Below are 144,179 nucleotides of genomic sequence, written 5' to 3' on the forward strand. Positions count from 1 at the left end.
ACCTCTCAGAAGAGTTCTCATCCCCAGCCGTGGCTAATTCCCCAAGCAGCATCTAGGTCATACCTTCACTTACCTTCTCAGGTGTATTAGTTATCTGTTGCTATATAGCAATATTAAAAATCACTCATTATTTAATATTAAAATATCACTCATGTATTATCTCTCATCTGTGGATCAGAAATCCAGGCACAGCTTAGCTGGGTCCTCTGCAAAGCTGCAATCGTAGGCCGCTTGCAACATGTCAGCTTACTTCTTCAAATCAAGTAATGGTGTGAGAGACTCCAGCAAGAGAGATCTTACACATATACTTTATCTCTTACATCTTACATTCTGTCACCTTTGTTATATTCTATTCTTTAGAAGTAAATCAAGGTCCCACTAGGATTCAGGCAGAGGGCATCAAAACTGTGTGAACACCATGAGGCAGGGATTATGGGGAACCATACATGAGTCTGTCCACTGTATCAGGGAATGTGCATCTTCATTTATTTCCTACCTCTTGTATATCTCCATCTTCTCTCTACTCAACATAAAAAACGTGGTCAAGTTTCTGACACTTGAGGGAAACATTTTAAAAAAAAAATGCTCTTGGCTCTCCAGTGCCCTCCAAAAGTTGTTGACTTTATTTCAGCTGAACTACCAAGCTTCTTCGAGGACTTTTCTCATTCTCAGAAGAGACATCTACACAGACCTCCCCTTTACTATTTTCTGTAATTTTTGTACTGAGGGGTAATTTACACATAGTGAATGTACAAATCTTAAAGTTCATCATCATGAAATTTTACATATATATAAGCCAGAGTATCCACCACACAGGATAAGAAATATAGTATTTCCAGCACCTCTCAGGCTTTTTGTACTTCTCTCCTTATTAATATCCCCTTCCACAAAAGTAACCAGTGTTTAGACTCTGTCACCATAGATTAGTTTTGAAGGTTTATAAATGGAACTCCACAGTACACAATATTGCTATCTCTGTCTTCTTTTGATAATCATTATGACTCTGGAATTTACCCATGTGGTTGCATATATTTGGAGTTAGTTTCTCGCTGTGCAATATCTCAATGAATTAATAGATTATATATACCTGTTTTCCTGTTGATGGACATTTGGCTGTTCTCCATTTTTGGAATATTATGAAGAATGCTGCTATGAATATTCTTGATCATATTTTTTGTTGGCTATAAGCATGCATTTCTGTTGGGAGTATACATACGAGTGGACTGGCTGGATCATGGTGTAGTTACATGATTAGCTTTAAAAGAAGCCATCAATCAGTTTCAAAGTGACTGCACTGTTTCACATTCCCACCGGCCACGTGTAAGAGTCCTCATTGCTTCAGATACTAGTAAGCAGGTGGTATCTGCCCCTTTACTCTTTGAGTAGGTGTATTTCTCAGCACCACAGTACTAAAAATGTTCTTACAGGTTATTGTTGACATTCTGATGGACAAATGCACCAACTGTGATAATGATAGGAGACAGTGGTCTAAAATTTACAGAACACTTGCCATGCACTGTGATGATTGATTTACATTTTCTCATGTAACCTTGTTATGAACTGAATGTCTGTGTCCTCCCAAAATTTGTATGTTGAATCTCTAAGACCCCAATGTGATGAAATTAAGATGTGGGGCCTTTGGGAGGTGATTGGGTTTAGATGAGGTCATGAGGATGGAAGCACCCATGATGGGATTAGTGTTGTTATATGAAGACAAAGAGACCATGGCCTTTCCTAGGTGTGGTGTGTGGTGCTGGGGGTGGTGGGGAAGAGAAGGAGAGTTCTCTGGTGTCTCTTCTTTTTTTTTTTTTTTTTTTTTTTTTAATATTTATTTATTTGGCTGTGTTGGGTCTTAGTTGCAGCACGCGGGATCTTCGTTGCTGCGTGCAGGATCTTCGTTGCAGCATGCAGGATCTTTAGTTCCGGCACGTGGGAATCTTTTAGTTGTGGCATGCAGAATCTTTAGTTGTGGCGTGCGGGATCTTTAGTTACAGCATGAGGGATCTTTAGTTATGACACGAGGGATCTTTCGTTGTAGCATGCGAGATCTAGTTCCCTGACTAGGGATCGAACCTGGGCCCCCTGCATTGGGAGTGAGGAGTCTTAATCGCTGGACCACCAGGGAAGTCCCTTGGTGTATCTTATAAGGATACTAATCCTCTCAGATCCCTACCCTTATGACCTCATTTAACCTTAATTACTTCTGTAAAGTCCCTATCTCCAAATACACATTGGAGGTTAGGGCTTCAACACATGAATTTTGGTGGAACACAAACATTCAGTCCATACCAAAATTTGTTTCTTGAGTAAATACAGGGCTATTCAGATATTCTGTTTTTTCTTGTATCAGTTTTGGTAATTTGAGTCTTTTAAGGAATTTGTCCACTTCATCTAATTATTCTATCCATTACTTTTTAAGATGGTTTCAAAATGGTAAATTTTAGGTTATGTGTATTTTACCACAATTTAAATTTTAGGTATGTATTGTACATATCATTTTTATAATGCCATTAAAAACTGACATTCTCGGGCTTCCCTGGTGGTGCAGTGGTTGAGAGTCTGCCTGCCGATGCAGGGGACACGGGTTCGTGCCCCGGTCTGGGAAGATCCCACATGCCGCGGAGCGGCTGGGCCCGTGAGCCACGGCCACTGAGCCTGCGCATCCAGAGCCTGTGCTCTGCAATGGGAGAGGCCACAACAGTGAGAGGCCCGAGTACCGCAAAAAAAAAAAATTAAAAACTGACATTCTCAAAAAAATAAAGATTGTTCATCGTACTTGTGTGTGTATGTTTTGCTTTCTTATTTGAATACTATAAAAAGTATCCATTTATGTTGGTGTATAGGATTTGTACTTTTCATTTAACAGTACATTACTAAGATTCATGATGCATGAAGCTATAGTTTACTCATTTTTTTCTTCTGTGGTCATTTATATGAGTATAACACAATGTATTCATCCATTTTCATGGGAATTTTCTTGTTTCTAATTTTCTGTACCCACAGACAATACAGCCATGAAAATTCACATGCATGTGTTCTCACAAACGTGTGGGAATTTCTCTTAGTAATATTCCTAGGACTAGAATTTGGGGATTATAAGTTAAGCAAAAGGAGAACTTTACTAGATGATGCCCTGTTGTTTTCTAAAATGGTTATTTGTACCCACTTACACTTCACCTGCCTTGTATGAACAATTGCATGGATCCATACCCTCTCTAACACTTGATAAGTTTTTTCAATCAGGTGAATATAAAATGGTCTCTCACTGTAGTCTTAATTTGCCCTTCCCTCATATCTAAGAAATTTGAGTTATCTCTTCATATGTTGATTGGCCAGTATACATCTGTGAAATATCAGTTCATAATACGTTCAGTTTTCATTTTGGGTGTGGAGTGTTGAAGTCCCCAGCTGTCATTGTAGTTTTGTCTATTTCTCCTTTCAGTGCAGTTTTTGGTTTGTATATTTTGAGGCTCTTATATTTGGTACATACAGATTTAGAATTGTTACGTCTTCCTGGTGGATTAATCTTTTTATCATTATATAATGTCCCTCATTGTCCCATTTTCTTTGCTCTGTAGTCTGTTAATATAGTCCTGATGTTAATATAGCCATCTTTCTTTGTTTACCTTTTTAAAAATTATATTTAGTTTAGTCAGATTGATTAGTCTTTTATAAAGAATGCTTCTGTATGTTTATGAAATCTTCCTTTTCCCCAAGATCTAAAAGATAGTCATTTTCACTATTTGTTAAAAGTTTTTAATCTTTAGCTTCTAACAGTTAAGTCTTAATCAGTCTGGAATTAATTTTTTGTTTTGTACAAGATAGAAATACAATTTCATTTTCTTCCATTGTGACAAATAATTTTTCTACATTCATTTATTGAATACAGTCAAGCCCCCTACATATGACCAAGTTCTGTTCCAAGAGCACGTTCATAAGTCCAATTTGTTTGTAAGTCTGACAAAGTTAGCCTAGGTACCCAAGTAACACAATTAGCTGTATTGCACTGTACTGTAATAGGTTTACAAGACTTCTAACACAAATACATAAAAAACAAACACAAAGAAAACATTTTTAATCTTACAGTACAGTACCTTGAAAAGTACAGTAGTATAGTACAACAGCTGGTATACAGGAGCTGGCATAGAGTGAACTGGCAAGAAGAGTTACTGACTGGAGGAGGTGGGAGATGGTAGAGCTGAAGGATCATCAGCAATAGGAGAAGGGCAAGCTGCAATTTCACTTACACCTGACGTTGATGGCACAGGTTCTGGTTCCGTGCTGGATTCAATTCTGTCTACCCTCTTGAAAAAAATGATCCAATGATGTCTGGATAGTAGCTATTTTTTTCTTGTCATAGATGACACGGTAGCACTGGATTGCATTCTGAATAGCTGCTGCAACCTTTGTGTACTGTTTACGTTTGGGTCCTGTGCCTCAAAGACTAACAGTGCCTCCTCAAATAAAGAAAATTCCCTTGCCATTTCCTGCGTCATGAATCTCTTTGGTTCTTCAGTTACTTCTTCTTCCTGTTGTCTCTCTTCATTCTTTCTCTGAGCCTCCAATTCCATCCAGTCTTCATTAGTAAGCTCCTTGTTCGCATCTTTGAAAGTTCACAACTTGAAGGTTCATATGTAGGCGACTTCCTGTATTCCTTCCTTTTTCCACTGGCGTCTCTGCTGCTTTTGTCATATATCAAAGTTCCATATATACATTTCTGAGCTCCCAATTCTGTTTTGTCCTTTGACGATTTGACAGCTTATCTTATATCTATGCTACATCACACTGCCTTGGTGTGTATGATTTCATCATAATCCTAATTCCTCAAAGGGCAAGTCCCCTTGCTTTATTCTTCTTCAGAGATATCCTCGTCTCTCTGTTATTTTATATAAATTCCACAATCAGCTTGCCAATAACCATGAAAAACCCTACTGGGATTTATCTGAAGTAGTATTAAATTTATAGATGAATTTGAGGGAAATTGGCAACTTTATATTATTAACCTCTTTTCATATAAATCTTCATTAATGTGATGTTTTCTGGTTTACTTCATCTAAATGTTATCTATTTTGAGTTTGTTCACCTAGTCTTTACTAGATATAATAGACTCAATATTTGCACCCAGTTGCTTATCACTGCCCCTGCCCCAATTTTCACACACTCCAGAATCCTAAGGTTTTGTTTCTCCTCTTTCCCTGCCTCCCTCTCCACCATCCTGTCATCCTCTTCTCTTTGCCTGGCATTCAACATTCTCTCAAAACCCTGAACCTTTGTACTTTCAGTCATCTGCTACAATTTTTCTCCTCATCCCTCTGTCAGGGAATTCCTACTCATCTTTCGAAATAAGCTCATGTAGCACCTTGTCCAGGTAGCCTCCACTGACCTCTTTCTGTCTTCCATCTGGGCCAAGTTAGGTCCACCTTCCCTGTGCTGTCATAGCATTATGAGACGTTGGAACACAGTCATTATCATTACTCTGTCCACCCTACCCCATTCTGGAGAGTGAGGAGGAGTCTCCACTCCAGATTTTCTATTCTGCACCAGATTTTCCTCCTGGGTTACCTTTTAAAGATGTCAAGAGTCCAAGGATCAGTAAAGAAAGAAATTTTAAACCTGGGTTTAAAAGATGTAAAAATGCCATAGACAGTAGAGGCTTTATTTTCACCTTCATTCTTCCACTAAACTGGTAATTTATTTTGTTCTGTGTTGACATCACTAATAGGCACCTTTCTTATATTGGATTTCCTTCAGGTGAAAAAGCAAAACCTGAGATCACAGAGCTTACTGCTTCTCACCTGGTCCTCACTGAGGGAGCCCCTTTTGAGGAACGAGTGACACATGGAGCCTCAAGGCATTCCAGGCTGGAGCAAGCAAGGGATCAGGAAAAACTGTCAGAAATGCAGGAAGGGAACTTGAGGCCAGGAACAGACATCCACAAGGAGACATGCCCTAGGAAGTTGAGCCATAAACATGATGACTTTGAGACAGATGATAGTCTTTATTTAAGGGTTTTACAGGAGCGAGTCACTACACGAGATGCTCTGCATGAACGTGATTCCCGAGAACCAGGAGGAGACCCTGTTATTGATGCAAGGAATAATCTCTACAGATGCAAGGAATGTGGAAAAGGTTTTAGCAAGAATTGGGCCCTCGTTCGGCATCAACAGATTCACGCTGGAGTGAAGCCGTATGAATGCAGTGAATGTGGGAAAGCCTGTCGTTATATGGCAGACTTCATTCGACATATGAGGTTTCATACTGGGGAAAAGCCATACAAGTGTATTGAGTGTGGGAAGGCCTTCAAACGCAGGTCTCACCTCACAGAGCACCAGCGTATTCACACTGGAGACAAGCCCTATGAGTGCAAAGAATGTGGTAAAGCTTTCACCCACCGTTCCTCTTTCATCCAGCATAATATGACTCACACTAGAGAAAAGCCCTTTTTGTGCAAAGAATGTGGGAAAGCTTTTTACTACAGCTCTTCCTTTGCTCAACACATGAGGATTCACACTGGAAAGAAACTTTACAAGTGCAGTGAATGTGGAAAGGCCTTTACTCACCGCTCCACTTTTATCCAGCATAATATGACCCACACAGGAGAAAAACCCTTTTTGTGCAAAGAATGTGGAAAAGCTTTCTGCCTGAACTCATCCTTCACTCAACACATGAGGATTCACACTGGAGAGAAACCCTATGAGTGCAGCGAATGTGGAAGGGCCTTTACTCACCGCTCCACTTTCATTCGGCATAAGAGGACCCATACTGGAGAGAAGCCCTTTGAGTGCAAAGAATGTGGGAAAGCCTTTTGTGACAGCTCTTCCTTAATTCAACACATGAGGATTCACACTGGTGAGAGGCCCTACGAGTGCAGTGAATGTGGAAAGGCCTTTACACACCATTCTGTTTTTATCCGACATAATAGGACCCATAGTGGAGAAAAACCCTTGGAATGTAAAGAGTGTGCAAAAGCATTTTACTATAGCTCTTCCTTTACTCGCCACATGAGGATTCACACTGGAGAAAAGCCTTATGTATGCAGAGAATGTGGAAAGGCCTTTACCCAACCTGCAAATTTTGTTCGGCATAATAGGATCCACACTGGAGAAAAACCCTATGAGTGCAAAGAATGTGAAAAGGCCTTTTGTGACAACTTTGCCTTAACTCAACACATGAGAACTCACACTGGAGAGAAACCCTTTGAATGTGGTGAATGTGGGAAGGCCTTCAGCCATAGTTCATCCTTCATTCACCATCGAAAGGGTCACACCAGAGTTTAAAAGATGTAACAAGGCCTTTTGCAAATGTGTTCACTTCAGTCAATTTTAGTGAACTCATACTGGTGAAATACCTTTCCTTTTGAGTATAACTATTCAGGGAAGTCTTTTGGCCAGAGAAATATCTTACTCAGTATCTGAAGAGAAACATCATAATTTTCATCTCTGTGAAAGCTTTTTGTGGCAGGTCATCTAGAAATTGACGCAGCCTGCAGCTCTACACTACACCTGAGAATCATCCACGAGAGAGACTCAGTGGTTGTCATGCATTTGAGGAAAATGTCAGCAACAGTTCTTCCTATGTTTATACTATAAATCCATCTCAAGAGTATTTTAAAAGAACAAAGAGATGTAGAAGAAAGGAAAGAGAAATGCATGTGTGGCTGCGTTCTGATTTCCCTGCCAGGCTATGACAATTTGTCAATTGTGTGTGTGCACATGCAGAGGGGATGAAGAGGGAGAGATCAAAAGGCCTCATCACCTTTATGTGTTTTCTTATATATCCATAGTCAGGAGAATTGGACCATTGGGGCAGCTCTGCTAACATTTATTAAAAGATCTTTGTTACAAAACACTGTCATGTCTACCCTTGAATATAAGGCCTGAGTGATGAAATACATATACATACACACCTACATATGCAGTCAATTCTTCTAATTCATGGTAGTTATATTCTATAAATTCACCACAAACACTGAACTAGTGAATACTGAACCATTGCTCCTAGTGGCAATACAGGTTTAAGTTCCTGAGAGCCTCTGTTCACATTTTCATCAACCAATCAGTACATAATCTTTTTATTTAGTTTTTAATTTTTTGGCTGCATTGGGTCTTCGTTGTGGTGCATGGGCTTTCTCTAGTTGTGGCAAGCGGGGGCTACTCTTTGTTGCAGTGCATGAGCTTCTCATTGTGGTGGCTTCTATTGTTGCGGAGCACGGGCTCTAGGCATGCAGGCTTCAGTAGTTGGCATGTGGGCTCAGTAGTTGTGGCATACAGGCTTAGTTGCTCTGCGGCATGTGGGATCTTCCCGGAGCAGGGATTGAACCCATGTCCCCTGCATTGGCAGTGGATTCTTAACCACTGTGCCACCGGGGAAGTCCCAATACGTAATCTTCTATGGATTTTTTTTCTGTTTTTAAAGATACCTTATTTAATAAATGTTTCTTATGTTACATCCAATATTTCCTTATAATAAAAAATATTTTAATTATATCATTTTTGTGTATTGTTACTGTACTGCTTTAACTTTTTCACTCAGTCATACAAACAATACACATATGCAGTACTCATATAAAATAAACATGTAAACACTGTACAGTACACTGCTCTACAGTACAGTCATGCAAAGAAAATCCTACAAACAATTAAAAATTAGCCAAAATTAAAAACATTAACTAAAACTCTGATTTTGATAGAACTGCAGGATGTGTGATGGGGCAGTGCCCTGAGTGGATTAATCTCCTGACCTTGGCTTGACCCAGGAAAACCAAAGGAGAGGTTGTTGCCTTGTTTTGCCATCTCTTCCAGGTCTTTGTTGGTGGGTTCCACTTCCTTCTCTGCCAGAATTTCTTCCATGTCTTCCGTCATGTCATTGAAGCCTTTTTTACTTATATACCATGTGATATGCATTATGTGTTTGACACTGTCCTTTATATTTTCTGTAACACCTTCAAAGCCTTTGAAAATTTTCAGGCAGTCTGGCGAAGCATTTTCCTAACAGTTAATGATAGTAGTCTGCTTGTTATTATCCCAGGCTGTGCCAACACACTAATAGTGCATATGGTGACAGACATCCAGTAGTCCATCATGGTGGTTTCTTTTATTTATTTATTTAGGCCACACCATGCACCACGTGGGATCTTAGTTCCCTGACCAGGGATTGAGCCCGCACCCCCTGCAGTGGAAACACAGTCTTAACCACTGGACTTCCAGGGAAGTCCCATGGTGGTTTCTTTGTTGGTGTTGAGAACTTTGCTAAAAAGCTCCCTCATGTTGTGCTTTTATGATGTCCTGATAGGTTGGATAACATGTAGTATTTAGGGGTATGAAAAGATGTTTAGGTTGGAGTGGGTATTTTCAATGCTGTCTTGTACAGTTTTGTTTTGTTTTTTTTTTAGTCGGTCTTCATCTCATGAATCCACAGCTTTTGCCACTTTTCCATCTTTTTCTTAGATTCATTACACTACTATAGATGTTACTTTTGTTGCAGGAAGGGGGATCCCTTCCAGGGCCCGAGAGTGGGCTCTTGTCTAACACTTGGAAATGCGTTGTCTGAGGAGACACACATGCTGACAAAGCAAGAGACTTTATTGGGAAGGGGTTCCCCGTGTGGAGAGCAACAGGGTAAGGGAGACCAGGAGAACTGCTCTGCCACGTGGCTTGCAATCTCGGGTTTTATGGAAATGGGGTTAGTTTCTGGGTTGTCTCTGGCCAGTCATTCTGATTCAGGGTCCTTCCTGTTGGCACACGCATTGCTCAGCCAAGATGGATTCCAGTGAGAAGGATTCTGGGAGGTTGGAAGGACATATGGACTTGTGTCTCCTTTCTCCTTTTGACCTTTCCCGAATTCTTCCAGTTGGTGGTAGCTTGTTAGTTCCGCATTCCTTACCAGGATCTCCTGTTGTAACTCATACAAGTGGCTACTATCTTGCCTGGCCAGGGCAGTCAGTTTCAGTCAGAGTTTCCCCTGACACTTTTAACATTTCTGGAGTGGCCACATGTAGAGACTGGTGAATTTCCTCGTCCTAGTTTTGGATGTGCCGTATTGTTGATTCATTAACATTGAACTCACAGCCAATAGCTGCATAAGTCATGACTGAATGAAGCTTATCTAACACGTGTATTTTCTCTATCATAGCCTTCTTGCACTACAAACCCTAGACAGCACTTCAACACTGTGCTTGGGGGCCATTTTCAACAGCAAAATCACCCAAAAAGCACAAAAATTCAAAAAAGTGTGGCACTAAAGAGATTGCGAAAAGGACACTTTATAATATGAAAGCTGACACCAGAAGGCAGAGTGACACTGTGTTTGACCTTAGCTGGTAACATGCATGATGGGCAACTTCAAATTTTTTATCACTCTGCACATGTCTGTAAATGACTGCAAAAATGCTATGAGTATTGATTTGGGAGTTACAAATAAAGTTCAGTGAATAGGTGAATTCGCAAATAATGAGGATTGCTTATTAAAGATCACTGATGAATTTTGTTATATTTGGTTTTTTTTTTTTTTCTCTTGGCTTCATTTGGAATAGTTTCTACTGCTACATCTTCCAGTTTCCTAATCTTTTCTTCTATGTGCACTCTCCCCTTCATCCCATCCAGTGTATTTCATATCATAATTTATAGTTTTTATCTCTTTTAGTTGGATTAGGGTCTTCCTTATGTCTTTCATGTCTCTACTTCACATGTTCATTCTTCTAGCTTCTTGGACATATGGAATAAATTTTTCTGTTTTAATGTCTTCTACTTTTACTATCTGTCATTCTGCACCTGTTTTTTTTTTATTGAAATATAGTTGATTTACAATGTTAATTTCTGCTGTACAGCAAAGTGATTCAGTAATACATATATATATATTCTTCATATTCTTTTCCATTATGTTTTATCACAGGATGTGAATATAGTTCCCTGTGCTATACAGTAGGACCTTGCTGTTTATCCATCCTATATATACTACTTTGCATCTGCTAATCCCAAACTCCCAATCCTTCCCTCCTCCACGCCCCCCTTTCCCTTGGCAACCACAAGTCTGTTCTCTGTGTGACTCTGTTTCTGTTTTGTAGGTATGTTCATTTGTGTTGTATTTTAGATGCCACATATAAGTGGTATCATATGATATTTGTCTTTCTGACTTACTTCGCTTAGTATGATAATCTCTAGGTTCATCCGTGTTGCTGCAAATGGCATTATTTCATTCTTTTTTATGGCTAAGTAATATTCCATTGTGTGTGTGTGTGTGTGTGTGTGTGTGTGTGTGTGTGTATACCACATCTTTATCCATTCATCAGTTGATGGACATTTAGGTTGTTTCCATGTCTTGGCTATCGTAAATAGTGCTGCTATGAACATAGGGGTGCATGCATCTTTTCAAATTATAGTTTTGTCTGGGAATATGCCCAGGATTGGGATTGCTGTATCATATGGTAGCTCTATTTTTAGTTTTTTTAGTTATTTTTAGTTTTTTGAGGAACCTCCATACTGTTTTCCATAGTGGCTGCACCAATTTATATTCCCACCAACAGTGTAAGATTGTTCCCTTTTCTCCACACCCTCTCCAGCATTTATTATTTGTAGACTTTTTAATGATGGCCATTCTGACCAGTGTGCGGTGGTACCTCGTATTTTTGATTTGCATTTCTCTAATAGTGATGATGAGCATGTTTTCATGTTGTGCCTGTTTTAAGTGATTGATTTTTCTTCTCATTTTGGTTTATATTTTCCTGCTCCTGTGTATCACTGTTTATTTTTGATTGGATGTCAGACATTGTGATTTGGGAATATTTTTGTATTTCTGTAAATATTCTAGCAGGGAGACTGGCATTCTTGCAAAAAAAATTACATAAACAAATGTAAACTGACAACTCCGACAATGCTTGTGAAAGATGGAGTCCTCAGAAGGACCATCAAGACCTCTCTCAATTCTCTGCATTTAGGCACCTGTGGGTCTGCCCTCATATATGTCTCCTAGGGGTTCAAGTGATCACTGTGATCAACTTTTATGTTTTAATAAAATGAAACCTTATCAAGGCTACACTATTTGTACAGTTACAAATAGTAATCTATCCATGTTTCTTCTATTTGCATTGGTCTGATATATGGAAGCATAACTGGATTGCTTGTAGGACCAAGCCCCTCAGTTCTGTCTTTAACTAGGTACTTTAACCGGTCCGGGAAGATCCCACATGCCGCGGAGCGGCTGGGCCCATGAGCCATGGCCGCTGAGCCTGCGCGTCCGGAGCCTGTGCTCCGCAACGGGAGGGGCCACAGCAGTGAGAGGCCCGCGTACCGCAAAAAAAAAAAAAAAAAAAAAAAAATAGTATTAAGTATTGATACATTCATAATGTTGTGCATCCACCAGCACTATCCATTTACAGAAACTTTTCATCGTCCCAAACAATAACTCGGTATCAATTAAAAAATGACTCCCCTTCCCACCCTGCCCCCAGTCTCTGGTAACCTATATTCTACTTTATGTCTGTATGAATTTGCCTATTCTAGGTATCTCATATAAATAGAATCATAAAACATTTGTCCTCTTGTGTATGGCTTATCTCACTTAGCATAATGTTTCCAAGGTTCATCTGTATTGTAGCCTGTATAGAATTCCATTCCTTTTAAGGTTGAAGAATATTCCCTTGTATGTATATGCCACATTTTGTTTATCCATTCATCTGTTGATGAAAATTTGGGTTGCTTTTTGCCTTTATGGATACTGTGAATAATGCTGCTATAAATATCCATGAGCAGTTATCTGAGTCCTAATCAATTGGGTCTGTGCTTTCAACTCTTTTTTAATTTTTGTTTTTTGTTTTTATTTTTGCTTTCAACTCTTTTGAATGTATATCTGGAATTGGAACTGCTTAAAAATATAATTCTATAAATATATTTAACTTCTTGAGGAACCACCATACTGTTTTCCACAATGGCTGTACCATTTTACATTCCCACAAGCAATGCACAAAGGGTCCCAATTTCTCCACAATGTCACCAACACTTACTTGCCTTTCTTTCTCTTTTCTTTTCTTTTTTTTTTCTACTATAGCCATCCTGGCAGTGTTAACTTGTATCTCGTGGTTTTGCATTTGATCTTAGCCAAAAGGCCAAGAAGCAATTCACTGAGGTTTTGATTTGCATTTCTCTAATGACTAATTATGCTAACCATTTTTTCATGTGCTTATTAGCCATTTATATATATTCTTTGGAGAAGTGTCTCTTGCTAGTATTCTGAGTATGTTTGCATCCATATTCATAACGGATATTGGTCTATAGTTTTGCTTTTGGTTTTGTGTTCTTATGGTGTCTTTGTCTGATTTTGGTATCAAGGCAATTCTGGCATTATAGAATGAGGAAGTGTTTCCTCCTCTGCAGTTTTTTCAGAGATTGTCCTTTCCCCTTGAATGGTCCTATCATCCTTGTTGAAAATTAATTGACCATATATGTGAGAGTTTATTTGTGGGATCTCTAATCTATTTCATTGGTCTGTACGTCTGTCCCTATATTAGTGCCACACTGTTAAGTTTTGAAGTTGGATAATGAGTCCTCCAACTTTATTCTTTTAAAGAATTGTTTTGGCTATTTGGGGGCCTTTGCAATTTCATATGAATTTGGGGATTGGCTTTCCCATTTCTGCAATAAGGGCTGTTGGAATTTTGATAAGAATTGCATTAAATCTGTTATCCCTTTGGGTAATATTGATATCTTAACAATGCTGAGTCTTCCTATTTTATTTTGAACATGAGACACCTTTCCATTTATTTAGGTCTTTAATTTCATTCAGCAATGTATTTTTAGTTTCCAGCATTCAAATCTTTCACCTTCTTGGTTAGATTTATTACTACATATTTTATCCTTGTAGGTACTGTTGTAAATAGAAGGAGCTTCCTAATTTCCTTTTTGGGTTGTTCACTACTATTCTATAGATACACAAATGATTTTGGGGTATTGATTTTCCCTGCAACTTTGCTGAATCCATTTATTAGCTTTATTATTTTTTGTGAGTTCTTGGGGATTTTTAATGTATAGGAGGATAATGTCATCTGCAAAAAAAAAAAAAAGATTTTACAACTTCCTTTCCACTTTGGATGACGTTTTTTTTCTGGTCTTATAGCTCTGGGTAGAACTTCAAGTACAATGCTTAATAGCAACTGTGAAAGCAGGTCTCCTTCCTTGTCTTTTTCTGATTTTTCGGTCTTTCACCTTTGAGTATGATGTTAGCTGTAGGTTTTTCACAAATAACGTTATCATATTGAGGAATTTTCCCTCTATTCCTAGTTTTCTGAGCATTTTTATCCTGAAAGTTCGTTGAATCTTGTCAAATGCCTTTTCTGCATAAATTGAGATGATCATGTGGGGGTTTTTTCCTTCATTTTATTAGTGGGAAGGATTACATTGATTTTCTTATGTTGAACCACCCTTGTATTGCTGGGTCGTGGGGAGTAAACCTTTTAATATGCTGTTGGATTCAATCTGCTAATATTTTGTTGAGGATTTTTACATCTATATTCATAAAGGATATTGGTCTGTAATTTTCTTTCCCTGTGATGTCTTTATCTGGCTTTGGTATCAGAAAAATACTGGCCTCATAGAATAAGTTATGGAGTGTTTCCTCCTCTTCAATTTCTTGGAAGTTTGAGAAAGGCTGGTGTTAATTCTTCATTAAATGTTTGGTGGAATTCACTGGTGCAGCAGTCTGGTATAGAACTGTTCTCTGTCGGGAGGTTTTTGATTATTGATTCAATCTCTTTACTTCTTATAGGTCTTTTGAAATATTTTATTTCTTCTTGAGTCAGTATAGGTAATTTCTGTTCCAAGGAATTTTTCCATTTTTGCTTGGTTATCTAATTTGTTGGTGTATAGTTGTCCACAATATTGTACTATAATCCTCTTTATCTTTGTAAGGTTGGTGGTAACATCTCCAATTTCATTTCTGATTTTGGTTATTTGTGTTTTCTCTTTTCCTCTTTGTTAGTCTAGGTAAAGGTTTAATAATTTTGTTGATCTTTTCAAAGAGCCAACGTTTGGTTTCATTGATTTTCTCTGTTGTTTTTCTTTTGTCCATTTGGCTTATCTCTACCCTGTTTTTTGTTATTTCCTACTTTCTGTAGCTTTTGGTTTAGTTTGTCCTTTTTGTAGTTTGTGAAGGTGTGAAGTTAGGTTATTGATTTCAGATCTCTTTTATATAGGTGATTACTGCTATAAATTTCCCTCCTAGCACTGTTTTTGCTGTGTACCATAAATTTTGGTATGTTGTGTTTTCATTTTCATAAGTCTTTAAGTATTTTCTGGTTCAATTTGTGATTTCTTCTTTGACACATGGATTTTTGTCTTAGTCCATTCAGCCTGCTGTGCAAAATACAAGAGAATGGGTAGCTTATAAGCAACAGAAATTTATTTTTCACAGTTCTTGAGGCTGAAAGTCTGAGATCAGTGTGCCAGAATTGTCAGGCTGTCTTTCTGGTTGCAGACTTCTCACTGAGTCCTCACATGGCAAAATGGGCTAGGAAGTTCTGTGGGCTCTCATTTATAAGAGCACTAATCCAATTCATGAGGACTCCACCCTCCTGACCTAAGCAACTCTCAAATGCCCCACCTCCTAATACCATCACATTGGGCAGTAGGATTTCAACATATGAATTTTCAGACCATAGCAGTTGTTTAAGAGTGTGCAGTTTAATTTCCACATATTTGTGAATTTTCCAGTTTTCCTATTAATTTCTAATTTCATTTGGCTGTAGTCAAGGAAGTTACTTTGTATGATGATATCAATCATTTAAAATCTATTGATACTTGTTTTGTGGCCTAATGTATAATCTATCCTGGGAGAATGTTTCACATGCACTTGAGAAGAATGTGTGTTTTGCACTTTGGGGGTGGAGTGTCATTTATCTGTTAGATGTAGTTCGTTTATTGACTTGAGTTCTCTGTCTCTTTACCTACCTTCCATGTGGTTGATCTATCCATTATTGAAGGTGGGGTATTGAAATCTCTCATTATTAATGTAGAACTGTTTCTCCATTCAATTCTTTCCATGTTTGCTTTATATATTTTGATGGATCTGTTATTAGATGTGTAAATGCTTATAATTGCTATATCTTCTTGCTGTGTTGACATTTTATTAATATATAATGACCTTCTTTGTCACTTGTAATCTTGGATTTAAAGTCTGTTTTGTCTTGTATTAGTATAGGCACCACAGCTCTTTTTTTTGTTACTATTTGCATAAAATAGCTTTTTCCACTGTTTCACTTTCAACCTATTTGTGTCTTTGGATCTAATGTGAGTCACTCATAGACAGCATGTAGCTGGATAATGTTTGGCTTTTTAATCCATTCTGCCAGTCTCTGTCTTTTGATTGGAGAGTTTCATCCATTTGCATTTAAAGTAATTACTGGAAAGGAGGAACTTCTGCCAACTTGCTCTTTGTTTTCCAAGTGCCTTACTTTTTTTTAATCTCTCATTTTCTCCATTTTTGCCTGAGGAATTATTGTCAGACACCTAAAGTGAACTTTGTAAGGTAGGCAGTCGTCCTTCTGGCAGGTGAACTTGATAGATATTGGAAACACTCTAGGCTGAACGAACCACATGGTCAAAGGGAATATTTTTTGTTCAAGGAGGCATGAGAGGACATGTGAGATTGCAAAGAGAACCTTGATCTTCTGAGAGACAGTATTGCCAGGAGGCAACTGTATGTCTTTCACTGGATGTTCAAATTCAGCCTGTGTTCCTGAGATGTGTGACTCTGGGAGATTTGCTAGTGCTGCCTGAGTCTCAGGTTGCTGACTGTGCCATAGAAAAGATTATAGCATTTGTGGGAGGATTAATAAAAGAAAAACACACCAAACAACTTACATGTGCCAATCACTCCGTTGTTTGCTTTATGAATAAATAAACTCTCACAACCACCTGGTGAAGTGGGAATTATTTTTGTTTTGATGCTGAAATCAAAGCTTGAGAAATGAAGTAACTTTTCTAAGATTAATGAAAAGCAAGTGTCAGTACCAATAGGCTGATTCAAACCTGGGAATTTGGGTCCAGAGCTGGGAATATTTAATTGCTTGAATGCTGCATACAAAGTTCTCAGCATACAGTGCAGGTACACAGTGCACTGTATACAGCCATGAGACTAAAATACTGCTGCTAGCGACACTGTTTGTTACCATTATAATTTTTTCCCTATTCATCTTTAATGCCAGAACTTACTTTCTGTGCCCCTCAAGCCACACAGCCTTGTCATTCTTTCATCAACGAAATCATAGGCATTTTTTTCTCTAACACAATTGCATCCTGTTTAAAAGGTAGTATCTGACTCCCCTTCGGTGCCCAACACAGAGCTATTCTCCCACAAAGTGCTCAGTGATGTGTGCCTTCGTTCTTTCAGGATTTTTACGAATGACTGCACAATTGTCTCCAGCAACATATGACTAGCCCAAGGCTACTGAAGCTACTCCAACTTTCCAGGCATCAGTGACCTTCAATAACATGGTTGTAAACTCTATTCAGGAACACTGAGGGCAGTTGCACTCATTTCAAAGGACCCTGTACTGAGAGGTGATGCTGAAGACCTTTAGGCTTCTGGTCTCACTGGGCAAAGCCTCACTTCTTCTCCACAGGGACCTGGAGCCTCCTTCATTCTGCTCTTTCTCCAAAACACGTGTAGTACACCCTCCCATCTTCCGGCAGCCCTGCTGTGTTCTTGTCTCACTTTTTCCTATCCAGTGTCCTTTGTGTCTCCTCAGAGTATTTTGGATAATAAATATATTCCCCTGCAAGATGGTTCAAATACCAAAGGAAGATTTGTTGGAAGCAAATGGGAGTGTCTTGTAAGAGCCCCCCAAAAGGTGAAACAGTAAGTAGATGGGTGACAAGTGATTAGGAAGACCCACTAGAAGATGTGACATTTGAGACCAGAATGATGAAGCAGCCATGTGAAGATAATGATGATGAAATTAATAGCTAATATTTATTTTAGTGCTTTTGAGGTACCAGGCATTATAAGCATCTTACATCAATTAACCCACTTAATCTTCATAATAATCCTGAGATCTTATTATCATCATTTTACAGATGGAGAAACTTAGGCATGGTGCAGCAAAGTAATTTGTCCAAGGTCATACAAAGCCAGTATACACGTAACTTGGTTTTATACCCAGGTAACATGACTCCAGAGCCTGTGCTCTTCATACACATCAAGAAATGGTTAAGAGATAAGACTGAGCATGATTCTCCATTGGTGACATTATAACATCATTATGATCTCAGGTATATACTCTTACTGCTTTCTTAAAACCGTCACTATCTCAAATATTTAAGTCTCTGGTTTTCTTTTCCTAGTTCAGTATTATTGTGAAGGCACTTTAAATCAAGAATTGTAAAACATTATCGTGTATGCTCATGCTTTTTAAATGACAAAGTATGAGTATTTGGATGAATCCTCATAACAAAATAACAAGATGGCATAAAACTATGTGTAGTGAAAGCGAATAAAATCTGGGGGATTAAAGGACTACTTCATCTTTGCTGTATCAGTGCTTAGGAGAGCAGAGGACAGAGCACGGGAGAAACAAAAAGCTACCGCCATTATTGCACAACTAAATATACTTCTAGGGGCCAGTCTATCCATAATTATAAATGTTCTTATCCTTGTTTGATACCATCCCATACTCCTTTAATTATAAATCTCTCGAAGATCCTTCAACATGCCATAGAATGTCGAAATAAATCTTATAACTAAAACAAAATCAAAGGAAAGATAAATTTCTGCTTATTATTAAAACTTCACCATCCCATTCCAAACCCACTATACCTGGTGAGAATTGCTATGTGCCTTCACCTCTTAGCTTTCTGTTAAAAGTAGCATATGTACCAGAGTAGAATATTTTGTCTAAAGTTGGAAACCCTATTACTCATTCCATACCAGAATTATATCAGCAATATAATATTCTTCCTTAAAATAATGTCTTACAACTATCAAATGCCATAGAGAACATAATCTGAAATATAAATTATATAACTGCCCTTTACTTGCAACTGTGTCCATACAATCCTAATCACTGATCTGTATCACCTTTCCAGTCACAAGAAAGGAAATTGTGAAGCCAGTAAGGCTATTCCTTTTTTTATCTGAAACTTATATTTGAAGCCATCCCCCTTGTAATTATCTGTCAAGGTTCAGTGTAGAAAACAAAAACTATTTTAAGAAGATATGTTGCAGGATACTAGTGCTCTCAAAATTGGTGAGCAGGCTGGAGAAGTAATGGGAACAGCTCTGGACTAGTAAATTCCAACCTCCCATAACAATGATCAAGGAATGGGGAAATGACTGCTGCTGTTACTAGTGTTGCTGCCAACAGTAGTACCTCAAAGCCACAAAACTTGAAACTAGACACTGAATAATGTATTCTGGATGCAGAAAACATGATAGAACTTACTTGTCTGCTTTGCCTAGAACGAACTCCAAGAGCGTGTGTGCCTTACATACAGTTGTCCTCAGCATCTGTGAGGGACTGGTTCCAGGACCAACATACTCCCTCACCCCCTATGGATACAAAAATCTGCAGGTGCTCCAAATCCCTTACATAAAATGGCATAGTATTTGCTATAACCTAGGCACATCCTCCTGTATACTTTAATTATCCCTAGGTTACTTATAATACCTAATACAATGTAAATGCCATGTAGTTGTAAACACAATGTACATACCATGTAAATAACTGCCTGCAGCAGGTAAGTTCAAGTTTTTCTTTTTAGAACTTTCTGGATAAAAACTTTTTTTTAACATCTTCCAACTGCGAGTGGTTGAATCTGCAGATGCAGAATCTGCAGTTATGGAGGATCACTGTAATTAGGACTCATTCCTTAGGATTTGGATTAAAAAGCACATCCTCTCTGCTCTAATCCCTCATAGTATGTATAGTTTCTTGGTTATGTTCTCACAGCACTTGTAAAAATTAAAATGTGTCAATTAAGCCAACTGGAAATGGACTGTGGATTATCCTTATCAAAATAGAGAAATTCTTAGCTCAGAGATCAGGCCATTTTTTTCTAGGTTTGTTAGTCTCCCACTGAAGGCTATATAGGAAAGCTGATCCTAATTCTTCAAGAGGAAAGTAGTGGAAAATTTTGTAAGAAGTATCAGTGTGTCAGTGAAAGAGTCCAATATATACAAAATGATTTTACTAGAGACCAAAAATTTTACTCACACCACTTTTTACTTCTGTTGCAACTTTAATTTTCAATTATAACATTTATTGGATCCACTGGGTGACTAAATATCTTCACATGCCCATTAGCTAATTTCTATGTAGGACTCTTGAGTAAAATGCATGCTGCTACTATAAGATATGCATATTCATTTATAATATGCTTGTTTGCTCTCCTGTAGAATTGTTTACAAATTAGCATCATTGCAAAGAAAGACTTACACATAATTCCTAAATCCTTCAGGTTTTTCTAACATTAATCTTCTGATGTCTAGCAAGCTAAGAATGCTTAGTGAACACTTTGCTACATTTCTTACATAAGCTTTCTTTCCAGTGTGAGTTCTTTGATGTAAAATGAGGGATGCATTTTAACTGGACTTCCCACAATTTTTATATTCATATTGCTTCTCTCCTGTAGGTGTTTAATGTTTTTTAAGAGATTCATATCACCTAATGTCTTTCCCATACTTGTAACATGTAAAGGGTTTTTCCCCAGTGTGGATTTACTTGTGTCAATTAAGGGATTAATGCTGGCTAAAGTCTTTCCCACATTTACTGCCTTCATATAGTCTCTCTACAGTGTGAATTGTGATAGACAATAAGGCTTGTATCATTGCTAAAGAGTTTCCCATATTCATTACATTCATAAGAATTTTCTCCAGTATAGATTTTCTGATTTTCAATCAGGGAGGATCTATGGCTACAGTATATTATGACAAATTCTGCATTTATGCAGTTTCTCTCTTATATGATCTTTCACATGTATAGTGATTTATATGGCCTAAAGGCTTTTCCACACTTATTGTACTACTGGGTTTCTCTCCATTATGTACTCTTTGATGGGCAGTAAGATTTGAGCCTTTGCTAAATGCTTTCCCACACTCATTACATTTATATGGCTTTTCTCCAGTATGAATTCTCTGATGTACAGTAAGGTTTGAACTACAGCTGAAGGTCTTCCCACATTTAATACATTCATAGGGTTTCTCTCCAGTATGAATTCTGTGATGTTGAAACAGGGATGCCCTATGACTGAAGGCTTTCCCACATATACTACATTCATAAGGTTTCAACCTAGTGTGGTTTCTCAAATGCATATTCAGTGATTCAGGCTGGCTGAAGGATTTCCTGCATTTTTGACATTCGAAGGGTTTTTCTTCAGTATGAATACTCTGATGCTGAATAAGAAATGAGAGGCTGCTAAAGACTTTCAGACATTTGTTGCATTCAAATTGTTTCTCTATACTGTGAATTCTTTGATGTCGAGTAAGGTGTGAGCTACAGCAAAAGGCTTTTCCACATTCGCTGCATTCATAAGGTTTCTCTCCAGTGTGAATTTTCTGATGGTGAATGAGAGATGACCTGTGAATAAAGGCCTTCCCACATATTCGACATTCATAGAGTTTTTCTTGAGTATGAATTCTCAGATGTTCAATGAGATGTGAAACACGACTAAAAGCCTTTCCACAGTTCATACATTCATATGGTTTCTCTCCAGTGTGAGTGCTTTGATGATTAGTAAGTGATGAGACATGGCTAAAGGCCTTCCCACATTCAATACATTTGTAAGGTTTCTCTCCACTGTGGCTTATTTGATGTCGAGTAAGGGATGAGCCATGGCTAAAAGTCTTCCCACATTCATGACATTCATAGGGTTTCTCTCCTGTGTGAATTCTCCAATGGCGATTAAGGATTGATTGTTTCCCAAAGGCTTTCCCACATTCACTACATGTATAGATTTTCTCTCTATTAAAAGTCTGGTGAAGGGTAAGAGATTTGCTTTGGCTGAAGGCTGCCACACTTTCATCAGAATTCAAAAGTTTCTTTCCATCATTGATATTCTCATTTTTTATAACTGAATTTGCTGGTAGGCTCTTCTTAAATATATCACGTTTATGTGACTTCCCTTCAGCAGAAATTCTCTGTGGTTCAGAAAGAATAGACTTTAAAGGCAAGATGCTCCTAAACTTACTGCATTTGTAAACACTTTCCCCGGTGGGACTTTCTCTAAAGGTGAGGGTCACTGGTCTGAAATGTTCTACCTGATTTTCACACTTCCCCTCCAACTTCTCTATATAATCCAAGTCCTTGTTAAAATTTGAAAATTCATGACTTTGTTTTATAGTTTTTTCCATTATTACCATTTGGGGAAAATCTTCATCATAAATATCTTCCTTCGTTGATAATTCTTTGCTTTCCCATCTTGATTTCCAATCTGTAACATATCAAGACAGCAAAACACTGCTTTTTCTGAACTTCTTGAAAAGAAACTTCTATGGTAGAAATAGGAGAACTGGATAAAAAATAAAGTCATTCCCCTCTAACCCCCAAGACACATGGCTCTGACAACTCTCATATATTCAATGATTTCTGAACAAAGTTCAAATGCAGCACAGAGAATACAGACAGCTCACAGAGGCAGGAACAGAGTATAATAAGGGAAATGGGTTAATATAGGCAATCAGTTTTGGGGGAAAAAAGGAAACTATCAGAAAGAAAATGCAGAAGGCATTCTGGATCCCAAGCCAACATTTTGTGCCTATACTTATGTGAAAGACTACATTTTATCTCACACAGCCTTGGTTCTCCAACGTTCGATTAATCTAAATTTGCTGTCAGATTAGTATGCTTAATATGAAGAATATATAGCACTGTGCTAAACAGCTACAATGAAAACAAAATAATCTAAATACTCTTTATGGCTCAGAAAGATTTAAGCTTTGTGAGTTTATGTAGGATCTGTGTGAAATCATATTTATTGACATTAAAAAAATACTGTTCTGGACTTCCCTGGCACAGTGGTTAAGAATCCACCTGCCAATGCAGGGGACACAGGTTCGAGCCCTGGTCTGGGAAGATCCCACATGCCACAGAACAACTAACCCTTGCACCACAACTACTGAACCTGCACTCTACAGCCTGTGCGCTACAACTACTGAAGCCCGTGTGCCCTAGAGCCCGTGCTCCCCAACAAGGGGAGCCACCGCAATGAGAAGCCCGTGCACCACAACAAAGAGTAGCCCCCGCTCACCGTAACTAGAAAAAGCCCACACGCAGCAATGAAGACCCAACGCAGCCAGAAGAAAAAATAAAGAAAATACTGTTCTCAGAAAACTTATATATCCCTTACTTCCTCTAACACTTATGTTCATATTTGTTCTTTGAAGTTCTGCCTTAGGGGAAAAGTGATTTTCCATCTAATTGACAGCTTTTTCAGCCTAAAAGCATTTGTATATTTTTCCTTAAGTGGACTCGAAAAGAATAATTGCCTTATTTTCATTTCAAATAAATAACAATTTGAATTATTATGATGCCAAAACCCTCCACTTTTGATGAGATGACATGAGTAATACAGAAAAATAATAATTTAGGATAGAGGAATGGTTGTTTTGAAATCTAAGCTAAGGATCCCTCAATTTTGTTACATTTGGAATCTCTGATGACAGTAGCCCTAAAATATACTAAAATGCCTCCATACTTTCTACAAGCATCTTTAAACAAAGATCTCCTTTGCCTGATTCACCATGACTTACCTGGAAACAAACTTTTTGACAGCTTTTTCTCCACCATCCAAGGTTCTTTGCCATCCTCCAATAAAGCAATCACGTATGGCTTAGGTATGGAAAGACCTGCTTACAGGAAAAATATAGAACAAACATTGTTTAAGCTGTGGCCTTCATGGAGGAGAGACTATCATCAAAAAAGGGACCGAAGAAAGGTCTGAAAGATGTTCACTGAAACGGGAAGGTAAGCTTCAGGCAGGACACAACAGAGCTATACATTTCCTCAGAACATTTACTAAGGAGGATCTCTAGCAATTTGGAGTGGCAGAAGAAAGATCTCCCTCATTGGGGTGGAGGCAGAGATATGCTTACCTAGAGATACCAGGTTTTCATAATTCTGTACCATCACATCCTTGTATAAATTCCTCTGAGTAGGATCTAGCCATCCCCACTCTTCATGGGAGAAGTCTATAGCCACATCACTAAATGTCACCTGAAATAGCAAACACATTTAAGCTCAACCATAGCCCTGGCCTCTTTTGTCACTGGTTAAGAGGTAAAATTACCCTGGGGTGGAAGAAAGGGAACAAGATTCAGCAGTTGTGACAATGATCAGGAATCTGATCTAAGTTAAGTAATAATTGGATAATTATGTGCTTGGCATTGTTATACAATAAGGATAAGAGATAAATATAAGAGCTCTGCTTCAGAAGAGTAGGGAATAGAATTATAAAATTTTTCAAAATCAGCATTCAACTTTTGGCATATAGTCAAGTGCTTAGCTCTGTTTTTTATAGTTTACGTGCCAGGTAAAAGAACATGAATTAAGGTTCAAAAAAAAAGAAGAATCCAATAGGTTCATAATAAAAAGACACCTTTATATTAAAGATAGACACATTCATAACCAATTTATAAACAAAAAGCAAAAATATTTATGGTACATAATTAAACATCATATTCATAATCTATAATTAAAATAATTTGAGACCCCTGGGCAAGAAGACTGGTTTCATGCCATAGGTAGTCCTTGAATAGAACCTTAAAGGAAGGGCAAAGAAAAAAAAAAAGACACATTTCAAGGAAAATATTCTAAGAAAATAGATTTCTTCCCAATAGTACTCATTCACAGTATTATTTAAAATAGCAAAATTTTAGAAAAATTTTTAATGTTTAATAATAGCTTACTGGTTAGTCAAATTAAAATATGTGCAAACAAAGTATGCATTTAAAATGTCATTATTATTACCTTTCACTGGTGAAATAGGCATTGTTTGGCTATTGTAAATTTTTCACTCCAAGTGTAGATTCAATATTCTGTTACTTTATTTGGATATTTTATTAATACACGTGTTCACCAGCGACACTGGTCTTTGGTTTTAAAGAGGGAATTTACCTTCATCAGGTGTTAGGGAAATAATTAAAAATCAAATCTACCAAGCAGAAAATCCTCTCTACAGTGTAAAAAAAAAAACAGTTTTATTACTGAATAAGCATTAAACCAGACTATAATGCACTTCACAGGTAATCACTAATGAGACTCCAAGGACAGAAAGAAATTTCACCCTTTTATAAACTCAGGCAGATACAATCCATTACACATATTTTCAAAGTAAATGATAACTTGTCCTTAAGTAAGAGGACCTGACAGCATCATTTGCTACACACAGTTCATCCTAAATTCACTTGGTAATTGGGGTAGTCATCTGTGTTAACTGCCTTTACCCCAAAGAAAAATTTTAAAACTCATATCTTTATGACAAGCAAGTAGTTAGAATCTGCAGCCAGGAGTCTAGGCTAAACTCCCATACAGATAGGGAGATAGGGGTGCATCTTCCTTCATGTTTCCATTTTGAAGAGATGGCTCCAAGGCCCTTAAGAAAGACTTTAATGCTTTGCAAAACTGGCAGAGGCTTATTTAGCTTTGAAAAAGATGAACAAGCATCTCAAAGGGAGAGGGAGAGGATATACAATTACAGATTTTTCTCAAGGAAACACTAAGAAAAGGGAGGGGGAGAAGGTCTCTCTTTTGGCACCAGGGAAAATTCTTTTTTCCACTTGTATTTACTCTTAGCCAGGTATTAGGGTTACGCTAGCCTTATCATATGAACTGAGAAAATTTCCATCTTTTCCTATTTTCCACAGTGGTCTTTTTCTTTTTTAAGATTTTTTTTTTGATGTGGACCATTTTTAAAGTCTTTATTGAATTTGTTATAATATTGCTTCTATGTTTTGGTTTTTTGGCCACAAGGCATGTGGGATCTTAGCTCGCTGACCAGGGATTGAACCCATACCCCCTGCACTGGAAGGTGAAGTTAACCACTGGACCGCCAGGGAAGCCCCCCACAGTAGTCTTTAAATGATTAGCTTTTAAAAATCCCAAATGATAAGCCAAATTAAAAAATCAACACTACATTAAATGAATAAAACACTATGTTTTACTCCACCAATGCAAAGATATTTTACATTTTAAGTTTTGATATTAATGAATATCATTGTATTAATAGTCTAGAGAAGAAACCTCACATAATCTAATAGATACTCTTTGATCTTTATTTAAATCAGTGTTTCTCAATCTTGGCACTACTGACATTTTAGGCTGGACAATTCTTTACTGTGCGAGCTGTCCTGTGCATTTTAGGATGTTTAGTAGGATCCCTAGCCTCCACCCTTTAGATGCCAGTAGCAACTCCCCTTAACCACCCCCACCCCCAGTTAGAACAACTGAAAATGTCTCTAGACATTATCAAATGTCCCTTATGAGTGGCACTAAGGGGGATAAAGTCACCCCCTTTTGAAAACCACTGCTGTACAAAATTTTTGCACTTCTTTGAAAGACTCTTGGGCCTCTCTACCTACACGCAAGGTGTTTTCTCAGTTTGGTATAACTTCACTTCTACCTCTTCCGCCCTGGTACTATGAGACACTGAAACAACTCCAGCCTTGCTTCCCCAGGGATGCTTCAACTCTTTCTTCCCCTTCAATTGCCTGAGCAGCCTGGGATGTTAATTCACCTTTGTCCCCAGAACTTAGGATATTAAATAAATACCTTAATTTCTTATGCTTTCTTACTTTTCTACCAGTCCTGTACTACTCAGTACAGTAGCCACCATATTTGGCTATATAAATTTAAATTAATTAAAATAAAATTTAAATAAAATTTAAAATTCAGTTCCTCAGTCACTGTAGCACTCAATAGTCATACGGCACTGGTGGCTACCACATTGAACAGTACACAAATAGAACACTACCCCCACTGTAGAAAGTTCTCTTGGACAGTATTGCACGAGATCATGAAATCCTGCATGTCAGTGTACACCCAAACCTATGTAAGAGTCTTCCTAACAGGTACTTCATTAAGTGTTTAGAAAATGAATCCATGAGTGATTTTGGCAATTAGTTCGCTTTAGCTTTTACTTAAAAAAAAAAGTTCTTTCAATTCTAATTATCTAATATACCCAAGAAACAGACTCTGCCCAACACGCACACCTGCCACTCATACCTTCTCCTGTGCAGGCTTCACTTCCATGCCATGATTCTGTCCCATCATTTTCTCATCACTCTTTCACTCAATAGCTATTTACTAAGCATCTGTTTTATGCCAGATACCACTCTGGACACTGAAGATAAAACAGTAAACAAAAAAGAAAAAAAAAATCCCTTCCAGTGGGAGGAGACAACAATGAGTGTATGCATATACTAAACACATAGTGTATCAGCTAGTGAGTGATAGGTGCTATGAAAACACAGTGATGGAGGAGTGGAAGTGACAGTCGAGAGAAGGTGACTGCAATTTTAAATAGGTGTTCAGGGAGGCTTTACCGAGAAAGTAACCCCTGAGCAGAGATACAGAGGTAAGAATGCAAGCTTGTGTATATCCAGGGAAAGAATATTCCAAGTAGATGGTACAGCAGATTCCAAGGCCTGGAGGCAGTAGCCAGTGTGGCTGGAGCTCACAGGGAACAAAGAGACAGAGAAGGAAGATGAGATCAGGGAGGTAATAACAGAGCCTAACTGTACAAAGCTTTTTATGTCACGACCCAACTCTGATTTCGATTATGAGTTAAGGCCACCAAAGAGTTTTAAGCTGAGGAATGACAGGATATTATATAACAAGAGGATCTCTATGACAGCTGTATTGAGAAGAGACTGAAGAGGGTCAGGGGCAGAAGAAGGCTATCCAGCAAGGTGACTACTGCAAAATATAAGTGGCTTGTACCAGGGTGGCAGTGGTAGTGGCAGTGATGGGGTAACTAATGGTCAGATTGTGTAGATACACTGTGTATATTTTAGATCCAACTAGAGTGTCTGAATGTTAGTTATAAGAGAAAGGGAGATCTCAAGGATGACTCCAAACCTCTCGACTTGAACGACTGAAAGGACTGACATACACCATTAATTGAGACCACATGATACAGTTTGGACAACTACAAAGCAAATAATTCCAAACTTGAACTTTGAATTGTAATTTTTAAAAAAAGTTTTGCTCAAGACTCTTCAGAGACTTCTAGCAGGAAACTGGTAGAAAACAGAAGCACTGAGAGAAGACAGTACTTTGGAGTTCTGCAGTCTACATCCTGTGCTATAATGAAAGGAATCATAGATCCAGTCCCTAAAAGAACTCGTGAGGTGGGAACTGGTAGGAAAGGCAAAGCAAACACTCAAGAGTCCTGATAAGTAGGTGTTTCAGGAAGATTTGGGGACATACCAACTTACCTGAAACATGACTGCAATTTCCAAAAGTCAACACAGTCCTCTTTCCAGGCTCTCTTCTTATAGAAGGGCAGTGCCTGAAAAGGCAGATCAAGGACAGGAAAAAGCAGTCATGAAAAATCAGGCTTATCTTGCAGCTCTGGACACACCTGCATGGAGAATCACACTGGGAATCACTTTCTAGGGCTCTACCTTTCCCTAGGCAAGAGGTTACCTGGGAATCACTTTCTAGGGCTCTAACCTTTCCCTAGGCAAGAGGTAACCAGGTGCCATTTGCGTGTAAATCAACTATCATATACATAAGTGACAAACTCATAAAACAACAGTAATAACTGTTAAATAAGAGCTCTTTCGATCTTCACCACTATGCATAGTAGGCATTCACATTATTCCAGATTTCTTTTTTTAAACTCTGAGAAAACTGAAACTCGGCGATATTAAAGCAATTTGTTCAAGGTTTACACACTGGATTTTTTTTTTTAATGTAGATGGCGTTTTCTTTCAGTGCGTACAACGCACACTGGCTCTCCCTTTTCCTTTTCGCAACAGCTCTGAGGTAAGCGCCATCCTTACTCCCCTTTTACAAAGCATGACAGAGGCCCAGAGAAGCTAGGGGCCTATTTGGGCTCACACCGCGGGGCAGACCCTGGGACCAGCGACGTTGTGGCTGCCATGCCCAGCGCCCGGGTGCCATCAGCCCGAGGCCTGCGGCGGCCCTCCCGGGACCCACACTTGCCTTAAACCTCAGCGGAGCCCGCCGGCACCGAAGCCGTGCGCGGCCGTCCACAGTGGGCACCTCCTTGTACCTAACGCGCCGGATCGCTGCAGCGGACAATGGCCTCCCGCCTTGCGGGAACTGCGCTGCCCAGAGTCCTCCGCGATTCCAGGACCGAGAATTCCGCCGCAGGGCCGGAGAAGACCGCGGGGCGGGCCAAAAGCGGAGTCCACGGCCGGCTGCACTTCTCAGACTCCTACGCGTCACATACAAAAGTTGCCGGTGCGTCGCACGGTCGCCTCCCAAAAAACTACACTTCCCAGGAGGCACTGCGACCGCGCGATCTCGGCGCACCGCGAGACCACAGCCTGGGCTGTGTGAGAAATTACACAGGGCTGCTCCACCGGGCACACACGCTTAAGTACCAGGAGGACAACAGTCGTTTCTGGCGGACTCTGCTTCCCGGAGCCAACGGCAGCCGTCTACATGCACTGTGAAGACAATGGCGCCCGAACCGCGAAACTACACTTCCCAGAATATTATGCGGCCGCGAAACGTCTTTCGGGTCATTCCTCTGCTCGCACAGATGTTGTCCGGCCCGGAGAAGGGCAGCCTTGCTAGTGCGGGACACGAAGTGGCCTCTACCAGCCGAAGGTCTCCTCTCATCCGAAACTTTGCTGCCACGCTGTCCAGCTCGTATAGGTCTTGAGTATTTGGCGCCCGCTTGCCCAGGACTGTATTTTCCCAAATGCCCTGTGTCCGGGCTCTTACATTAGCTGTCTGCGGACCAATGACACTTCCCAGAAGTTCGAGGGGTCACGTCTTCGCTACGACAGTGACTGCCGCTGTGATGTGCATTACACGTCCTCGAAGGACTCAGGATTATCAGACTCGAGTGAGGGCACTGAGGACCGAGACCCTCAATCCTGGGAAAAAACACTCCTCTGACGCTTCTCCGGGCCCAGAAGCGCTTCTTAGTCTCTGACTACCCAGCCCACCCACACGGGCCCTGGACAAAGATGTATCTAGGCCAGAGCATTCTACTGTTGTGAGTTTGTGTTGTTGCCTTTACTTTTTTTCTTAAGTAAGTTAAATCTTACTTATTTTTTAAAAATTATAAATAGTATCACTATGAATTTTCTTGCATATATCAAGTACTTATATGCATAAGATTCACGAGGTAATGCTTCCACCTTGGTATATCTTGTGAGTGTGGTATTCAGTCCCTATAGCATAAGTGGTTTTTAAAAACATTGTGGCATCAGCTGGATTCCTCTCAAGGCTTAGAGTATGTAACAAGGAAAGGTTTGCCAGTGCAAAGTATATTCCCATTTATGTCTTTTTATGTCTTTATTAAACAGTGACATTTTTTTCAAAGTTGTACCAATTTGTACTCCTGCCATAGTTTATAGTTATTTTGGTTGGCAACTGTTAGTGCCAGCACTTGATTTTTGTGAAACTTTCAAATTTTACAAATCTGCTAGGTGTCAAATTATAACTCATTGTGGCTTAAATTTGCATTTCTTTTATTGTTAATAAGATTGAGAATCTTTTCACGTGTCTGTTGGCTTTAGTATTTCCTTCTCTGAGAATTGCACATCTCTTGGTCAATGTTCTTTTAGAACAATGACCTTTTTAATATTAAAATACAAGTTACACAGAAAAATGCAAGATTTTAAAGGGAGAATGCAGAGACTAGGATACTAAAATTTTTCCCCTGAGAACCTTGGGCATTGAACTGGATTCAGTAACCAAATATGTTTTCTACAGTTTTTGCATAATGTTTCTGAGTGTGAAATTCTTTGATTTTTCTCCTGCTTGGGATTGTTGAGCAGTTTGAATCTGTGAAGTGGCATCTTCTTGTGCTCAGCAAATTTTTCTTCTCCATACATTGCCTCTACTCCCCTCCTCTTCTTGTGAACTCCAGTTAGCTGTTAGGTAGGTTTTTCCATTCTATCCTCTGTAATTTCCATCTTTCAGTCTCTGTATTGCAATCTGGGTGATTTATTCTTATTTATCTAACATTCATAATTCCCTTTCCAGGGGATTTTTTTTTTTTAATTTTCAGTTTTTCAAAGATTTTTGTAACATGGTAGGCACAGCTGATTCATAATATGCATTTGATAATACCTATAATTGAGGATCTTATGAACCTTTGTAAATTTATTTTTTAATTTCTTTACTCAGTTTGCTTTGTTTCCTTTTTTGGTTGGTTATCTGTGTGCCACTCAGTCCTTGAAAAGAGATTTTACTGGGCTCCCCAATATCCTTGGATGAAAGTGCCTCTCTTTTCTAGAGATTATATAGTTTTATTTTCAGACAAGATCTGGGATTACTACCACTCTGGAACCACTTTAAACTAAATCCAAGACATAAAGTCCCTGCTCAGTCCTTCCAGAAAATCTTATATAGGAATTCCTCATTGTTGCTGCTTTTCCTCATGAGCTTCTTGGAAGAATTATGAAGCCTTCCCATTATGGGTCCTCAGATGTCTGGGACATAAATTAAGTTCATGGGGAAGGGGGGTTAACATTAAAGGACTAGATGTGACTGGGGGCAGAGGTGAGAAGCTATTTCAATAGCTTCTATTTCAGTAGCTATTTATGACCAGTGCTTAAGGAACATTACTTCAAAGCTGAACCCCTAACATGTGAGTGCTCTATGATTTGCATTTTTAACAGAAAGAATAGAGGCACTCTGATGAATAGCAAGACTAAGAAAAAGAAATCCAGGGGCAGATGGACTGGGGACTCGGGCATAAGTAAACCAGTTTTAAACAAATACGCCAGTCACTTGAGAAAGAAAATAGGGCCAAGAGAGATCAATAAGGAGACAGGAAAATACTTTACATGCCATACTGAACCCTCCCCCTTCCACTAGCCCTGAGCTGCCTTCGTTCCCTTTTCTATTAGGCAATATTTACAATAAATGATTTTGCTATTGGAATTTATCTGTTCAAGGGCGCATTTTAGAATATGAACTGGAAGGGACTTCCCTGGTGGCACAGTGGTTAAGAATCCGCCTGCCAATGCAGGGGACAAGGGTTCCATCCCTGGTCCGGGAAGATCCCACATGCTGTGGAGCATCTAAGCCCATGCGCCACAACTACTAAGCCTGTGCTCTACAGCCCATGAGCCACAACTACTGAGCCCATGTGCCACAACTACTGAAGCCCTTGTGCCTAGAGCCCATGCTCCACAACAAGAGAAGCCACAGCAATGAGAAGCCTGCACACCACAGCGAAGAGTAGCCCCCACTCACTGCAACTAGAGAAAGCCCGCACGCAGCAACGAGGACCCAATGCTGCCAATAAATAAATAAAATTTATTTTTTTAAAAAAAGAATATGAACTGGGAGAAGAAAAGCCAGTTCATGTTGATGCTGAAACTGTTCCAAGACTCAGGGTGATAAGGAAGTTTGGAACTCTAAGCTTCCAGAGACATCAAAAAAAATTATATGTATTTGCCATAGGGAGAAACTCCTGCTGAGACCTCTGCTAGAAACCTTTGTCCTTGTTCCTGGCTTATTCTCCATCTATCACTTTGTAATAAGCCTACACATCCCACTATGGACCAGAGTTTTAAATCCAAGAGCCTAGTCCTAGTTCTCCTGTCACTGGTTTGAAGACCTATCCATTCCCAGTCTGGCCTAAGCCTGACCCTGGAATGCCCAATGTAGAACCTGTGCAGAGCCTCCAACAATACGTTTGTGTTCTCTCCTTCTGTCCAAGAGGACCTCTGATATCCCACATCTCTGATTATTTATGTGACTAGTATAAGGTAACACCAGACACTTCAGTATGAAGTGTCAGGTGTGCATATGTTTGACAATAGTAAAAAGACTTTGCTTGATAGGTTGGCTGGGTTCCCTGAGGAAAACTAAGGACGGGTATCAAGGGCACTGTCTGGGTATGATGGGGAGGAGGGTGCCCATCTCACTTCCTTTCCTCCCTCTTAGATTATGGAGGAATTGGAATAAGTCTTGCTTTAGCTCCATAAGAAGGGGTTTCATTTAGACTTTAAGGCTGAGAATACCCTTGGGGGCTTACTAGGTAGAGAGCTCAAGTTTTTCCTATTGATTTTGCATGATTTCTCAAAAAAAATGGCTCATGGGAGGTGAAGTCCAATATGTATGTTAGTCTGGGAAAGTATATGGATGGAAGTAAAATGTCACTGTTCTTTTTACAAAACTTCAATAAACACTATTGCAAAATTTAGAAAAAGAAAATTTTAACTCATTCTATTTACCCATAGAAAGTGACTTATCATGCTAATCTATCGAGAGAAAGGTATCATTTATTTTAAAATACAGATTTATTTTACGTGTACGCTCATATTCTTTTTCACTCAATCCATTGTGAATGTCTTACAATACTAACAACATACAACCTACATTATCATTAGAATGTCCACAGTTCCATATCAGGACTCATAACAGTAATAGATTTAAGTGCCCTCCCCTTGATGAACATTTGCTTTGTGCTCAAGTTTTTACTTAAATTTGTGAAGCATATCCTTGTACATACATCATTGCATATGTACTTGGTTTTTTTAAGTGGTAAATCCCTAGATTCTATGCTACTGGTCAAAGAATTTACCTGTCTCTAGGCTTCTTTAATACATACCAACAGAGTGCCTCTATGAAGGCTATTCTATTCCATGTTTTGGCCTTAGGAGGAAGTCTGGAGCTTTTTAGAATCTAGTTCCAAGATTTCAGGTAACTGGTGAAGGGACCTACCTGTTTCTGGAACCCCTTTTCAGTGTATTCTCTTCCATCCAAACTGTCGGAGGGAAAGAGCATGTGGGGCTCTGGGCTACCTGTACTGAGTGGGGATTTAGGGCCACAAACAGAAATAAGGGTGTTTCCTGTGAGCTGCCAGTGGGTCCCTGTCATTTAAGAAATGCTTCTGAAGGCAATACTAAAGGCATGAAAGATTCCTCTGGTGCATCTTTTGAGGCTGTAGTGATCTGTACCTACTAGGGGGGACCGAGGCATCTTTTGGTTCAGCGCATTCCCTAAGTGGGGAAAAGGACACAAGGACATTGTCAGAAAGAAGTTGAGCATAATGTTCTTCATCAGTGCCCTTGAGAAGCTGCCCGGGTCCAAGTTTTAGAGGACCCCCAGTTTGGTTCCACTGTCAGCGGATCCTGCCAATTTAAACTCAGTCCTATTTCCAGAACCCTCTCTGCCACAGCACCTTCGTCAGTGTTCAGTGAAGGAGGAATCCCAGTAACATTCTTTTATCTGTCTTATGTCCTCTGTGACAGACATAAAGTTGGTACTCAGTAAATGTTATATGTACCCTGCTCTGATGGTTAATTTTATGTGTCAACTTGGTTGGGCTATGGTGCCCAGATTTTCGGTCAAACACTAGTCTAGATGTTGCTGTGAAGATATTTTTTAGATGAGATTAACATATAACATTAAATCTGTAGACTTTGAGTAAAGCAGATTACCCTCTATAATGTGGGTGGGCCTCATCCAACCAGTCAAAGATCCAAAGAGAAAAAGACTGAGATACCCTGAGGAAGAAGGAATTCTGCCTTCAGACTCAAACTGCAACATCAACTCTTCCCTGGGTCTCCAGCCTGCTGGCAAGAATTAAGGCTTGCCATCCCCCCCAGTTGTGTAACTCAGTCCATTAAAATAAGTATCTCTATCTCTGTCTATCTAAGTATCTACCTATCTGATCTACACACACACACACACACACACACACACACAAACACGCACACCCCTTATTGGTTCTGTTTTCACTGGAGAATCCTGACAAACACAGCTGCCATCTCACTGAGCTTATTCTATGGAGTGTCACCATGCTCTACTGATAATTCAAGCTTTACTACTCTGGGTCATCACTATTAGAAAATTCTTTCTTAAGAATAACCTTTATTGACCCCGAGACAATAATATCCATAGGAACACATGTGCTTCCTGCCATTATCCCTTCTCTCTCTTTAATCAACATTTTTTTCTGCCTTTACTAGATCTTTTCCATCATCTTTCAGATCTGCTTAGCTATCTAGAATAGTTCACCTTTTAAAAACCCTCTCTTTTCCCAAAACCCCCTCCAGCAAGTACACCACTTCTATTCTCAGTAGAAAACCTTCTTGGAAATTTTTTCTATATTAATTTTCTTTAATTTTCACTCCACAATCTCTCCATAACTGTGTCCTATCAGAGAACATTCGTATTATTTTCCTGAGACTGCTGTTCTGTAGGTCAAAGTGATCTCCACATTGCTAAATCTGAGTCCCTCTTCTGTCACTATGTTTCTTGACCTGTTAGCATTTGACACAATTGACAACTTCCTCATTCTTCAGTCTCTTCTCTTGATTCTATGACACTACATTTTTCTTAATTTTTATTTTAATGGCTGCTGCTTCTTAGTTTCTTTTGCTTGTTCTTCTCTCCTTTGATCTCTAAATGTTAAAGGGACCCAAGACCATATTTGGCCTCCATTTCCACGTTTCCTACATGTTTTCTTTTGCATTTCCATGTGTTTATAACTCATCCTTTAAAAAAAGACTCCCAAGTCTGTCTATAACCCAGCCTTGCCTCTCCCTGGAACTCTCTATCCATACGTCCAGCTCTTTACCTCCCAGCTCATTTTGGTTGTTCATTGTCAACTCAAACTCCACATGCTTCATCGGGCCCACACAGACATCTTGATTTTCTCCTTATTCTCCTCCTCTTTCAAGCCCCCACACTTAGCAACTGGAATCGCCATCCACCCACCAGACAAAGCTGAACATCCAGACATTTTCCTGTATCCCTCTTTTGTCCTCACTTACCCTCCCTGCACATTCATTCCAGCAGACAGTGTTGTTTTCAATGCTGCCTCAAAGTGATGGGGCCTCAGCCTTCATTTATTTGCATCCAGTTCTCACCTGAAGCACTGCAAGGACTGCTTAACCAGTCCTGTGCTTTCACGCTTGCATCCATATAGTCCGTTCTCTATACAGAAATTAGATGATTTCTAAACTACATAAATAGAATTCCATTTTGTAACATCTTTTAATATCTTCTGATCTCTCAAAGAATATAATCCAAATTCTTTATGTTGGCTTATACAGGCCTACCTGACTTGGCTCTGCCTCCTTCCATGCTTCTCCTTGCTCACAAGGACACACATGTTAATTCAGTGACCTGCCTTCTCTACCTCTCATAAGCCCCATTTATGCATGTGTAAGCCTTTAAACAAGCCTTTTGCCTGGAGGCTCCTCCTCGTGACCTCACTGCTGTTCTATCTTGTCTTCTAGATCCTTGCTCTATTGTCGCCTTCTCAAATGGGTCGTTCCTCACCACTCTCTGCAGGTGCCATCTAGTCCCTCTGTATACCATCCTATTTTAATTATTCACCCAACACTCATCAATTTTTGTTACTCCTATGGTAGTTCACTATGGTTTGTTTATTATTTGTCAGCAAGCACCTGATTGAAACTTCCTGAAAGAATACAGGTCTCTTTTCACCAATGCACCTCCAACATGAAGATCAGTACTAGGGTATTGAAGGTACTTTATAAGTAAGAAAGGAAGGGAGGGAGGGAGGGAGGGAGGGAGGAAGGAAGGAAGGAAGGAAAGGAAGAAAGAAAGGCATCTTATATGCTTCTTCATTTTCCAGTCTATCCAATCTTCCCATCCTCCCTACCCTAATCTACTTTAAGATTCTATAGATTTGTCTATTTTGGGAATTTCATATAAATGCAATCATTTATTTTCCCTTTGTCCCCATACTGTTGATCCCTTTTACCAATTTTGCCCTTCCTCGCCCTTGTGCCTTCTGGTAACCACTATTCTGTTCTCTAAGTATCTATGTATTTGTTTTTGTTTGATTTGATTTGTTCATTTATTATGTTTCTGTTTGTTTATTAGTTTTTTGTTTTTGTTTTTGTTTTTTTTTGCGGTACGTGGGCCTCCCACTGTTGCGGCCTCTCCCGTTGCGGAGCACAGGCTCCGGACGCACAGGCTCAGCGGCCATGGCTCACAGGCCCAGCCGCTTCGCGGCACGTGGGATCCCCCCAGACCGGGGCACGAACCCGTGTCCCCTGCATCGGCAGGCGGACTCTCAACCACTGCGCCACCAGGGAAGCCCTGTTTATTAGTTTTTTTATTCCACATAGGAGTGAAGTCATACAGTATTTGTCTTTCTCTGTCTGACTTATTTCACTTAGCATAATACCCTCAAGGTTCATCCATGTTGTCCCAAATGGGAAGATCTCATCTTTTTATGGCTGAGTAGTATGAATATTCCATTGTGTGCGTGTATCTCACATCTTCATTATCCATTCATCCTTTGATGGGCACTTAGGTTGTTTCCATGTCTTGGCTATTGTAAATAATGCTGCAATGAACATGGGGGTTCGCATATCTTTTTTGATTAGTGTTCTCACATTCTTTGGATAAATACCCATAAGTGACATAGATGGTTCATATGGTAGTATTCTTAATTTTTTCTGAGGAATCTCCATACTGTTTTCTATAGTGGCTGCACCAATTTACATTTCTACAAACAGTGCAGAAGGGTTCCATTTTCTCCACATTCTCTCCAGTACTTGTCATTTCTTGTCTTTTTGGTAATAGCCATCCTGACAGATGTGAGGTGACATCTCATTGTGGTTTTGATTTGCATTTCCCTGGTGATTAGCGATGCTGAGCATCTTTTCATGTGCCTGTTGGCCATCTGTATGTCTTCTTTGGAAAAATGTCAAATCAACTCATCTGCCCATTTTTTGAGTTGTTTGTTTTTGTTATTGTTGTTGTTTTGAGTTATATGAGTTATTTATATATTTTGTATATTAACCCCTTATTGGATATATCATTTGCAAGTATCTTCTCCCATTTGGTAGGTTGTCTTTTAGTTTTATTGATGGCTTCTTTGCTGTGAGAAAGCTTTTTAGTTTGATGTAGTCTCAACTGTTTGTTTGTTTGCTTTTATTTCCCTTGCCTGAGGAAACATATACAAAAAATATTGCTAATAACAATGTAAAAAAGGATATTGCCTATGTTTTCTTCTAGAAATTTTATGGTTTCAGGTCTTACATTCAAGTCTTTAATCCATGTTGAATTTATTTTTTATATGGTGTGAGAAAGTAGTCCAGTTTGATTCTTTTGCATGTAGCTGTCCAGTTTTCCTAACACCGCTCATTGAAGAGTCTATCTTTCCCCCATTTTATAATTCCTGCCTCTTTTGTCATTCATTAATTGCCCTTATAAGTGTGGGTTCATTTCCAGGCTCTCTATCTTGTTTCATTGATCTCTGTGTCTGTTTTTTTTTTTTTTTTTTTTTTTTTTTTGCGGTACGTGGGCCTCTCACTGTTGTGGCCTTTCCCGTTGCAGAGCACAGGCTCCGGACGCGCAGGCTCAGCGGCCATGGCTCATGGGCCCAGCTGCTTCGCGGCATGTGGGATCTTCCCGGACCGGGGCACGAACCCGTGTCCCCTGCATTGGCAAGCAGACTCTCAACCACTGTACCACCAGGGAAGCCCCTCTGTGTCTGTTTTTGTGCCAGTATCATACTGTTTAGATTACTGTAGTTCTGTGGTATGGTTTGATATCAGAAAGCTTGATACCTCTAGCTTTGTGAGTTCTTTTGTGTTTCCATACAAATTTCATTTTTTTAAATATTTATTTATTTGGTTGCATGGGGTCTTAGTTGCATCTCCAGGGCTCCTTAGTTGAGGCGCACCAGATCCTTAGTTGTGGCACATAGGCTCCTTAGTTGTGGCATGCGAACTCTTAGTTGTTAACGGCATGCACATGGGATCTAGTTCCCTGACCAGGGATTGAACCCAGACCCCCTGCACTGGGAGCGCAGAGTCTTAACCGCTCTGCCACCAGCCAAGTCCCCATACAAATTTTAGACTATTTTGTTCTAGTTCTGTGAAAAATGCCATTGGTATTTTGATGGGGATTGCATTATATCTTATATTGCCTTGTGTAGTATGGAAATTTTAACAATATTAATTCTTCCAATCCATGAGCACAATATATCTTTCCATATGCATTGTCAACCTAAACTTCTTTCGTCGGTGTCATTGTTTTCTGAGTACATGTATTTTACCTCCTTAGCTAGATTTATTCCCAGGTATTTTATTCTTCTTGATGTGATTGTGAATGGGACTGTTTTTTTAAATTTCTTTTTCTGATAGTTCATTATCAGTATATTGAAACACAACAGATTTCTATATATTAATTTTGTGTCCTGCAACTTTACCAAATTAATTGAGTTCTAGTAGCTTTTTGGTGGCATATTTAGGATTTTCTATGTATTATTGTGTCATCTGCAGACAGTGACAATTTTACTTCTTCGTTTTCAATTTGGATGTCTTTTATTTATTTTTCTTGTCTGACTGTTATGGCTAGAAATTTCAATACTATGTTGAATAAAAGTGGTGAGAGTGGGCATCCTTGTCTTGTTCCAGGTCTTAGAGGAAATGCTTTCAGCTTTTCACCGTTAAGTATGATGTTAGCTGTGGACTTTTCATATATGGCCTTTATAATGTCAAGGTATGTTCCCTCTATGCCCACTTTGTTGAGAGTTTTTATCATAAATTGATGTTGAATTTTGTCAAAAGCTTTTTCTGCATCTACTGAGATGATCATATGGTTTTTATTCTTCAGTTTGCTAATGTGTTTTATCACATTGATTGATATGTGGATATTGAACCATCCTTGCATCCCTGGGATAAATTCCAGTGATCATGGTGTACGATCCTTTAATATACTGTTGGATTCCATTTGCTAATATTTTGTGGAGGATTTTTGCATATGTGTTTGTCAATGATATTGGCCTTTTATTTTCTTTTTTTGTGATATCTTTGTCTAGTTTGGGTATCAGAGTGATGCTGGTGTCATAGAAGGAGTTTGGGAGTGTTCCACCCTCTGAAATTTTCTGGAATAGTTTGAGAAGGATAGGTGTTAACTGTCTTCTAAATTTTTGGTAGAATTCAACTGTGAAGCCATCTGGACCTGAACTTTTGTTTGTTGGGAGTTGTTTTATTACTGATTCAATTTCATTAATGGTTATTGGTTCTATCATATTTTCTATTTCTTCCTGACCCAGTCTTGGGAGATTGTAGGTTTGTAGGAATTTGTCCATTTCTTCTAGGTTATCCATTTTACTGGCATATAATTTTAGTATCTAAATATATAAATATATATAAATGTAGTAATCTCTTATGATCCTTTGTATTTCTGTGGTATCATTTGTAACTTCTCCTCTTTCACATCAGATTTCATTTATTTGTGCCCGCTCTCATTTTTTCTTGATGATACTGGCTAAGGGTTTACCATTTTTGTTATCTTTTCAAAGAATCAGCTCTTAGTTACAATGATGTATTCTATTGTGGGTTTTTTAGTCCCTATTTCATTTATTTCTGCTCTAAGAGGTATGATTTCTTTCCTTCTTTAACTTTGTGTTTTGTCTGTTCTTCTTTTTCTAATTCCACTAGGTATAAGGTTAGGTGGTTTATTTGAGATTTTTCTTGTATCCTGATGTAAGTTTGTGTCATTATAAACTTCCCTCTTGGAACTCCTTTTGCTGTGTCTCATAGATTTTGTGTTGTGTTTTCATTTTCTTTGTGTCCAGGTATTTTTTTAGTTCCTTTTTGATTTCTTCAGTGACCCATAGGTTGTTAGTAGCATACTTTTTAGCCTCCATGTGTTTGTGGTTTTTGCAGGGGGTTTTTAGTTATGGTTGATTTCTAGTCTCATAGCACTGTGGTCAGAAAAGATGCTTGATATGATTTCAGTTTTCTTAAATGTACCAATGCTTGTTTTGTGGCCTAGAATGTGATCTACCCTGGAGAATGTTCCATGGGCACTTGAAAAGAATTTATATTCTGTTGCTTTTGGATGGAATGTTCTCCATATAGCTATTACATTCACCTGATCTAACATGTCATTTAAGGCCCGTGTTTCCTTACTGATTTTCTGTCTGGGTGGTCTGTCCATTGATATAAGTGGGGTGTTAAAGTCCCCTACTAGTATTGTTACTGTTGATTTCTCCCCTTATGTCTGTTAATATTTGCTTTATGTATTTGGATGCTCCTATGTTGTGTGAATATATATTTACAATTGTTATGGCTTCTTCTTGGATTGATCCCTTGATCATTATGGAATATCCTCTTTGTCTTTGTATAGTCTTTGTTTTAAAGTCTATTTTCTGATATAAATATTGATATAGTACTATCTGATATAAGTATTGCTACCCTGGCTTTCTTTTAATTTCCATTTGCATGGAATACCTTTTTCTATGCCCTTTCAGTCTGTGTGTGTCTTAGGTCTGAAGTGAGTCTCTTCTTGGCAGCTTATATACGGGTCATGCAGCCACTCTATGTCTTTTGATGGGGACATTTAGTCCATTTACATTTAAAGTAATTATTGATAGGTATGTACTTATAACCATTTCTAATTGTTTTTTGGGTTCTTTTTGCAGTTATTTTTGTTCCTTTCTTCTTCGTTCTCTTCCCTTGTGCTTTAATGACCATCTCTAGTGTTATGTTTGAATTCCTTTCTTTTTTTCTGTATGTATTATCGGTTATAGATTTTTGGCTTGTGGTTACTGTGATGTTTACATATAACAATTTATATCCGTATCTTTATCTATAACTAGATAGCAATATAGATATGTAATTATTTTAAGTTGCTGATGTCTTAAGTTCAAATGTACTTTAATGAACCTGCATTTTTACTCTCCCCACCACTTTTAAGTAATTAATTTATTTTTGGCTCTGTTGGGTCTTCATTTCTGTGCGAGGGTTTTCTCTAGTTGTGGCGAGCGGGGGCCACTCTTCATCACGGTATGCAGGCCTCTCACTATCACGGCCTCTCTTGTTGTGGAGCACAGGCTCCAGACGCGCAGGCTCAGTAGATGTGGCTCATGGGCCTAGTTGCTCCACGGCATGTGGGATCTTCCCAGACCAGGGTTCAAACCCATGTCCCCTGCATTAGCAGGCAGATTCTCATCCACTGCGCCACCAGGGAAGCCCTCCCCACCACTTTTAATGTTTTGACATCATATTTTACATCTTTTTGTGTTTTTTTTGTATCCCTTAACTACTTATTGTGGATATAGATTATTTTACTACTTTTGTCTTTAACCTTCCTACTAGCTTTATAAGTGGTGGATTTACTACCTTTTCTATATATTTGCCTTTACAATGAGATTATTCCTTTTATAATTTTCATGTTTCTAGTTGTGGCCATTTCTTTTTTAGTTAGAGAAGTCCCTTTAACATTTCTTGTAAAGCTGGTTTGGTGGTGCTGAACACTTTTAGCATTTGCTTCTCTGTAAAACTTTTGATCTTTCCATCAAATATGAATGAAGTCCTTGCTGGGCAGAGTATTCCTGGTTGTAGGTTTTCCCCTTTCATCATTTTAACTATATCACGCCATTCTCTTCTTGTCTGCAGAATTTCTGCTGAAAAGTCAGATGTTAGCATTATGGGAGTTCCCTGTATGTAACTTGTTGCTTTTCCCTTACTGCTTTTAATATTCTCTCTTTATCTTTAATTTTGGCCATTTTAGTTACAGTGTATCTTGGTTTGGTCCTCTTTGGGTTGATCCTTTTTGGGACTCTCTATGCTACCTGGACCTGGATGTCTGTTTCCTTTTCCAGGTTAGGGAAGTTTTCGACTATGATATCTTCACATATGTTCTATGCCCCTTTCTCTCTCTCTTCTCCTTCTGGGACCCCTATAATGAGAACGTTAGTATGCTTGATGTTGTTCAAGAGGTCTCTTAAATTGTCCTCATTTCTTCTTATTCTCTTTTCTTTTTCTGTTCAGCTTCAGTGATTTCCACTACTCTGTCTTCCAGCTCACTAATCCATTCCTCTGTATCATTTAATCTAATGTTTCTTCCTTCTAGTGTATTTTTCATATCACTTATTGTATTCTTCATCTCTGCTTTGTTCTTATTTATATTTTCTAACTCATTAAAACCTTCTAACTTCTCACTCTGTTCACCCAATCTTTTCCCAAGTTCTTTAAACATATTTACCATCATTACCTTGAATTCTCTATGGGGTAGATTGCATATCTCCACTTCTTCTTCTAGGGTTTTATCTTGTTCCTTCTATCATTTTGCTTTTTGTTTTCTACATAACTTAAAGAAAACAAAGATGTAGCTCTTTTATTCCTAACTTCCTGCATTACTGTATTCTTTTGTGTTTGGTCTATTTTTTGTAGTGAAACATCTAAATTCTTTTCTCATTTTCTGTTGTATATATTTTATAGCTGTTTCTTTGTGGTTACCATAGGATTACATTTAACATACTAAAGTCATTACATTCTAATTTGAATTTATCCAGCTTAACCAATAACATACAAAAACTCTGCTGTTTTACAACTCCGTCCCCAGCCCTGGTGTTTGATATCATAAAATTACATCTTTTATGTTTTGTTTTGTTTTGTTTTGTTTTTTGCGGTATGCGGGCCTCTCACTGCTGCGGCCTCTCCCGCTGCGGAGCACAGGCTCCGGACGCGCAGGCCCAGCGGCCACGGCCCACGGGGCCAGCCGCTTCGCGGCACGCGGGATCCTCCCGGACCGGGGCACGAACCCGCGTCCCCTGCATCGGCAGGCGGACTCCCAACCACTGCGCCACCAAGGAAGCCCAAAATTACATCTTTTAGATTGTGTGACTAAAAATATAAACTAATAATTCTTTAAAGTGCATTAGTATCTTAAGATATGTAGGATACAAAATGCAGAGCTATAAACCAAAGTTACAATCGTACTAGTTTTAGACTAATAATTTTAAAAAGTAATGTAGAAATCAAAAAGTGGAGTTAGAAACTGGTGTTACAATAATACTAGATTTTATAATTTCCCATGTATTTATTTACCTTTATTGAGATCTTTATTCCTTCATGTGTCTTCAAGTTACTGTGTAGTTTCCCTTTATTTCAGGACTGCAGGTCTCCCTTGAGCATTTCACACAGGACAGCTCTAGTGGTAACAAACTGCCACAGCTTTTATTTATGTAGGAATGTCTTGATTTCTTGGCTCCAAGTTTTGCCAGATAGAGGATTCTTGGTTGATGGTGTGAGTGTTTGTTTTGTTGTTGTTGTTGGTTTGTTTTAGCATTTTAATGTGTTGGCCCACTGCCTCCTGGCCCTCAAAGTTTCTAATGAGAAATAGGCTGATGATATTAATGTTGATCCCTTGCATGTGATAAGTTGCTACTCTCGCTACTTTCAAAACTCTCTCTTTTGTCTTTGTCTTTCAAATTTTGATTATATTGTGTCTTGCAGTGGGTCTCCTTGCAGTCATCTTACTTGGAGTTTGTTGAACTTCTGAGATATTTATAATTATGCCTTTCATCAAATTAGGAAAGATTTCAGCCACGTTTCTTCAAATATTCTCTCTTCCCCTTTCTCTCTCTCCTTTTCTGGGAGTCCTGTAATGTGTGTTAGTCTTCTACATGGTATCTAGCAGTTCTCTTTGGCTCTGTTTTTTATTTCTTTCTCTTTTTTTGTTTTATTTTGTTGTTGTTGTTGTTGAACACTGGACATTTAAATCTAATAATGTGGTAATTCTGGAAATCAGACTCTTCCCTTTTTCCAGGGCTTGCTATTTTTGCTTATTTTATTTTCATTTTGTAGGCTAACTCTGTGGGAAGGATCACCTGAGGTGAAAACTTTCAGTCTTCTCAGGTGTTTTCTGGGCCTGCACCTTTCCCTCATCACTTTCTAATTTTTCTCATATTTGCAAGTTGCTTTTCACTGTCCTAGTCCTTGATTTCTAGCTCCCAAAGTGGGAAAATGAGAAAACTGAAGGGAGGAAAAAAAGGGTTCTAGCCCTTTAAATCCTCCCAGAAGTCACATCAGCCAGAGTGGGAGGGGAGGTGCAAGAACAATGCACCTCACAGCCCTCAGTTGTCTGCTCCTCTCTAATCAAGAACAGAAATCAAAGAACAGATCCCTGATGTTTCGAGGACAGGGTTCTTTTTGCCCTGGTTCGCACAAGCTATACATAGCTTGCTCCAGGAACACATGCACAGTGGTCTGTCACAGGGCTGGAGGTGGAGGACTGGTAGCTGCTACTGTGCTAAGGGCTGAAATTGACTAACATTAACCACAGTTTACTGCCCAAGTCTTCTTATGGAATTTGACTGCAGTAGACTACAGAGTTCCAAAATACTTACATTAGATGGATTCTGCTGAAATTGTTGTCTATGTGAGGAGAGAAAATCCTGGTGCTTCCTACTCTATCTACACCTACATAAGCTCTTTTTCAAAACGGCATCATTAATTCATATTTTCTACTTGAAAAATTATTTTCCTTTACTTCCTGACTCAACATTTGTTCCACCACCTTCTTGGCACCCTCACCTTCTCTCCTTTTCCCCATTTTGTCTACCATGTTTTACATACTATTTAATTTAGTATTTTTTTTTCATTTTTCCTGCCTGTCGTTCTCAAATGGAATGTACGTATCATGAGGGCAGGTTTCTTTGTGTCTCTTCTTTCCTTTGTCTCCCATACACTGATGATAGTGCCCAAAAATCCATTATTTGCTCACTGAACATTGGTTAGAGCAGTGAATAAACATGACAACAACCCCCCTTCCTGTTCATTTTCACCGTTCTGGAAAATCCTTCCAAATGTCCTCTTTACCACTTTCTTCTGGTGGGTTTTGCCTCAGTGTGTTAAGAATAAAAAAGGCACACGTTTTAAAGAGAAATCCTCAAGTGTGGTAAAACTTGTAGGATAGCACAGGCTCTTACTTCTCATACTATTACTCCTCAGACATCAGTTTCTTATGCTCAAAGTTCCTCAAGATATTAACTTTTTTCACTTCTCACAGTGTGCTTTCCCAGGGGTATTTCTGCCACTATCTTTGAATGAATTCTTAATTATTAGTAATGACTCTCAGGAATTTACATAATTTACAAGTGTGTTTCAGTGATACTCTCACTCTGCATGCAGTTACTACTGTTGTGAAATTACAGGTGAAGCGATAATCACTTCTTAGTAAGGAATTGAGACCCTGAAGTCACAAATATTTGTCTCAGGTTTCAGAGGCCCCTTTGGCACACTTGCAGGGGTCGTGACAGCTTCCTTCCCGGCAGGAAATGACATTGTGTAAGTGGCTTTCCTTTCCAGATTCCTAAAAGAAATTGAATGTGTTTTAGGATGAGTATCTGGATAAAATCATGTTGCTTGCTGGGTTGGACACATCACTGATTATACCAACAGGACAGACGTTTTCTGAGGCAACCAGAGGCAGAGTGCCACCCATGTTCACCAGCTTCAGAGCCTCTGAAAGTCCTCCCCTCCCCTCCATCTTTCCATCCCTGCTGGAGACTTTTCTCACTTATCCCTAACAAAACATACTGAAATTTACAAAACTGCCACATAAAAATTGTCACTAGCCATCTGCCTCTACAAGGATTAGTTTACTAGCCACTGCAGTTGCTGACTTTCGACACACCTTGAGAGGAGTGCAGAGCAGAGATCAGGAATGAGGCACTCTGTGCTCTAGGAAAAACTGGCAGAACAGGCCTTTAGATAGTTAGATACTTTCAGGAGAAGGTTTTATCAGCCCAATTTCTTACATCTTCTCATATCTAGAAAAGGACTAAAATCATTAATGGAGACATCTGCTCCTCAGGACTAGTGGCAACATTCTGCAAAAATGTGTGCTTGGTTGCATGTATCTCTCTTCACCAAAACCACATATATACTGACTCACACACACACACGCGCACGCGTGCACACACACCTCTTTGGAGCAGTTCCTCAGAGCTATCTGAGCCGCTGTGTCCCAGGCTAAAGTCCTCATTTTGCCCCGAATAAAACTTAACTCACAACTCTCTGTTGTGCATTTTTTTTTGGTCCACAGGACCAACTCTAAGGCTTCAATCGCCATGTATTTGAAGAGTAGCTAGATATCATATGTTTCCTCTTAGATACAGATACACACTTTCTAAGTCATAGTTTGGTGTGGTGTATCCAATTAGGTTTGTAACCTTTGGAGCATCTGAAATCTTTAAAGTTATCTGTGACAGGTGGCGGATAAATCTGTGTACTTCCCCTTTAAGAAGGTGCGAGGCCCGGCCCCTTCCTAAGAGCCTCAGGCCATCATTTCCTAGCACCCCACCCAGGGTTCCCTGAAGGCTTTCCGGTTCTTGGCCAGGCTGCTTGCAGGAGAGAAACTACACTACCCAGAAGTCTGTGCTGGGAGGAAGCAGTAAGAATTGGGCCAATAGGGACGGTAAAACGGGCGTTTCCTGTGTTGTTGGCTTGGACTTCCGGCGTCCTGGGGGCGTTAGTTCTTTTGAAACGCGTTTCTTTTGTGTTCACAGGCTTTCCTTGCCCGCGACCTTTCAGAACTTCCCAGAGAATCACCATAAAGAGGTGGGAACCACCTCTGCGCCTTGTAAGACCTTGTCGGGGGCGGGGGGTGGTTAGAGGGAGCCCAACAGGACCCGTTTCGGTTGCCGCCCCTCTTGGTCCCGCTCACACAGGGAATTAGAGGCCATGGTGTAGGCACATGGTGAGGACCAGCTGATTAGTATTATCATCACTGTCATCTGTTCCCTCCCTTTCATTGCCAGAATGCTTGCATGTCTCTTAGGCCACACGGCCTTGGCATCGTTTTACGTCTTTTGTGAATGATTTCAGCATAGAAGACCTTTGGCTCTAATACAGTCACATTCTGCCCAAAAGCAGTGTCTGCCTCGCCTTGGAGCCTGACAGAGCTGGGCTCCCAGGAAGTGCTGAGTGATATTGACTTTGGGGCCCTCTGGTCCTTTACCAACGACTGAATGTTGAGCTCTAATCACATCTGTCTGTCCCAGGGCCAACAAAGCTACCTCTGTTTGACTTTCCAGGCATCCGTGACCTTCAAGGACGTGGCAGTGACCTTTACCTAGGACGAGTGGGGGCAGCTGGATGCTGCCCAGAGGAGCCTGTACTGGGAGGTGATGCTGGAGACCTGTGGGTAAGGCCTCACTGCTCTTTCTGTGGGGACCTACAACCTCTTTCATGCTGCCCTTTTCAGGAGGCTTCTGAGGACACGCTCCCTCCTCCCCACGGCCCTGACATGTATTGGTTTATCTTCAGGCTCCTGTGTCTGCCACAAGGAATTTGGAGCAAGAAACCTAGTTCCCCTCAAAACGGCTCAGATGGCAGAGGAGAAGGATTTGTTGGAGGAAATATGGGTGTCTTGTAATATTGAGGGGCAGGAGGTCCAGTCAGGCACCATGAGAGACTAAAGTCAGGAAATGGAAGAAATCCTGATTAGATACTGGCCTTGGTGTCTTCTGATCTATTTGTGGGTCTCCTTGTGCCATTCTCAGCAGATTGGCTTTTTCTGCTGCAGGGAGCTGATAGCCAGAAATGGTCACCCCTGCCCTTGATCTAAGAAACCCCTCAATTCCTTGTCTCTACTTCTTGCTGTACTTTTTTTCCCCTCATATATCTGTCTTTCTCTACGTCTGGCTGTCTCTGCATGGGTGTTCTAGTGGCAGGAAACAGCCACCCGAGCCCACACTTCTTTTTGCCTCTTACTCTGGTGCTCAGCACAGGCTGGCCCTAATTTGTTCCTTCTCCAAATTCCTACAAGATGGAGACTGAGTGGCCAAGCTTGATTGGTTTATAGCCCAGTCAGCAGAACCCCTGGGTAATGGCATGTTGTTCAGCAAGTGAGTGAAGCAGACAGGACATCAGGAGGCATCTGTGTGAGTCCTACTGGCAGTCATTCTAAAGAACAGAATCTCCTTTAAAAGGCTTCTTTGGCCCCTGATGCCTACATGCTCATCCCTCGTGTACTTAAGTCTGGGCCATGATCGTCTCTTGGTATGGGAGATCATTTTAGAGGGTGCGCAAACATGGCAAGTGGCAATGATGGACAATCAGAGAAGGCCATTCCTTTTTCTCTTGTTTTTCCTGTTGCTGTTTCATGCTGTCTTTTAATGCCCCTTTGACTGTTGGCAATTTCTCTCTTCAACGGAAGGGACAGCCTCAGACTCAGAGCCCTGGGCAGGCAGCATGAGTTCATTGAGACTTGATAGTTCTGTTGTGATTTTCTTGCAGTAACTTTGCCTTTGTGGCAAACGAAACTGGTTTTTCCGTTTCTTATATGGACACAAGATTCCCTATATGAAGACATGTATTAAAGTTAAATAAAAAGTGGGTCAGTGTCAAGGAAGGCAGTTGTTAGCAATGGTCATAATTAATGTTCCATGAACACTAGTGCATCTGGGTCCCATGACTGCATCTGGACAGTTTTGGGGGGTCCCCCAGGACTAGGGAGATGGATCACCCTAGACAGCTAGCACTACCCTACTCAGCCTTTAGGGCCTAATGATAAATAACGTTCTTGGCTTTGGTTCCCAGGTCACAGATCAGTTTGGACAAGAGCAGCCTCATTCTGAGGTCTCCTCTCCATCTCAGAGTCCCAGACAGGACTGAAACATTTCTTTTTGTCTTTGCTAAAATACGAATATCTTATTTCTTTCTCCACAAACAGGATATCCGGTTCCCAAACCAGATCTAATCCACCCACTGAAGCACAGGCAGGAGCTGTGGGTGGTGAAGAGAAGCCTCTCCCAAAGTGCCTGTCCAGGTGGGTGACCAACTGTTGGGCAGGAGGGGTCATGGCAATCTTAACTGAGGGGACCACTGCCTCTGGAATTCCGTGGGAAGCTTCTTGTTGTGGCCTCCTTGGGTGCCCGGGTCAGGGTGGAGCTCTCCGTCTCGAAGTCCCTTTGTCCTCCCACCTCAACAGATTCTTTTCTCCCACAGGGTAAAGAACCTGTTTTATGTATAAGGGCAAGGCTCTGGGCTCCAACTGCTTGGTATTAAAACCTGCCTTTGCCGGTCACCGGCCCACTGGCAATAGGGAAGTTGGGTGGTTTTGTCGGGGCTCCTTTAGTTAATTTAGGCTGTTAACGTTCACGGCAGTAACAGATAATCTCCAAAAGCTGAGTGGCTCAACACACGAAGGATTTTTCTCACTCATGGCAGGGCTCGTGTGGGTCAGCGTGTGAGATTGTATCACACGGTTATTCAGAGACCCAGGTGTCGCCTGTCTGGCTTTATGGTTACCTTGGCATCATTCTACTGGCATAGGGGAAATGAGGAAGTATGGAAGTCACACCTACATTATTTCCCCTCACACTCTGTTGACAAGAACTCGGCAGTTGGCCATCCTTTTTTTTTTTTCAATTTACTTTATTGAAGTATAGTTGATTTACAATGTTGTGTTAGTTTCTGGTGTACAGAAAAGCAATTCAGTCATAAATATATATAATAGATTACGTCTACTAATCCCAAATTCCCAATCCATCCCTCCCCCACCCCACCCTCCCCCTTGGCAGCCACAAGCTTGTTCTCTATGTCTGTGAGTCTATATCCCTCTTTCGATGCAGCTGGGGACTGAGGTTTAGCTCTGCGTCCAAGGAGAAGAGCAGATGGGTTTCTGGGTTTTGTTTACATCAAACCAGTCTGCTGCACTCAGCCTACTCTTGAAAAATGAAAAGTGATAATAATTTCTAACTCATTGGGCAGTTTGAAGATGTAATCATTTGATGCATGAAATTAGTTAGCACCATGCCTGAGTTATAGTTACAAGCTCAAAAAAAGTCAGCTGTTAGGATCTTTCATGTAATAATAACAATCACAATGCATAATCTCTCACATGTCCTCCTAGACTCAGAATAAAAGAGTTTATGTTACCATCTCTGCCTGTAGGCTGCATCCCACCCTTTTCCACCTGTTCATCTATCCTTCTGTTTGTCAGACAGAAGCAATCCCTAGCTGCGTTGTCTTCCTGGCCCTCCTTTACTGTAGAGCCTCAAGATGGTACTTGGCTTTGTTTGGCCCACATCTGGGCTGCTGAGAACAGCTGGAGTCACAAAGTCTGTTGATTGGTGCCACTGCAGTCATGGTCTTGCCCCTCTCCTGCTTCCTTGCACTCCCCAGCCAGTTCATGTGTGTCTCTAGCCCCCTTCACAGCCCGATGGAGTCTCTTCCAAATACTCACCTTTCAATTACATTCCACATGTTCCATCACATTCTTCATACCATAGAAGGAAATCATGATCTTGCCCACTCCTCCATCCTCCACAGTATCAGTGGATGGCCTTGTCATTTAGACAGTTGAGAAGGTGGGAAACGACCTTGTACAAACTCATAACACTCTGCCTCCATCTAACCCAACATTCAGCCATTATCATCCTGCTTCTTTTATGTTTTTCATATTGGGTAAATGCATCACCTCCACCGCCTCTGTGAGCTCCACTACAAACATCCTGGTCTAAGCTCTCATCACCTTTTGCCAAGGCGATGCCAAGACACTTCTAACTGGTTGGCTCACATCTGCTCTGTTTCTTCTGATCAGCTCTCTCTCCTGCACCAGCTCTGCCATCCATGCAAGCATTGATCCATTCACTACTCACTCCCTGAGCCACTGATGTCTCAGCGTACAACCTACTTCATGGCCTTCTTTCTTGCTGCTCAACCTTACAGAGCATCTCTTATCTGTCTCATACCTGTAGCTTCCCTTCCCAACGTTGTGGAAGAGGTCTCGCCCCCTGCCGTAGCTACTTCCTGCACCAGAGACTAAATCACACCTTCTGCAACTTCGGAGGCTTCTCACGCTTCCTCCTAGAAAGGTAACCGGTATTTAGACTCTGTCACCATAGATTAGCTTTGACTGTCTTGACTTGATGTAAACGGAGTCCCACAGTTTATTCTGTCATGTCTGTCTTCTTTTGATCTTCGTTATGCCTGTGAGTCATTCTTGTGGTTCTATGTAGTTCAACTCTGTTCTCAGTGCTCAGCAGTATCTCATTGTAAGGATGTCCATTCTCCTGTGATTGCCGTTTTTTTTCCTATTTCTGATATTATGAACATTCTTGTTCATGTTACTTTTGGAGGTATATACTATGTATATATAATATAGTACTCATTTTTGCGGGGAATATACAGAGAGAGGAATGACTGGGTCTTAGGCTATGTGTATGTTTAGCTTGAACAGAAACTGCCAGACAGTTTTACAGAGTGGCTGCACCCTTTCACGCTCCCACGAGCCATGTGTGAGTGCCCATTGCTACATTCCCATCAGCACTTGGTGTCTTCCCCTTTCCTTTCTGAGGCCCAGTGGTGAGGTGGCTCAGGACCACAGCACTGAAACCATTCCTGATGAGGTCATAGCTTTTATCCTAATTACCAGATGTAAGAACAGCACTAACGACAGTGGATAATGGCCCACGATATGCTGAACGTGCAGCCTGTGCCAGGCACTGTGCTGAGTACTTCACAGGTGTGGTCTTGTTGACCCTCACGGCAGCCGGTGCATTAGGAACTGGGCATCTCCCAGTGTTTCAGGTTAGGAGATGGTGATTTACAGGTGGTTAGTAACTGTCAAGATGACTGCTTGGTAGAGGCAGGGTTTGAACTGAAGTGACATTCTTCACCACCACGCTGTACTGGTTTTCGATGCAGCAGAAACCTGTTCCACTTTTCTGCACCTGGGCTTTGGTAGCACTTAGTCCCAGTGGTCGCTCTTTTCCAATTCTGACTGGATTGTCCTCTGCCTCTTACTCTGATCGCCTCCTAAATATTGGCTTTGCCTGACATCTCATGGCCCTTTCTTTTTATTGTAATTAGTCTCCCAGAATGATCCGCCTCTACTCTTTAGTTCATCTCATGCATGTTGTGTCCCATACCCATGCCGTAATATAGGCAGGATAGTTAACAGGTATTCATTGCTTTTTGGTGCTTGTAAACACTGTATATATACAGTTTCAATTCATCCTCACAGTGATTTTTGAGACTCTACTTGTACTGATTTGTAGGTGAGGAAGCAGAAGCTTGGTGGAAGTTGAACGGCTTGCTGAAGGGCAGAAAACTAGCAAGGGGGTGTTGCTGGGATTTGAGCCTGGGCTGATTCTCCCTAGGTACCATGATGTCAAACACAATACTCTGTTGGCTTCTAACATTTATATTTGACTACAGTTGTATACATTTATATTAATCATAAACCTTGGTTTATGACACACTCATCATCTGGCAATGTACTATCATGTTTAATTTATTTTTAAACTTTTCCCAGTCATTTATTTATTTCCCCTAAAAAGATTATAGTGGGAACTTCCCTGGTGGTCCAGTGGTTAAGACTCCATGCTTCCAATGCAAGGGATGTGGGTTCAATCCCTGGTCAGGGAACTAAGATCCCACATGCCGCGCAGCATAGCCAAAAGATTAGAAAAAAAAAAATTACAGTGAACGCCATCAACCAATGCAAGAACAGGAGTATTACCAACCAATATCCTGCCTTGATCTATATATTTCTCCCTTTCCCGTCCTCTCCCTTCCTGACAAAGATAATCACTTGCCTTCATAATTTCATTACTTTATATGTGGGAGTGTTTTGTATTATAAATTGAATTTCTTTGGTAGATGTGGTGGCTTTCAGATTTTCTGTTTCTTGTGCTGGATTTGTTATTTTGCATCTTTCAAGCAGTTTGTCTATTTCATCTAGTTGTCAATTCATTGGTTTAATTAAAATCGTATCATACCTGTTTGTAAGCATACTTAAACAGCGTATTATATGGTTTTCTGTTTTTTAATTTCTGATAAATGGTTATCATACTTGATTGCTATGGCTTGAATGTGTACCCCTCACATTCATTTGTTGAAATCTTCACCTCCAAAGATGATGGTATTAGAGTTGGGGCCGTTGGGAGGTGCAGAAGTCATGAACGTTCAGTGTTTTATCCAACAGGCTCCAGAGAGATCCCTCATCCCTTCCACCATGTGGGGACACAGCAAGAAGGCACTGGCTATGAACCAGAAAGAATGCCCTCACCAAAATGTGACCATGCTGGCGCCTTGATCCTGGACTCCCCAGCCTCCAGAACTGTGAGAAACAAATTTCTGTTGTTTGTAAGCTACCCAGGCTTTGGTATGTTACAGCAGCCCAAATGGACCAAGACATTGATGTAGTTTTCTGATACATGCTTTTAAAGAATTCAGTGTTAAATTACTAAGAATCACTGTGTGTGAGCTGTAGTGTTTTTTTTTCCTTCTCAAAATATTCTGTTATGTCAGTATATCACAATGTATTTATCGATTTTTGTGAACATTCACCTATTTCCATAATTATATCCAAAAATTCTCACTGTACTACCTTGTTCAATGAAAGATACTTGTTTCCTTTTTCTTTCTTTTTTTATTTGGTAGTTATCCACCGTGCTGCACACACGTGCAGGAGTTTTAGTTGTAATTCTTCTTATGAGTGGAATGACTGATCGAAAACAACTTTACAAGATGTTGCCCAGTGTTTTCTAAAGTGACGTTATCAGTTTAAGTTCACCAGCAATGAATGTGAGATTTCATACACCACTTCCTGTCCCACATATGATATTTTGGGGCTCTATAATTTCTTCCAGTTGAATAGGTGCTAACTGGTTTCTTACTCTGGTCTTCACTGGCATTTACCTCATTACCATTGAGGTTGAACTCCTCATTAAAAGTTTTTTGGCCAGTGTGTATGTTCGTGTGGAATAGAATAGAGAGCCCAGAAATAGCCACTTCTTAATTGAAGTATAGGTGATTTACAATATTATATTAGTTTCATGTGTACAACATAGTGATTCCATATTTTTATAAATTATACTCTATTTAAAGTACTTACAAAACAATGGCTCTATTTCCCTGTGCTGTACAGTATATCCTTGTTGCTTATCTATTTCATACACAGTAGTTTATACCTCTTAATCCCATACAGCTATCTTGCCCCTCCTCCTTTACCTCTCCCTACTGGTAACCACTAGTTTGTTCTCTCTGAGTCTTGTTCCTATTTTATATATATTGGGTTGGCCAAAAAGTGCCTTTGGTTTTTAAGTAAAAATAAAAGACACATTTTTCATTTTCACCAAGAACTTTATTTTATTTTATTTATTTTTTTTTTTGCGGTACGCGGGCCTCTCACTATTGTGGCCTCTCCCGTTGCGGAGCACAGGCTCCGGACGTGCAGGCTCAGCAGCCATGGCTTAGGGGCCCAGCTGCTCCACAGCATGTGGGATCTTCCTGGACTGGGGCACGAACCCGTGTCCCCTGCATCGGCAGGCGGACTCTCAACCACTGCGCCACCAGGGAAGCCCAAGAACTTTATTTTTATTTATTTTTTTAAAAGGATTTTTTAAATGTTTTTATATTTTTATTTATTTTTGGGGGCGTTGGGTCTTCGCTGCTGCACGTGGGCTTTCATCTAGTTGCAGTGAGTGGGGGCTACTCTTCATTGTGGTGCGCAGGCTTCTCATTGCAGTGGCTTCTCTTGTTGTGGAGCACAGGCTCTAGGTGTGCAGGCTTCAGTAGTTTTGGCACGCAGGCTCAGTATTTGTGGCTTGAGGGCTCTAGAGTGCAGGCTCAGTATTTGTGGCACACGGGCTTAGTTGCTTCACGGCATGTGGGATCTTCCCGGACCAGGGCTCGAACCCATATCCCCTGCACTGGCAAGCAGATTAACCTCTGTGCCACCAGGGAAGTCCCACTACTTTTGTCTTTTAACCTCCATAGTTTGTGTGTAGATGACTTCCTACCTATACTTATGTTCGCCTTTACTGGTGAGCTTTCCCATTTCATAATTTTCTTCTTTCTAGTTGTGGCCTTTGCTTTTCTGCCTACAGAAGATCCTTTAGCATTTGTTGTAAAGCTGGTTCAGTGGTGCTGAATTCTTTTAGCTTTTGCTTGTCTATAAAGCTTTTGATTTCTCCATAAAATCTGAACGAGAGTCTTGCTGGGTAGAGTATTCTTGGTTGTAGGTTTCCCCCTTTCATCACTTTAAATATATCATGCCAGTCCCTTCTGGCCTGCAGAGTTTCTACTGAAAGTCAGCTGATAGCATTATGGGAATTCCCTTGTATGTTATTTGTCGCTTTTAATATTTTCTTTCTTACCATGTTTCTTGGCATGTTCCTCCTTGGATTAATCCCGTATGGGACTCTGCACTTCCTGTGAACTTGGAGTGACTGTTACCTTTCCTGTGTTAAGGAAGTTTTCAGCTATTATCTCTTCAAGTATTTTCTTGGCCCTTTCTCTCTTCTCCTTCTGGGACCCTATAATGTGAATGTTAGTGTGTTTGATGTTGTCGCAGATATCTCTAAACTGTCCTCATTTCTTTTCTTTCTTTCTTCTTTGTTCTGTGGCAGCGATTTCCACCACTCTCTTCCAGTTCACTGACCCATTCTTCTGCCTCATTTATTCTGCTGTTGATCCCTTTATAGTGTATTTTTCATTTCAGTTATTGTATTCTTCAACTCTGTTTGCTTGTTCTTTATATTTTCTAACTCTTTGCTAAAAACTTCTTGTAACTTAAACTCTGCATCCTTTCTTTTCCCGAATTCTTGGGTCATCTTTACAGTCATTACTCTTAACTCTTCTTGGGTAGATTGCCCATCTCCACTTCATTTAGTTGTTCTTGTGGGTTTATTTCTTGTTGCTTCATCTGGAACATATTCCTTTGCTGTCTCATTTTGTCTGAATTTCCATTTGCATTTTTATGTGTGTTAAGTTCATTATGTTTTTCAACCTTGGAGAAGTGGCCCTCTGTAGGGGATGGACTATTTGTCCCAGCAGTACACTCCCCTCTCATCACTCAAGGGGCAGAGGACAGCTGGTCCTACAGTAGTTTCTGACCTGTGTTTGAGGACTTAGTTACACAAGCTTAGGGATCATAGTTTTCTTGCTTATGGACTGCCCCCTGGTGAGTGAGGCTGGTCAAGAGGCTTGTGCAGGCTTCCTGGTGGGAGGGGCTGATGCCTACCCACTGGAGGGTAGAGCAGGGTTTTGGCCTTCTGGTGAACAGGGCCACGTCAAGGGATGTCTCTAGAGGTGGCTGTGGACTGAGGAAGTCTTTAGGCAGCCTGTCTGCCGATGGGTGGGGCTGTGTTCCCACCAAGCTGGCTGTTTGGTCTAAAGCATCGCAGCATGGGAGCCTACAGGCTTTTGGGTAGGGTTAGGTCTTGGAGCTAATGACCCCAGAAAGACTTCTGCCTTCAGTGACAAGTTAACGTAGATGAATACTCACCAATATCTCCGCCTCCAGTGGGTACGTCCCCAGGGTGAGATACAGCTGCCCCCTGCCTCCCCAGGAGACCCTCCAAGACCAGCAGGTAGGTCTGGTCTACACTCCTATGAAGTCACTGCTTTTGCCCTAGGTTCCAGTGTACATGAGACTGTGTGTGCACTCCAAGAGTGGAGTTTCTGTTTTCCCCAGTCCTGTGGAGCTCCTGCATTCAAGCCCTGCTGGCCTTCAAAAGTCAAGTGCTCTGGGGCTCCTCCTCCTGATGCTGGGCAGCCTGACGTGGGGCTAAGAACTCTCCTGTGGCAGAACTTCTGTGATATAATTATCCTCCAGTATTCTCCAGTTTGGGAGGTATGGGATTTGATTATATTGTGAGTGTGCCCCTCCTACCATCTCGCTCTGGTTTCCTCTTTATGTCTTTGGCTGTAGAATTTTTTTTTGGTAGGTTCCAGTCATCTTTATTGATGTTTGTTCAGCAGTTAGTTGTGATTTTGGTGTGCTCATGAGAAGAGTTGAACACAAGGTCCTTCTCTACCATCTTGTTTCCTCTCCCTGTCACTAGTTGTTTACTTTCCTGTTTTTGCCACATATTGTGTCTTTTTTCTATATTCAGTTCTGGAGTGAGTTAGGAAAGTCCAAGATCAAGATTCCTATGGGGTTCAGTTTCCTGGCTTGCAGAGAGCCACCTTCTCGCTATGTCCTCAAATGGAGAGAGAAGTCATCGTATTCATAAGTGAGGACACACAATATGTTAAATATGTAACTTTTTCAGAATAAAAGGAAAAAATAATTTATACAAAAAAGAAAAAAAACATTCCAACAAATGAAAGTCCAGGACCAGATGGCTTCATAGGTGAATTCAATCAAACATTTAGAGAGAGAAGACCTAACACCCATCCTTCTCAAACTCCTCCAAAAAATTGCAGAGGATGGAACACTCCCAAACTCATTCTACAAGGCCACCATCACCCTGATACCAAAACCAGACAAAGATACTACAGAAAAAGAAAATTACAGACCGATATCACTGATGAACCTAGATGCAAAAATCCTCAACAAAATACTAGCAAACAGAATCCAACAGCACATTAAAAGGATCATACACCATGATCAAGTGGGATTTAGCCCAGGGATGCAAGGATTCTTCAATATACGTAAATCAATCAGTGTGATACACCATATTCACAAATTGAAGAATAAAAACCATGCTCTTCTCAATAGATGCAAAAAAAACTTTTGAGAAAATTCAACACCCATTTATGATAAAAACACTCCAGAAAGTGGGCATAGAGGGAACCTACTTCAACATAATAAGGCCATATGCCATAAACAACAAACCCACATCAAACATCATTCTCAGTGGTGAAAAACTGAAAACATTTCCTCTAAGATCAGGAACAAGACAAGGATGTCCACTGTTGCCACTATTACTCAACATAGTTGTGGAAGTCCTAGCCATGGCAATCAGAGAAGAAAAAGAAAAAAAGGAATACAAATTGGAAAAGAAGAAGGAAAACTGTCACTGTTTGCAGATGACATGATACTATACATAGAGAATCCTAAAGATGCTACCAGAAAACTACTAGAGCTAATCAATGAATTTGGTAAAGTAGCAGGATACAAAATTAATGAACAGAAATCTCTTGCATTCCTATACACTAACAATGAAAGATCAGAAAGAGAAGTAAAGGAAACACTCCCAGTCACCACTGCAACAAAAAGAATAAAATACCTAGGAATAAACCTACCTAAGGAGGTAAAAGACCTATACTCAGAAGACTATAAGACACTGATGAAAGAAAACAAAGATGACACAAACAGATGGAGAGATATACCATGTTCTTGGATTGGAAGAATCAGTATTGTGAAAATGACTATACTACCCAAAGCAATCTACAGATTCAATGCAATCCCTATCAAATTACCGATGGCATTTTTTACAAAACCAGAAGAAAAAATCTTTAAATTTGTATGGAGACGCAAAACACCCCGAATAGCCAAAGCAATCTTGAGGGAAAAAAACAGAGCTGGAGAAATCAAACTCCCTGACTTCAGACTATACTACAAAACTACAGTAATCAAGGCAGTATGGTAGTTTCACAAAAACAGAAATATTGACCAATGGAACAAGATAGAAAGCCCAGAGATAAACCCATGCACCTATTGTCAACTAACCTATGACAAAGGAGACCAGGATATACGATGGAGAAAAGACAGTCTCTTCAATAAGTGATGCTGGGAAAACTGGACAGCTACATGTAAAAGAATGAAATTAGAACACTCCCTAACACCATACACAAAAATAAAGTCAAAATGGATTAAAGACCTAAATGTAAGACTGGACACTATAAAACTCTTAGAGGAAAACATAGGAAGAACACTCTATGACATAAATCACAGCAAGATCCCTTTTGACCCACCTCCTAGAGAAATGGAAATAAAAAAATAATAAATAAATGGGACCTAGTGAAACTTAAGAGCTTTTGCACAGCAAAGGAAACCATAAACAAGACGAAAAGACAACCCTCAGAATGGGAGAAAATATTTGCAAACGAAGCAGCTGACAAAGGATTAATCTCCAAAATATACAAGCAGCTCATGCAGCTCAATATCAAAAAACAAACAACCCAATCCAAAAATGGGCAGAAGAGCTAAACAGACATTTTCAAGAGGACATACAGATGGCCAAGAGGCATATGAAAAGCTTCTTAACATCATTAATTATTAGAGAAATGGAAATCAAAGCTGCAGTGAGGTGTTACCTCACACCGGTAGAACGGGCATCATCAGAAAATCTAGAAACAACAAATGCTGGAGAGGGTGTGGAGAGAAGGGAACCTTCTTGCATTGTTGGTGGGAATGTAAATCGATACTATGGAGAACAGTATGGAGGTTCCTTAAAAAACTAAAAATAGAATTACCATATGACCCAGCAATCCCACTACTAGGCATATACCCAGAGAAAACCGTAATTCAAAAAGATGCATGCACCCCCATGTTCACTGCAGCACTGTTTACAATAGCCAGGTCATGGAAGCAACCTAAATGCCCATCAACAGACGAATGGATAAAGATGTGGTACATATATACAATGGAATATTACTCAGCCATAAGAAGGAACAAAATTTGGTCATTTGTAGAGATGTGGATGGACCTAGAGACTCATACAGAGTGAAGTCAGTCAGAACGAGAAAAGCGAATATCATATACTAACACATGTATGTGGGATCTAGAGAAATGGTACAGATGAACTGGTTTGCAAGGCAGAAATAGAGACACAGATGTAGAGAACAAACATATGGACACCAAGGGGGGAAAGCAGGGGTTGGGGGGGGGCAGTGGTGGGATGAATTGGGAGATTGGGATTGACATATACACAGTAATGTGTGTAAAATAGATAACTAATAAGAACCCGCTGTATAAAAAATACACAATGGAATATTACTCAGCCTTAAAAAGAAATGAAATTGAGCTATTTGTAATGAGATGGATAGACCTAGAGTCTGTCATACAGAGTGAAGTAAGTCAGAAAGAAAAAGACAAATACCGTATGCTAACACATATATATGGAATTTAAGGGGAAAAAAATGTCATGAAGAACCTAGGGGTAAGATAGGAATAAAGACGCAGACCTACTGGAGAACGGACTTGAGGGTATGGGGAGGGGGAGGGGTGAGTTTTGATAGGGCGAGAGAGAGTCATGGACATATACACACTAACAAACGTAGTAAGGTAGATAGCTGGGGGGAAGCAGCCGCAAGGCACAGGGATATTAGCTCGGTGCTTTGTGACAGCCTGGAAGGGTGGGATGGGGAGAGTGGGAGGGAGGGAGACGCAAGAGGGAAGACATATGGGAACATATGTATATGTATAGCTGATTCATTTTGTTATAAAGCAGAAACTAACACACCATTGTAAAGCAATTATACCCCAATAAAGATGTTTAAAAAAAAAAAAAAAAAAAGAATCTGCATGTAACAGCAAGGTGGGTAACCACAAAAAATAACTAAAAAAAAATAAATAAATACATAAATAAATAAAAAGGAAACAAGTGAGTATCTTTAACTGAACAGTATAGTCAGAATTTATGGGTGTAATTATGGAAACAGGTGAATGTCCACAAAAATTGATAAATATACTGTGATATACTGGTGTAACAATATTTCAAGAAGAAAGAAAGCTTATAATGCACACATTGTGATTCTTAGTTATTTAACACTGACTTTTTTAAAAGCATATATCAGAAGACTATAGTAATGTCTTAGTCATTCAGGCTGCTGTGACAACGTACCACAGCCTGGGTAGCTTACAAACAGAAATTTGTTTCTCAGAGTTTTGGAAGCTGGGAAGCCCAGGATCAAGGTGCCAGCATGGTCACATTCTGGTGAGGGCCTTATTCCTGGTTCATAGCTGGTGCCTTCTCGCTATCATGGTGGAAGGAGCGAAGGATCTCTCTGGAGCCTGTTTGATAAAACACTGATCCCATTCAGGAGGGTTCCACCCTCATGACTTACACAGTGCCACCTCTTAATACCATCATCTTTGGATGAGAGGATTTCAACATGTAGGGGACACATTCAAGCCACAGCAATCAACAATGATACTACTTATCAGAAATTAAAAAACAGAAAACTGTATTTTCTTTAAATATACTTACAAGCAAGTATGATGTAATAAAGCGATGAACTGACAACTAGATGAAATAGACAAGTTGCTTGAAAGATGCAAAATAACACATCCAACACAAGAAACAGAATCTGAAATGCACCACATCTACAAAAGAAATTCAATTTATAATACAAAACACTCCCAATATAAAGTAATGAAGTTATGAGAGCAAGTTCAAGACAGTGATTCAGGAAAAGAGAGGACTGGAAAAAGAAGAAATGTATAGATAGAGGTAGGATATTGGTTGGTAATACTCCTGTTCTTGCATTGGCTGATGGTGTTCACTATAATCTTTATAGAGAAAATAAATGATTGGAAAAAGTTTAAAAATACGACAGTGCACTGACAAATAAAAGTGTGTCATCACACTAAGGTTTATGATTAATATAAACCTATACACCTGTAGTCAATTATAAATTTTAGAAACCAACAGAATGTATTGTGTTTGATATCATGGTACTTGGGGAGAATCAGCCCAGAAACAAATCCTAGCAACACCCCCTTGCTAGTTTTCTGCCCTTCAGCAAGCCATTCAACTTCCACAAGCTTCTGCCCCCTCACCTGCATATCAGTACAAATAGAGTCTCTCAAAAATCACTGTGAGGATGAATTGAAACACTGCACCTACAGTGCAAGGACCAAAAAGCAATGAATACTTGCTAACTATCCTGTCTGTATCACAGCACGGACATGGAACACCACGTGCATAAGTTGAAGCTGAAGAACGAAGTAGAGGTGGATCATTCAGGGAAACTAATTACAGTTAAAAGAAGGCCATGAGATGCCAGGCAAAGCCTTTTTTTTTTTTTGGCTGTGCTGCACAGCATACAGGATCCCAGTTCCCCGACTAGGGATTGAACCCATGCCCCCTGCAATGGAAGCACAGAGCCCTAACCAGTGGACTGCCAGGGAGTTTGCCAGGCAAAGCCAATATTGAGGAGGCGATCAGACTAAGAGGCAGGGAACAATCCAGTCAGAATTGGAAAAGAGCGACCACTGGGACTAAGTGCTACCAAAGCCCAGGTGCAGAAAAGTGGAACAGGTTTCTGCTGCATCGAAAACCAGTACAGCGTGGTGGTGAAGAATGTCACTTCAGTTCAAACCCTGCCTCTACCAAGCAGTCATCTTGACAGTTACTAACCACCTGTAAATCACCATCTCCTAACCTGAAACACTGGGAGATGCCCAGTTCCTAATGCACCGGCTGCCGTGAGGGTCAACAAGACCACACCTGTGAAGTACTCAGCACAGTGCCTGGCACAGGCTGCACGTTCAGCATATCGTGGGCCATTATCCACTGTCGTTAGTGCTGTTCTTACATCTGGTAATTAGGATAAAAGCTATGACCTCATCAGGAATGGTTTCAGTGCTGTGGTCCTGAGCCACCTCACCACTGGGCCTCAGAAAGGAAAGGGGAAGACACCAAGTGCTGATGGGAATGTAGCAATGGGCACTCACACATGGCTCGTGGGAGCGTGAAAGGGTGCAGCCACTCTGTAAAACTGTCTGGCAGTTTCTGTTCAAGCTAAACATACACATAGCCTAAGACCCAGTCATTCCTCTCTCTGTATATTCCCCGCAAAAATGAGTACTATATTATATATACATAGTATATACCTCCAAAAGTAACATGAACAAGAATGTTCATAATATCAGAAATAGGAAAAAAAACGGCAATCACAGGAGAATGGACATCCTTACAATGAGATACTGCTGAGCACTGAGAACAGAGTTGAACTACATAGAACCACAAGAATGACTCACAGGCATAACGAAGATCAAAAGAAGACAGACATGACAGAATAAACTGTGGGACTCCGTTTACATCAAGTCAAGACAGTCAAAGCTAATCTATGGTGACAGTCTAAATACCGGTTACCTTTCTAGGAGGAAGCGTGAGAAGCCTCCGAAGTTGCAGAAGGTGTGATTTAGTCTCTGGTGCAGGAAGTAGCTACGGCAGGGGGCGAGACCTCTTCCACAACGTTGGGAAGGGAAGCTACAGGTATGAGACAGATAAGAGATGCTCTGTAAGGTTGAGCAGCAAGAAAGAAGGCCATGAAGTAGGTTGTACGCTGAGACATCAGTGGCTCAGGGAGTGAGTAGTGAATGGATCAATGCTTGCATGGATGGCAGAGCTGGTGCAGGAGAGAGAGCTGATCAGAAGAAACAGAGCAGATGTGAGCCAACCAGTTAGAAGTGTCTTGGCATCGCCTTGGCAAAAGGTGATGAGAGCTTAGACCAGGATGTTTGTAGTGGAGCTCACAGAGGCGGTGGAGGTGATGGATTTACCCAATATGAAAAACATAAAAGAAGCAGGATGATAATGGCTGAATGTTGGGTTAGATGGAGGCAGAGTGTTATGAGTTTGTACAAGGTCGTTTCCCACCTTCTCAACTGTCTAAATGACAAGGCCATCCACTGATACTGTGGAGGATGGAGGAGTGGGCAAGATCATGATTTCCTTCTTATGCATGAAGAATTCGATGGAACATGTGGGATATAATGCAAAAGTAAGTAGTTGGAAGAGGCTATCGGGCTGAGGAGGGGGTTAGAGACACATCAACTGACTGAGCTGTGCAAGGAAGCAGGAGAGGGGCAAGAGCATTACTCTGCAGTAGTGCCAATCCAGCCACTTGATGACTCCAACTATTCTCAGCAGCCCAGACGTGGGCCAGACAAAGCCAAGTGTCATCTTGAGGTTTTACAGTAGAGAGCCAGGAAGATAATGCAGCTAGGGATTGCTTCTGTCTGACAAATGTGAAGACAGATGAATGAATGGATGGAAAAGGGTGGGATGCAGAGCATAGGCAGAGATAGTAAACTAGGAAAATGATACCCCCAAAGGAAGACAATAATTTGCCAGTTACGAGTCAAGAAGAAATTGAGATCTATGAATAGATGAACAAAGAACTGACAAATAATCATCTCAAAAAAACTATGAGCTAAAACAGACAACAAAATCAGAAAAACAATACGTGATCAAAATAAGTTAAATGAAGAGACAGAAACTTTTACAACCAAACATATATTCTGGAGCTGAGAATACAATGATGAATCAAAAATTCCATGGAGAGCTTTAACAGAAGATTTGATCATGCAGTAGAACCAATGAATTCAAAGACAGATCATTTGAAATTATACAGTCGGGGGAGGGGAAGAAAGGAGAATGATAAAGAGTGAAGAAAGCCTATGAGACTTTTAAGAACCAATATATGCATTGTGGCGGGGAGGGTGGGGTGGGGTGTAAGACCCCTCATGATGGAATTAGTGTCCTTATAAGAAGAGCTCTCTCTCTCCTCCATGTGAAGACACAGCAAGAAGGTAGCCAGCTGCAATCCAAAGACAGAGTTCTCACCAGACACCCACCCTCCTAGCACCCTAACTTCAGACTTCCAGTTCCAAAACTGTGAGAAATAAATTCTTGTTGTTTAATCCAAAAAAAAAAAAAAAACCAATATATGCATTATGGGAGTCCTTGTAGAAGGAGAAGAGAAGTGGCGATAAACTTACTTAAAGAAATAACGGGTGAAAACATCCCAAATATGTAGAGAGATATGGACCATCCAGATAAATGAATCTCAGAGTTCCCGAGTCAGTTTCAACAGAGAGAAAACTTCAACAGGACACTTTATAATCAAACTGTCAAAATCAAAGACAGAGATTTTTGAAAGCAGCAAAGAAAAAGCAGTTTGTTATACACGAGATTCTGGAGGAATGTCGTGGGTTTCTTCTCAGAAACGTTTGTACCCTTTCCATTATAAACTCTGAGGATCTAATGTACAGCACAGTGACTATAGTTAATAGTATTGTATCACATACATGAAATTTGCTAGGAGAGATTTTAAGCATTCTTACCAAAAAAAGTGATGTGGATATGTTAATTAACTTGATTGTAGTTATATTTTCACAGTGTGTACTTATATCAAATAATCACTTTGTATATTTTAAATATATTTATATTTAAAGTACATTATATAAATTTATTTTTTGTCAGTTATATGTCAGAAAATTTTTAATGAAGGCAAGATCAGATTTTTCCAGGAGGAAAAAACAAAACAAAAAAACCCCTGAGCAGTTTATCACCTCTAGAACTGCTTCACAGGAAGTCCTAATGGAATTCTTCAATAAAAATTTTAGGGATCTCCCTCGTGGTCCAGTGGTAAAGAATCCACCTTCCAATGCAGGGGACGCGGGTTCGATCCCTGGTCAGGGAACTAACATCCCACATGCAACTAAGCCTGCGCGCCACAACTACTGAGCTCGTGCGCCTCAACTACAGAGAAGCCTGCACACCACAATGAAAGATCCCACGTGTCACAATGAATATCCCACGTGTTGCAACTAAGACTCGACACAGCCAAAAATAAATAAATAACTGTTAAATTTTTAAAAAATAATATAAAAACGTGAAAGTATAATTCGTACTGTAAAGGCACATATATAGTCAAATTCAGAATACTCTAATACAGAAAGCTACAAATTTCCAGTTATGAGATAAGTGCTGGAAATGTAATGTACAACATGATGACTGTAGTTAACACTGCTGTATGGTATACTTGAGAGTTAGAGTAAATCCTGAGAGTCCTCATCACAAGGGAAAAACTTTTTTTTGTTTCTATGTAAGATGATGGGTATTAACTAAGCTTATGTGGTAATCATTTCACAATATATGAAAGCCAAGTTATTATGCTGTACACCTTAAACTTATACAGTGCTGTATGTCGATTATATCTCAATAAAACTGGAAAAAAGAATACGCCAATACAGTAGTGGTATGCATAAATCACTTTTAAGCCTAGTATAAAAGGTAACATATAAAATTGTTAAAATAACTGTGACTACTGTAATTTGATATGGATAAACAATATTAAAATGTAAATTGTGACATCAATAACATAATATGTGGGTTGGAGAAGGGAAATGTTACAAATTTTTGCATGCAACTGAAATTGTCATCATTAGCTTAAAACAGATGTTATTTCTATGTTTTATGTATGCCTCATAGTAACCACAAAGAAAAAACCTCTAGTCAATTCAAAACATAAAGGGAAAGGAATCACAGCATACCACAATCAAGAAAAAAAAAGTCACAAAGGAACACAGGAAGAGAGGAAGTAAAAAAGGACTTTTAAAAAGTCAGAAAACAACAAAATCACAATGGTAACTCCTTACTATCAATAATTACTCTCAGACATAGGCTGAAAATGAATGACTGGAAAAAGATATTCCATGCAAATGGTAACCAAAAATGGTAAGAAGGTAGCTACACTTATATAAGACAAAATAGGCTTTAAGTCAGAAACTGTCAGAGAGACAAAGATTGTCACTGCATAATGATGAAGGGGTCAGTCTATCAAGAAAAATATAAAAATTTTAAATTTATATATAGCCAACATCAGAGCTCCTAAAAATATATGCAATCTTTCACAGGTCTGAAGGGAGAAATAGACAGCCATACAATAATAGTTGTGGGACTTCAATACCTCACAATTATGGACAGATCATTCAGAGAGAAAATCAATTAGGAAACAGCAGATTTGAACTATCAGTCCAGTTGAACCTAAGAGACATATACAGAACATTCCATCCAACCAGTAGAATACACAGTCTTCTTAAATACATACAGAACATTCTCCAGGATAGATCATATGCTAGGCCAAAATACAAGTCTTAAGAAATTTAATAAGATTAAAATCATATCAAGTATCTTTTCTGACCACAACTGTATGAAACTAGAAATTAGTAACAGAAAGAAAATGAAAAATGGAGAATTTAAACAATATACTCTTGAGAAAAATCACTCAAGTCAAAGAAGAAATCAAAAAGGCAATTTAAAAATACCTTGAGGGCTTCCCTGGTGGCGCAGTGGTTGAGAGTCCGCCTGCCAATGCAGGGGACAAGGGTTCGTGCCCCGGTCCGGGGGGATCCCGCGTGCCGCGGAGCGGCTGGGCCCGTGAGCCATGGCTGCTGAGCCTGCGTGTCCGGAGCCTGTGCTCTGCAACGGGAGAGGCCACAGCAGTGAGAGGCCCGCGCACCGCAAAAAAAAAAAATAATAAAAGAGTAGATAGACCCCGCTTGCCTCAACTAGAGAAAAGCCCGCACGCAGCAATGAAGACCCAACGCAGCCATAAATAAATAAATTAATTAATTTAAAAAAAATACCTTGAAACAAATGAAAATGGAAATGTAACATACCAAGTCTTATGAGATGCAGCAAAAGCAGTTCTAAGAGGGATGTTTATACCAATAAATGCCTACATTAAGAAAAAAGATCTCAAAAGTCTAACTTCATACCTCAAGGAACTAATAAAAAAAAAAAACGAACACAGGCCAAAGTTAGCAGAAGGAAGGAAATAATTATTAGAGAAGAAATATATTAAATAGAAACTAGAAAAACAACAAAACATCAACAAAACTAAGAGTTGACTTTTTGAAAGGATAAACAAAATATACAAATCTTAAGCTAGACTAACCATGAACATAGGAGAGAAGACTCAAGGAAAGAAAATTGTACATGAAAGAGGAGACGTTACAACTGATGCCAACAAAATGAAAAGGATCAAAGGAGACTACTATGAACAACTGTATGCCAACTATTATGGATAAGCTACAAGAAATGGACAAATTTGGGGAAACATACAATGTACCATGACTAAATCATGGAGACATAGTAAATCTGAACAGACCAATGAGTAAGGAGATTGAATCAGTAATCAAAATCCCAGGACCAGATGGCTTCACTAGTGAATTCTACCAAACATTTAAAGAATTAATACCAATCCTTCTCAACCTCTCCCAAAAAATTAAAAGAGGAGAAACACTTCCAAATGCATTGTATGAGGCCAGTGTTTTAAACTGATACCAAAGCCAAATAAGGCTACTACAAGAAAACTACAGGACTTCCCTGGCAGTCCCTAGGATGCAATGATGTTCAACCTATGCAAATTAATAAACGTGATATACCACATTAAAATGAGTGATAAAAAGCATATGATCTGAATAGATGCAGAAAAGGCATTTGATGAAATTTAACATTCTTTCGTGATAAAGATTAAACAAATTAGGTATAGAAGGAACTTACTTCAACATAGTAAAGGCCCTATATGACAAGTCCACCATTAACAACATACTCAGTTAGAAAAGCTGAAAGTTTTTCCTCTAAGATTAGGAACAAGACAAGGGTGCTCACTATCACCACTTCTAGTCAACTATCACCACTTCTAGTCAACAAAGTAGTGGAAGTCCTTGCCAGAGCAATTAGGCAACAAAAAGAAATAAAAGGCATTCAAATTGGAAAAGAAGAAAAACTGTCTCTGCAGTTGACATGATATATAGAAATCCTAAAGACTCCACCAAAAAACTGTTAGAACTAATAAACAAATTCAGTAAAGTTGCAGGATACAAAATTAATATACAAAAATTAGTTCAATTTCTGTACACCAATGAACATTCTGAAAAAGAAAATCCTATTTACAATAGCATCAAAACCAAAAAATACCTAGAATAAATTTAACCAAGGAGGTGAAAGAGCTGTGCACTGAAAACTATAGAGTGAAAGTAAAAACTAAGTGAAAGATTGAAGACACAAACAAATGGAAATTTATCCTGTGTTCATGGATTGGAAGAATTAATATTATTAAAATGCCTAGATTTAATGCAATCCCTATCAAAATTCCAATAGCATTTTTTATAGAAATAGAAGAAACAATTTTAAAATTAATATAGAATCATAAAGACCCTGAATAGCCAAAACAATCTTGTATAAGAACAAAGCTGATGGCATCATACTTCTTGATTTCAAAATACACTACAAAGCTATACTAATAAAAACAGTATAGGGCTTCCCTGGTGGCGCAATGGTTGAGAGTCTGCCTGCCGATGCAGGGGACACGGGTTCGTGCCCTGGACCGGGAAGATCCCACGTGCCGCGGAGCGGCTGGGCCCGTGAGCCAGAGCCTGTGCTCCGCAACAGGAGAGGCCACAACAGTGAGAGGCCCGAGTACCGCAAAAAACAAAAAAACCAGTATAGTTCTGCAATTAAAACAGACACATAGATTAAAGGAACAGAATAGAGGGCCCAGAAATAAATGTATGCATTTACAGGCAACTGATCTTTGCCAGTGGTGCCAAGAACACAAAATGGCAAAAGGACAGACTCTTCAATAAATGGTGTTGGGAGAACGTGCAGGAAGAGGAAGTTTCACACAATATAAAAAATCAGTTCCAATATATAACCTATACATAATGGAATATTATTCAGCCTTAAGGACTAAAGAAATCCTTCCATTTGCTACAACATGGATGAAACAGGAGGACATTTAGTTAAGTGAAATAAGCCAGAATGAGAAAGATAAACACATATGTTGAATCTAAAAAAGTCAAACTTCTAAAAGAAGGGGGTAGAATTGTGGTTGCCAGGTGCTGGAGTTTGAGGGTAATGAAGACATAATGGTCAAAGGTACAGTTTCAGTTATGCAGTATGAAGAACTGCTAGAGATCTAATGTACACCATGGTGACTATAGTTAATAATATTGTGTACTTGAAAGTTGCTAAGAGTAAAGCTTAAGTGTTCTCACCACACACACTAAAATGGTAACTATGTGAGATGAGGGAAATATTAGTTAGCTTGATTTTGTAAACGTTTCACATGTATACATATATCAAAACATCACGTTGTACACCTAAAATATACAAAATTTTTATCAATTATACCTCAATAAACCTGGGGAAAAAAGATAAAATAGCCCAATGCAGAGAACAGAATGGTGGATTCCAGGGAAACGGGGTGATGTTGGTCAGAGGGTACAGAGTTTCAGATATACAAGATAAGTAAGTTCTGGAGATCTACTGTAGAAACAAACACAAACCCCTAAACATAAGACCTGAAACTGTAAAACTCCTAAAGAAAAAGGGGGATAGATTCACAACATTAGTCTAGACAATGATTTCATTGATATGACACCAAAAGCATGGGTGACAAAAGCAAAAATAGGTAAGTGGGACTACTTCAAACTAAAGTTCTGTACAGCAAAGGAAACAATCAATAGAATGAAAAGGCAACCTCCAGAATAGGAGAAAATATTTGCAAATCATACATCTGATAAGAGGTTAATATCCAAAATATGTACAGAGCAACAGTTTTAAAAAATTAATAACTTGATTTAAAAATTAGCTAAAGACTTGAATAGATATTTCTCCAAAGAAGACATACAAATGGCCAACAGGTATATATGAAAAGGTACTCAACATAACTAATCGTCAGGGAAATACAAATAAAAACTACAAGGAGGTATCACCTCACAAATGACAGGATGACTATTATCAAAAAAACACAAGACAAGAAGTGCTGGTGAGCTGGTGAGGATGTGGAGAAATTGAAACCCTTGTACACTGTTGGCGGGAATTCAAAGTGTTGGAGCAGCTATGGAAAACAATGTGGAGGTTCCTCAAAAACGTAAAAATAGAACTACCATACAATCCAGCAATCCTGCTTCTGGGTATTTATCCCAAAGGGTCAAAATCAGGGTATTGAGGTATCTTCACTCCCATGTTCATTATAGCATTATTCACAATATTCAAGATGTGAAAACAACCTATTGACAGATGAATAGATAAAGAAAATATACATATATGCAATATAGTTTTATAATATAACTATATGATATATAACATATATTAGATATTTAGCCTATCACATTTTTTAGGCTGGATAATACTACATTAAATATATAAATGTATATATAAGTATATAAATATTTATTTTATGTATAAAATACAGAATATTATTCAGCCTCAGAAGATAAGCAAATTCTGCAGTCTGTGCCAACATGGATGAACCTTGAGAATATTATGCTAAGTGAAATAAGCCAATCACAGGAAAACAAGCTATATGACTCCACTATTGTATGAGGTATCTAAAATAGTCAAATTCATACAATCAAAGAGTGTAACCATGGTTGCCAAAGGCTGGGGGGAGGGGGAAATGAAGAGTTACTAATCAATGAGCATAAAGTTTCAGTTCATCAAGATGAATGAATTCTTGAGATCTACTATATACATCATTGTACCTAGAGCCAACAATACTGTATTATACAGTTAAAAATTTGTTAAGAGTTAAAAATTTGTTAAGGTGTATCTCATGTTAAATAGTCTTACCACAATATGCTTTTAAATTTTAAATAAGTAAATATATATTTCAACAGACATTGATAATGTCTCCTTGGGGCAACACAGTCACCTGTTGAGAACCACTTCATTTTTTAAGAACAGTGTATCAAAAAATTTTTGATAAAATGCAATATTAAAAAAGACCTAAGTGAGGGGCTTCCCTGGTGGCGCAGTGGCTGGGAGCCCGCCTGCCGATGCAGGGGACATGGGTTCGTGCCCTGGTCCAGGAGGATCCCACATGCCGCGGAACGGCTGGGCCCGTGAGCCATGGCCGCTGAGCCTGCGTGTCCGGAGCCTGTGCTCCGCAACGGGAGAGGCCACAATGGGGAGAGGCCCGCCTACCGGGAAAAAAAAAAAAAAAAGACCTAAGTCAATACTTTAAGAGGCAGAAAAAGGAATGTGGAAAGAATATATGTGACATGAACACAAGGCAAGGTAGCCTCAGAGAGTGGCAGCATTTGGATCAAAGTATTTCCAGGATGACAACTTGTATTTTCACAGAGTGGGCACAGGGGTGCCCCTCAGCACGACCAGCCTTATGAGTGGCTCCCAGGGTATTAAGCTTTTCCCCAGTAAGTCAGGGAGGATGGAGCTCAGACTGGCTCCCAGAAGTGCATTGGCTTCCTCTATTTGCTGGATCTTTAATCTCTTGCTGATACCTTTGTTCCTATGAAAGTAGTACATTGAACAGCCAAAGCTTAAGTGTAATAATAAATTATGGGTATGTTCCTTACTCTTTCCAGACAGATTTCTAAGCCCTCTACTTACAGTTATAGTCTTTACAATTGACTATGTGTTTGGGCCCCATCGTCTGGGGTAGTGTCACCATCATCTTCGTCCTACATAGGTTGAAGCCATGAGGCCCCCCCTTTTTTTTTTTTTTTTTTTTTTTGCGATACACAGGCCTCTCACTGTGGTGGCCTCTCCCGTTGTGGAGCACAGGCTCCGGACATGCAGGCTCAGCGGCCATGGCTCACGGGCCCAGCCGCCCCACGGCATGTGGGATCTTCCCGGACTGGGGCACGAACCCGTGTCCCCTGCATCAGCAGGCGGACTCCCAACCACTGCACCACCAGGGAAGCCCACATTTGGCCCTTTTATAGTCATTGTCAGTGATACCCATGTCTCTCAGTTTTGCTTTGCTTCCTGGACGGTGAAACTGTAACTGTATGACTCTGTTCTCTAAAGGGCATTCAGTCATTCTTTCCATCATCTGTTAATATTTAGGAGTTTCAGATTCTCCCTAGGAATCTGTGATTCAATGAACAGTGGATGGAGAAATAATGTCCCAGAACTCATAAATCCTGTAACAGATGTACACGCTAACATTATGCATATAATTAATTATATAAAGATTACTCAAATTAACTATGCTAGGTTCTTCAATGAAGAAATTCACGAAATTCTGAAATAGTGTGGTAGAGGAAAATTTTTTGTTTGGAGATCTGAAAGAAGCCTCTCACTATGAAAGTTTGATGGATTTTCTAAGCATAGTTCAGGTGCTTCTGACATTAGGAAAACCAACTGGAAGAATCTCATGGAAGTCTTGTGCAGCCTCAGGGTAATGGTAGAAATCTGATGTTTTGAGAATAATAGAGACATTGGGTAGGACAGCACGATATGAAACTGGAAAGAAAATCGACAGATGGTTCTGGATAAGCACTTGGGACAGACCAAGAATTCTGAAGTTTGTCTTAAGAAAAATTATGGGCTAATGAAGGGGTCCAATCAGGTAAGTAAAAATGAATTTTACTGCCATGCACATGTGCAGGGCTAGCCTTTCCTTCTGTGCACTTACACACTGCCTGCCTGAAACCTGTCAATAGCCTCCATTGCTTTGTGCACACCTGTAGCAAGATCCTGCAGCTACCGAAGGGCATGCCAACAGCCAAGGCCCCCGCAGTTGCTTGTAGGCCTGAATTAGGCCCTATCTCCTGTTACAGGCCTACACCACTGGGCTTACTTACAACTAGCCTCCTGAAGCTATGTACATGCACTGCCTGGCCCAAACCCCCATTACTGGCCTACAGTGCTGTGGCACATGGCTGGTGAGATCCTGCAGCCACAGTAGTGCATGTCAACAGCCAGGGCCTCCACAGCTCCTTGTGGCCTCAGATTTGACCCTATCTCTTGTCACTGACCTGCACTACTGGCTTCACCTTCAGCTAGCCCCTCTAGCTGTATGCCTGCATACCCCCAGCCTAACTCTTAACCCCAGGCCTCTGCTACATGCACCCATGGCAAGACACAACAGCCCTGGTTGTGCACACTGCCACTGCACTCACAGTTGACCCTGGCCCCCACTGCTACGCATGTGTCTGGAACTGGCCCCTGACAGTTTACATGCACCTGCAGCTGGCCCCCACAGGTGAGCATATACACACCACCAGCTCTGGCTACCACTGCTCCATGCCTTGTTCCCTAGCCACTGGACCTGGCGGTGCTGCTGAGGACCCCAAAAATCCTTGCAGCCTCTGTGGACCCCCTACATCACTCACCAATGACCATGAAGTTGCTGATGCCTTGTACCCCAGCAGCCTAAGCCAGAGTCACCACTCCCACCCAGACCCAGAGACAACACACATATTCACACTTCATGCCTTGCAGCACTAGAAACAGGGTCTCAACATGTTCCAGCATGCCTCCACCTGCAGGTGAAGTTCTGTCCTTTCCAAAGTCAGTCCATAAAGTCTGGAAGAAGTGACTTCTTCTTCGAATGGACAGACACCCATGCAAAGCTACAGAGGTCATGAAGAATCAGGGAAACATGATACCACCAAAGGAACACAGTAAACATCCTGTAACTGACTCACACAAAAAAGGCGCTACATGAATTGCCTGACAATTCAAAATAGTTGATTTAAAGATGCTCAGAGAGCTATCAGAGAACAGCTAAACAGTTTAACAAAATCAGGAAAACAATACAAGAACAAAACGAGAAGTTCAACAAAGATAGAGAGCTTTAAATAAAAAGACCAAACAGTTTTGGAGCTGAATAATACAATGATTGAACTGAAGAATTCAATAGAGAGCTTTAACATCAAAATAGCATAAGGAGAAGAACGAACTGGTGAGCTCAAAGGCAGATTGTTTTAAATTATCCTATCAGAAGGAGAAAGAGAAAAAAAGAATAAAAAAGGATGAAGAAGAAGATTGAGAACTACAGAACGTATGGGACACCATTAAGAGAAGCAATCTATGCATCATTGGAATACCAGAAGAAGAGAGAGAGAGAGAAAGACTCTTTAAAAGAAATAATGTCTAGGGGCTTCCCTGGTGGCGCAGTGGTTGAGAGTCTGCCTGCCGATGCAGGGGACACGGGTTCGTGCCCCGGTCCGGGAAGATCCCACATGCCGCGGGGCGGCTGAGCCCGTAAGCCATGGCCGCTGAGCCTGTGCATCTGGAGCCTGTGCTCCACAACGGGAGAGGCCACAACAGTGAGAGGCCTGCATACCACAAAAAAAAAAAAAAAAAAAATGTCTTGAGAGCTTCCCAAACCTGGGGAGAGATACTGACATCCAAGTTCATGAAGCTAATAGGTAAACCAAAACATTTCACTCTAAAACAGTCATCTCCAAAATACCATAAAATTGTGTAAAATCAAAGACTAAGTGAGAATTTTCAAAGCATGAAGAGAAAAAAATTTTCTTTCATATTAAGGAACCCCCAGGGACTTCCCTGGTGGTCCAGTGTCTGGGACTCCACACTCCCAATGCAGGGGGCCTGGATTCTACCCCTGGTCGGGGAACTAGATCGCACATGCCGCAACTAAGAGTTCTCATACCACAACTGAAGATCCCACATGCCACCAGTAAAAGATCCCACACGCCACAACTTAGGATCCCACATGCTGCAAAGAAGACCCCACACACAGCAGCAAGGATTCCGTGTGCCTCGGCTAGGACCTGGTGCAGCCAAATATAGATAGATAGATAGATAGATAGATAGATAGATAGATAGATATTTTTAAAAGGATATAACACTTAAAAAAAAAAAGGAACCCCCATAAGTCTATCAGTGATATCTAAGCAGAATTTTTCAGCCCAGGAGATAATGAGATGATATATTCAAAGTGCTGAAAGAAGAAAACTGTCAACCAAGAATACTTTACCCAGCAAAACTGTCCTGCAGAAATGAAGGTAAGATAGACTTTCCCAAAAAAAGAAAAGCTGAGGGAGTTCATGACCACTAGAACTGCCTTACAAGAACTGCTGAAATGAGTTCTTCAAGCTGAAAGAAAAAGTTGCTAAGTAGAAACAGAAAAACATATGAAAATAGTATTACACACTGGTATAGGTAAGTATATAGTTAAGAGTCACACTACTCTAATATTGTATCATGGTGGTGTGTTAAACACTTAACTGTAGTATAAAGGTTACATGACAAAAGCATTAAAAATAGCTATAGCTACAAAAATTTGGTAATGGATACACAATATTAAAAGATACAAATTGTGACATCAAAAGCATAATGATGGTTGGGTGGAGTAAAAGGGTAGAGTTTTTTTATGCGATCAAAGTTAAGTTGTCATTGGCTTAAAACAGACTGTTACAGCAATAAGATATTTCACATAACACTCAAGGTAACAAAAAAAAGACTTATAGTAGATAAACACAAGATAAAGAGACTCAAAGTATACCACTACAGAAAATCATAAATTCACAAAGGATGGCAACAGAGAGGAAAAAAGAAACAAAGGGACTACAATACAGCCAGAAAACAATTGCAAGCAAGATGGCAACTGCAAGTCCCTATCAATAATTACTTAAATATAAATGTATTAAATTCTGTAATCAAGAGGCACAGAATGGCTGAGTGGATAAAAAAAAAATCAAGACCCAGCTAGGTGCTGCAGAGAGGAGATTCACTTCATCTTCAGGGACACACATAGGCTCAAAGTGAAGACATGGAAAAGGATATTCCATGCAAATGAAAACTAAAAGACAGCACAGGCAAATACGCTTGTATCAGACATAAAAGACCTTAATTCAAAAAGTTTAACAGCAAAGAAGTTAATTATGTAATAGTAAACAGTTCAGTTCATTCATTAAGCGGGTATAATAACTGTAAATATATATGCACCCAACATTGGAGAACCTAAATATATTAGGCAAATAGTAACAGACTGAAGAGAGTAATAGACAACAATACAATAATACAAGGGGACTTCAACCCTACTTTCAACAGTGAATAGAAAATCCAGAGAGAAAATCAGTAACAAAACATTGCACTTGAACTATACACATGGAATGTGTATACACAAGTGTACATGGAATGTTCTCCAGGATAGATAATATGTTAGGTCATAAAACAAGTTTCAACAAATTCAAAAAGATTGAAATCACACCAAGTACCTTTTCTAAACACAAAGGTATCGACTAGAAATCAATAACAGAAAACTGAAAAGTTCAAAAACATGTGGAAGTTAAACATATAATATAAAATAACCAAAGATGAAAACAAAAGGGAAATTTGAAAAAATACCTTGAAACAGAGGAAAATAAAAACAAAACATACCAAAACTAAGGGATGCAGCAAAAGCAGTGCTAAGAGGGAACTTTATAGTGAGTAATGCCTGCATCAGAAAAAAGATCTCAAATAAACAATCTAACTTTTCAACTCTAAGAACTAGAAAAAGAACAAACTAAACCCAAAGTTAGCAAAAGGAAGGAGATAAAGAACAAAGTGAATATGTAAAATACAGAAACAATGGAGAATCAATGAAACCAAGAGTCGATTTTTTTGAAAGATAAAACTGACAAACTTTTACGCAGACTTAACAAGGAAAAAAGGAAGAGGACTCAAATTAATTAAAAATGATTGAGGTGGGCTTCCCTGGTGGCACAGTGGTTGAGAGTCCGCCTGCCGATGCAGGGGACACGGGTTCATGCCCCAGTCCAGGGGGATCCCACATGCCGCGGAGCAGCTGGGCCCATGAGCCATGATCGCTGAGCCTGCGCGTCCGGAGCCTGTGCTCTGCAACGGGAGAGGCCACAACAGTGAGAGGCCTGCGTACCGCAAAAAAAAAAAAAAAAGATTTACAGCAATTTGTAAATTATACCTAGGTAAGCAGAATTGAATCATTTATTATTTTCTCCCTACTTGATCCATCCAGAATTCAGAAACTCTCAGGAACAAAATCTCTACTCCCAGAGGAAGATATCAAGTAAGATGTCAGCCTCCACACACATACACAATTCTCAACGGTTTAGTGGAATTTCCTGGACTAGGAAAAGAAAGGGACTCCTTTTGCCCAAGTCAAGGAAACTTCTGTGGTGACAACTGAGGTGCCAGCTAGTTTTGCTATGCTCAAAGCTTAACTCCTCTCTCTGCCTATTTTTGAAAAAGGCCTGAGTCTGAGCTACGACAGATTCTCTGGATTTCCTGGCACATGGACTGACCTGCACCCTCCCATCCTGCCAGATCCCTTGTACAAAGACCTCAACCTTAACAGTTCTTTTACCTTATCCAGAAAATAAACAAACAATATCCCCTTCCCCTAATACAAAATAAACAGAAAAATTAAAATAAAAAATAAAATAAAACTCAGGGCTTCACTGGTGGCGCAGTGGTTGAGAGTCCACCTGCCGATGCAGGGGACACGGGTTCATGTCCTGGTCCGGGAAGATCCCACATGCTGCGGAGTGCCTGGGCCCGTGAGCCATGGCTGCTGAGCCTGTGCATCCAGAGCCTGTGCTCCACAACGGGAGAGGCCACAACAGTGAGAGGCCCGCGTACCGCAAAAAAATAATAATAAAAATAAATAAATAAAACTCATATGGAAATGCAAAGGATTCAGAATAGCAAGAAGAAATTTGAAAAAGAAGTACAAAGTTGAAGGACTGCATTACATGATTTCAAGACATATTATAAAATTATATTAAGACTAAGATATTTGCAAAAATATAGATGAAAAAAGTACAGAAAAAGAGTAGCACATATAAGAGCAACTGATTTTTGAGAAATGTGTAAAGGCAATTTAGTGGAGAAAAGATAGTTCTTTCAACAAATGTTGTGGAGCAACTGAATATCATTTTTTTTTTAAAGAACTCTGACTCCAAACCTTACACAGTGCATTATAATTGACTCAAAATGGATTATAAACCTAAAACTGAAAACCTCCATTAGGGAGCATAAGAGAGAATCTTCTTACCATGGGTTAGACAAAGACTTTTTACATACAATCCAAACACATGTTCAATAAAACGAAAAAAACAATATATTGGACTTTATTTTATCAACATTACAATTTTCTGCCATAGGAAAAACTGTTAAGAGAATGAAAAACCAAGCCACAGGCTAGAAAACTGTACTGGCAAATCTCATACTTAATTAAGGACTTGAATCTAGAATTTAAGAAATCTGAAAAATCAGTAATGTATCAGAAAAAGATTTTAATAGGCAAAAGATCTGAACAAACACTTAACCAAAGAAAACAGAGGGATGGTAGCAAGCACATGTAAAAATTCTAAACACTGGCCATTAGGGAAATACAAAATAAAGTCACAGAGAAATACCACTACACACCTAAGGAAAATGGTTACAATCAAAAACACTGACCACACCAAGTGCTGGTAAGAATATAGAGCAAATAAAACTCTCATACACTGCGGGTGGGAATGTAAAATGGTATAACCACCTTGGAACAGTTTGTCAGTTTATAAAAAGATATACATTCACTTACCCTTTGACTCAGTGTATTTATCATGTTCTTTATTTTCTATATTTTTTGATGTTTTGACATCTTAAAAAGCTTGCTGGAGAGACCACCCCTCCCAGGACTATCCCATTTTTGAGACAGCAAAGGGTTTAGCCAGAAGTACGTCTCTAATGTACAAACCAACTGATCCAAATCTACAGCCCCAACCACCAAGTCACACACAAAGCCAATATTTCCCCTGCCCTAAATCAACACAAGGCCAGGTACCAAACAATCTGAGACCAGTTCTCTAGTCCAAAACCTGCTGTCATTATTCAAACTAGCCAATCCTAAGCTGTTTACTCTGCCTTGCTCCTCCCACGAAAACCCCAATAAAGGCTGTGGCCTCTGCCTTCCCCTCACTCTTTTCTGCCTCCTGACCAACAGTGGTGATATCCATGTAGCCCTATGCGTCCTTTCCCTTGGGAAATTAAAATCTTTCAATGGTATTAACATCTCTGTGTTAGCACTCAGTCACTGCACAAATTAAAATGCTCTGGGCACAAATGAGACATTCAAGCCTTTTACTCCTAAGTATTGGAACATGAACAAAAAAAAGAACAAAGAGCATCACTCATCATCCAGTTACACAGGGGTTAAGCCACAACCCACTGCAGTCAGCACCAGCAGTGTACCTTGAGGGAAATTCAGGATGAAAAAACAGGATGAGTCACTCTGTGCTTTGGATAAATGGTCCCCTAGATAATTAGATGCATATCTCAGGAAGAACTTTAGTGACCCCAGATTCTTGCATCTTCTCATACATAGAAAAGCACTAAAATCATTAACTTGAGATATCTGTTCTTTGTGATTAGCAGTAATCTTTTACCAAGATGTATGCTTGACTACATGTATTTCCTAGCCAAAAAATTCGTATATATACTGGCTCCTCCCCTACGTTTTTGGAGCAGTTCCTCAGAGCTGTCTCCTGGGCTACAGTCCTCAGTAAGACCCTGAATAAAACTTAAACTCACAACTCTTATGTTGTGTTTTTCTTTAAGTTGACAAACCCAAGAGAAAGCCTAGTACCTGAATGTCCATAGCAGCTTTATTTGCAGTAACTCCAAACTAGTATCAATCCAAATGTCCATTAAAAGAGTAATAGAAAAACAAATTGTGATATATCCATCAAGTAAATACTACTCTCTAATGAAGCAAATAAAGTACCCATACATGCAACATGGAGAAACCTGAAAATAATTATGATATGTGGAGGGAAAAAAAGGCAAAGAGTAAACATCTTGTTATTCCATTTATACAAAATTCTAGAATTGGAAGTTTTTAGTGAAAGACATGAGAATGGGGAGCTAGGGCGGGAGGACAGGAGGGATTATAAAGGAGAATAAGGTAACTTGGAGGGTGATGAATTTGTTAAATATCATTAAATCATATATGTATAATGCCCGTACATGACAAAACATCACATTTTACACTTTAAATGTACACAGTTTACTGCCCATCAATTATATCTCAATCCAGCTTTCAAAAAATCTGAATCTCCTGCTTCTCTTGAAGAACTGGAATATTTGACAAACATATTGACTTGACCATAACTATTCTCAGCCCTCTGGTGGGACACCCCTACCTCAATGGAAGGAAAGAATAGCAAGCAATAAAGACTGTGAGTCACAAAAGTCACATTCTTGGACTACAATATCCCTCTTCTCTCAGTCTCCATTTTCTTGCCTGTCTAAAAGTGGCTTTGAGGTAAACAGCCCAAGTAGCCCCAGGAATCCAGAAAGCTTTAAGATTATTTGCTCTGCCAGTGACCTTGTCCATAGAAGAAATGTAAATCTAGAAGTCCTGAGAATCTATACATGCTCATCCCTCACAGCTTTAGTGAGCAGAATATTTCTGGAAGCACTTCAGATGGGGTACATCCTCTTTAGCTCGCTCCCCCCAACTCTAATCACACCCAGTGTGTGAATGTAATTATGCCTCCAATGACCTTAGACCACTCATGATTTCCTCCAGAGAAGGGGGGAGTACAGAGGTCTGCCTTCCCTGGGCACACTGGGTAACCTGATGCACATAAGCCAGAAGGGAGAGGCGAGATGGCTTCTGCCACAGGTACTGGCAGTGATTTAACTCAGGCAAGGGCCTTGAGCAGGTCAAACTGCAATACAGGTCCTGAGAGCTTCCCACATAACTGGCACTCATAGGAAATCTCCCCACTGTGGATGTTCAGATGTGTGAGATACAACTTTTGGTTGATGGCTACTTTATAAAGACTACTGTCAGAACTTCTCCCTGGTGTCATTCCCGTTGACCAAGCAAACACCCTGCACTGCAGAGGCCTTTCTCCAGTTTGAACTTTCTGGTAACAAATGAGAAAAGGCCACTAGCTTAAGGGTTTTTTTAGAATGTGACTTCTCTGATGTTTAATGAGGCTGGACTTGTGGCTAAAGAATGTCCCACGTTCACTGCATTCATAAGGCCATTCTCCAGTGTGTAGTCTCTGGTGTTGAACAAGTGTGGGTTTAAGGCAGAAGGGTTGCCCACATTCGTTGCACTCATAAGGCTTTTTGCCAGTGTTAACTCTCTGGTGTAAAAGGCTGGATCTTTGGCTAAAACAATTCCCATTTTATGCACTCGTATGGCTTTTCACCAGTGTGAACTCTCTGGTGTACAATAAGGCCAGAACTTTGGCTAAAGGATTTCCTACATTCAGTGCACTTACAAGGCCTTTCTCCAGTGTGGATTCTTTGGTGCCAAACAAGTGTGATTTTGTGGCTAAAGAATTTTCCACATTCACTACACTTATAAAGTCTTGCCCCAGTGTGAATTCTCTGATGTTCAATAAGGCCAGAGCTTCGCCTAACGCGTTTCCCACATTCACTACATGCATAAGGTCTTTCTCTAGTGTGGATTTTCTGGTGCTGGACAAGTCTGTATTCCTGGCTAAAGGCTTTACCACATTCACTACACTCATGAGATCTTTCTCCACTGTGAATTTTCTGATGTTGAACAAGTCTGTGTGTATAGCTGAAGGCTTTCCCACATTTGCTGCATTCGTAAGGCCTTGCTCCACTGTGAACTCTCTGATGTACAATAAGCGTGGAGTTACGGCTAAACAGTTTCCCATATTTGCTGCACTCATAAGGCCTTTCTCCAGTGTAGACTCTCTGGTGTTGAACAAGTGTTTGCTGCTATAGGCTTTCCCACATTTGCTGCATTCATAAGGCCTTTTTCCAGTGTGAACTTTTTTATGCCAAACAAGGTGGGAACTTCTGCTGTAGCCTTTCCCACATTCACTGTGCCCATAAGGCCTTACACCCATGTGAACTCTCTGCTGTACCGTAAGTCTAGAGTTGTGCCTAAAGAATTTTCCACATTCAACGCACTGATAAGGTCTTTCTCCAGTGTTAACTCTTTGGTGTTCAACGAACTTATTTTTGTGGCTAAAGGCTTTCCCACATTCACCTATAATGCCCTTCTCCATTGCGAAAAGTCTCCCTGCATTCAGTGCTTCTAGGTGAATTCCCCTTGCTGTGAGTGGTCTGGTGCTGGAGAAGGCCCAAGCTGGGCAGGAGTCCTTCCTACAATCCCCACACATAAAGGGATTCTCTGACATGTGGACTCCGCAATTCTTAACAAACAAAAGCCAGTCCTCAACCCTTCTGAAGTGTTTCTCTCCACTGTGCTGCTTCTGTTGCTGGTGAATGCTTACACTGAACCAGAGTTGTTTCACACATGCTGCACACATGTGCAGTTTCTGCCTGGGGTATAGTCCCTGCTGCTGAGACAGGTACAAAATGTCTTTCAAGACTGGGCCACACATCCCACAAGGGTAGGCCTTCTGGGTGGTTGGACCTGCCTTGGGAGTCCTGAGTTGTAACACGCCTTGAGAAAGTGCCTCCTCATCCTTCATTCAAAACCAACAATCTGAAAGCATGCAGCCTCTGGTGGGAGGGGGCAGCCCTATCACAAATGTACTTCTTACAAACCCAGGAATTAGTACATAGGACTGTTGGAAGGACAAAGGGGCTGAAGTGAGGTAAGAAAGGGTCTGCTGTGCAGTTCTGAGCCTGGCAAGATCATACAATGGGGAGGTCTACTATGGGCAAGGAAACAGGTGGGATGCAGTACAGGAAGAAGAGACTGGGTCTCCCAACTCACTTCTCTGCAAATGGCTTTCAGCAGGGGCTTGTCTGCTAGTGACATGAACACTGAACAAAAGGGGAAATCAACTGCAACCAAGTAGCTGGTGTTCATGTACTGCTTAGAATATGTCTACATCTCACCAATACATTATGTGTAGCTCAATGTTGGAGAGCCCTTCTGAGGGAGCCGTGGAGAGGAACAGGGGAGACCTGAAGGCCAGACAGGCATGGATTAGCCCTGGCCAGAAGTCAGATTAGAAATGATAAAGGGGCAAATTGTCAAGAATGGAGATTAAAAGATAGAAGTAAATTATGGCCCCTGACCTTGGCATGAAAACAACAATGGGCACCAGAGAGGTTCCTGGTGTGATGTGAACCCAGCCCTGACATGAAGCCATCCCTCAGGTCCCACCTCCCAAGGCCAGTCCCCCTCCAGGGCCCTCTTGCTATGGCTGGAGTCAGGCCTGCCCTGTCAGGCACCCACATCTCTCCCTGCAACAACAGTTGGGCAACTACATGGAACCTGGAAGACACAAGTCCTAAGTGAAAGACAAGGCAGGTGAGTAGACAACACTGGTGCAGAGCAACCCACCCCATGAACACAGGGAAAAAAACTAATGTTACAAAAAGAAACCTGGAGGAGTATCTTATAGGAACAGCCCAGTGGTCCCCACAAGTAGTGACCATGTTGGTGCCTGCAATTCCTGGCACAGTCAGGCATGAGGAAATGCCAGCTGGAGGGAAGGGGGCAGACCTGGGGCAGAGAGTTGCAATATATCTGGACAGTCACTCTGCCAGGGTGACCAAGTCTTTGGGATCCACTGGTTTCATTGCAGACTTCCTACTCCCATATCCTTCCCTGAAAGGCTTCAGGGATGCTGAAGGATGATTGGGAGAGGATGGGAAAGTACACTCAGCCAAGCCTGGCACCCACAGCACCTACGAAAGAAAACACAGGAAGGGAGCAATGTCCACAGCCTGGCTGTGTGAAGGAAAGAGTGGCCCCTGGAGAAACAAGGAAGGAAAGAACCCAGTCAAAGACACTTGGCTGAGTGTGAGGGACTTACCCAGTGAGGCTACAAGTGCAAAATTCTCCAACATCACATCATGGTACAGGAGTCTCTGAGTCCCATCAAGAAGCTCCCACTCCTCCTAAAACAAGTCCACAGCCACATCCTCAAAGGTTACAGTGCCCTACCATAATGGGGAAGGCAACGTCCCTGAGCAGCCTCTCTCACCAGGACCCTCAGTTAGTCCCCCAGACATCCACTCCCTGCCCCCACTCCTCTCCAGCTCCAAAACTCAGGATATACGAGGCCCAGATGCCACTGGTGCCAGCATTCTCTTTCCTATTGATCAATGTGCCATCCCACATCCACAATAGACATGTGGGCAAATAAATGCCATCCAAGCACTGGGTATGGCATGAAAGTCTCCACCTCCACTCTTGCCAGCAAGTTCCGCAAGGGTTCCCAGATCATGCCTCCCAGACACACCAAACATGGGCTCAGTATTCTTCCTTTAAGCTGCTGGGACCAAGTCCCTGGGACCTTCAGTTCTCACTCTCCCCACTGAGCACACCACTCCATTGACAACACCTCCCCCACATTTCCAACCCCCCACCAACACTGCTACCTCCTCCACCTCAGCCCACACTAAAGGCATCTCCCTGGCCTCCCCACATGCCACTCTGCACAAGGCATCTGAGAGTGCTTGCCAAACGCAGTTACGATCCACCCTGCCCCAGAGCCCTGATGGCCCACGCTGGCAGGGGAAGCCCCAGCCCTGCTTTAAAGTCCTCTCCACCATGCCCTTTCCTTGCTTCAGCTTCAGCCACCTAGAGCCACATGCAGGTGCCACATACTTTAAATTCTCTTTACTGCTGTTACACATGCTATCCCTTCACCAGTCTCAGCCTTCCTCTTTCCAGTCAAGCCTCATTCAAAACCCAGAACCTCCCATCCCCCAGCCCAGGCCTAGCTACTCTCCCAGCTGACCCATTTGCCCCTGAGCTTATCTGCCAGCCTAAGTGAAGCCCTGCAGGCCTCACCAAAGGTCACAAAACTCTAGCGTGCTTTTAGAGGGGGGAGTAGGCCTCGGCCTCACTGCCATCTCACCTCCATTACTGCTATGCTCCCACATCCACATCGTGTGCACTCCCCCTTGGAAGCCTTGGTCCCCTACCAGACCCACCTCTCCCCTACACCTACCTCCTCCCGCACGGCCGCTACTCTCCCTCATCTGCCTTTGTGATGTGCACCAGCCCCATTCAGGTGCTCCAGAGAGAGGCCCAGTCCTCCAATCTGGCCCTCCTCTTCCTCGTCCCCTAACAACACTGTCACCATGATCTGAAGACTCCACCTACTAAATGACTCACAGCTCCACCCCAGTCCACACACAGGCCACCAGCTTGTGGTGTCTCCAACCTGATTTCTTCCCCTGAAATCCAGACCTGTGTCCAGCTTTCCACTCAATGCCTCCACTTGGGGGGGGGGGGGGGGGGGCGGGGTCTCTGCTTCTCAGACTCAACATGGCCAAAATCTAACTCCTAATATTCCCTCTTGAAAATTACGCCTACAAGTGATTTCCCCATTCCAGTTAATGGCATCTCCTTCCTTCCAGCTGCAAAGGCCACAACTTAGACAACTGCCCTCTCCAGTCAGAAAGTTTTGTTGGACCTGCTTTAAAAACAAATCCACAGGGCTTCCCTGGTGGCGCAGTGGTTGAGAGTCCGCCTGCCGATGCAGGGGACACGGGTTCGTGCCCCTGTCTGGGAAGATCCCACATGCCGCGGAGCTGCTGGGCCCGTGAGCCATGGCCACTGAGCCTGCGCGTCTGGAGCCTGTGCTCCGCAACGGGAGAGGCCACAACAGTGAGAGGCCCGCATACCGCAAAAAAAAAAAAAACAAATCCACAAACCCCCATCCACAGCCACTACCCTGATCCAGCCACCAACCTGGTCCAGCTGTCACCACACTCATCTAGAGTACTGCAGAAGCCTCCCTCACTCCTACTGTCTGCTCTCTACTCTGCGATCAGAGAAAGTCTGTTTACACTTGATTCAGACCCTCTTCTACTCCAAAACTTACATGGCTCCCAGTGTCCCCAGAATAGAGGCACAGTTCCTCAGCCTGCCATTTCAGGCCTGACTCCTGCACCCTGGCTCTCTGATCCCATAAGACGTAATGGAGAACTGCGGTTGCCACTCAGTCTCACCTCTGAGCATTTGCACATGGTGATTCCCGTACATTTAATACCTTCTACAGGACAGACTATTAGTGGCCAGAAACCAGGGACCCCTCCATATAACCCGTGGCCTGGATTCAGGGTCTTGAGTCTGAGGAGAGGCCTCAGAACCAATGACAACAGTAGAGTGGCAGGCAGGGGGTCCCAGGACACATCCCAGAGACCATGAGTGGGAGATGGGGAGAGTGAGGGCCTGAGCCAATCTTTACTTACCTATGCATAGCTCATTAAGTGTTTCTGAAGCCATGGAAACCTGTAGGAAGAGTGAGACTATGAGTGAAGGGCATCCATGGTGGGGTCTCAAGGGCTGATCCAACCTCCTATGCCTACCCTGAAGCAAGATGACCTGACTTTAACTTCTGGGCTTCAGTCCTTGGTGCTGCCTCTTACTAGCTGTGTAACCTTAAACTAGGACTCAATCTTCCTGTGCCTCAGTGTTTTTATCTCTAAAATGGGCATAAAAATGGTACCAACCTTATAGGGCTAATGTTGGTATCATATGCCTTAGTGTATGTCAAGTGTTAAATACGAGCTATAACTACCATCCACAGAATTGAGGCTTTTGTCAATGTTTTCAGTGCAAATGACTTAATGGATTTTGAAATTTTAGATGTGTGTTATATTTACCTTTTGAGTATTTGAGAAAATGTAATATTTAAGACTTTTTAGTGTCTTAATATACTGATTTATGGTATATTAAGGTGTGAACCAAATATTAAGTGTTTGCATAAACTTGTTAAATTCATACATTTCAGTGTTGAATTGAAATGCCTACCTATACCTACACATTTAGAATACTGATCTCTCGGTGTTGAAATGAGTGGTTGTTTCATAAACTCCTAGTTAAAAATGGGGAAAGAGGGCTGAGTGGATGCTAGTTTTCCTATCCTTTAAAATCTTCTCATAGGGACTTCCCTGGTGGCCCAGTGGTTAAGACTCCGCACTCCCAATGCAGGGGGCCTGGGTTCAATCCCTGGTCGGGGAACTAGATCCTGCAAACATGCCGCAACTAAGAGTTCTCATGCCACAACTAAGAGCCCACATGCTACAACAAAGATCCCACATGCCGTAACTAAGACCTAGAGCAGCCAAAATAAATTATTTAAAAAAAAAAGTCTCATAATTGGATCACTTCTCCCCACTCTACAGCCACCTCTCCGGTCCAGCCTCCATGGTAATTCTGGTCTGTTTGCAGTAGCCTCCACAAGGTCACCCCATATCCACTATCCTTAACTGCCCACCCCTACCCTCTACCCCGCACGCAGTTTGATCTCTCAGCATCCTTTAGGAAACTTTTAGAATTATAGCTCAAATCTAGTCTATCTGCTCACAACTCTCCGTGGCTACCAGCGTATTCAGAATGCAGGCCCAGCTGCTCGGGCAACTACCATTCCACATAGCGCTCATCCGCTCACAATGTTTCCATAAGGAGACTCGCCCCAGGTTTCCCGAATGCTCCTCTATCGCACCTCCATGGCTCTGCACATGTTGGTCCCTCTACTCATTACACTGGTTGTCAGAAATGGGGACTCCACCCAGGAACGCTCCACTGTCTTAAAAGGGACAACCTAAAGTGACCTGAGCAAGCGCCCCTCATTCGAAGCTTTAGGGTTCGGAGGTGGGGGTCTGGGCAGGTGAAGGCCTGCGGCACAGAGCATCAACCTCTGCTGGGTCCCTCAGCACAGCCGCCAGAGAGCCTGTAGCGTAGCGAAGCCGGGAGAGTCGGGCGACCAAGCCCGGGCGCCGCGGGCTCAGCCAAACCCCTACCCCAGCCCCCGGGCGGAGTCACACCAGGCGGCGCCCTCCCCGAGCCACAGACCCGCCTCTATGAGCTGCAGACACCGTCTTCTCTCGCCCCTTCCCGCTCACTTTACCTCGGGCCGGACCAAGAGCTGCATAACCGGATCAAGCCGACCGACCCACGGTCACCAAAATGACCGCCGCCGGGGGAACGCCGGAAGTCCCTCCTTGACAGGTTTCGCAAAGTATGAGAGCGTCCTTCTCCTCGGCCTTCATTGGCCCAGCGCCGTAGGCGCGCAGCGCAGAGACATCTGGGTAATGTAGTTTTCACCCAGACGCAGACGCTGGCTAGGGGCGCCGTTTCCAGACCTCTCGCCAAAGGCCAAGATGCCCAGCAAGAGGTTCTCGGAAGTGGTGACCCGAAGTTTCCGTAAAGAGATGGGGTCTCGCTCTCGCTGCTTTCAAAGGGGCGCACGAAGATTTCCGTGGTGTGTACTCTGCAACCGATCACAGAAATAGAGACATTGTAAGCCGCATAGCACAGGGAGATCAGCTTGGTGCTTTGTGACCGCCTGGAGGGGTGGGATACGGAGGGTGGGAGGGAGGGAGACGCAAGAAGGAAGAGATATGGGAACAAATGTATATGTATAACTGATTCACTTTGTTATAAAGCAGAAACTAACACACCATTGTAAAGCAATTATACTCCAATAAAGATGTAAAAAAAAATAATAATAAAAAAAGAAAAAAGAAAGAAAAAAAAGAAATAGACATTGTATTATGCTTCACAAAGCTACAAAATCAAAAGACACACGAAAGCTTGTCATTTCCATAAGCAGTGAATCCACTTATTATCTGGAAGCTAATAAATATTATCTTATTTCTCTTCAAATACATGTGGGCTGAAGTCGATTTTATGGGCTACAGTATATTTGGGCAGTGACAAGAGAGAAAAAGTCTAGACAGGGTCATACTGGGGAAAATGGGGGAGGGATGTTGGGTGACTGAGCAGGTGGTCAAGTATGGAACTCTGCTGCCGTTCCCACAGTAAACATCCCTGTCTATGTAGTCAGTGACTGTGTTCAACCCAGGAGCGTAACTGGAGGAGGCTGGTATCCTATCCAAATTCAGCTGCTCACTGTTGGAAAGGTGGATACTGGAGAGACAAGGGTCGCTGGAAAAGGAAAAATTGCTTTATTCAGGAGGCGGCAACCTGGGAAAATTGCACTAATGTCCTAAGACCATCTCCAAGCATCTGATTAGAAGACAAAGGTTTTGTTTTCTGGTTTGTTTTTAATTTATTCTTATTGAAGTATAGTTGATTTACAATATTGTGTTAGTTTCTGGTGTACAGCAAAGTGATTCAGTTTATATATATATATGTGTGTATATATGTGTATATATATATATATATTCTTTTTCATATTCTTTTCCATTATGGCTATTACAGGATACTGAATATAGTTCCCTGTGCTATACAGTAGGACCTTGTTGTTTATCCAGTCTATACATAATAGTTTGCATCTGCTAATCCCAAACTCCGAATCGATTCCTCCCTCACCCCTGTCCCTTGGCATCCAAAGGTCTGTTCTCTATGTTTGTGAGTCTATTTCTATTTTGTGAATAAGTTCATTTGTGTCATATTTTAGATTCCATATATAAATAGGACTTCCCTGGTTGCACAGTGGTTAAGAATCCGCCTGCCAATGCAGGAGACACGGATTCAATCCCTGGTCCGGGAAGATCCCACATGCCGTGGAGCAACTAAGCCCATGTGCCACAGCTACTGAGCCTGCACTCTAGAGAGCCCGTGAGCCACAACTACTGAGCCCATGTGCCACAACTACTGAAGCCCATGCACTTAGAGACCATGCTCCACAACAGGAGAAGCCACCGCAATAAGAAGCCTGTGCACCACAACGAAGAGTAGCCCCCACTCACTGCAACTAGAGAAAGTCCACAGGCAGCAACAGAGACCCAATGCAGCCATAAATAAATAAATAAATAAATAAATTTTTAAAATTAATAAATAAAATAAAATAAATGGTATCATTTTGTCTTTCTGACTTACTTCACTTAGTATGATAATCTCTAGTTCCATCCATGTTGCTGCAAATGGCATTATTTCATTATTTTTAATGGCTGAGTGGTATTCCATTGTGTGTGTGTGTGTGTGTGTGTGTATATATATATATATATATATATATATATATATATATATATACTACTTCTACTTTATCCATTCATCTGTCGATGACACTTAGGTTGCTTCCATGTCTTGGCTATTGTAAATGGTGCTGCTATGAACACTTTCGAATTATAGTTTTGTCCAGATATATGCCCAGGAGTGGAATTGCTGGATCATATGGTAATTCTATTTTTAGTTTTTTGAGGAACCTCCATAATGTTTTCCATAGTGGCTGCACCAATTTACATTTCCACCAACAGTGTAGGAGGGTTCCCTTTTCTCCACACCCTTTCCAGCATTTATCATTTGTAGACATTTTTTTTTTTTTTTTTTTTAAATATATTTATTTATTTATTTTTGGCTGAGTTGTGTCTTTGTCGCCGCACGCGGGCTTTCTCTAGTTGTGGCGAATGGGGGCTACTCTTCGTTGCGGTGCGTGGGCTTCTCTTGTTGCGGAGCACTGGCTCTAGGGGCGCAGGCTTCAGTAGTTGTGGGGCGTGGGCCCAGTAGTTGTGCGGTGTGGGCCCAGTAGTTGTGGCTCGCGGGCCCAGCCGCTCCACGGCATGTGGAATCTTCCCAGACCGGGGCACGAACCCGTGTCCGCTGCATTGGCAGGCGGACTCTTAACCACTGCGCCACCAGGGAAGCCCTTTTGTAGACATTTTAATGATGGCCATTTTGACCAGTGTGAGGTGGTACCTCATTGTGGTTTTGACTTGCATTTCTTTAATAATTAGCAATGTTGAGCATCTTTTCATGTGCCTATTGGCCATCTGTATGTCTTCTTTGGAGAGATGTCTATTTAAGTCTTCTGTCCATTTTTTGATTGGGTTGTTTGTTTTTTTTTGTTATTGCATTGTAAGAGCTGTTTGTATATTTTGGAAATTAAGCCATTGTTGGTCGCATTGTTTGCAAGTATTTTCTCCCAGCCTATGGATTGTCTTTATTTTTTTAACATCTTTATTGGAGTATAATTGCTTTACAATGGTATATTAGTTTCTGCTTTATAACAAAGTGAATCAGCTATACATACACCTATATCCCCATATCTCCTCCCTCTTGCGTCTCCCTCCCACCCTCCCTATCCCACCCCTCTAGGTGGTCACAAAGCACCAAGCTGATCTCCCTGTGCTATGCGGCTGCTTCCCACTAGCTATCTATTTTACATTTGGAAGTGTATATATGTCAATGCTGTGGGTTGTCTTTACATTTTGTTTATGGTTTCCTTTGCTGTGGAAAAGCTTATAAGTTTGATTAGGTCCCATTTGTTTATTTTTGCTTTGATTTCTATTGCCTAGTGAGACTGACCTAAGAAAACATTGGTACAATTTATGTCAGAGGATGTTTTGCCTATGTTCTCTTCTAGGAGTTTTATGGTGTCATGTCTTATGTTTAAGTCTTTAAGCCATTTTAAGTTTCTTTTTGGGTATGATGTGAGCATGTGTTCTAAATTCACTGATTTACATGTGGCTGTGCAGCATTTCCAACACCACTTGCTGAAGAGTTTGTCTTTTCTCCATTGTATATTCTGCCCTAGGAGACAAAGTATTTGTGATATCATGAATGTCATACTGAAAGAGAGAGAAACAGAGAGACAGAGAAACCAGTTGTGACTGATGAATAATTAACCATTGGAGCAATGTTAATTAAAACGTTAATCCACATAAATCCACAGGAAAAGGCTTGGTAGATCCATCTCGATTGTTTTAATCTTTGGCCATTTTTCTCAATGCCATTTTTTTTTTTTTTTGCGATATGCGGGCCTCTCACTGTTGTGGCCTCTCCCGTTACGGAGCACAGGCTCCAGACGTGCAGGCTCAGCGGCCATGGCTCACAGGCCCAGCCGCTCTGCGGCATGTGGGATCTTCCCGGACTGGGGCACGAACCCGTGTCCCCTGCATCGGCAGGCGGACTGTCAAGCACTGCGCCACCAGGGAAGCCCTCAATGCCATTTTTTAAAAATCCATTCTTTCTTCATGATTCAATAAATTGTTATTATTATATCTTACACTATCTTTGACTCTATCCATGTGTTTTCTCTTCTGTCACAATGACCACCTAAATATTCCTCCACTAAAGCTAGACTATTTATTAGTTGGAGACATACTTCAGTTGCAATACTTGGTGAGAACAATCCTCTTTACAGTCCCTGTTTTTCAAAATTTCCTTGGTTGACTTCAAGCCTTTATTTTGGGTGGCAAATATTATGTCAATCTTCATTCCAACAAAGATGAATTTAGATGGGTTTGGGAACAGATGACATTTCTACAATGTCAATTCATCTCATACAAGGATATGATTTAGCTCTTTATCTGTTCAAATTTTATTTCGCACTTTTCAACAAAATTTTACATCTTTTTAGGATGACCTGAACGCTTAATACTAAGCCTAGCAGAGCATCCAGCACTTGGCAGATGTAAAAATCAAGGTGTAGAATGAACAAACGGGTGAATTGAAATACTTAAGTTCAGCCATCAGGTCAAAGAAAAGCCAGGCTCAAGGCCCTGGCCTCTTAGCCCCAGGTCCCAAGTTCAGCTCCTGGTATGTGACCTTATTTTGCCCACCTGGCCAGACAGTAGAGAGATTTTACCAGTTATGCCACTCTTTTTGCGGGCCATGCTCACTGTAGCTGACATTGCCCTAGACCCTAGGAGACAGAGGTAAAGCCTAGTCCCTTCCTTGTAGCTTCACAAGTCTCCTACTGGTAACGCAATTACCCATTTCGTGCTTTTAGACGTAGGCTCGGAGGGTTCGGGACACGTGCCCCATGTGGCGCATCCTGCAATTAAGACTCCAGAGCCTGAGCTCTTTCCATGGCAACAACACTGCCTCTGGGTCAGCTTCTTCCATCCACTCCCTCCCCCCTGGCCCAAGACTTCATGGGCGTCCTGGTCCCAGTGGCAGAACCCAAGGACAGCAGTGGTACTAAGTGTCCTTGAAGAAAGGTCAGGATCCTCAGAAGACATCCACCTAAGAAGTAGAAAATGGTGAATGCCAGTGGGGAAAAGAGGGGACTTGCGATGAGCTTACTCAGGTGATCTCCGGAGTCACCCTCCAATAACTGGAGGGACATTTAAAGGACTAGAGGCTCTGCAACTGTGATAAAGGCCAGAGTGGGAGATATACTACGCTATCTGTGGCCCCGGACAACACTTTTATCTTTCCAGGCTGGTGAAGTCGGGGTTTAGATATGTGTTATTTTCCTTAATCTTCACACACAATCCCCACTTCGCAGATGAGGGAATGGCCTGAGAAAGTTACAGCAAACTTGCCCATGGTGCCACAGCTTGCCAAGGACAGAGCCTAGGCTTACCCTGGTTCTGACTCCAGTCCCCATGCTCTCAATGACCACATGTGTCACTTCTCACCATCTCCCAAGATCTCCTGCGGGGCCTCACATCCTCCCCGCACAGCACACAGACAGTGGGCACGCTGAGCGAAGCGGCAGTCATTTTATTAGAGTCAGGTTGGGACAGGTGTTTGGATTCTAGCTTCAGCTGATAAGGAGAACGGGGCAGGAAGACCAAGTGTAGACCAGGTATCACTCGCAAAGATTATCTCCTCAAGGGGAGCAGTTTGCAAATGTCTCCTAGAACATCATCCATTGCCGTGGACACTGTATAGTTAACACATTCATCACTGAGGAGGATGGAACCCTGGGAGAGAGTAGGATGAGGAGGGACAGGACCTGAGCCCACAGCAGGGTGACCCTGTCTCCCCAGGATCACCTCACACCTCACCCTCAGTGATTGAGCTGCATCCCCAGCAAGAACCTCTGGCCCACAGACCCACCAGTGGAGAGGAGGCTGCCATCAGGCCGGCCAGGAGGAGAACGGCTCCCTAATCGCCTGTGCACAGGTGTCAGGATGGAGACAGAGCAACGAGCCGTGCCAGGGAGGGGAAGAGATGACAAGGGTTCTGCAGGGCGTAGCAGGGGCTGGTCCTGAGGGAGGAGCAAGGTAGCGGAGGCTGGGTTTGTGTCACGTCTCCTGCACCTGAGCCCCTTCTGTCAGGTGTATTGGGTGTACGGAATGTGCACGCATGTGTTGTAAACAGCCCCATGTGCCCTGTGTGCTTATGATTAGTGCAAGAAACTCTGCTTTATGGGAAAACATCTCGCTATGCAGTATCAACACTTTGAGGAAAATAGGGTAAAAGACAGACTACCTATCTGGTAGTATGAGGTATGACAAGTACAACAACGAAAGAAAGATACTTCCTCAGGAGATACGTTACTAGCGCAGCTGAGCAGCTGCTTGTAGCTAGAAGCTGCCTCAGGGGCCTCAGGCCCCAAAACACCTGAGTGGAATTCTGGCCTGTAGGCACTGAGACAATGTCGGTGGAAGTGGGGCTCTGAGCCAGAGGAACAGCCATCAAAGTGGGCACAAGAGGAAGTGAAGTGGCCACAAGCCAGAAACCTTACAAAGCCAAGGGAGTCCCTTCCTGGGAAAAGAGTCTAAAGGCAGGGGCTCATTTTCAATATTCCTAAAATAGCTCTGACAGGACTCCTAGTGCGTGTGAGCTGAATTCTTCCTTTCCTGACAGAGATGAAAATTCTACTCCTCCAGTGCTAACTCCCCTCACCAAGAAAAAAATCACGAGTCAACGCACTTGGTGTGTTGCATTGATATTAGCCCGCTGTTGTGTGGGAGCTAATTGGCATGCTGTAGACATACTCGGTAGCAGAAGAGGCTGGCTGTGCAGGTGGACTGTGGTTGCATAACATACGTGCCGTAGGGTGGAGCAAAGGTTTATGTTTCACTGTTTATAGCTCTTGTCTCTCACATATCCCGTGACTGCACGGTCTATTACCACGTGGCATATTGCAATATTGCTGCATGTGTGTCGTCAGGGTGGCGGATGGGGAGAGTAAACTACCATGAGTTTCAAAGGCTTGAGCTTGTCCAGAAATCCCAACTCATTGTAGCAATCCTGGAACTTTTTCTACGGCTGCTTTTTCCCATTCAGTAGCGCCAACTGTTTCAAGGGCTAGGTCCAACAGTGTCCTGCTTTCCGAGGACCACAGTGCTAACCACTCCGTAAAATATAGGGCAAGCTTCCGCTGAAAGCACAGACAGAAAACACCTCATCAAAGGAATCACCGGGGTAGGAGGTTCGCGTTTCCCCACCACTTGGTAGTGACTCACATATCCAGTGCTTCCAGACTCACCTCCCACTGAGATCCACCCTCTCCCAGGACTGTTATATCCCAGACAGAAAACATTCTCTATGAGGCACTCCCAGCAGAAGGGAGCAGCTAGAGGGGCCAGGACTGGAGACCCCTCTGCCCTTGACCACTGCCCCCAGGCACACCAGGCTGCCTGCTTCTTCCCTTCCAATAAGCACCGCTACCCCCAACTAGGTATCCCTCACAGTGTGCACAGCTAATGACCTCCCCCTGCATTCAAAGCCTGAAAGCCTCAGGGGGTTTCTGCAGGACTCCTGGGCACTGATCTGCCAGCTGCCCTCTAAACCTGTCCCTAGAAGCTGCCTGGAGATGACTATGGAAGGATGCAGTGAGACGGCATGGGGCAAGGGTCAGGAAGACCATCTGTACCCTCCTTCCTACCCTCACCCGTCTCACAGGTCAGCTCTCTGGTCACCAGCAAGGCCAGCACAAGCAGTGTTCCCTTCATCGTGTCAGCGCTGGGATGCTCTGCTCAGGGCAGGGTTTCTGCTGCTTTATAAACCACTAGCTCCCTGAGCCCAGCCCAGCCCACACCCCTCCCGGGAGCTCCACAGGCCTGTGGGCAGGCACCTGGCTTAGGTGGCTCCCTCAGCTCTCGCGGGTGTTTAGTGTGGGAATCCCTTCTTACTCTGAGAGCAGAGCTCCGGGAGGAGACGTGGTGGTATCTTTCCCAAAGAACAGCTGGAGCTGACATTTCTAAGGGATTCCATTCTGAGCGAAAGGCTCTGTTGTCCCAACCCCAGCCATCATCTGTTTTCCTGGTCATCCTTCCCCCCAGCCTATCCGGGCTCCAAAGGCAGTACTCTCCCCAACTGCGGAGAGGAAAGCACAGGAGAGTCAAGGGCAGGTCTACACCACTACAGGGAGACAAAAGGTCATCCAGAATCCTTACCTTTTCCCCAAGGTTAAGTCCTGGAGATAAGAATGAGGAGCTGGGGGCTTCCCTGGTGGCGCAGTGGTTGAGAGTCCGCCTGCCGATGCAGGGGACACGGGTTCGTGCCCTGGCCCGGGAAGATTCCACATGCCGCGGAGCGGCTGGGCCCGTGAGCCATGGCCGCTGAGCCTGCGCGTCCGGAGCCTGTGCTCCGCAACGGGAGAGGCCACAACAGTGAGAGGCCCGCGTACCGCAAAAAAAAAAAAAGAATGAGGAGCTGGACCTTACCGAAGCCCCCTAAACATCTTAACTGCTGCAGTGTCTGGACTGGGCCCCGAGGACTGGTGGACACCAGCCTTGGGCTCTGAATCACTCCCTACCAGGGAATTCACAGGACTTGCGGCCATGTGGGTTTTCCCAGGGGCCGGTAGTTCTGTAATTTCTTATCGTGCCGCCAGCTTTGCTCAGACCCTTAAGGGAGCAAGTTCCTGGGCACGTTCTTGACTCCCAGTGGCTCCAGGCTTGCCCCCTCTCCTGGCTGTCTCGCCCTCCTCCGTCAGTGCACCTGGTCCCAAGAGGTGCTTGGGCTGCGTAGCCTATCCAGAAGCATCAGTAAACAGCTGTGGGTATGTGGGGTTCGACTCCTGCATCAGAGACTCTGAGGCCCACAGCCTTACAGGCCACTGTGGATGGGAGTCCTAAGGCCCAGAGTGCTGGGTCCACCAGAGGCGCCACCCCATGCGCTGAAAACTCTCTCAAGAGTCAAGTTCAACCTTCCACTCTAGGAAAGCAGTTTGTTGGTGCAAACAAGATGAGATGGTCCTTGAAAACTCTAGCAGAAGGAAGCCTGAGAAAGCTTCCAATGTCCAAATTGGAAACAGTCTGGCCAACAAAATAAATAACAGAATATTAGATGATAACCCAAAGTATAAAGTAATATGTGGGGACTTCCCTGGTGGTGCAGTGGATAGGGCTACACGTTCCCAATGCAGGGGGCCCGGGTTCGATCCCTGGTCAGGGAACTAGATCCCACAAGCATTCCGCAACTAAGACCCAGTACAAATAGATAAATAAATAACTAAAATTAAAAAAAAAAAAGTAATATGTGTGAGTCCATACTGATATAAATAAATGATTAAATAAATAAGTAAATGGGGGAGAAGAGACAAGCATTCCCTACAGAAACATTCCAAATCATATATGTAGATTATCCTCTCCAGGAGGGGGAACTTAACTGCCCTGACGTCCCTGAGAGTGGGCTAGACTTAGTAACTCATTTCCAAAGAAAACAGGAGGGGAAGGGGAAAACAGTGCAGAAACATGGCAAACACAACATTAATCAAATAATCAAGGCTGACACACCCAGTGGTAAGACATACTGCTGTCATATATACCCTGATGTAAGGTGACGGGAAGGTACTTCACCTCTGTGGTGTTCTCCTCAAAACCCAAAGTCTGTACCCCAGTCTACATTATGAGAAAAACAGCAGACAGACTCAGCTTGGGGATCATTCTACAATACCTGGCCAGTCCTCCTCAAGACTGCCAAGGCCATGACAGACAAGGAAAGAATGAGTCACTCCACAGAGCAGAGGAGACTGGGGAGACAAGACAATGAATGCAGTGTGCGTAGGTTGTATATTGGATCCTGGAACCCAAAGAGGACATTAGTGGACAACCTGGTGACATCTAAATAAAGTGTAGGGTTTAGTTGCCAGTAATGTTCCAATGTTGTCTCTCAGTTTTAACAAATCTTTGCAACTCTTCTATAAATCTAAAATTATCCCAAATTAAAATTTTATTTGAAAAAAACTTGCATTAGGAAAGGACAACATCTGCTGCAACTCCTCTCTTGACCTTGTTCAGCACTTTGCTCTGACCTCACCAAATGTCCCCACCATCCGGGGACATCTCAGATGGTCTTGTGGCATCCTCGGAAGGGCACTGGGCTGGATCCATAGCAGCGACCTGTGTTACTTCGGCGCTCCAAGCTACTGGCTTCCTCATCTCACAGAGCTGGGGAGGGGATGGAGAGCAGTGTCTTCTGAAGGACAGGAAGCATGTGACCCGTGCCCAGGTGTCCCACCACACTGAAGTCCTGTCCCACGTACACATAGGGCAAGCACGTGCGGCCTGGGCCATATGGTGTTCACGTTCCTGCCCAGGAACTCTGAGGCACATCTGCAGCCACCTGAGCCCCTCATGGGGTGACCTTCAGAGGTATGGCCCCCAGGCATCAGTAGCCATGGCAAGGGAGGGCTCCACGGAGACCAGCTGACAGCTGGAGCTCAATACTTGGTGCGTCCTTGCCAAGAGCAATTACCAGATGTGAATCCTATCTGGCATAAGGTTCTGACTGTAGTCACACAACTTGTGTCCCAACTTCAACTCTGGGCTTCAGCAAACCTTATTCTGCCAAAGGTGACTCAGAGAAAAGGCCAGCCAGGGGCCTCCAACAAAAAGTTACTTAATTCTGACTTATCAAAATATTTTAAACCTTCACCTTACTTAATTAATCCCAGGCAATATTCATAAGCACATCTACAGCAAATAGAAGTAAAAATATTCTTGTTTATCAACTCCAGAGAAATGGAATATTCCTTCCACTATTCTAACAAACATTGTGAAACACCCACTGAGTGTTGGGCCCTGTCCTAGTCCTGGGGATACAGCAGCACACACAGCAAAGCTCTCGCTCTCCTGCAGCTCTTTATACATCTAAGAGGGAGTGAAAGACAATCAACCAATGGCAAGAAGTGCTATGGAGGAAGATTAAGCAGGGGGAAAAAAGAGAGTGCCATGGAGGGAAGGAGGGGGCCAGCGCCTTTGATGTAAGGGGTCAAGAGTATGGGGAGTACTTCCCTGGTGGTGCAGTGGTTAAGAATCCACCTGCCGATGCAGGGGACGTGGGTCTGGTCTGGGAAGATCTTACATGCCGCAGAGCAACTAAGCCTGTGCGCCACAACTACTGAGCCTGTGCTCTAAAGCCTGCGAGCCACAACTACTGAGCCTGCGTGCCTAGAGCCCGTGCTCCGCAACAAGAGAAGCCACTGCAATGAGAAGACTGCACACCGCAACGAAGAGTAGCCCCTGCTCACCTCAACTAGAGAAGGCCCACGCACAGTAACAAAGACCCAGTGCAACCAAAAATAAATAAACGTATTAAAAGAAAAAAAAACAGTATGGAGAAATTTCTCTGACATGTGATATTTGAACAGATCTGAGAAATGAGGCAACGAAGCATGCAGCCACTTGGAGGAAGAGCATTCCGGGCAGGGAGTGCAGCACATGCAAAAGCCCTGCTACAGAAGCATACTCGGTCTGGTCAAGAAGCAGAGAGGAGGTCAATGAGGGAGGAAAGAAAGGCAGGGATAAGCTCACAGAGGCAGCAGGGGTGCGGGACTGGTTGTGCGAATGGTCCAGGACGGTGGGCCTAGAAGGGGCTTGGCTTTTCCTGAAGTCGGAGCTCTGGAGAGGTGATGGGGGGAACAGTACAGAGACACTCAAGAGAAGCAGGTTGGGGAAAATATTCCTGTGCAGATTTAGGTGCTGTTGCAACCACTCCCATGGCCTTAGAACTTAGTTATACTTTAAACTCTAAGCCTCTACCAAAAACCAAAAGACAAAGTAACCCAGTGACACAATCCAAAAAAGGCCATATCCTGGGGTACAGAGCAGGTTGGGGAAAGGGGGAAACTAGATCTCTTGGAACAAATGGAAAACATCACTAAATACCCCAATTAATGTAATGAGGCTAATGTCATGACATCAAAATCCAACTACTCAAGGTCATAGACAAAAAAATCTAAACCAAATATTAACAAGTATATGAAATTGCATATCAAAAAGATACTATATGTTGGGACTTCCCTGGTGGCACAGTGGATAAGACTTCACGCTCTCAATGCAGGGGGCCTAGGTTCGATCCCTGGTCAGGGAACTAGATCCCACATGCATGCCGCAACTAAGAGTTCACATGCCACAACTTAGAAGACTGCCTGCCGCAACTAAGACTTGGTGCAACCAAATAAATAAATAAATCTTTTTTTTAAACATTAAGACTAAAAAAAAGGATACTATATGTTGATTAACGAGGATTTATACAAGAAATTCAAGGTAAGTTTAATATTAGAAAAACATTTGATATAACTTATCACATCAACAGAACTAAGGGGAAAAAGTATGTTTATTTCAATAAATGCAGAAAAGATGTGTTATAAAATTCATCATCTTTTCTTGAATTAAAAAAACTCTTAGAGAGACTTCCCTGACGGTCCAGTGGTTAGACTCCATGCTTCCAATGCAGGGGGCGTGGGTTCGATCCCTGGTCGGGGAACTGAGATCCTACATGCCACATGGTACCGCCAAAAATATAAATAAATAAAATAATTAAAAATTAAAAACACTTATAAAGTAGAAACAAAAGAATATATCCTTAATCTAATAACAAGTGTCTACCAAAAAAAATTCCCACAGTAAACTTCCTATTTAATGGTGAAATACCAAACGCTATCCTTTTGAATCTGGATAAAGGGTAGCCAGAAATACTTCATAATATTTTTGTAACTTTCTTGTAAGCCTGAAATTATGCCAAAACAAACAATAATAATATAAGATAAAAAGTTGTCAAAAACAAAATAAAACAAAGCAAAAACCTTCCCTTGGGTCTAGATAGAGGATAAGGATGCCTACTTTTACCACTGCTATTCAACATTGTACTAGAGATCCTACAAATGCAATAAAGCAAGAGAAGAATAATCTATGTAGATTGAAAAGGAAGAAATGAACAGGTATTAGATACAGTTATATAAGTCCAAAAGCACCTACAGATAAAATATTAGAGAGTCTTTTAAGTGCTGCATGTAAGTCAGTATAGAATAATAAAAAGGTTCTATATGGCAGCACAAACATCTAGAAAATTATATTTTAAAGGGAGATAACATTCACAACAGCATTAAAAATAACAGATGCCTAGGATAAATGAACTGATAAATGAATAAAAGATCTAGATATAGAGAGATAGATATAGAGAGAAATAGATATATAAATCTTTACTGAGAGAAAATAATGAAGACAGATAAATGGAGACATGTACCATCTTCATGGAGAGGAATACTAAATATCTTAATTTTTAAAATTATCTCCAAATCGATCTACAGATTTAATGTGTGGTTAGGTCAAACTCAATAAGCTGGTTCTAAATTTACATGGAAATGCAGAGGACCCAAAACAGCAGACACTCTGGAACAAGGCCAAAACGGAAGGACTCTCTCTACCAGAGTCAAGAACTAAAGCTTTGGGCTTCCCTGGTGGTGCAGTGGTTGAGAGTCCGCCGGCCGATGCAGGGAACAAGGGTTTGTGTCCCGGTCCAGGAGGATCCCGCATGCCGCGGAGCGGCTGGGCCGGTGAGCCATGGCCGCTGAGCCTGCGCGTCCGGAGCCTGTGCTCCGCAGCGGGAGAGGCCACAACAGTGAGAGGCCCACGTACCAAAAAACTAAAGCTTTAGTTTGTACTTAACACTGTATGGTATTGGCGTTGAGACAGACAAATACAACAGTGGAATAAAATTTAAAACACGTAAGTAAACCTATATTCCTACACGAGGCACTTTCCTTTTTGACAAAGGTGGCACTGAAAAGCAGTGGGAAAGGGATGAAATTTTCCTATGGGTACCAGGACAATAAGGTGTCTACATGAAAAAGTAACTGGACTCCTACCTCACAACCACACACAAAATTCAATACTATATGGATTATAGACCTCAATGGGAAAGGCAAAACAAAGCCTTTAGAAAGGATACAAGAGAATATATTTATGACCTTAGGAACAGCAAGATTTTTAAAACAAAACACACACACACACGCACACACACATACACAAACCCCGACCTTAAAGAATAGCCATGATAAATTCAATTATATTAAATTTTAAACTCCCGTTTATTAAAATACCATTAAAAGAGTAAAAAGGTAATTCACTGTGTTGGGGAAGATATTTTCAACAAATAATCAACGAAAGGCTCTTATCCAGAATATAGAAAGAAGTCCTACAAGTCAATTAGAGTGGGGAAAAGAAAAAGAAAGGAAAATGCAATATATAAATGGGGAAAATACTTCCACTGGCATTTCATAAAATTATCAATAAATGTACGAAGAAGTGCTCAACACACCAGTAAAAGCAAACTGAAAGCACAATGAGATACCAATGCATACCTCGCTACCAGTGGCTAATATTAGAATGTCCCATAATGCGAGCTACTGGTACTGCAGAGCAGCAGCAGTGAATACACTGCCAGTAGGGATGTACCCCGATGCAACCACTTTTTTGTTTTAATGTTAAAAATATCTTTTTTCTAGGGCTTCCCTGGTGGCGCAGTGGTTGAGAGTCTGCCTGCCGATGCAGGGGCCACGGGTTCATGCCTGGGTCCGGGAAGATCCCGCATGCCGCGGAGCTGCTGGGCCCGTGAGCCATGGCCGCTGAGCCTGTGCGTCCGGAGCCCTGTGCCCCGCAACGGGAGAGGCCACAACAGTGAGAGGCCCGCGTACCGCAAAAAAATATATATATATGTATTTTTTTTTTTCTAGAAGATCACACAAAAGTTGGGAAGGGAAGGAAGGAAGTCAACTGGGCTACTACAAAATCTAGACTGAGGCGGGTCAAAGAGCTGCTTATGGAAACTGGCAGCTGGAGCAAATGGCAGAGGTCAAGATGGCACCTGGCCAGTGGACCAGCAGCCCCGGTCAGCCACCTTTATGAGCACCAGCGGGGTGCAGCAGGGACAACAGAGGTGCTGGCTCCGGTCAGCACTCCTTTTCTGGAAGGGAGAAGCAGAAGCTCACTCTTTAACAGGTTCCTGGTGCTCTCACGCTCCTTCATGGCCTTCTCTCAATCACTGCCACTGAATTCCTCAGTGCCCACACTCAGCCTGGTGCCCTCATCCAGGCAGGGTTAGAGCCGGGCGTGTAAAAGCTCTGGACACCACATCTCTTACAGAGGGCGTGCTTTGTGCGTGTTGAACGTGTATGTGTATGCGATTACCCTCTCGGCTCCCTTCAGGAGCTTAAAGCAAGAAGCTGGAACAGCAAAGTGCCTACTCCGCTTCTTCTTACAAATGCTCCAGGTGCGGTCAGATTGTCAAGTCTGCTGAGGCCCAAACTTCCAAACGACCTGCTCCCAGTGGCAGCCTCCTCGGGGTCTCACCAGGGTGCCCACCCATCCCGCCCCCTCCGGGGGGCCCCTGTGCTCTTGTGCTCACTCCCTGGTCAGCAGGCTCCAATGTCAGACTGAGGTCTCTGCCTGACAGTCCCTATCCAACTCCTGCCCCAGAATCCTTAGGTCAGCCCCTCGATGTCCACAGGCTCCCCACCTCCCCACCCGCCGGGCCACAGAAAGGCAAAGGAAGTAAGCTGTGTGAAGAATGCATTGTTTGGAGCCGGGTCTCTTCTCCACAGCCCAGCCTGGCCACAGGGGCCAACAGTCCCCGGCTGAAAAATCACACAGCTCCGTAAATGGAGGGCATTCAGTCCCACGACCATATTCATGCAGAAGCCAGTCTGGCCGGGCAGGCAGGAAGCCTGGCCGAGGGTGCCCAGAAATAGCCATCAGCACTGTTGGCTCAGCTGGAAGACCATCCAGCTCCCAAAATGACCTGGGCTCAGAGGCCGGGAAGTCAATGCCAGACCTCACCCTGGACTCCAGCGCCAGCTCCCGCTCTCAGCCCCCGCTCTCAGCCCCGAAGAGATCGGGGCTCTGAGTCATCACAATGACTGTTACCTAGCTGCAGAGAGCCACATCCCAAGAAGTGTTGGTATGCCTCTCCTAGCCCATACTCATCACCACATTCCTGGCTGTCCCCCCTCATCCTAGAGACTTTCGGGGCTGACCCATTGTGGTTCTGTCTCCTGACCTCAGTCTCCGCCTGAGTTTTCATTGCCAGTCTGACCCCACCCTTTCCAAACCCCTCAAAGCCCATTTTCTGTTTCTTTGGAACTCCGATTGCCATCAGCAAACTGTCCTCTAGCCTCTTCTCAGAATGTTCCCCTCACGCACTTTTTATAACTGAACTTGCCCTATTGAGACAGGTATGTTCACACCAAGATGTGCAAAATCAAAACAAGGAACACTAATAACTGTTACAGTCTTTATTTCTGCAACTGCTCATATGATCATAGCTAATATTTATATTTCTAACTACATTTCCACTGTCCCACTCCATGTGCCTTTTGTTCTCAGCAAACACCTCAGCTGGTCATCCTTTCTTCCCTAGTGGAGTGGCACAGACTTTCATTCCTGAAGGGTCTGGGCCATTAGCAGTTCTGTCTGTAGTGGGGAGTTGTAGTTTTCCATTAATTTTACCATATACACAAGGTATACTAATACAATAATACACTTATACAGTAGAAGGGAGCACTGAGAGGTCTCCATAGGAGATCTCCTGTATTCCAGACATGCTTCTCCGCACGCTCATTAGGTAATAGGAACCTACTTTTCCCTCTGTAATCAAGACCAATCACCCCAGTAAGCACAAAAACTTCTCTGCCTGGTCGCTAGGATAGACCAAAGTGGCCAAGACGTAGTCTCAACTTAGAACCAGTTCTGTGTCCGCTAGTGAAAGTATTCCTCTCTTGAGAACTAAAACTTCTTTTTTTTTTAAGATTTTTTTTTTATGTGGACCATTGTTTTTTAAATCTCTATTGAATTTGTTACAATATTGCTTCTGTTTTATGTTTTGGTTTTTTGACCCCAAGGCATGTGGGACCTTAGCTCCCCAACCAAGGATCGAACCCACAACCCCTGCAGTGGAAGGCAAAGTCTTAACCACTGGACTGTCACGGAAGTCCCCGAGAACTAAAACTTCTAAATCCCAAAGTTGCAGGGACAGAAAGACATAAAAAAAAAAAAGTTGCTATTGGATCACTTGGGGTAATAGTGAGAGCAGCCAATCCTTAATTGTCAGACTCTTGAATCCAGGCTATGTGGAAAAGGAACCTGCAAGAAGACCCCAGGTAGTGTTGATGTTCCTCCCCCGGTCAGTAGATTGGTTATTCATGTATTGATTGCTGACTTAGAGCATTCACTGCATCCTGGCAGGCACTGTGCCAGCCCCACAGGTGTTACTACTGCACTAACATCATGTATATCTGACTCTTCAAAAGGCCATGCAATCTGCTATCGAACCAACTGCTTCTGGTTGAGGGGAAACATGGTAAGACCAGTAACTTCAATAAGCCTGAGACAACTGGCACACTACATTTGTTGTAAAACGAGTCCTTGGTCAGAAGGGATGCTGGCTGGAATACTATTGATGCCACGCAAAGCATTACCTAATCTGGAGATGGTCTAAACTTTCATGAAACTGGTAGTCTCAGCAGCGGCCAGAGTAACAGGTGAGGTTGACATGATTCAAAGTGGTGCACAAAAAAAAAAAAAAAAAAAAAGTGGTGCACAAGAAATGTTTGGTACCTACCCTCTTCTCTTTCCTCTTTCTCTCCCCATTTCATCTCACGGATATTATTAAGTTAAACACCGTCTTTACGGTATTAACTCTCAAGTTTGTATCTTCAGTCCATATCTATGAGTTCCAAACTCATAACTAACAGCCTATTTGAAATCTCCTATTGGATGCTCTCAGATACTTCTGATCTAGCTTGTCCAAAGCCCAAAATGTAATTCCTAATTTCCCCACAAATAACCTGCATCCTTCTAACCATGAGGAAGTCTTTCCCATCTCAATAAATGGTACCCCAGAACCTAGATTTCCCCCCTTCCCTCATCATTCATATCAAATCTACCAGATTTCCTATAAAATCTATATCTAAAACATATCTTGTCTCTATTGTCTTCTCTCAGTGGAGTCACCATGACCTTGGTAGAGAAATCTCTCTCCAGAGGCGGACAAGGCAATGCCCATCTGGTAACTCAAGGCCAGCAGTGACCTCCCTGAGAACCACTTCAGTGCAGATGTGGGAATGAAAGTCAAGTGGTGAAGCTTGAGGACTGAGGGGGAGATGTGGAAGTGGAGACAGCGAGACTAGTCAAGTCTCACAGGGAGTTTTGCTGTGAAGGGAAACAGGGTCAGTGCAACTGCCACCCATTCCGGGGGAGGTGGGGGCGGTGTCAGCGTCCCACTCTGCTCTCAGGGTCACTGAAACTGTTCCCAGTGAGAGTTAGCCCTTGGCCCCATTGTCCCCACATAAGATGCCCCGACACCCTCAATCACACCATCTCCCCCCAGCTGAGGCAACCCTTCTCCCCAGGGTCAGTGTGACTCTTCCACCCCAGGACCAGAGAGCAGGCAAAGAAGTGGACGGTGTGAGGGCGGAGCTGAACAGAGCAGGGTCACAGAGAGCAAGCTGTGAGCGGAGGGTTGAGGGTATTGTTTCTGAATCGGCGATTTCCACGCCCTGGTCTGGCCTCAGGGATAACGGTCTCTGGCTGAGACCCAGACAGCTTGGGAATAAGGCCAACACTCTCAGGCCCCACATCCAGGCTCAGACTGAGGATGGGACCGGGTCGAGTGAGGCATAGGAAGGCTGACTGGGTGTGAGAAGTCTCAGTCACTCCCTTGGCTTAACTCAGAGGTCACCAAGTTCAGGGGATAAAAGGCAGGTAAGGCAAATGTCTCAAGCAGGGTGACGTCCCTGGCCTCCAGCCACCGCCACCCCTGCAGTGCCCTCAGGGCTGAAGGTACAAACCTTCCCCGGGCCCAGGCACTGTCATAGAAAAGTGTGTTCCCTGGCTGCGTCATGCAAGTGAAGCTACCTGTGTGGCAGTGAACTTCAGGCGAGCACGGCGGGGTTCGTGAGGCCGTCACGGAACCAGTCGCATGGCAGGTGTGTGATGGATGCGTGAGACACGGGAGGTACAGCCCCTGCATGGCACTTGTGGACAAGCATGTGTATTGGGTGATGGAGTGACAGGTGAGTGGCTGGACACACACAGGTGAGTGTGGGACAGCTACACAAACACCACTGCTGAGCACTTCCCTCCAAGCTGCCAAAGTACGTCAGGACCACAGTCCCCCCAGCTGGGCAGCCCGGAGGGGCCTCATGTCCTCGGGGAGCACCCCCGCCAGCCCTCTGTGCCCTGCAGAGTGACCCTCCTGTCTCTAGAGAGCCCTCCAGATGTCGCCACCCTCTCAGCTTAGGGACGGCAGTGCAGCAGAAGTCTCAGGGCCAGAGAAGGAAGGAGGGCGGAAGGGGAAGAGCAGAGGTCCAGCTCCCTGGGCCCCATCCCAGTCCTCCCTGGTCCCACATCTATCAGCTGCCATCATCCTTGTGTCTCTGTCTCTAGGATGAAACTCTCTAAATGAGTGCTCTGCGCTCAGATCTCCCCTCAGACCTTGGTCTGTGACCCCAGCAATGTGTTTGCGGTGCATTTCCATCCCACGCCCTCATACCAGGTCTCTCTCTCAGACACACACAGAGCACAGTCAGCCCGACACACCCCATCGCAACCCTGCAATCATATTCATATAATCACATGCACCCCATTGTACACATACAGTCTCGCACGCACTTCTAGACACACACAAACACATATTCTGAGACAGATAGGCTGTTGCAATCACACAGTCACACACACTGCAAGTCTCATGCGCCCCCCCAAACACACTCACACACTCCCAACAGAGCATTCAACTCACACACACACAATTAAATTTTCACACACCACACACACCAAGCTTTATGCCCATCATACAAAACGAGACCCACGCACTCTCCTAGCCAGAAGCCCTACTGCAGACAGAACACACACACACACACACACACACACTAACACGTGCAGAGACACACACTCCAACCTAACGTCGCTTCATTCACTAGTTCTCCCCCAGATGCTCAGGGCATCCGTCTGCAATGCCCTCCCTCCTCCCATTCTTAGTGGCCTGAATTCCTGCCCCACGGGAGCGGTTGGAGGCGTGGGGAGAGGAATTCCTGAGGGTGGCCATCAGGAGCCCCTGAACCCACACGTCAGGCCCAGTGCCCCGGGCGGGTATCTCAAGTCGTGTTCCCAACCAGGCCCCAAAGACCGGGAGTTTAAGGAACACACCACCCACAGGCAAGAGGTGTCCGCAGGTCTTCAGCTGGACCCCGCCGCCTGCAGCCCTGTGGGGAGGGGGCGCACCCAGCTGCCATGCCCCTCCCTCCCCTCAGGGTCCATCTAAAACTCTCACCAACTCCTGGATGACAGGAACAAGTTTCTCACCGAGGGCAAGGACACCTACATGTAGCCTGCTGGTGAACACAGCCCACGGAGCTGGAAGTCAGCACAGCCTCACGACTCCAGGACTGTGTGGCCAGCACCACAAAGACCCACGAGGCACAGGCCACGGTACAGCCAGGGCTGACGACAGCAGGGTCTGGGGCCACACACACACTCTCTTGTTCATTGCCCTTGACCTCCTTCAAAAGCACAAACCATTTTCCCTGAAAACCTCTGTTTAACACAAACGACCACCCATCTCTCATCAAGAAATCTCAGGGCAGATGGGCATCTGCCCAGGATGGTGACCTTGGGGTGCTGGGCCTCAGCCCTCTGATGTTTAGCCTTCCCTCTCTGGTACTCCCACATTCCTTGCTTTCTTTCCCAGAAGATCCCTCCTTTCAGCTTCCTCCCCACAGGAACACATCAATGACATGGGCTCTGCGACACAGAGCTCTGACTAGAGCCACGGTCGCTGCCCAGGCTGCTTATCCAGACTGGCAAGTGCCTGCATTGACCCTTGGGCAGCCCCAGTCCTTCTCCGGCAGCTGCTCTGCTGCCCCCTCCATCCTGTCGGCTGTGCCGACTCAGAGCCAGACCCAGTGAATCACTGCCCCCACCCCAAGACCTGTAACTCTGCAGGGCAAGGCTGTCCGACATTACATGCCATTCACCAAGCTGTGGCTTGTGTTTTTAGCTAAAGGGGGAAGTGGTGGGTACTGACCTCAGAAGTTGGGAGGAGCCAGCCTACTGTCAAGACAGCCTAATCCGCTGCCCCTGACCCCACCACCCTCCTTCCCTGCCTCGACCTTCTCTACCCATCTTCTACATTGCCCCGACATCTGGAACGGACAGAAGCCCACAGCAGGACTTCCCTGGTGGTCCAGCGGTTAAGACTGCATGCTTCCACTGCAGGGGGCAAGGGTTCGATTCCTCGTCAGGGAACTAAGAGCCCACATGCCGCATGGCATGGCCAAAAAAAAGCCACAGCAGTGCAACTACAGGAAGTTAGGGAGAACCGGCAAGGCACTAACCCTTGAGTCCTGTCCCTATAAGAGCAAGGGTCATGACCCAGGTCCCGAGCCACCCAAAACCAAGGATGCCCTTGCCTCTCTGTAAGTCGCTATACAATTTTTGCAACAATCAACATTTCAGAAAAAGCGTATTTAAATTAACTGTAATGTTTTCCCATAATTTTTGTAAGTTGTCCTGAAATCATATGCATACCAGGACTCTACCTTCACACATTTATGCAGTTCTGTTCAAATACAGGTAAAGGCCAAACACAATGCGTAAAACATTCTTGAATTTGGAGTAGATTTCTTCTTATCTTATTTGCCTTATCAAAGTGCAATTCCTGGGTTCATCATGAAATCGACAGCCAAAACCAGACTGACAGTGAAGACGGAATTTGACCCGTCTCCATGGCCTTTCCACGAAAGCCAGGAGAAAAGAAAACACACCACCGCCCCACAATTGTTTAGCGTCAGTCTGGAATTCTGACCAATGGAGCAGTGCCAGAGAAAGAAGTGAGGCACAGGGACTTCCCTGGCGGTCCAGTGGTTAGGGTTCCACGCTTCCACTGCAGGGGGCACGGGTTTGACCCCTGGTGAGGGAACTAAGATCCGGCATGCCACGCGGTACGGCCGAAAAAAATAAATAAAAGAAAGAAAGAAATGAAGCACAGTAGGATCCTAATCCATAAAGCATTACTGATATCAAATAGCTTTCATAAATGGAAAACATGAACTGCATTCTAGAAGGGATTACTCAGTATTAAAAGGGTATCAACTATGCCCAAAGTAATCTAAAATTGGAAAGCATTTCAAATCAATATTCTAACACATATTTTTTCTCTTCTGTAATGTGATGAACTGATTCTGAAAGTTCTTCAAGAGTAAAGGTTTAAGAACATTCAAACTTGAAACTAGAAAACCTGAAAAGGGCCGTTAATAGGAAAATCACAAAAAATAAAGGCATATGACCATCACGTAGAAAAGATGTTCATTCTCACAAATAATCAAAAAATGCACACACGATAAAACATTTTCACCAAAATAGAACAGACTGGGCTTCCCTGGTGGCGCAGTGGTTGAGAGTCCGCCTGCCGATGCAGGGGACACGGGTTCGTGCCGCGGTCTGGGGAGATCCCACATGCCGCGGAGCGCAGCCATGGCCGCTGAGCCCGCGCGTCCGGAGCCTGTGCTCCGCAACGGGAGAGGCCACAACAGTGAGAGGCCCGCGTAACGCAAAAAAAAAAAAAAAAAAAAAGAACAGTGAGGAGTGAGGACATAAGTGAGGACATAAGGAAAAAAAAGGTATTTTCATATTGTTGAAGGGAATGACAGTAGGCACAAATGATCTGGTGGGTAAGGTGGCAGTGTGTATCCAAATCATTACAAATCTGAAAACCATTCATACTACCATTTCCACCTTTAGGACTTTATCCTAGGTATACAGTTAAGAGCAGAGATAAAACTTGGCTACTGTATTATTTATCACTGATACTGATTTACAAAACAATGTCTGAAATATCCAGTAGGAAAGCAGACAATGTTTTACAAGAAGTAAACTGTTTAAATTGTCCTAATGGGCTAGCGTATAGACACATTGCTTTGTAGAAAGACAATTTTAAAGTGAGACTTCTATTTAATTGTTTTAAAAAGAATGCCAAAGTCCTGACTTGGAAAACATTGGGGAACCACTGCCAGAGTGTTGATTTTGTAGAAGCATCTCTCTAGATAATACCCCACTGTAGACATGGAGTACAAGGGTATGTCCTGGGGCAGTAAATACCCCCTATTCCATCCAGACCTCCAGGACCCCCAGGAACTGCTAGTCCTGGGAGGCATGGGGTGGAGGCAGACATCACTTACTTCTTCCCAGGCTGAGTTTCTTGTCTCCACTGTGCCAGGCAACAACTTCTCAGAGTCAGCCATCCTGGATGCATCTGCGGGGTCCTGGCCACACCAGGCCAACAGGAAGGCAGCCCAAAATGGGAACATGTTCACACAATGAAACCCACGGCAGCATGTCAACACACCACTAAAAGTAAAATCATATAGACTTCCAGTTACAGATGATGGGCTGAACCCCTTCACTCGTGTTCTCTCCCACCAGTGACCAAACCGGAGGATAAAGAAATGTGAAAATTGGGACTTCCCTGATGGCGCAGTGGTTAAGAATCCCCTGCCAATGCAGGAGACACGGGTTCGAGCCCTGGTCTGGGAAAATCCCACATGCCGCGGAGCAACTAAGCCCGTGCATCACAACTACTGAGCCTGAGCTCTAGAGCCCGCGAGCCACAACTACTGAGCCCGCTCACCACAACTACTGAAGCCCACGTGCCTAGAGCCCGTGCTCTGCAACAAGAGAAGCCACTGCAATGAGAAGCCCATGAACCCCAATGAAGAGTAGCCCCTGCTTGCCACAACCAGAGAAAGCCCACGTGCAGCAACGAAGACCCAACGCAGTCAAAAATAAATTAATTAATTAAAAAAAAAAAGAAATGTGAAAATTGATCACCTCACAATACCAAAGACAGTGGGAAGGGGTTCGTTACAGGATTTGACATTTCAACAAAACGGCGAAGAACAGTGGGAGAGCTTAGCAGGACTCAGAAAAGATAAAGTGCTCCAAAGGTGGGTAAGGACAGGGCCATGGCTGGGTGTGCCCCCACAGATGGCCAAGGGGGCTGGAGTGCTGTAAATGGGAAGTAAGTCCCCCTTGTGGGGTCTTTAAGGGTCATTCCAACATGGCTGCGAAAATGACGCTCAAAGAGGCATACGAAATTAAAGGGTTCATTATACTCTTAGGTCCCAGAGAAAGAGACACGGCACACCTCACAGGGGGCCATGTGGGAGAAGCATCAAGGGAACAGGCTCCACCAACACGGCTGAGGACCCATGGGCAAGCGCCATAACAGGGGGTCAGGGAAGAGTACACAAGCAAAAGGTTTGAGCAGATTTCACTGGTGCATTTGAATGTCACTAGGTTACGGTCATGGAACGGCAAGAAGGGGAACTTGTGCAGTGGACCAGCCATATATCATACGTTAGTCTGTTTGTGACGATGTTGAGGCATCAGGAAAATATGAAATTTTAAAATATTATAACACAATAAACCCTGTCATGCCTCAGCATCAACCCCATTAATTGGATGGATCAAAGTTGTCACCTGGGTTGTAGAGATGTTAGAGGTGAGTGGGACACGTTGACTTAATCACCAAAGGAAGGGTAGCCCCCCCTCTCCACAACTAGAGAAAGCCTGCATGCAGCAACAAAGACTCAATGCAGTCATAAATAAATAAATTTATAAAAATTTAAAATAAAATTATAAAAATTTTTAAAAAAAGAGTTAACACTAACCCTTCTCAAATTCTTCCCAAGAACTGTAGAGTAGGGAACGCTTCAAAAATCATTTTACAAGGCCAGCATTACCTAAGCCAGATCAGGACACTACAAGAAAACTACAGGCCAAATCCCTGATAAATATAGATGCAAAATTCTCAATAAAATATACACAAATGAAATTCAACAGCACATTAAGTGAATCATATGCCATGATCAAGTGGTATTTACCCCTGGGATGAAAATGGTAAAATATATGCAAATAAATAAATGTGATTCCCCATATTAATAGAATGAAAGATTAAAACTCATATGATCATCTCAACAGATGCAGAAAAAGCATTTGATGAAATTCAACATCCTTTCATGATAAAAACTCTCAACAAATTAAGTACAGAGAAAAGGTACCTCACCAAAATGAAAGCCATATGTGACAAGCCCACAGCTAACATCAACTCAATGGTGAAAAAAATGAAAGCTTTTCCACTAAGATCAGGAACAAGACAAGGTGCTCACTCTTCCCACTTCTATTCAACACAGTACTGGAAGTTAAAAAGGAAGAAGTAAAATTGATGATATGATCTTACATACAGAAAATCCTAAAGACTCCACCAAAAAACTAATCCATTCAGTAAAGTTGCAGGGTACAAAATCAACATACAAAAATCAGTTGCATTTCTAAATACTAACAATGAACTACCTGAAAAGGATAGCACACAATCCCATTTATAATAGCAACAAAAACAAAATAATTAGGAATAAAATCTAACCAGTGAGGTGAAATACCTGCACACTGGAAACTATGACATCGATGAAATAAATTGAAGAAGATACAAATAAACGGATACAAATGTCTGTGTTCATGGATCGGAAGAATTAATATTGTGAAAATGTCCATAATACCCAAAGCTACCTACAAATTCAATCCCAATCCCTATCAATATTCCAATGGCATTTTTCACAAAAATAGAAAAAGCAATCCTAAAATTCATATGGAGCCACAAAAGACCCTGAAGAGCCAAAGCAATCTTGAGAAAGAAGAACAAAGTTGGAGGCATCGCAGTTCCTGATTTCAAACTATACTACAAAGCTGTGGCCGTCAAAAAACTATGGTACTGGCATTGGGACTTCCCTGGCGGTCCAGTGGTTAAGACTTTGCCTTCCAATGCAGAGGGTGCAGGTTCAATCCCTGGTCAGGGAGCTAAGATCCCGCATACCTTGGGGCCAAAAAACCAAAACATAAAGCAGAAGCAATATTGTAACAAATTCTTATTGAATTTAAAAATGGTCCACATCAAAAAAAAATCTTAAAAAAAAAATTATGGTACTGGCATAGAAGCTGACACATAGACCAATGGGACAGAATCAAGAGCCCAGAAATAAACTTATGCACATAAGAGAAATTAATATTTGGCAAAGAAGTCAACAATACTCAATGGGGAAAGGATAGTTACTTCAATAATAGATGGTCTTGGAAAAACTGCATAGTTATGTACAAAAGAATGAAACTAGACGCCTATCTTACACTGCTCACAAAAATTAACTCAAAATGGGTTAAAGACTTAAATGTAAGACCTGAAATCGTAAAACTTCTAGAAGAAAACATAGATATTACAGAACACTTGATTTGTAGCAAAGAAGAGTGAAGAGGTTAAGTAAAAATGCTGTAGTCCTGAATTTGAAGGATCAGTATAAACTCCTTAAAAATACGTGATACAGGGGCTTCCCTGGTGGCGCAGTGGTTGAGAGTCCGCCTGCCGATGCAGGGGACACGAGTTCGTGCCCCGGTCCGGGAGGATCCCACATGCCGCAGAGCGGCTGGGCCCGTGGGCCAGGGCCGCTGAGCCTGCGCGTCCGGAGCCTGTGCTCCGCAACGGGAGAGGCCACAGCAGTGAGAGGCCCGCGTACCGCAAAAAAAAAAAAAAAATACGTGATACAGGGGAAAAAAGAAAAAAGAAAAATATATGATATAGGTGAATGCATATATAATATGGATTAGATGTAATAGAGGTAAAGTAGAAGAAAATAAGTAAAAATTCTGTAATCTTGAATTTGAATTGGATGTAAATGATTACAACCACTTTGAAAAATGATTTTACAATATCTAGAAAAGTGAAATATATATACCCTATGATTCATTGGTATATATCCTAGAGAAACTCTTGAATATGTGAGCCAAGACAAGAACGTACAAGAACATGCATAGATATGTTCTCTAAAAGCTATAAAATAGAAACAACTCCAAATAGCTATCAACGGTACGATGGCGAAATCATTTATGGTGTCTTCATCAATGAACTATTACCCAGTAATCAAAATGAATGACTATACCAACACATAAACATGGATGAATCGCTAAAATGTAAGGGTGAGCAGAGGAAGTAAACACAGAAGAAAACATTTAGGATGATTCAATCAATATAAAACCCCAAAGCACTCAATAGTAAACAACAAATTGTTTAAGCATACATGAATAGGTGGCCAAACAACAGAGAGAAGTAAAGGAGTGATTGACACATGACTCGGCATGACAGCTCCACCTGAGAGGGTAACTAAGGGAGAGGTGCTCAGAGCAGGGTACGTGGAGGGTGCTGGTTATGCCCTACTTCTCCAAATAGGAAGTTATCAATAGATCCACTGGCATGTGTTCTTCTTTCCTTCAAACTGAACCTGTGTTTTCTAGCCTCACTGGCCATAATATATTTCTCAATATAAACTTTTAAAAAGGAGGGCAAGAGAGGAAGAAGAAAGGGCTCTGGGTCTAGGGAGCATCTTTAGGGTGGGAACAGCTTGAAAATGCTTTCGAGTCACTCTCCCTGTGATCATGGCAAGGAGGAGGCCAGGGCTGCTGCAGGCCAATGAGTTTCTGTTGGAGAAGGAGAAAGAGGAACTGAGCCCACACTTCCTCTTGATGGAGGATGAGGAAGGGTCGTGGCCCAGCCCTGAGCAGAGCTGGAAGGGAGACAAGCGGGACCAGGCAAAGAAGGTTCGGAGCAGCACCAAGGGGTGAGATGAGGCTCCGGAAGCAGACAAAGGAGGGGAAGAGACGCAGAACGGCCATGTGACCCAGGGTGGGACTTGCAGAGAGGGCTGGTCAGAGGACCCTGGTCCTGAACGTCCACCTCCAACGTGGACATGGCCCTGGGGCAATGTGCAGAGGGTCTACAGTTGGCTCAGTGGCCCCTTCTCAGGAGGGAGCTGACCTGAGTCAGGGATGCTGCTGTGACCTCAAAACCAGACTAGCTGGGCCCACAAAAGCAGAAGCCTGGCGGTCCTCACACACCATGCCTGGTCTCTGAGTCACATGTCCCCCTAGCCTTACAGTGGCAGGTCTCACGGACATAGGATGTTACGTGCAGAGTCATACACACCATTGCTGAAGTGACACAGACACTGTCCCACACAGGGAGTCATGTACAAACTGTAGAAATGCCTTATTCTATACTGACTCATCTTAGTGATAACAGTAACTCACTTTTGTTTTTCAGACCACAGCAAATCTTTTATTACACATAATAGTATGTATCCAAACAGTACCCTACACCGTTTCATATCTCTAACACAGGGCAGAGTGGGCATTCAGTACTAGAACCGAGAGACGCGTGTTGAATTTCAAGCTTCTGACCACATCATTTGGTGGCCAGGCAAAGCTTATATGTCATTGTCTCACGATATCCAACATGTGGCTCATACATTTCAACATCTCGATGGAGACAAAAATTTCCATTTCATATTTTGAGTGCAGGAAGTTGAGAGAGATAAAATCCAGTGAAAACACATTGGTTTCAATTCAACTGAGGTTTAAAAAAAAAGCAAACTTAAGTTAGTCATTTTGAAGGGAAGGAGGAAAAGGAAATCATGGGGTTAAGAGTCAAAACTATGAAAAGGGCTGGTCCCTATACAGGGGCTGCTGTAGCTCTGGAAACTATTTATCAAAGGATATTTTAAAATAAAGTGGCTTCTCTGTATTTTGTCTTTTTTGGGATTGTAAACACGTGCTGTTTGATATCTCCTGAATCTAATTTAAAACTTTTTTTTTTTTGCAAACAAAACAAAAAATGTAAGTCTTTTAGGCAAGTATCTTCCTAAGGAAAAAAAGGAGTTCATTTATTATAAAACTGTGAGGATACCCAAGCACGGCCCCACTTAAGATTCAACAGCATGAACTTGAGAGCTTTTATCCGCTGTTCCGCAGAGCTGAACTGGGTTTCAGTAGAATAGGAGCCACCGCTGCCTCCTGCGTCTTCCTTCTTGCCTTTCTCCACATCCACCCTGTAAGGAAGACATAAATGGATGTCTCATCTTTTTCAGCCCCTTCTCTGAACGGCTGCACACAGCCCAGGAAAGCCCCACTGCATAGTCAAAGCTGCTGTTCCAGACAAAAGGAGCCCCAGACCAGTACAACGGCATCTCCTTAGATATGTCTGAGACTCCAGACTCCGCTGGGAATACGCCGAAACCTCTAAAGCTTCAAACCCGTCCTACTGGCCAGGGCACGGATGGCAACGCCGTCCAGCCCCCAGCAGCATTCACCTTGTTCCACTCCCCAGGAATATAACGCACCTGGTTTGCTACATCCTTCCAGCTGTTGTCGTTTAAATTCACTGTATTCCCTCTGATACTGAGCTGCCTCTGGATCCAGTCTCAGCTTCAACCTGGACATCCTTAAGATTTTCTGTCACCGTCTCACGGTTCTTTTCTTCCAGCTCGTGGTCAGCCTCTCCTCCCCCAGTGCCAGCTCCTTTAGTCCCTCTGTAGCTGTTCGCTGTCACCCTCCTTCATTCGCTCTGAGATCTCCAAACATCGTTTGCAGCTCTGACACTCATCTTCAATGACGCTGAGCTGAGTGTCCAGGTGGCCTAAAAGAGTCTGTGCCTCCCTCACCCAGCGGTGAGCCACGCCTGTCTGGCCCGACAGGATGTCAGAAAGGCCTCCAGTGACTTTCACGCTTCAGCTATTGTTCTCCCCGGTGCTGCGTCGGGAGGCAGAGTGAAGCTGTTGGCACTTTCTGCAGACATCATCCAGGCTGGGGGGATGAATGTGTGAGAGACACCGTCCTGATGGGGTTGGATAAGGCTCCTTTCCTGAGTTAGCCCCTTCCTCCTGCATCGCTCCTGGTTTCACCTGGGCTCGGGGTAGTAATGGAGCTGTGGGCTCCTGGATGGTGACACGGTCCAGTTTCGGGGGCTAGCTGCAGCGTTGGCAACACGAAGCTGACTTGCATGGTGCCGCTGGGCATCTCCAACCCCTCCATCCCTCGGCACCTGGAGCCGCCACCCTGGTCCAGTCTACAGCCGGGCACTGTGGCTTCCCGTCGGCCCCAGAGCAAGGCCTCCTGAACTGCCGTCACCCCGTCTTCAGCTACTTCCTAGTCTGCAGCTAACAGTAACTCATTTTTACTGAGCATTTATTATGCACCTGTTAGTGTTCTAAGCGCTTTACAATATTGACCCCTTCACTCAACCACTTAACCAACATTCCCCAGCACCGGAGGAGCCGGACGCTGGGCTCCAAGTGGACACAGCTGTGACCACTGCAGTCACAGTCACCCCCGTCCCCATGCGGACCAGGGTCCGGTGGGGAAGACAACCCTGGGAATGCCCACGTGGAGTGTACATGCTCTTACAGACATGGGCAGGGAGCCTCAGACAGGCCTCAGCGTCCTAAAAGAACTCACCCTGACCCCAGCCCCTGCAGCTGCTACACCTCTGCCCGATATGCTTGAAAGAGCTGGCCGCTCTGATGCCACCTTAACCCACCCCTCCCCCTGCCCGCCCGCCTCCCAGGTGCCCCTGCTCCATCCCCCTTGCTGAGGGATACACTCGGGAACATCCCAGGGCTCAGGCCTGGGCCTCTTCTCTTTCCTGATCTCATCCTCCTTCCACATGATCTCATCCACGGCTTCAAATACCTCTATAAACACATGACTCCAAAACGTGTATCTCCTGCCCTGACTTCTCCCCTGAGCTCCAAACTCACATGCTCCACACGGCAGGCGTCTCCAAAGGGCAAAACAGAATTTTCTATTTATGCACCCATGTGAACCTGCCCTACCCTCCAGGACAATGGAAAGCATCCACCCAGGGGCTCAGGCCCAAAGCCAATGAGATATTCTTGTTTTCCAATCAGACCAAGTATAACAAAGTCTTTAAATATAGATACATATTTTTTAAAGAAGAGAGGGTGGGAGGGAGAGTCAGTCCACATCAGAGATAAAGGCAGTCTTCCCCACTGACCCCTCGCAGTGAGACACCCCCAGGCTGGGCTCCTGTGACCTTCCCTTAGACTCTGTGGCCCCTCACCCACACGCGTGGCTCCCACACAACACACGGTGAGCAGTCTCTCTGCCTCCCGGGCTGCAGGGTACAGGGCTGCTCAGTTTGACCTCCTCCATCATGGATACAGCCCTCTGCCTCTCTGAAGACACACCTCTCTGGCAGTGGGACTCCCTCCACCGCCGTGAGAACTTGTTCCCACGCTGGCGGGAGCCCCTCTCCCCAGAGTCAGTGATCCCCCCCATCCCCGGGGTCACAGTTGACCCAGGTATCGTGGGAGACCGGAGCGGGCTGTGTGAAAGGAGAGATCTAAACCAGGCTGAGCAGGGCAACGGGAAGGGCTGGCTCGGGACAGGCTGAGACTCCAAAGGCCCCATCTGGCTGGGAGGACAGCAACTTCTGGCTGAGACCCACACAGCTCAGGAATGTGGCCACACCAGGCCACGGGCCAGGCAGAGGGCCCAGCTGAAGACGCCTGGAAATCCTCACTAGCACTGCTGCTCAGGTGGAAGAGGGAGTTCCCAAAGCAATCTGGGGTTGAAGGAGGCTGAGTAAACATAGGGCCGGTGAAATGCCTCTCCCTGAGCTTGAGCTCCACCCTCAGTGTCTGCAACTCCACCGTGGACAGGGCGCTGATGGCCAAGGCACTGTCACAGAGAAGGAAGTTAGCCAGCTGGGTCACACAGGTGCCTGTGACTGATGTGTGGCAGGTAACTTCAGGAAGGTAAGGTGGATTCTGTGGGACAGTCACATAACCAGTGGCAGGTGTATGTGACACAGGCAGGCACACCTGCACAGCACAGGTAGAGAGTGTGCACTGGTATGGGATGATGGGAGTGACAGGTGAGCAGTTAGGGGCAGACAGGTGAACATGTGACAGGCACACAAACACCACTGCTGAGTGCTTCCCACCCAAGTGCCAGATGTTTCAGGGCCATAGTCCCCCCAGCCCAGGGAGACCTGAGGGCCCTGATGTCCTTGGAGAGCCTCCCAGGCCCCCTCTGCCCTCCAGGGTGAGCCTCCCTGCAGGACAGGAAAGGGCCCACCTGTGACACAAACGCCCGGACTTAGGGAGGGCAGCCCAGCAGTGTCCTCAGGGCCAGAGCAGGAAGATAGGAGCGGGGAGGCACCCTCCACTCCAGCTGTGTTGCCCCGGTTCTCCAGGCTCCTAGACACTTCCTGGGCTCTCTGTCTCCAGGAACCAGGGGCCTGGTGAGTGCTCGTAGCCTCAGACTAGTCTGCTACCCCAGGAGACAGTGCCACACAGCATTCCTCCCGGGATGGAAGGAGAGCCTCCCTGTCTCTTGGGAGAGACAGGTCTGGGTTGGGAAGACCCCCCAAGCCAGGCCTGCCCCCAGCAGTCACTGAGTCCCCAGAGCACGTGCACACACACCCCTCTCCCAGCCAGGTACCCACCACACCCACTCCGGGTACATGCAGATCCCATATGCCCACACACCATGCGGGGGCAGGGCCTCCAGAACTGCTGGGTGGAAGGTCACCAGCGACCTGGGCGCCGCCCCCATCCCCAGACCTGTCCTCAGACCCCAACCCAAGGCCCTCCTGGAGCCCCCGCAGGCTGAGCCTACGCTTAGCCCTTCACCCTCCTCCCGGGGGGCATCTGCTAACTAGAAGACCAGCCTCAGGGATGGGAGTGAAGCTGGGAGGAGATGGTGGTGAGCACGCCCCACACATCACCAAACTCAACCGCTGACGGCTCCCAGGACTGGCCCGCCTTGCTCTCCAGGCATCTGTGGTGTGGATTCCTATGCCCAGCACCTCCCACAAACCACGGCCCCAACTGCCCATCCCCTTCTAGCCCCTCCACAGCAAGCTCACAGAGGCACTCAAGGGTTATCTTCAGTTCAGCAAGCTCCCATCTGTGTGTCCTGGCCAAAGAGGGGTAGGAAGCACGGACCAGGAGGGGTCAGTACCATCTCCTCCTACCCTATGACTATGCAGGCACCCCATGTTCAAGACCCACCTCCAAGAGCCCACTGTCCCAGCCTAACATCATATACGTGCACAGACACCACAGCCTTTATCCCAACAAGAGGTGAACCTTTCCTGTTCGTGGGCCAGGCCATCCAAATATTTCCAAATCACCTGGCCCTGGGGGCCCCCTGCCTTACGGGAGAAGGACCCTAGGTTCTGTTGGCCTCACTCAGTTAACCTTTCTCTCTCTCCCTCTTGTTCATTCCACCTCTCAATTTCTTTCTCAATCTTTCTCTCCACCATTCTCTCAGTCTCTCAGCCTCCCTCTCAATCTCTCTCTTACAATGTCTCTCTCACCATCTCTCCCTCTCCCAGTCTCTCCTGATCAATCCTCCACCATCTCTGTCAAACATTCATTCTCTTTCACACGCAATGTCTTTCTCAAAATCTCTCGTTACCCCTCACAATATCTAGCTCTCTCAATGTCTCACAATCTCATGCCCCTTCTCATCTCCCTCCCAATCTCCATCTCTCCTCTCCCTCCCTTTCTCCCTCTTTCTCACCCATCTCAAACAACCTCCCTCTCTCTCTCTCATACACACACACGAGCACGCGTGGCAGGGAACCCAATACTCAAGGGTATCCACAAAGGCACACCTGTGTGTGTACTACCTGGGGCACACACTTGATGTGCAGCATGTATAATATTTGTGTAAACCCATCCTTGGGCCTCTATCCCACCTGTGGCTCCTTCATTGGGCAACTGAGGCTGTACTTGGACTTGCAAACCAGTGAAGGAGAGGGGTCCTAAGTTGAGACTCTAAAGGCCAGGGCAGGGTCTGCCTCAGGTTACAGTACCAACCATAGGCCAGGCACTGTGGAGACAAGAGTGAACAACCCAGACAGACCCTGGCCTGGAGTGCCCATCCTCTAGTGAGGAGATGGACATGAAGAGAACTCTTCTTCTCTCAGTACATGAAAGTACAGCAGTTAACAAAAGCACAGTTAGAGGTGTCACCAGGTGTCAACATCAGGGGAGACATCCTAGGGTCAGGTGGGTTTGGCACCCAGCAGCGGAGGCTCATGGGTAATCTACCTGGCTTGAGGTCTGGCTCTCACACTGCTTCCTCAGTCTCAACAACCATCATGTCAGCGTAATTCCTGACAATGAACTGGAAGATGCTGCTTTCGGAAAAGAGCTTAGAGATCGGGGCCCCAAATTCTGGGTGTTCAGTGAAGTGTAGTAACTAGGAGCCTGGCTTATTCGTGTAGCTGAGATCGGAAGGATCTGACCAGGAATTAGAGCATCGGGCAGGGGGTGGGTCCAGGCAGAGCGAACTGCATGTGCAAAGGCTCTGGGGTTACAGGGATGGTGGCAGTCACCCGCCCTGGGAGAAGGCAAAGGAGGGTCATGGAGCCCAAAGAGAAAGGGCAAAGTGTGGCCAGAGATAAAGCCACTGCCCCCCAGGGTCATGCATTCCCTTGGCTCTGACTTTTGATAAAGTTTGGCACATGAATTCAAAGGAGGCTCCATTGCTGTGATGACTCAGTCCGGCTGGATGGGGGAGCATGGTAACCAGGATGGAGCAGGTGTGGAGAGAGATGGTGGTCCCCATGGCAGGAAGATCAGGGACCACCTCCACAGCAGACACAAAGAAAGAGAAAAGAGCACAGCTGAATTTGCAACAAGGAGAAACGGAGGCCAAAGCAGGCTTCGACACTGGAAGCAATCAGAAGAAAGCTTTGCAATAATTGGCTAGAAAGCAAAGCAGCCCAGCTCAAGAGGAAGCGAAAGCCAGAAAGAACCTCCCATTCCTGGAATATACTGTCTCCTGCCCCACTGGGGTCACCTCCTCCAAGAAGCCACCTTGATCCTGTTAAGTCCCTTCCTCAGGAGACACACGCTTCCCGTATCTCAGGGCAACCTCTGCGTTAAAATATTCGGTCAACGATCGCCAAACTCACCATGTACTTCCTTCCTCAGCCCACTAGAGGGCGCCCCGGCTCCAGGCCTTAGCCCAGGTGGAACCCGCCGGCTGCCACTTCCCCTCCTACGCATCCCAATGAGCAGTCCTGACAACGTTCTGGTTCCTACGGCCTGGCTCCCCCAGATGAAGGATCTTACGTTTAACAGTGGGGGGAACGGAGAGCAAGAGCAGTAGCCGAGGTGATTCAATTCTCATAGGAACAAACGGACTTAAAATATTCCGTAAAAACCACCGTGATGGTGATTGTGATTAGGAGGTCTCTCGCCGCAGGGGCCACCCACAAGTGCAAATCCAACGTAAGCCATCAGTGAGAAGCTTCGCAATGCTGATGTGTCTTTCAGAGGAAGAGAAAAAAAGTCTACATTTCCACATACCACATTTCATTAGGTAACCGCTCTCAAGACACTGACATAAACAAACCCCACGCTAGCCTACAGTCTTTAAGGCAAACACACATTTTGGGATTTTAGAGGAATTTATACAAAAGTAGTTAAACTACACTGTTTTACCACTTGAACGCTAGCTGTATATGATATACAAATTGCACATTTGTGAGTTTCTTGTAACTTCCCTAAGAAATAACAACCGTGGGCCAAGTTTTTAGAAGAAAACTATATTCTTTTAAAGAAAATGAAAATATTCTCAAAGGAAAAACTTAATTTAAGTCAAATCATATGCTTTTGTTGTGGAGCCTGATACACAGTGCTTTCCTGTAACAGATGGGCAGGGCGCCCCCTCGCGGCCTCTCTCGACCGAGACCTGTGGTTGGAATTCTGCACGAGGCGTTCTTTTCCCGAGGCCGAGGACGAGAGGGGTTGGGAACAAGGAGCCAGGGATGGGAAGACCGGGGCGGGATGAAGGCTGAAAACGCCCATCGGAGTCTCGGTGGCCAAAACCCGCCGTGACCACAATGGCCGAAGGGAGGGCTCCTTCGCAGGCCCCACTCCCTAAGGGTGTCATTCCTCACCCCCTTCTACGACCCCTCCCAAACAACGAACCCTTCCCACCCACCAGCGGGCCAGGCGCTTATGAGACCAACACGCGTGCCCTCCGCCAACCCCCGCCTTCGCGCAGCTTTCTTGAAGGGGGTCCCAGACCCCTTCTACACAGGGTAACTGGCTCCCGCCCCGAGGCCAGTCGGAGGACGGCGGCCGTGTACCCCGCGCCCCTGCACGTGGTAACGGCCACCTTCAGCCCCGTGACCCAGAGCCGGTCTGGGAGCCTGCCCCCCAAGGCCACGGGGCACAGGGGGTCCCGAAACAGAAGGCGAGTGATGGGGTGGGGGCGGGAGGCGGCCAGGGCCCGAAAGAAAGGAAGCCGTTTGAGGAGGCACAGACGGTGAATAAATATTAGTAGCTTCGCCGCGGGGCCGGCCCCTCGGACAGCAGCTCGGTGGCCGGTGGGAGTAGGGGTGGGGTGGGAGCCGGCGGCCGCGCCCACCCTGACACAGAGCCCCGACACTGACCTGGGTCACCCATCGCCGGCGCGCGCGCAAAAATATACTCGCGCAAAAACACGTGCGTGCGCAGGAAAACGCGCTCCTGAGCGAAAAAACGCGCGCGCGTGCACGCAGACACAAACACACGCCCCCAGGGTCGGGCTACCCGCCCCCAGCTCAGAGCTCGGTGACGTGCACAGCAGATGAAGCGCCCCCAGGGTCGGGCTACCCGCCCCCAGCTCAGAGCTCGGTGACGTGCACAGCAGGTGAGGGAAGTGGGCCTGGCCGGAGGCGCCGCAGGTGGCAGCGGCGGCACAGCAGGTGGCCCTCCAGGGGGTAGCAGCGGCGTCCATCCTCCCCGCTCAGCTGCAGCCCGCAGTCCTAGGGAAGAACACAGCCCCGGCGCCAGGGTAAGCAAGGGAGGAGTGCATCAGAGATCTGTAGGACCCTGCCCACCTTCCGGAGGACTTCGGCCTTTACTCTTTGGGGGAAGGGGGTCAGGAACCCAGTGCTGGACACCCCGAACTGGAGAGCATCTTACACATCCAAAGGAGCCAACCAGGAGGGAGGTAGGCGGACACTAGGCTGGAGTCTTGGAGAGAGGGTTGGGCAGTAAATGGGGGGCATCAGCATAAAAATGTGATAGTTTTTAACAACAAAACAGGAGTTTCTCCCAGGGAGTGCAGATAACCAGGAAAGAGAAGAGAAAAAACAGCTGAGCTGTGGAAGCTCCAACTTTAAGAGAGGAAAGAAGAGCAGAGCCAAGATTTTAGGGGAAGATGAAAGAGGAAAACCAAAAACTGCCTGTCCTAAGGGCACAGTGAAGAGGGCGGGGCGTCTAGGAGGGAGAGTCTAGGAAAGTTGCTGCGGGCTTAGGACAGTGACAACTGAGAATCATCTCCTGGATCCCCACATGGGGGTCACTGGTGACCTTGGGAAGGTCAAATGGCTGACCCCAGTGGCCTTAAGAGACAGTGGAACAGAAGACCTGAAGCCGTCAATTCAACAAGGAGTTTTGCTTTATGTCCCTTATCCTACCATGTTTACCACTGCACGATATTTTATAGGCGAATTTTCTGTTTAACAAGTTATGTGATTCGTGTTTGACCTCTAACAGGCAGGAAATGTGAAGGGCAGCCATGGAGGATGGTGTGCTGCAAGCGACAGTGGGGCACCAGGCAAGACCTACCGGACAACTTTTTCCTTCCTTTCCCCCCCACCTCCACCCCAAGGAGGTCCCTTTGGTCACACTCTCACTGCACCCAGGGCTGAACTCCAACCTGGAAGCTGTGACACTTGTTACCCAAAGGTCCTGAGACCAACATCTACCCCCGCCCCACACAGGTGATGGAGCTGGGCTGTTGTGATGGAGCTTCATGTCCCAAGCAACTCAGGTCCCAGGTGTCCTCCGTGTCCTGTCTGGCCACAGCCCCCTGTTCCCATCCAAGGGTCTCCCCTGGGGGCAGCAGCACGTCTCAGAGCCCCGAGGCGCTGGTTGTACTCTGCTTACAGCTTGACCTGCTCCTGGACTCCGCATCAGCCTTTCCTTAAGGACTGAGCTTAGCGACCCCAAGGGGACACTGCAGTCCCCAGGACTGCAGAGCAGGAGGCCCTCCTACGGTTGCTGGAGGAACTGTGGCCATGCCTGCTCCTGACCCCCCTTCCCTGGCCCTCCAGCAGGATTCCTATTCCCTTTGGGCCACTTGCCCCCATCAAGGCAACCTGGTTCCAGATGGACCCTAGATTCCTACCGAAGGTTTCTCACTGACACACCTGCTCTTCCCTGGGGGCTCTGAAACCCAACACTCAGTTTTTCTCCTACTTCTCGGTCACTCATTCTAGGCCTCCTGTGTGGCTGCTCTGTCTGAATGCATCCCCGGAATGTTGGAGCTCCCTGGGCTATCCTGAGCCCCCGCTCCCTCCTCTACAGCTCTTCCTGGAAGACCTCATTTACTCCCCTGGCTTCAGTGGCCATGTACATGCCCACGATGGGACTCCTGCTTCCGGCCATGACAGTAACAAGGACTGGATTTCCCGCTCTACCTTTAACAATGGCAAACTGGGCAAAATATATGAAACGATGATCCTCAGACTCTGAACAACAGGCAAGGCAGGCCAGTGATCTCTGAGAGAAGGGAAACTAATAAGGAGAGCCCTACAATTGCCCAGGTTACTACCTGGAGAGATTTTCAGGCTGCCCATTGGTCTCCCTGAATTGAGAATTTGGGGAGGCAAAGGCAACTAGAAACCACAGGGCAGAGTATCAGAGAGGAAAGAGCTATGTATGCCAATGACTCCCAAACTCCTACACCTGTGCCAGAGTCTTTATACTCCAGCACATCCGGCTACTGCCTAGATAGTTCCGTTCAGGTGTCTCCAGCTACCAAAAGTGAGATAATCTAATGCCTTCCTCCTCTCACCCTCACTCTCTCCTGGGGTCGTAATGGACACCTTCCAACCCCTCAACTCCCACGTCCAATCACTGACCAAATCCAGTCCCTTGTACCATCTAACCAACACTAAACTCAGTCTACTTGCTGGAACCCAGGGCCACAACCTTGACTCTACCTGCCTCCTCAGGGAACCTCAGCCCCTACTCCCTCTTCCTCCATTCATTCTCTGCATGAGTGCCCTTTCTAAAATCTCAGTGACATCGCGTCATCCTTTTTCGATCCTTCTCCACTGCCCTCAGGATAAGTCCACGCTCCTCAGCTCAAGTGGCCTTTCGTCCGCAGCTCCTGCCAACTTCTCCAGTGAAACAAAACAACACACTCACCTTCACACCTTAGCACATTCTGCTTCCATTGCCTGAAAATGCCCTTTTCCCTGCTCCTTGGCTAACTCTTATTCATCTTTCAAATCTTAGCTTGGGTGTCACCTCCCCCAGAAAGCCTTCCTTGATTTTCCAAGGCCTGCTATGTGCTCTGAGAACTCCCCTTGATAGCAATGATGACCCTGTATAAATACTGCCTGAGTACTTGTCTCTCTGGAGGATAGAGACTGCCTTTATTCTCTGTACATCAACAACACCCCAACACTGTACATCCTCGGGAAATATTTGACTGAATGAGAAACGGGCTGAGAGAAACCATATCCTGGAGGGGAGGGAGAGAGCTCACTGGGGGAGGACAGGCAGAATGGGACAGAACCATAAAAGAGGAGGTGAGCCCACAGAGCACCTAGGGAGAAGGAGGCCTGTGTGAGAGGGGGACTACCCTGGCCACCAGCCTTCTGGGGGGACCCAGGCTCACCTCACAGTGATAGCATTCCACGTGGTAGTCTCTGTCCATAGACACCACACGGATGGTTGTCTCACAGCCCTGGAGGAAGAGACAGGGCTTGAGGCGAACTGTGTGGTGGGCACGTAACTACACAACGCGCTCCTGTCATGGGGGCTGTGCATTCACACCCGTGTGAGCTCTGACGTGGGTGCTCCCACGGGGCCAGAACAGGCATCAGTGGGTGCACACAAATGGATGTGCGTGTGCCGTAGGCCTCCTCCCACGGCTGCAGCCGAGAGCACGCACACTTGCTCGTGAGAGCCATCACGTGGGTGTCAGCGTGTGCGTACGTGTTCTTTTCAGTTCTCTGCAGTCAGGAAAGACCACTGCCAGGCCTGCTTCCCCAGGGCCAGCATGTGTGGAAGACCCAGTGCCGGAGAGAGGTGCACCACCCGAGAATGTCTCCTGCACAAACCGCATCCTTCTCTCGTCTGCTCCCCCACCGTCTCAGCTGCGAGCTCACAGCGCCCCGGGCCAGTCCTGCCATCGACGGGCAACGGAGCTGAGGGGCCAGTGGGGCAGCCAAGCAGCAGGGGCCACCAATTCCCTCTAACTCATGCGGGGACACCTGCACCGTACGTGCACTGGGCACAACAACACATGTCCCTCAGCCCAGAGGGACGGGGGGCAGGAGCGCCTGCTCATCCCTCCCACTGGGGCCCAAGACCTGGGGCCAACCCAGGCAGGACCAGCAGGGCCGGGCGGGGCCAGGCGCCTGACCATCTCCAGGTGAGTGGTTCCTACCTGTGCAGGGAGGATAGGACGGGCACAGGAGGCACATTTTGGTGCAAAAACCCTGGAGGAATAAAGGAAACCAGAAGTGACCAGCTGAGTGACCAGAGGCCAAGGGCACGAGGACAGGTCCACCCGTAGTAGCCCCATGACGCGGCCCGAGCATCAGGCCCCCTCTCCTTGTGCGGATATGTCGGGGTAGGAGCGTCCTATGCCACGCCTTCTTGGCACTGGCCTTCCATGTGGTGCCCCAATTCACCTCCACCCCATCACCTCCTCCAGGATGGCTTCTTCAGGTTCTGCCCTGGCCTCTCCCTCATGCTTCCTGCCAGTCATTGCCCCCCCGTGTCCAGGCTTGGGCCTCCTCTGGCTGAGACCCCTGCAAAGCCTGGCTCCACACTGAGTACCAGGAACCGATGCCCAGCACCAACCCCATGCAAGGCAGCAGCACAGGACCAGAGGTCCGAGGGCTGAGCCTGGAGCCACAGCAAGGGAGAACGGATCACCTGGTCACATGGGTACGGACAGGCAGAAAGAGACTCTGCAGAGACCCCAAGCCCCCATTCCAGGCAGAAGAGTCCTGGCCTGGCCACTAGAGCAGCGGGACAGAAGCTAGATGGGGCAGCCCAGAGTCCCCACCACTAGGACGAGGGGGTGCAGGCAAAGGCAGGGGGAGGAGAGGACTGAGACAGAAGGTTCCAGCGGAGATCTGCGCCTCGTCCCAACCACTGAGCACACAGCGGAGGCCAGAAGCGAGCAGGCCAAGAATGGAGGGCACAGACAGGCAGGCCAGAAAAATACTCCTGGAGAGAGGCGGGGGAACCATGGGAGTCACACTGCTGCATAGCGCCAGCTACTCACGTGTGATAATCTCGGACACAGTAGATGTTGTTCTCCACGTCCACAGTGAAGGGCACCCCGTCCAGGCACTCGTTGCACACCGAGCACCGGAAGCAGCCCGGGTGGTAGGACTTCCCAAGGGCCTGCAGGATCTGGGGGCGGGAGGCACTGAAGGGTCAGTGTAGGTGGAAGGCTCAGCACAGCCCCCAGAAGACACTCTGGCTCTGAGCCCCCGGCAGGTCTCCAACAGGTGAAAGGGTGGGGTCCTTGACTCTGCGCATGTCAGAGGGGCTCCAGGAGCCTGGGGGAGGTTCTCACCATCTCCATGATGAGGTGTCCACACACGCTACACTTGTCAGCCGTTTGCTGGAACCCGGAGTACTGGGAGGGGACACAGGATCCAGGATGTTATGTGACAAAGGGGCACTCGCTGCCCAGCCAGCATCTGCTTCCTGGCCTCAGGTCACCACATGAATCAGAAGGAGGGTCCCCGCCCCTGCTCCCACCATGGCACCAGCCAGGGCACAGCTTTGACTCACCAGGAAGTCCTCCTGGCAGTACACTTTCTCACCCACATTGTAGAACGCCTTCCCGCGAAGTCGTCTCCCTGCAAGGATGAGGGTTGAGAAGGGCGTCCCTGGACTGCTGGAACCAGGGACGACGCTCCTGGTGCCATTTCTCAGCACCCTCCTCCAACAGATGAGAAGCGGATTGCAGACAAATTTTTAAATTTCCCTCTAATGTTATGTTATTATCATTACGCTAATTAATACTTTTAAAAAATTAAATAAGATATGTTGTTGACAAGACTGTGGTAAGAGGTTGTCAAAGCAAACATATGAAGACCTGTTTCTCAAATGTAAACTGAAGTTTTGATAATTAAAAAAAAAACATTTGCTTTAAGTTCAGTGGAATTCAGAGCAGACTCCACAGAATGAATTTCTTTTTCTTTCTTTTATTTTTGGCTGCGTTGGGTCTTCGTTGCTGCGCGCAGGCTTTCTCTAGTGGTGGAGAGCAGGCGCTACTCTTCGTTGTGGTGCATGGGCCTCTCTCATTGCAGTGGCTTCTCTTGTTGCGGAGCACAGGCTCTAAGAGCATGGGCCTCAGTAGTCATGGCTCACGGGCTTAGTTGCTCTGCGGCATGTGGGATCTTCCCGGACCAGGGCTCGAACCCGTGTCCCCTGCATTAGCAGGCAGGTTCTTAACCACTGCGCCACCAGGGAAGCCCAAGAATGAACTTCTTAATCTAGAAACATTAAAGTACAACTCTCACCAGGTGAAGGAGCCCAATATAAAAAAAGGTATCCTTTATTCCAAGGATGCCAGGATAGTTCAATGTTGGCAAATCAGTCAGTGTGATACATCACATTAACAAAATGAAGGATAAAAATCCTATGATCATCTCAATAGACACAGAAAGAAAAAGCATTTAATGAAATTCAACATACTTTCATAATAAAAACTCTCAACAAAGCGGGTATAGAGAGAACGTACCTCAACATAATAAAGGCCATATATGACAAGCCCACAGCTGATATCATAAACAATGGTGAAAAGCTAAAAGCTTTTCCTCTAGGATCAGGAAAAAGACAAGGATGTCCACTCTCACCACTTTCATTCAACATAGTATTGGAAGTCCTAGCCAGAGCAATTAGGCAAGAAAAGGAAATAAAAGGCATCCAAATTAGAAAGGAAGAAGTAAAACTGTCACTATTTGCAGATGACATAATATATAGAGAAGAAAAAAAAAAATATATATATATATAGAGAGAGAGAGAGAAAACCCTAAAGACTATCAAAAACTGTTAAACAAATGAATTCAGTAAAGTTGCAGAATACAAAATCAATACACAAAAATCTGCTGCTTCTTTAACTAAAAATGAACTATCAGAAAGAGAAAATAAGAAAAGTCTATTTACAATTGCATCAAAAAGAATAAAATACCTAGGAATAAATTTAACCAAGGAGGTGAAAGACTTGTATATTGAAAACCAAAAGACATTAAAGAAAGAAACTGAAGAAGACACAAATAAGTGCAAAGATATTCTATGCTTATGGACTGCAAGAATCAGTATTGTTAGAATGTCCACACTACCCAAAGCAATCTACAGATTCAACACAATCCCTATCAAAATTCCAATGGTTTTACTGTTGGTGGGAATGTAAATTGATACAGCCACTACGGAGAACAGTATGGAGGTTCCTTAACAAACTAAAAACAGGGGACTTCCCTGGTGGCGCAGTGGTTAAGAATCCGCCTGCCAATGCAGGGAACATGGGTTCGAGCCCTGGTCTGGGAAGATCCCACATGCCGCAGGGCACCTAAGTCCATGTGCCACAACTACTGAAGCCCACGCACCTAGAGCCTGTGAGCCACAACTACTGAAGCCCGGGCACCTAAAGCCCGTGCTCCACAACAAGAAAAGCCACGGCAATGAGAAGTCCTCACACCACAACAAAGAGTAGTCCCCACTCACTGCAACTAGAGAGAGCCTGCGGGCAGCAACAAGACCCGACGTGGCCAAAAATAAATAAATAAATATTTTTAAAAAAAGGAAAACTAAACTAAAACAGAACTACCATATGACCCATCAATCCCACTACTGGGCATATACCCTGAGAAAACCATAACTCAAAATAAGTCATGTACCACAAGGTTCATTGCAGCACCATTTACAATAGCCAAGACATTGAAGCACCCTAAGTGTCCATCATCGGATGAATGGATAAAGAAGATGTGGCACATATATACAATGGAATATTACTCAGCCATAAAAAGAAATGAAATTGAGTTATTTGCAGTGAGATGGATGCACCTAGAGTCTGTCATACAGAGTGAAGTAAGTCAGAAAGAGAAAAACAAATACCATATGCTAACAACTATATATGGAATCTAAAAAAAAAAAGTTCTCATGAACCTAGGGGCAGGACAGGAATAGACACAGACGTAGAGAATGGACTTGAGGACACAGGGAGGAGGAAGAGTAAGCTGGGATGAAGTGAGAGAGGAGCACTGACATATATACACTACCCAATGTAAAACAGCTAGTGGGAAGCAGCCTCATAGCACAGGGAGATCAGCTCGGTGCTTCGTGACCACCTAGAGGGGTGGGATAAGGAGGGTGGGAGGGAGACGCAAGAGGGAGGGGATATGGGGATATACATATGCATATAGTTGATTCACTTTCTTATACAGCAGAAACTAACACAACATTGTAAAGCAATTATACTCCAATAAAGATGTGAAAAAAAAATTCCAATGGTATTTTTAGAACAAATAATCCTAAAACTTACATGGAACCACAAAAGACCCTAAAAAGCCAAAGCAATCTTGAGAAAGAAGAACAGAACTGGAGGCATCATGCTTCATGATTTCAAACTGTATTACAAAGCTACAGTAATTAAAAAGTATGCTGTTGGCATAAAAATAGACACATTCATCAATGGATCAGAAGAGCAAGCCCAGAAATAAACCCACACATATATGGTCGATTAATTAACAACAAAGGACCTCACATCTGTTAGAATGGCTATTATCAGTAAGACAAGACATAACAAGTGTTGGTTAGGATTTAGAGAAAAGGGAACCCTCGTTCACTGTTGGTGGGAATGTAAATTGGTGCAACCTCTGTGGAAAACAGTATGGAGGTTCCTCAAAAAATTAAAAATAGAACTAACATATGACCCAGCAATTCCCTTTCTGGGTATTTATCTAAAGAAAACAAAAATACTAATTCACAAAGATATCTGCACCTCTATGCTCATTGCATCATTATTTACAATAACGAAGAGATGGAAACAATCTAAGCGTCCATTGATGGATGAATGGATAAAAAAATTACACACACACACACACACACACACGAATATGATTCAGCCATAAAAAGAATGAAAATTAAATCTTGGCATTTGCAACAACATTGATGGACCTTGAAGGCATTATGCTAAGTGAAATAAGTCAGACAAAGAAACACAAATGCCATATGATCTCTCTTATATGTGGAATCTTTAAAAAAAAAAAAAAGTTCATAGATACAGAGAATTTGGTGGCTGCAAGACACAGGGGGTTGGGGATGGGAGAAATGAGTGATGTGGGTTTTTTTTAAACAAATTGAACAAAGGCTTTCAAAGAAAAAGGCATCCTTGTCAACACCACAGCCCCAGCAGACCTATGAGAGGCATTCCCATTAGAGTCAGGAGATGACAACACCTAACCAGGGGCAAGAGGGAACCTCCCCCACCTGATGAAGGGCACCTATGAAAGCCCCACAGCTCACATCAGACGTAATAGTGAAATAGTAAATGCTTTTCCCCTTAGGATTCAACAGTATACTAGATGTGCTACACAGTGCAATAAGACAGGTGAGAAAGGAAAAACTATAAACACAAATGATGTGATTGTGTTATACAGAAAATCACAAGAAATCTATGAAAAAACTGCTAGAACTAATAAGTAGGTTTAGCAAAGCTGTAGAGTAGGTGGTCAATATATGAAAACCAAAAATATTTTTATATTCTAGCAACAAGTAACTGGAAAATAAACTTACAATTCTTATTTTTATTATTTTGAATACATTTTACTAGCACCTTCAGTATTCCTTTTTTTTTTTTTTAGTATCTATTTATTTATTTAGTTGTGCCAGGTCTTAGCTGCAGGAGGCGGGCTCCTTTAGTTGCAGCTCGCAGGCTGCTTAGTTGCGGCTCACCAGCTCCTTACTTGCAGCATGCGTTCTCCTTAGTTGTGGCATGTGAACTCTTAGTTGCAGCATGCACGTGGGATCTAGTTCCCTGGGCAGGGATCAAACCGAGCCCCCTGCATTGGGAGCGCGGAGTCTTAACCACCGCGCCACCAGGGAAGTCTCCTCAACTTACAATTTTTAAAATGCATTTATAACAGCATCCCAAAAAACCCATAAAATACTAAGGGATAAATTTAATGAAAGATGTGTCTGACTTTACTCAGCAAAACCAAACTTTGCTGAGAGAAATTTTAAAAGAGCTACATAAATAGAGAGATATACCACTGCTGGAAGACAGTTCTCCATTGGATCCCTTCCATTTCTGCACATCTTTCAAATGGCTTGCAGCTTTCATTCTGAATTATCTTTCCAAGGACGTCTGTGGAGCAAACTGCTTAGAAGACAGAGATAGCATCTCCCTCTGAAGCAGAACGCAGGTTGGTTTGCTGTTCAGTATAAATAGAGATAATGTGCTTCTCTGGGATAAGAGTCACACAGCTTTGCTGGCAGCCCATTATAAAATCCTGGGGTTCCCTATGCTCTGGGTTCCTCAGCCATAGCATAGAGACCCACCGCGTGTGCAGTACACAGCTGGCATCCACGTCACCACTGTGGGACCAAGGAGGGCACACAGAACCGATGTGTACATGAAGCTCACGCTGCCTGCAGTGCTGTATCTGTCCCAGGAAGGTCATGTCTTCAGCCAGCACCCGTGAAACACGGGCAGACTAACTAGTCAGCTTGCACGTAGGGAAAAATCTTGGACCCTGCACAGTTCCGACAACCATCTTCATGGCTTCAGACGTTCTCATATCAATTCTCCCCAAATTGATCTACATATTCAATGCCGCCCAATCAAGTTCTCAGCACTCTATTTTTTTTGTGTGGAAACTGATGTGCCAATTTTTAAATTTATATAGAAATACAAAGAACCTAGAATAGCCAAAATAATCTTGGAAAAGATCAACAAAACTAGAAAACTTACACTCCCTATTTTAAGACTTACAGAAATCAAGACAATGTAACATTGTGGTCAGGAAAGACAAAAAGATCAGTGGAACAGAATGGAGGGCAAAAATAGACCCATAAATATTTCAACAAACATACAAGTGGGAAAGCAAAGTCTTTTCAGCACATGGTGCTGGAACAACTATATATTCATATGGAAAAAAGAATAAGACTCAATTCCTTCCCTCTTACCACACATAAAAATTAACATGAAATGGTTATCAGCCTAAACATGAGAAACCTAAAGCTTCTAGAAAAAAACAAAGGAGACTATCTTCACGACTTAACAGGGGACAAAACATTTTAAGTCACAAAAATAATAACCGTAAAACAAAAAAAAAAAACGGAAGAAAATATTCACAAAACATCTGAAAAGAACTTTTACCATATATATTCCTATAACTAAATAATAAAAGACAACTCCCAATTTAAAAACTGGGCAAAAGAGGGACTTCCCAGGTAGTCCAGTGGTTGAGACTCCGCACTTTCAGTGCAGGGCCTGCAGGTTCAATCCCTGGTCAGGGAACTAAGATCCCACGTGCTGCATGGCAAGGACAAAAATTTTTTTAAATAAAAATTTTTAAAAAAGGGAGTAAGAAATAAATTAAAAATTATTTTTTAAAAAATGGGCAGAAGACTTGAACAGACTTCACAAAAAGAAGATATAAATGGCCAAGAAACAGAAGAAAAGATGCTCAAACCTCATTAGTTATCAGGGAAATACAAATTAAAACCACAGTGAGATACTACTTCAAACCCATTAGAACGGCTAAAATTAAAAAGATTAAAACACCAGTTGTTGGCAAATACGTAGAATAAACCAACTCTCTTACATTTCTAGTGGGAGTATAAAATGATACAGCCCCTTTGGAAAATAGTTTGGCAGTCTCTTATGAAGTTAAACGTACACTTAGCCTATGACCCAGAAATTCCATTCCTTGGAATTTACCCAAGAGAAATGAAAACATTTGTCCACAAATGACCTGTACAAGAATGTTCATAGCACAACCTAGTATCTATCAACAGATAAATGGATAAACAAACTGTGGTATATTCATACAATAAAAATGCTATTCAGCTACTGATACATGTAACAACATAGATCAAAAAAAAAAAAAAAAAAAAGGCGGGGCTTCCCCTGTGGCGCAGTGGTTGAGAATCCGCCGCAAATGCACGGGACACGGGTTCAAGCGCTGGTCCGGGAAGATCCCACATGCTGCAGAGCAACTAAGCCCGTGTGCCACAACTACTGAAGCCTGCGTGCCTAAAGCCCCTGCTCCGCAACAAGAGAAGCCACCGCAATGAGAAGCTCGCATCGCAACGAAGAGTAGCCCCTGCTCGCTGCAACTAGAGAAAGCCCACGCGCAGCAACGAAGACCCAACACAGCCAAAATAAATAAATTAATTAATTAATTATTTTTTAAAAAGAGAAAGAAAATAGTACATACTATTATGGCTGCATTTATACTAAGTTCTAGAACAGACAAAACTAATCTATGATGGTAGAAATCAGAACACTGGTCGAGTGGATGTGATGGGAGAACATATGGGGATTAACTGAAAAAAAGGGAAGATGGAAGTTTCTCGGGTGTTTAAAATTTTCTATAACCTTGTTAGGGGTGTGAGTAATATAAATGTACACATTTATCCAAAATCTTTGAACTATATACTTAAGATCTGTTTGCTGTACTATATATAAATTGTACTAAATTAAAAACAAAAACAAAGGTAAACCGAATATATCTTGTGCCAGAGTAAAGAAGTACTCAAAGAACAATGGGGACATGTCAAAAGGGCACAGGAGTCAACTGGAAGGGACTTCCTCTGGCAATCTGAGCATCAAAAAGAATAATGATGGTATTGCAATACATTACATGAATACAAGTCCATAAGTAATAAGAATACTCATAAAAGAAAAAATATATTTGCCCCTGTTCGACTTTTTCCTTAATAAAAAGTTTTCAGGGACTTCCCTGGTGATCCAGTGGTTAAGACTCCGTACTCCCACTGCAGGGGGCACAGGTGCGATCCCTGGCTGGGGAACTAAGATCCCACATGCCACACAGAGCGGCCAAATAAATAAATAAAATAAACTTTTCAAACATCCCCTAGGGTGGGCTTCCCTGGTGGCGCAGTGGTTGAGAGTCCGCCTGCCGATGCAGGCGACACGGGTTCGTGCCCCGGTCCGGGAAGATCCCACATGCCGCGGAGCGGCTGGGCCCGTGAGCCATGGCCGCTGAGCCTGCGCGTCCGGAGCCTGTGCTCCGCAACGGGAGAGGCCACAACAGTGAGAGGCCCGCGTACTGCAAAAAAAAAAAAAAGAAAAAGCTCCGAAAGCTATCCCAGGAAAATGAGAATGGACATTTCCCTAGTAGGGCATAACTTGCAGAGATATTTCCCAACCCATCCCCTATAGCCCAATAAAAACAAAAATTAAAACAATAAAATAAAAAAAAGGAATGCTGTAAACAAACAAAAATGATCGTTGGCAGTTATGTTTGTGACAGTATAAGGTTTGTTTTCCCATGTGCTTCACAGTGTCTTTTAACGAATAGAGGTTTTTAATTCAAATGTAGCCAAATGTGTCAATCCCCTCTTTTAAGTTTGGCAGTTTTTGTGTGAAAAAAAATTTTTTCTTAACCAGAAGACTGGTAAAGATATGTTTCTATACTTATTTCTAAAATTGTCAAGTTTTTCTTTACCCATTTAGGTCTTTGATACACCTGGATTTAATTTCATTATTTTGTATGGATAACCACTTTTCCCAGAACCATCTGCAACACTGTCTCTATCACCCATCAAGTTTTCACACAGACATGGGTCTGTTTCTAAACTCTCCACTCTGGTCCATTGGTCTATTTGTCTATCCTTGCCCCAGTACCACATGAAATTAATTAATGTAACTATACAATATGTATTGACACCTGGTAGTGGAAGTTTGCCCGACCTACTCTTCTTCAAGATCATCTCGATTATTCTTAGCCTTTTGCTCTTCCATTTAAATTTTAGAATTAGCTTGTCAAATTCATAAAAACCTGCTTAACTGGAATTGCAATGCATTATAGATCAATTTGGAAAAAACTGACATCTCAACACTATTTTATATACCCATGTTCAACAGTATATGAATATTTACATGATTATGCTATATTTATTTTTCTTGTCTTACTGCAATGACTAGGACCTCCAGTACAATGCTGAATAGAACACATGATGGCAGGCGTCATTGTCCTTTCCTCTTTTAAAGGTCCATTTTTCTTATATTTCACCACTGAGTATGATGTTTGCATAGATGTTTAGTAACCAACTTTTATCGGGTTGAGAAAGTTCCTTTTTATTTCCAGTCTGCTAAAATCTGAATGTCAGATTTTACTGACTGCTTGTTCTACTCCTATTGAGATGATTATAGAGTTTTTCTTCTTTAGTTTGTTAATGAGGTGAGTTACAGTAACGAATTTTCTATCGTGACTCCACTAGTACTCTTCAGGTAAGCTCAACTTGGTCATAATATATCATCCTGATTCATACACTGCTGAACTCAGTACCAGTGGAAAGAGGAAGGGAATAAATAAGAATACAAGAAAAATTCCCAGAACCGAAGGGCAAGTCTCCAGTCTAATGGGGCTCTGTGTGTGTTTGCAGTATAACCAATGGCACAGGGCTCTCTGTGTGTATGAGCATAAGCAATGGCACAAAGCCTACACCAAACAGAAAGTATGCAATGCACAATTTCAGGAGCACCATTCCCGTTGCATCTATGTTCAGTGGCGACCCCTGCAACTGTGCGGTTCACAGCCCTTTCCAGAGGCTATTACAGGATTTGCTCCATGATAGCCCTCTTCCTGAGATCTCCCAAAAGGAAAAAAACAGATCACACACACAAAAATGAGAATCAGAATGGCATCAGAATTGAGCAGTGACCACGGCTTCTGGAAGATAAATCTATGACTTCAAAACGCTTAGTGAACATTATTTCCAATTTGAAAATCTATTCCCAGTCAAACTACAAATTGTGAGAGTTGAATAAAGGCATTTTAGACACAAAAGAATTCAGAAAACTTACCTCCCACATTGCCCTGCTGAGACAACTACAGCAAAACGCTGGACAGTTTAGGTTGTTTCACAGCTTCCATTCCTCCCTACTTCTCCAAGTTCTGTTCAGTAACCAACCTTACCTCAGAGAGCCTGGTGTGTTTAAGGGAAACCTGAATCCACTCCCCTATCCACGGATGGGCTTGGTTAGTATAAATAAATAAACCAAGCCCATCTTCTTCCCTTATAATGGTTCAGAGACTCAGGCAAGTAAGTCAATCAAATCACAGCACTCCCCCCAGCCACAGGGGGCTTGGTTCAGGAATGGATGTGTGAGATGATCTGGCCAATGATATACAGGAAGATGTTGGCTAGATGTTTTCTGGAAAAGAAGTTTCCCCACCCCAAAAACATGACCAGAAGAAATGGCCCCTCTTCCTCCAGACCAGTGGTGTCCCAATGGAAGTCTCAAGCTGCCTCAGACATTTCACTGCCATAAGAGAAGTCGCCCTAAGGATAAAACCAAACCCAAGGGAAACACAGCCAAGATATTCATAGGGCCTAAGCCACTAGATCAATCCCAGTCTGAAGCCAGCCCTATCTCTGGGCTCCCAGTTCAATGAGTCAAGAAATATTCTTAGAGTTTAAGCCTCCTCAGCAGCTTTTCTGTGATCTGCAGCTGAAAGCTTCTAGGCGACAGTGGATTCAATCCAACCAACATACATGGGAAGGCACAGAATGAACACTCCACAGGGGTCCAGAGAGCAACTGGCTCAGACTAAGGAGAGGCCAGGGGCTCTAAGGGGGAACTCAAAAGAATGCCTACTAAAATGGGGCAACTGGAGTGGGGAGAGGAAACTGAAGGATATGGTAAGTCAAAACAATGCAAGGAGAAAAAAAGGTTAAAGAAGAAAACTCCAGGCAAAGTAAATGACTACAGAAAAAAGGAGATATAACCCCAGTATAATTCTTGGTTTTGCAGTGAATAATATTTACATAGTCATATTATAGTAATATAAACCTGGTTTATTGACTTCATCACAACTTATGATGACTACACTGAGAAGACGGAAGGAGAGACGGGGGAACAGTCAGCCTAAGAACCTACTCCTCACCTACCACAGCAAACATTAAGTAAATCATTTCCAAAACTGATAATCAAGAAACAGCAGTGTATGCTATTAGAACATGGAGGTGCCTACTAGACGAAGTTGCTAAAAAATACTAAGCGGCTGCCCCTGGGCAACAAGACCCGGGTAGAAAGACAAGCGGCTTTTTGCTATTGCAAAAATAGCTCCTGAGGATTATGTGACTTAACACTGTGTACATATCAGACGTTTTTTTCTTTTAACATCTTTATTGGAGTATAATTACTTTACACTGGTGTGTTAGTTTCTGCTTTGTAACAAAGTCATATTACACTTTTATAAAATAAAATGTTTTATATTAAAATGTTTTGTGTATATAAATAAAAGATGTCTTCTCAGGGCAGAGCATGAAAGAACAGTAAGAAGGTAAAGAAGAGTGCAGACTTATTAGGTTGGTTGGATGATAGTTACTTTTTTCTTTTTATAACTTTGTCTAGGTTAAATTATAACATTTATATTTTATACAGTGTGTAAATTAGGACAAAAAATATATTGCAGGGAAAAAAATATTAGCCTCATATCCAGGCAGGCAGAAGGCACATCTCTGGCTCCACAAGCCCCACCCAGGCAACCGAGAGACATCAGTACCCTGCCCAGGACAGAGGTTCCAAAGCCAAGGGCTAGAAGGGCAGCCTTTCCCTGTGGCCAGCAAAAGCCTCCTCCCTGGTCTCACGCCTCCCTCCCCAGGGCCCAGCAGATCTCCCCAGGAGCCTGGGCCTCTCAAGCAGACTAGGCCAGGTGAAAAGGGGCCGCAACTCAGCCTCCTCCACACTCCAGCCTGGGCCAGAGCTGGGTGGTCCATCCGCCTGAGACTTAGGTGCAAGGGGATCCACAGTGCAAGAGGGACAGGGGAGAGGTTACCTACCACAGGAGTTGCAGGTGAAGCAATCGGTGTGATACAAGCTCCCCATTGCCTGGCACGCCTGCCTCGCTCCATAGATGCCAAGCCCACACTTGATGCAAATCCCTGTGGAAGAGGAGGCAGGAAAGAGCAGCGATCAGCACCAGGTCTGTGGACTTGAATGGACACGCATCTGACTCCCAGTCCTAATGCTGCCCAGCCACGTGATCTTGCGCAAGGAAAGTCCATAGGCCTCCTTCGCTCCATTACTAATGGCTAACATGAGGATAGGAAGGGTACCACTACTTAGGGTTTGCTGCTGTTGTCTGAGGACTCAAAGAGTTTAGCAGAGCACGTGGTAAGTCAGAGCTAACTGACACTGTCCACACCATCAAAATTACAATGACATGTTTATACCTGGAAAGTTGATCTAAGCCCCTTCACCTTGATCTGCTCGTGGACAGAAGGAAAATCCTTTCTGCTGTCTATGAACCAAAAAGAATGAAGACCACATAGACACAACCAGGGCAGAGTCCCTGACCCTCCCAGCCACACCTCCTTCATCTGTACAATGAGGTCAAGTTATTCTCTTGTTTAGTCAACACACGGACACTGACACCCCGCATAGTTTAGGTGCCAGAGATTCTGCAACGCACCAAACAAATCCCCCCCACCCCGCCCTCAAGGAGCATGTATTCCAGTGGAGAGAGATGGACAACAGGTAAATCACATCTCAGGTAGAAACAAGTGCTATGGAGGAAAAGAAGGCTGATTAAGAAAAGGCCTGAGCGTGTGATTTTTAAAGAGGATGGTCAGAGAAGGCCCCAGTGACAAGGTAATATCTGAGCAAAGGTCTAAAGGAAATAAGACAGCGAAGTTGCTCTGCAGGGAATAGCTGAGTGGACTTGGGGACCACCCCAGGGTGGGGTGCTTGGCAGGCAGGGGAGGGGTGGTAAGGAGAGGGGTAACCAGCAATGCCAGGGCAAAGGCCAGCACTAGCCTTAGGGAACTCTCTAGCCAGCCCTCCTGGAGACCGTGGAGATTGCAGGTGTCCAGCCCAGACATCAGAGGTCCTCTCACAGACTCACCAAAGCTCTCCCATGCCACAAAGGGCATGGAGACGGGCCCCACCTGCCCCCTGGACCCTAAGTCTTCTGGCCGCTTCAGGACATGCTGCCCTCAACCCTCTCCTTCCTGCTTCCCACCAGATCAGATCTTCCTCCTTAACATTTACCATGGCTGAGCGTCTCCCACTTTAAAAAAAGACCTCCCTCCCCCATCAGCCACCCCATTTTCCCCCTCCCCTCAGTCAAGAAAGAAAGCTTAGTCCACATCCTGTCATCTCCTAACGGTGCAGATTTATGGACTTTCTCTTCTGATCTTGCTAAAGGGGGCCCTCTCCTCCTCTCGGGTCTCCAGAATATGACCCGCACCTGGCTTTCTAGTTCTTCTCTCTTCCCAGTTCTACTGAGTATTCCCCTGCTCAGTCCTGGGTCTCCCATGCCTCAGTCTCCCCAGGGGAGGCAGAGACAGTTCAGATGCCCTCAAACCAGGCAGGAATGTAAAAGTGATTGGTGGGCACCCAGGTGAATGCAGAAGAGAGCCATGGCTGCCGGAGGTCACAGCCACGCCTCAGCTCCACTGATGGCTACCGGGGAGGAATGCAGGGCCAGCACTTCTAAAGATTCTGATTTTTCAAGAAAAGCTAGAAATCTAGATTTGTGCATGAAATCTTTCCATACTGAAATAAATTGTTACCTTAAATGTTTTGAGAATTTGAAAGCCAAACACACCACGTCTACAGGTCTCCACACGTGGCTTTGGCCCAGTGCCATCTGCTCCCAAATGCTCACCCCTGCCGAGGCTCCTGGCACTCTGCCCAGCCTGGATCCCTCTCCTGAGCCACTAATCCACCTCCCAGATGGCCCCAGACCACCTCAGGTCCAGAAGAGAGCTCTGGGTTCCTGCTCAAAAAACGGCACTTTCGCATAGCCAGGTTTCAGGAAGCATCCAGGTCTACCCTATCTTTCTCACCTCCAGCTCTGAATCAGGTTCCTCTGTTCCCTACTCTGGACTTCATTCCCTCCCCTCACACCCACTGGCCCGATTCAATGTCATCAATTCTCATCCCACTTGCTGTTTCAACAGCTTCCTCACAGCATCCTACCCTGGCCCCCGATAATCCATCCCCCAAACTGCAGCCAGACTTATCTTTCTAAAGTGAAAAATGACCCACCCTCACACCTTCACTCTTGTCCATCAACTTTGAAAACCTGACCTTGTCATTTGACTAAGTTACCAGAAAACACGATGCCAAGGAGCAAAA

General features: G+C 43.4%; 4 protein-coding genes, 2 long non-coding RNA genes and 1 pseudogene across 13 annotated transcripts in view; 2 read left to right on the forward strand and 5 right to left on the reverse strand.

Moving 5' to 3' along the window:
• ZNF599 (zinc finger protein 599) overlaps positions 1-10,447 on the forward strand; it is a 16,832-nt gene extending 6,385 nt beyond the window's left edge. The window contains exon 4 of one of the 2 annotated variants that reach the window (XM_032613643.1): positions 5,752-10,447. In XM_032613643.1, the coding sequence (XP_032469534.1) occupies positions 5,752-7,277 (1,526 nt within the window). In that variant the 3' untranslated portion in view covers positions 7,278-10,447. The remainder of the gene's footprint in view (positions 1-5,751) is intronic. The other variant, XM_032613644.1, reaches the window with a different exon arrangement.
• Positions 10,448-20,174: 9,727 nt separating this feature from the next.
• LOC116744213 (zinc finger protein 181) lies at positions 20,175-29,386 on the reverse strand. Of its 4 annotated transcripts, none has more exons than XM_032613648.1 (5): positions 29,147-29,386; positions 28,414-28,487; positions 24,073-24,193; positions 23,731-23,826; positions 20,175-22,412 (listed from the first exon to the last, which is right to left on the reverse strand). In XM_032613648.1, the coding sequence occupies exons 2-5, from the start codon at positions 28,420-28,422 to the stop codon at positions 20,926-20,928; spliced, it is 1,713 nt and encodes a 570-aa protein (XP_032469539.1). In that variant the 5' UTR covers positions 28,423-28,487; positions 29,147-29,386; the 3' UTR covers positions 20,175-20,925. The 4 variants fall into 4 exon arrangements, with proteins under 4 accessions (XP_032469539.1, XP_032469538.1, XP_032469537.1 ...); XM_032613647.1 differs by having other exon boundaries at positions 20,203-22,412; positions 23,731-23,829; XM_032613646.1 differs by having other exon boundaries at positions 20,203-22,412; positions 24,073-29,386.
• Positions 29,387-29,535: 149 nt separating this feature from the next.
• LOC116743907 lies at positions 29,536-60,487 on the forward strand. 3 transcript variants are annotated; one of them, XR_004346917.1, is made up of 5 exons: positions 29,536-30,173; positions 47,439-47,490; positions 47,967-48,076; positions 49,607-49,702; positions 53,867-54,905. It is a non-coding gene; the product is annotated as an uncharacterized LOC116743907 (long non-coding RNA). The 3 variants fall into 3 exon arrangements; XR_004346915.1 differs by lacking the exon at positions 29,536-30,173 and having other exon boundaries at positions 47,357-47,490; positions 53,867-60,487; XR_004346916.1 differs by lacking the exon at positions 29,536-30,173 and having other exon boundaries at positions 47,357-47,490; positions 51,636-54,905.
• LOC116743908 lies at positions 57,789-88,972 on the reverse strand. The gene is made up of 3 exons (XR_004346918.1): positions 88,928-88,972; positions 87,267-87,306; positions 57,789-57,869 (listed from the first exon to the last, which is right to left on the reverse strand). It is a non-coding gene; the product is annotated as an uncharacterized LOC116743908 (long non-coding RNA).
• On the reverse strand, positions 78,752-85,948 carry LOC116743906 (zinc finger protein 132-like). The gene is given in 3 exon segments (XM_032613034.1): positions 78,752-82,846; positions 82,849-84,746; positions 84,875-85,948. Coding segments are annotated over 2 exon segments (1,302 nt in total). The 5' UTR covers positions 83,576-84,746; positions 84,875-85,948; the 3' UTR covers positions 78,752-82,271.
• Positions 88,973-117,360: 28,388 nt separating the features above from the next.
• On the reverse strand, positions 117,361-118,850 carry LOC116744132 (annotated as a pseudogene).
• The window catches only part of WTIP (WT1 interacting protein), a 30,465-nt gene continuing 3,864 nt past the window's right edge, over positions 117,579-144,179 (reverse strand). The window contains exons 2-9 of one of the 2 annotated variants that reach the window (XM_032613474.1): positions 141,878-141,979; positions 130,625-130,692; positions 130,404-130,466; positions 130,107-130,237; positions 129,258-129,309; positions 128,484-128,552; positions 118,160-125,613; positions 117,579-117,868 (exon numbers count right to left, since the gene is read on the reverse strand). In XM_032613474.1, the coding sequence (XP_032469365.1) occupies positions 125,473-125,613; positions 128,484-128,552; positions 129,258-129,309; positions 130,107-130,237; positions 130,404-130,466; positions 130,625-130,692; positions 141,878-141,979 (626 nt within the window). In that variant the 3' untranslated portion in view covers positions 117,579-117,868; positions 118,160-125,472. The other variant, XM_032613475.1, reaches the window with a different exon arrangement.

This window comes from Phocoena sinus, chromosome 19 (genome assembly GCF_008692025.1).
Source record: "Phocoena sinus isolate mPhoSin1 chromosome 19, mPhoSin1.pri, whole genome shotgun sequence".
NCBI classification, from domain to species: Eukaryota; Metazoa; Chordata; class Mammalia; order Artiodactyla; family Phocoenidae; genus Phocoena; species Phocoena sinus.

Coding starts and splice junctions, on each gene's coding strand:
- LOC116744213 (XM_032613645.1), bottom strand. CDS start 24,211: ATGTGTTTGCTATTTCAGGTGACATTTAGTGATGTGGCTATAGACTTC. Junction 23,830..24,072: donor TGAAAACCTGGTATCTCTAG/GTAAGCATATCT, acceptor TTTTCCTGTAAG/CAGGTCTTTCCATACCTAAG. Junction 22,413..23,730: donor GTCAAAAAGTTTGTTTCCAG/GTAAGTCATGGT, acceptor GATATGTTACAG/ATTGGAAATCAAGATGGGAA.